The 144,179-nt window shown below is 39.6% G+C and overlaps 6 protein-coding genes across 6 annotated transcripts; 3 read left to right on the forward strand and 3 right to left on the reverse strand.

Annotated features, from left to right (window-relative positions):
• Nucleotides 1-19,149: 19,149 nt before the first annotated feature.
• On the forward strand, nt 19,150-30,119 carry LOC117303521 (eukaryotic translation initiation factor 3 subunit G-like). The gene is made up of 10 exons (XM_033787746.1): nt 19,150-19,253; nt 19,352-19,398; nt 22,408-22,499; nt 22,683-22,742; nt 23,438-23,542; nt 25,300-25,483; nt 25,796-25,921; nt 26,501-26,634; nt 27,172-27,278; nt 28,467-30,119. The coding sequence occupies exons 1-10, from the start codon at nt 19,237-19,239 to the stop codon at nt 28,489-28,491; spliced, it is 897 nt and encodes a 298-aa protein (XP_033643637.1). The 5' UTR covers nt 19,150-19,236; the 3' UTR covers nt 28,492-30,119.
• Nucleotides 30,120-30,820: 701 nt separating this feature from the next.
• LOC117303520 lies at nt 30,821-48,679 on the reverse strand. The gene is made up of 16 exons (XM_033787745.1): nt 48,401-48,679; nt 47,652-47,792; nt 46,645-46,762; nt 44,978-45,100; nt 43,802-43,972; nt 43,196-43,324; nt 42,119-42,287; nt 38,679-38,797; nt 37,998-38,294; nt 37,509-37,692; nt 35,217-35,365; nt 34,213-34,372; nt 33,139-33,248; nt 32,502-32,651; nt 31,864-32,007; nt 30,821-31,644 (listed from the first exon to the last, which is right to left on the reverse strand). The coding sequence occupies exons 2-16, from the start codon at nt 47,787-47,789 to the stop codon at nt 31,253-31,255; spliced, it is 2,553 nt and encodes an 850-aa protein (XP_033643636.1). The 5' UTR covers nt 47,790-47,792; nt 48,401-48,679; the 3' UTR covers nt 30,821-31,252.
• Nucleotides 48,680-49,605: 926 nt separating this feature from the next.
• On the forward strand, nt 49,606-60,919 carry LOC117303290 (cation channel sperm-associated protein subunit beta-like). Its single transcript, XM_033787456.1, has 11 exons — nt 49,606-49,635; nt 52,553-52,632; nt 52,802-52,954; nt 53,399-53,549; nt 54,010-54,177; nt 54,509-54,610; nt 55,031-55,182; nt 55,626-55,734; nt 56,720-56,760; nt 56,954-57,082; nt 60,743-60,919. The coding sequence occupies exons 3-11, from the start codon at nt 52,844-52,846 to the stop codon at nt 60,917-60,919; spliced, it is 1,140 nt and encodes a 379-aa protein (XP_033643347.1). The 5' UTR covers nt 49,606-49,635; nt 52,553-52,632; nt 52,802-52,843.
• A 2,353-nt stretch (nt 60,920-63,272) lies between these two features.
• On the reverse strand, nt 63,273-76,482 carry LOC117303447 (microfibril-associated glycoprotein 4-like). Its single transcript, XM_033787645.1, has 3 exons — nt 76,049-76,482; nt 66,184-66,463; nt 63,273-65,859 (listed from the first exon to the last, which is right to left on the reverse strand). Exons 1-3 carry the CDS (start codon nt 76,049-76,051, stop codon nt 65,180-65,182), a joined length of 963 nt encoding a protein of 320 aa, XP_033643536.1. The 5' UTR covers nt 76,052-76,482; the 3' UTR covers nt 63,273-65,179.
• Nucleotides 76,483-100,406: 23,924 nt separating this feature from the next.
• LOC117303291 lies at nt 100,407-131,393 on the forward strand. The gene is made up of 19 exons (XM_033787458.1): nt 100,407-100,468; nt 102,177-102,258; nt 108,117-108,264; nt 115,611-115,792; nt 116,535-116,692; nt 118,470-118,612; nt 119,223-119,276; nt 119,647-119,852; nt 120,629-120,765; nt 123,122-123,204; nt 124,583-124,732; nt 126,787-126,917; nt 127,291-127,488; nt 127,705-127,815; nt 128,473-128,583; nt 129,076-129,214; nt 129,649-129,752; nt 130,204-130,278; nt 130,742-131,393. The coding sequence occupies exons 1-19, from the start codon at nt 100,407-100,409 to the stop codon at nt 130,937-130,939; spliced, it is 2,472 nt and encodes an 823-aa protein (XP_033643349.1). The 3' UTR covers nt 130,940-131,393.
• A 1,178-nt stretch (nt 131,394-132,571) lies between these two features.
• Nucleotides 132,572-136,198, reverse strand: LOC117303063. The gene is made up of 2 exons (XM_033787119.1): nt 136,093-136,198; nt 132,572-134,961 (listed from the first exon to the last, which is right to left on the reverse strand). Exon 2 carries the CDS (start codon nt 134,930-134,932, stop codon nt 133,232-133,234), a length of 1,701 nt encoding a protein of 566 aa, XP_033643010.1. The 5' UTR covers nt 134,933-134,961; nt 136,093-136,198; the 3' UTR covers nt 132,572-133,231.
• Nucleotides 136,199-144,179: the final 7,981 nt, after the last annotated feature.

Consider the following 144,179-nt stretch of genomic DNA (forward strand, 5'->3'; position numbering starts at 1 on the left):
CTTGTTATTTACTACCGGCATTAACAATTAGAAAACATGTCATTTTCGTTGGGGGGGGGGGTGGGGGTTGGGGGTGGGGGTTGGGGGGAATCCCTACCTACCTACCCTTATTTTTTTTATTTTTTTTGGGTGGGGGCGTTACGCCAACATAACATGCTTTTTGGTATGCCTTTATTTTGTAGTTTATTATTAAGAGGGCCATCAAAACAAGTATAATGTAGCAATGTAGAATGTTCTCATAATAATAGAACAGTCAGATCGGCAGATTTGAGTGAGCAATCAAAAGGCAAAAGGCGAAGAGAGAGAAACATTACATTGCAATATCTAACCTAAACTAACAATATAAACTGGGTAAAGGCTGTCATATGGTATGGGTCGACTGCCCTCAAGCCTTTGGGGATTATTCTGCCCAAGCAAAACAAAAATGCCGAATGGAAAGTTAAAGTTCGACAACAAAGTCTTTATTTCAAACGTCTGGGTTGAGTAAGTGACGCGTTATAGGAAACTCAAAGGTAACACTCAAAGGTAACACTTTAAAGGGTGGCTGCAGTGGGGTTTTTTAAAATTTAAACGATTGAACATGACTTTTTAAACCTGAAATATTTTTTTAATTTTGTTTTAATGCGCAAGTATTTTAAAAGTGGTTGTCAAGAGATTAGGGGAACCCACCCCGCCCCTAAAAGGGAGCCTTCATGTGACGTCATGTCGGGAACCCGAGCCGTCGGGCCCCTGGCTGTGTGCATATAGAGACGTGTGCACTGTGGGCCTGGTACCTAGGCGCGTGTAGTTAGGGACCAGACTCTTTTGCCGACGATATATTTAAATTCCCGACGTGACGTCGATGGAAGGGGGCGGTAACAATTCCCAAAAGGGGGGCATGACTTATTCGCTAATTACGCAAGTGAGATACGTCGGGGGAAAAAAAACACATGTTATTGATGTCACAGCAAAATTAACTGTTTTATTTTAATTCACTGCAGCATCCCTTTAAGCCATGGCCCGTTAATACCCGACGGTACTTCCTGCCTATACTGTTCACATGAACACAACTGGTGTGTAGTACTGGTGTGTTTTTAGCTTTCTAAGTGCAACAAAAGCCATACTAATTTGCATATTTAATTAAAATGTCCACATAGGGTGTACATCAGGCACTTCAGGTATAATTATATAGTAATTTCAACACTGCAGTAATGAGGTTAAACAAATAGCTGATAAGCGCCTGGTGTCCACGTAATGTGGACAACCTTATTTATCGCATGTGCCTGGTGTATACAAAAATGAGCATGTTACTTCATGAAGAACATTTTTAGCCAACAGGCATTGGTGGTTAATGCACAATTAAAACATATTCAGAGAAAGTATGATGGCTTCGAGAACAAAATAAAAGTGTACACATTATGGTGTACGTCAGGCACAGTGTGGTCGGGACTAGAATCTGGAGCTGGATGGGCACTGTCGGAAACAGCGCCGGACCCACTATCGGCTGGCAGGAGTGGATATTTTATTTGGGAATGGCTGGCGGTTCGGGGGGGGGGAGGCACAGGTTCAGAGTCGGCATCGTCATCGTGGGCACTGTCGCGAGAGGATGGGAGGGTACGATCCAAATTGCAGAGGGAACTTTGTAGTACTCAGAGTTCTTGTCACGGTACGAGGTGCTCATGGAAGCCGAGTTATCAGGAGCCAACAAACGGATGTTGCACCACAGACCATTGACAGATGAGACGAGGTAGCGATTTCGTGCACAAGACTAGCTTGTTGCGGTTGCTGTAGAGGTATACCCAAGTCGCCACCTTCAACCGGTGTATCGGGTGGAAAAGACTTTTAGACGGGCTTTTGCATTTGTCCCTGTGCGGGTGGTTACGAGAGCGATGTTGGTGCTGGGCCTGGATCGTGTTGAGTTTGACAAACGTGATCTGCTGGTTGGTCACTCATGGTCTGGTTGGAACCACACTTCGCGTGCTGACAAACCTCAGGTTACGAATACGGGAGTTCTGAAGCCAAGACATCCAAAGCACAAACGTCCAAACGTCATCAAAATATAAATCATCATCTGAAATGAAAATGACAGCTCCAGTTAGTTTTTGTTCCAGCAAAACCAACAGCAGCCGAGACACCAAAACCACAACCACATGCAGCAGCATACCAGCAGGAGCCCACGCACACTCAACAACATCCTCAAAGAGAACTTCGTCTGTTTCAGCAGCTCAACAAAAGTCGACAACCATAATAACCAAAGCAGCACAAGCAGCTTCTCATTCTTGTTACCCAAGCTTTAGATAATTACCTGCATGGGATAAGTATGTCTTGGATTAATGAGAGCCTCCAGTCGACCCAAAGCGGTACTTTTCAACTCGGCTATAGTATGAAGGTAGTAGTTAAAAAGCAGGACAGTTCTTTTCAGACTTGCGAAGTTAAACACATGGTGTTACCGCAAACCAAATATACATACTATTATTACACATACGGTGTTGCATAATAGGATACGTTTTGTGTACTTTGCAAAGTCAAACAATAAATATCCCTATAATAGTTGATAAGTTTGCAACGGGGATAAAGAATATCAATTTTTTTAACCATACACCGATGTGCGTCAGCACTCAGTATTTTCCCGAGCCCTGTGACCAAAACACAGGCAATATTCCTGTGATAAGAACTCACGAACCTTGCAATTCTAGAGCAGTGTCTTACCAACTAGACTACCGAGATCGCCCGGTAGCTGGAGGCAGTTCGAATCCTATGTTTTGGCAGCGGGTACCGCAACGTTATCATAGATAGTAAATTTGCATCGGGGATAAAGACTATTAATTTTGTGTTTTTATTTTACCCATACACCGATGTGTGTCAGCACTGTATACTCAGTAACTGCTTTGGGTTGCAAGGGGTCTTATTATACCATTTTTCACAACCACATTGATTCGAAGTGAAATGACGCTCAAAGTGATTTATACTATTTGCATCGCAACCAAAGTAGAGGGCGACTGATGTAATATATCAGTCGCGAGTCTGGCATGTCCACTGCTGGACGTATCACATCCGTCAAGAGTATCATTTTGGTATTTTGAGCTCTCAATCTATGTATTTAGAGGGTGTATTTGTGCTTTATATCTGCTACGGTGCCCTAAGTTTTGAGATTTGGAAATAAAGTCATGAATTTGAGAAAGGTGTGACACTGAATACAAGTCGGTCAATTATCGCTCACTGCGGCAGGGCGGTTCGCCGAGAAATTTCAAATGCATACCGAGTACAAATTCCCGTTTTGTGGTTTTTTTTAGGTTTTTTTTTTGTTGGGGGGATATTCCATGCATGTATTTTGTCAGTAATGTTGCAGTGGCAACCCCAGATTGCGGCTGCGTGAACCACACTGGTCATACCCGAGTGGTTGCGTTCAAAAGCCACAAAGCCCGGCTTTCAATTACCTTAAGTACCCTCTTTCATATAAAGAACCATGGGGCCCTAGCTTTCTTGAAGAACGCAATTCCCTGTTTGGAACATTATACGCATCGCTTTTAAAGCTATATTTGTCCCTGGTACAGATCCCATTGTAGCCTAGCTCAAACTCTGCAATTTCACCATGAGCGACCAAATGCATGAAGTTATAGAAGAACTTGAAGGGGTTTACGGCGCCGCCGTCGGGGAATCGTCTTCAAAGATTTTCCGGGGCCTCTGCACCTCCTACAAGCTCTCTTATAGATGCTTTGAAAGCTTGTTAGAAGATGGATGGGACGATCCAGTGCAGTTTCAAGACATGGGTACAGAGTGGAGAAACGTGCTGGCCTTAGCTCCGAATGGGAGTCAAAACAGAAATCTGGAGATGATGCTGCTTAGAGTTGATGCCGGTCCTCTCGATACAGCGATTCCTAAAGCTAAGAAGGCAAAGCATGACAAACAACCGCCCCTTGAAACCACTAAAAGCCGATATGGCGAGCAACGTTTCAAGACATGAGTGCAGAGTGGAGAAACCATGTGCTGGCCTTAGCACCGAATGGAGGTAAAAAAAAAAATCTGGAGATGATGCTACTTAGAGTCGATGCCGGCCCTCTCGATACAGCAATTCCTAAAGCTAAGAAGGCAAAGGATGACGAACAACCGCTCCTTCAAGCCACTAAAAGCTAATATGGCTAGCACTAGCAGCGTTTTAGCACCATCCACGTCTTCGGTTAAACCGACATCGCAGGTAACCAGATTTTCGAAAGCATTCAAACTCAAATATATATATTATTTAAAATTTAATATGTCAGTTATAAAAAATATAAAAAAGGCTTTTACGCATGAACTGGGTTCCAAGTATGCCTGCCAAGCAAAGGGCTCTATGTTGATCAATGTTAAAGAAGTTTCATAATTTGCAAAACGGCGCTTGTTAATGTGGTACCAGCTGTATGGTGGTCACTAGGTTTCTTAAATGCAAGAATGTTATAATTAGCAGTCATTTCAGTGAAAAAGGGTTACTTCTCGATCTCTCTACACGGAGCACGGGAAGGAACAGTGGTAAGAAAAAAGTACGCAGAGGCTAATTCGTTCGCACGGTTTGGTAATCCGTTCGAACGAATTAATAATCCCTTGTAACGGTTTAGTAATCCGTTCGAACGGTTAAAGCCATTGGACCATTTCGGTACAGAACAAAAATAAAAGTTCACAGATTTACAAGTAACTTACAAGGTTTACAGAAGGTAGTGGTGAAAGAATTCTCTTGAAATACTATTTGCACCGCTGTGGGCGTTGAGGGCGACTGACTCTTTGTCAGTCGCGATTCTGGTGTCCACCGGATGGACGTTTTGGGCGGAAGGTCCCAAAGTTTTAAAAAGATTTATTCCTCGTGCCCGAATTACCATTGGGAAATCTGGAGTGGACGGCAATGGTGAGACCACTGGGTGGGTGTCGATGGCTTAGGACCAAGGTAGTATCTATAGTATATGCTTTCGGGAAGGAAAGGTAAATTTTCTTATTTTCGACTATTTAGACCCATGTGAGGGAACATGTGTTTCACTTGCCGGGCACAATGGCGGCCGGTCCTTTTGCGCTTGGGTGCATTTGTATGGGACATAATGGCACCCTTTGTAAAATCGTTGAGAGGTTAACAATGGCACGTTTCTTGGTGGTATCAAGGGTCCATGGTGGTCGGTGGATTGCTTGCGGGCCCATGGGTGTCGCATGAGTGGGTACATGAGTGTAAGTGCAAGTGCCAGCGCGCACACAGACATACAAGATTGATTTTATCGGGGTAGAGAGGACCATCGAGGTATGGTGGTGTGTTGAGATAACTTTATGCACCATTGAGGGTCGTGCTAGTTAGTTAAAAAATTCCGTGCTTGGCGCCAGGTTTTGTTCTTTGCCGTAGAACATTTTTTTTTTTTTTTCTAGTTGAGGTTAAACTGCAGAGCTTTTGAGATCCGAAATATTCGGCGCTTCGGATCGGTACCCTAGATAATGGTCCGGAGTTCAGTGCTCAAATGGGGAGAGCCCCCCTTTTATTTGGTTAGCTTTGCATCCATGTTTTAGATAAAAAAATTGTAATTTAAATGGGAGTGCCTATCCTTGGTGAGCCTTGCATAAGGCATGGGTAGTGCCCCATAGTAACGAACATGGTAAGTGGGTGTTTTAAATTGGTAGTGCTCATTTTGTTTAGCTTTACATCGGGGAGTGCCCCAAGTAATGAACCCGAAACAATGGCCGTTTTAAAAGGGGGAGTGCCCATCTTTGGTTAGCTTTCCTTCGGGGAGTGCACCAAGTATAATTAACCCGGAGAAATCGGGTGTAAATATGGGGAGTGCCCATCTTTGTTTGCTTTATGCATGTATCGGGAAGTGCCCCAAGTATAAACCCAGAAAATGGGTGTTTTAAACGGGGAGTGCCCATCGTTGGTTAGCTTTACATCGGGGAGTGCCCCAAAGTAACGAGCCCGAAAACAAAAAGAAAAAATGGGGAGGGCCCATCTCTGGTTAGCTTTAGATCTGGAAATACCCCGAGTATGAACCCAAAATGTGTGTTTTAAATGGGGAGTGCCCATCTTGGGTTTAGCTTTCCTTCGAGGAGCGCCCCAAGTATAGTAATGAACCCGAAAAATCGGGTGTTTTAAATGGGGAGTGTAGTGTTCACGTGGTCACACTCGGTTATGCAAATGAGTGTAAGGTCACACGGAGGCAGAATGGAAAACTGAGGAACAGAGAATAAAGCACATGTTGATGCAGAGATTGAATTCGTATATTATTGCTTTTAATAGTGTTGATTTAATTCGTTAGTCTATTAAGACATTACAGGAGTGCCTATGTTTGTTTAGTTTTATGTTTGGAAATGCGTCAAGTATGAACCCGGAAAATGGGTGTTTGAAATGGGGAGTGCCCATCTTCTTCGGGGAGTTCCTCAAGTATTGAACTCGGAAAATTGTGTGTTTTAAATGGGGAGTGCCCATCTTTGGTTAGCTTTCCTTTCGGGAGTGCCCCAAGGATTGAACCCGGAAAATTGGGTGTTTAAGATGGGAAGTGCCCATCCTTGGTTTTTCTTCGGGGAGTGCCCCAAGTATGAACACGGAAAATGGGTGTTTGAAATGGGGAGTGCCCATCTTCTTCGGGGAGTGCCCCAAGTTTTGAGCCCGGAAAATCGTGTGTTTTAAATGGGGGGTGTCCATCTTTGGTATGCTTTCCTTCTGGGAGTGCCCCAAGGATTGAACCCGGAAAATCGGGTGTTTAAGATTGGGAGTGCCCATCCTTGGTTAGTTTTCCTTCGGGGAGTGCCCCAAGTAATGAACCCGACAAAATCGGTTATGTAATGGGGAGTGCCCATCTTTGGTTAGTTTTATATCCGGAAGTGCCCCAAGTATACACCCGGAAAATGGGTGTTTTAAATGGGGAGTTCCCATCTTTGGTTAGCTCCTTCGGGGAGTGCCCCAAGTATTGAACCCGGAAAATCGGGTGTTTTTAATTGGGAGTGTCCATCTTTGTTTAGCTTTTTTTCGGGGAGTGCCCCAGTAATGAACCCAGAAAAATAATATTGGTGTTTTAATTGGGAACGGAATAGCCCATCGTCTTGTTTTGCTTTTCATCGGGGAGAACCCGGAAAAAAATTTAAAAAAATGGGTGTTTGAAATGGGGAGTGACCTTCTTTGGTTTTTCATCGGGGAGTGATCTCATTAATAATACAAAAAAAAAAAAAAAAAAAAAAAAACGCTTTGGATGGCGAGTGCCCCACTTGGGTAGGCCTTGCGTAATGAGGGAGTGCCCTGAGTAATGAGCCCTGAAAATGGGTGTTTCTAAACGGGGAGTGCCCCTCTCTTTTGGTCTTGGTCGGCACTGGGGCGTCCCCCTTGCTTGGGCCTTGGAAGTTAGGGAAAAACGGGGAGTGCCCCCTTAGGTTAAGGCGTATTTTGGTTTAATCGGCCAATGGACGCTGGAAAATCTCTACAGGCAAAATGAGGTCTAGTATTTGGAGAGTGCCTACATCCAGAGATCATGATTTGAAGCTTTTAGACGTACAAAATAAGTTTATATACTTGTGTAGAGCCAGTAGGGGAGATGCCCTTAGCTTTGATCCACACCGGGTCTTCGTCAGATGTATAAGCAAACACAAGCAACATAGCAGAAGGAGGGCAAAGAACTATGGGAAGGCTCCGAAAAAGCGGAAATTATACCCGTTCAAAGTTGTTATCTTACAGACATGGGGTGGCTACGATCCCTTAAGAGTAACGCAGTGATGACAGAATGATTGTCAATGGAAGGGTGGATTACCTGCCAAAAAGGCTAGCTAGTAGGGGAGCAGGACTTTCGTATCTTATAAAGTAAAGTATAAAAGGAAAGGCAACGGGGAATGCCACACTTCCGATTTGGCAGGCAGCAGGGGAAGGCCCTAGGAAATAGACTTGGAGGTGTGCACTCTGAAAGTTTGGTGCCTCTGTTGGTTTGGCCTTTGGCCTTAGTTAGCCTTGCTAGGAGGGCGGTATTTATAGGTACGGCTCAGGGGGAGTACCCCCTCAGTCACCCCTTAGTCTGAATGGCGTTGCGGTTATGCATTGAGTATGGTCTGAGAGAGTTCTAAATGGGGAGTGCCTTTATAGCGGTTTTGGCACCATAATATAGGAAACTGGCCCGGTTAATGGGGTTCCTATAAGACTAGAGCCCAATAAAAGAAGCTCTTGTTTGCACTTGTATAACGTTTGTTCAATACAGGCAAAGTCGGCTTTGAAAGTCCATAAGCCTGGCAGGCTTCAGTTGCTCAAGGCTTCCCGAGACCGGTTACGATCGTAACGTAGCTTATGTCATGGCTCTACGATCGTAACGTTGCTTATGTTATGGCTCTACGATCGTAACGTAGCTTATGTTATGGCTCTCCTTCGTAAGTACGTCTACGAGTTCGCTCCTCTATCACCCGAGGACATCAAACAGAAGCAGTTGTATGTGCCGAGAGACACGGATGTCTGTTTCCGTTGCCGAAAAAGGGGTAAATTTTTATCAAGACTGCAAGGAAATACTCCAGTTTTCTTGAGCCGGTTTGGCATGGTGGACTTTTAGTCAACGTACATCGGGGGAAGGGAGCCTCGGGGTGATATTTGGGTTTTCTATCTGCATGTTCTAAAGTGGGGAATTATTAGCTATTCAGGTTTGTTCGAGGAATGCCTCGCCCCCTACTTACTAAAAAGAAAAGAAAAAAAGAAAAAAAAAAAAGAAAAAAAAAAGAAGTTGCACGTAGAACACTGAGTCGTTTTGTAGTGTTGTGGTTTAGTGTGTCAAATAAAACAATTTGAGCGGTTGGCAGTTGGCGCTAATAAATGACATTTCTATGTGAGATGTATTCATTATTTATTGTCCGAGTTTTGTTTCCTTTTTATATATTTTATAGATCGGTCATTGGCCGTTGGAAATGTTTTACAAGCTGTGCTTTAAACGGTTTCTCTCTTGATTAAACCTAGGAGTATAGGCGGTTCTTGAAGATATTGGGAACCCATGTGTGGGAGCGCTCATCTTGCTACCCCTTTGACCATGTTGCAGCTCAGGCTGCAAGGCGGCGCAGAGGTTCGTGTTTCTGGGTAGATATATCATGAGTTGTTGCAGGGCCCCCCGATGGATCAGAGCCAAGTCCTGCTAAAGTTCTTTCAGGTGTTTGCCGGCCTAATTTTCAAGCCCTGCGGTTTCGAGACCCAGATTTATTTTGTAGCTGGAAGGTCTGCACGATCATCCCCAGTCGTGGAATGACATATTGACTGAGCGCCCTCACGCCGGCCAGCAGATAGGGCGATGGTTGCGTCAGGGCGTAGACTTGTTTGAGTTTTCCCAACCCTTTTATAGAGGGAAATACCGGGGTAGAACCTTTGACTCGGCTATCCTTCCACCCATGTACACATGTACTTTTCTAACGCCCCTATTTGCAAGGAATTCACCCCTTTCATGAATGAGACAATTTCGAAGCGCCTTGTAGAAGGGTCAGTGGAGCTTTTGGGGCGGTAAAAAGCACGAAACCGCCGAGGTGTGTCAATATGCTCACCATCGAACCCCCCCCCCCCCCAAAAAAAAAAAACAGACTAGTTTTGTCGATGAAGGGGCCGAACATCTGGTGTAAGGATACACCTTTCAAATTAGTTCCATTGGGGGATACTGTTGAATCGATTAGTCGAGGTGGAAAGTTCTCGGGAATCGACGACGCTCAGGGATACAAACAAATCCTTCTAAATGAGAGGTCTAGGACCTTCTGTGGCTTCGAGTGGGCGGGATTCTATTTTGTTGACACTACTCTCCCGTTCGGTTTCAAAAACAGTGCCTACATATATTCCTCACTTGGGTTTTGTCTCTCAACCTGGTTAAAAGTTTGGATCGTCGAACGGTTCATTGGAGAGTGTGCTGGAGAGGGGAAGTCTTGTTCCTAAAGGCAGAATGTTTGTTTTTGTTTGTTTGCAGGGCTCGATAAGCGACTCGAGTCAAAAGGCTGCTAGAGCGTTGTATGTAGTCTGTTACATGCAGTCACTTAGATACTTCATCAACCTGAAGAAGAGCCAATTGCAGCCGGTTTCATGGATGATGCATTTGGGTCTAGGTTTTTTTTCAGACTCCCTATCTTTCTGGATCCCGGATAAGAAGAAGTGCTCATTCGCCCATGTTAGGGAGGACATGTTGAAAGCAGGTTCGGTGCATTTGAAAAAGATTCAGCACTTTGTCGGAAAATGCCAAGCTTCATTTTAGTGTTCATTGCTACTTCCCTTTTGTCCGGGAGTGGTGCTCCTTTATGGTCGAGTTGGATGAGGTCACACCTGTTCATTTAACTCAACCGGTGCGCGATGAAGTGCTCTTTTGGCGTTTTATCGACTCATTTTCAGAGCCTATCCCATGGAGGAAAGAGCGGCACCAGTGACAGTAAGGTTGGCGTCGGATGCCTCTGATCATAAATGGGGTGGGTATTTGTCGCTTCCCGGTCAAAACGCCATCACCTTCGGCGTTTATTGGTCATCTAATGTGCACGTTATAACAGACATCTGTTACAAAGAGGCACTGGCTTTGTATTTTGTTTTGCTGTCAGAAATGTATACACTCTTGGACAGAAGAGTCCATGTGCAGGTAGATTCACATAGTCCCTCCTAGAAGCTAATTTCGGCCTAAAGTTGGAGTGGGTCCCAAGTGGGGAGAACCAGGCAGATTTTCCATACAGGGAGCTTTCTAGAGCGGGCGCTCGTCTTACAGCGTCGATGTGGCACTTCCTGCAAAGGGAGCTCGGTGGAAGTTCGGGTTTTTCATGGGGTCTAACGACACTGCTCTCCAATGTTCCGAATGGAAGATTCCCAGTTCCAGGCTCGTCAGGGGTAAACGTGTTTGCACAGTCATGCCCTCAGGGTGAGCAGCTGTATGTTTTCCCTCCCTTTGTGCTCATTCCAGCTCTGATCAAGCTTTTCATCGAATGGGGAGTGTGTCTGTGACAATAGTAGTGCCGAAGCACCACCATCCAAGGTCCTGTTGGCCGCGTTTAGTGTATTTTGCGACACGGTCTTTGCGCCTAGAGCGGAACTCGGTCAGACGGGCGTCCTGGTATTTCCGTCAAGGCGAGGATATGGAAAAAACTCAGAGGGCCTTCGATTCGAGCTTTGGGCATGCGAGTGTCGTTTTCCTGCGGATGGTCGGATTTCGAGGGAGGTTCATTTGCCGCTCAACACCCAGTGCTTCTAGTATCTGATTTGATGTTCAAGGGTATGAGGGGATTTGGTTGGCCAGCGTCGCTGGTTACCAAGTTGAGGGTAAATGGCGGAGCAAGATTGGGAGTCTTGTGCAGCGTTTTGGCAGAGCCCTGTCGAGCAAAGAAGCCGGAGTCGGAGTTGGCGGAAGACCTAGGGTGAACGAAGACCAGTGAAATCACTAAGATTTATGGCGGAGATCTTCTTCTCAGCCACACTATTGGCCAAACTGTGCGGCAAGGTGGCTCATCTCTCGTTGTAATCCCCAATTAGATAGTGAAATGGACCCGGCAGGGGCTTTGGAAGGCGTGGTCAGGTTTGCACGGGATACGGACATCTACACCGGATCACAGGTCGTTGACTAACAAGCCGTTCACAGGAAACGGCCCCACGAATCGCCTCAAACTATACTTCTCAGCTTCGTCAGATCCGGTTGACCGCGTCTTAAGACCCTACGGTGGAAGGGCGGGAGTAGCAGCCACTCTGCGGTTGCAGGGAGCCACGGACCAGGAAGTGATGGATCACTGCGGATGGGTGACACAGTGAGCGTACAGACACACTTGGATAGATGGATAGAGTAACCAGGCGCCGCACCACGGTTCTTTTAATAAGGAAGGCCATTGAGGATGAAGGAAAGGAGCGGCCATCGCCAGCAGACCAGGCTGGGGAGTTCTATCGGCCCTATACTCCGGCTTCAAGGCTGAGAAGGCTTTTAAATCTCCAGCAGGGCAGGCAGCGACGGTGTGAGAGTTGGATGAGAGATGGGGGAAAGTGGGGGACAGTGGCGTGCGGATCCTGGGTGCGGGTGAGGAACCTTTTCTACCCAGTCCTCAATCCATGTAGAGACCGGAGCCCAGGACGAACACAGCGGTGCAAATAATTTACCAATGTCTTTGCTTCCATCACTATTATTTAAAGAAAGTGACAAAATAAAACATTGTTTCTTCATTGTAGGAACTAGGCTCATTGCAAGGAGGCACGGAATACTTGTTTTGCCACGGACAGCAATATACTGATGCTGCAGCACCTGAAGGCAAGATGCCACACTGAGCTGGAAGGGAAGACAGGAGGGATAAGTCACCAAGATGCAAGCTCGATTGACTATTAAGTCACTGATGGTGAGATTGAAGCTTTGTGATTTGTGGAGTCACAGGATCAATCTTTGTGAATTAGATAATTCTACTTTTAGCCCTTTTTATCCTAGCTAAACCCATTTTCTCAATTTTCTAGTGTGTTCTTTAAAAAAGCTATCCAACGGTATAATATAGTATATTGCAGCATAGACAAGCCCCTGAGGGTACCCCAATTTATGTTCCCTACCTTTGCTCTCTGATGGAAAGTGTAACGTGGGGGTTGGTCGAGTAAGAGATGCCAATATATATCCCCTACCTTTGCTTTCTGATGTATAGTGTAACATGGGGTTGGTTGGGTAAGGGACGCCAATTTATGTCCCCTACTATACCAACCTGTATGATAGACTTTGTACATTGAAGCATAGACCAAGCCTCTTAGGGGACGCCAATTTATGTCCCCTACCTTTGCTCTCTGATGTATAGTGTAACATTGGGGTTGGTTGAGTAAGGGACGCCAATTTATGTCCCCTACCTTTGCTTTCTGATGTATAGTGCAACATGGGGTTGGTTGGGTAAGGGACGCCAATTTATGTCCCCTACTATACCAACCTGTATGATAGACTTTGTACATTGAAGCATAGACCAAGCCTCTTAGGGGACGCCAATTTATGTCCCCTACCTTTGCTCTCTGATGTATAGTGTAACATTGGGGTTGGTTGAGTAAGGGACGCCAATTTATGTCCCCTACCTTTGCTTTCTGATGTATAGTGTAACATTGGGGTTGGTTGGGTAAGGGACGCCAATTTATGTCCCCTACCATTGCTTTCTGATGTATAGTGTTACATAGAGGTTGGTTGAGTAAGGGACGCCAATTTATGTCCCCTACCTCTGCTTTCTGATGTATAGTGTTACATAGAGGTTGGTTGAGTAAGGGACGCCAATTTATGTCCCCTACCTTTCCTCTCTGATGTATAGTGTAACATTTGGGTTGGTTGAGTAAGGGACGCCAATTTATGTCCCCTACCATTGCTTTCTGATGTATAGTGTAACATAGGGGTTGGTTGAGTAAGGGACGCCAATTTATGTCCCCCTACCTCTGCTTTCTGATGTATATTGTAACATATGGGTTGGTTGAGTAAGGGACGCCAATTTATGTCCCCTACCATTGCTTTCTGATGTATAGTGTAACATAGGGGTTGGTTGAGTAAGGGACGCCAATTTATGTCCCCCTACCTCTGCTTTCTGATGTATAGTGTTACATAGAGGTTGGTTGAGTAAGGGACGCCAATTTATGTCCCCTACCTTTCCTCTCTGATGTATAGTGTAACATTTGGGTTGGTTGAGTAAGGGACGCCAATTTATGTCCCCTACCATTGCTTTCTGATGTATAGTGTAACATAGGGGTTGGTTGAGTAAGGGACGCCAATTTATGTCCCCCTACCTCTGCTTTCTGATGTATATTGTAACATATGGGTTGGTTGAGTAAGGGACGCCAATTTATGTCCCCTACCTTTCCTCTCTGATGTATAGTGTAACATTGGGGTTGGTTGAGTAAGGGACGCCAATTTATGTCCCCTACCTCTGCTTTCTGATGTATAGTGTAACATTGGGGTTGGTTGAGTAAGGGACCCCAATTTATGTCCCCTACCGTTGCTTTCTGATGTATAGTGTAACATTGGGGTTGGTTGAGTAAGGGACGCCAATTTATGTCCCCTACCATTGCTTTCTTATGTATAGTGTAACATTGGGGTTGGTTGAGTAAGGGACGCCAATTTATGTCCCCCTACCTCTGCTTTCTGATGTATAGTGTAACATTGGGGTTGGTTGAGTAAGGGACGCCAATATGTCCCCTACCATTGCTCTCTGATGTATAGTGTAACATTGGGGTTGGTTGAGTAAGGGACGCCAATTTATGTCCCCTACCTTTCCTCTCTGATGTATAGTGTAACATTGGGGTTGGTTGGGTAAGGGACGCCAATTTATGTCCCCTACTATACCAACCTGTATGATAGACTTTGTACATTGAAGCATAGACCAAGCCTCTTAGGGGACGCCAATTTATGTCCCCTACCTTTGCTCTCTGATGTATAGTGTAACATTGGGGTTGGTTGAGTAAGGGACGCCAATTTATGTCCCCTACCTTTGCTTTCTGATGTATAGTGCAACATGGGGTTGGTTGGGTAAGGGACGCCAATTTATGTCCCCTACTATACCAACCTGTATGATAGACTTTGTACATTGAAGCATAGACCAAGCCTCTTAGGGGACGCCAATTTATGTCCCCTACCTTTGCTCTCTGATGTATAGTGTAACATTTGGGTTGGTTGAGTAAGGGACGCCAATTTATGTCCCCTACCATTGCTTTCTTATGTATAGTGTAACATTGGGGTTGGTTGAGTAAGGGACGCCAATTTATGTCCCCCTACCTCTGCTTTCTGATGTATAGTGTAACATTGGGGTTGGTTGAGTAAGGGACGCCAATTTATGTCCCCTACCATTGCTTTCTGATGTATAGTGTTACATAGAGGTTGGTTGAGTAAGGGACCCCAATTTATGTCCCCTACCTTTCCTCTCTGATGTATAGTGTAACATTGGGGTTGGTTGAGTAAGGGACGCCAATTTATGTCCTCTACCATTGCTCTCTGATGTATAGTGTAACATTGGGGTTGGTTGAGTAAGGGACGCCAATTTATGTCCCCTACCATTGCCTTCTGATGTGTAGTGTAACATGGGGTTGGTTGAGTAAGGGACGCCAATTTATGTCCCCTACCTCTGCTCTCTGATGTATAGTGTAACATTGGGGTTGGTTGAGTAAGGGACGCCAATTTATGTCCCCTACCTCTGCTCTCTGATGTATAGTGTAACATAGGGGTTGGTTGAGTAAGGGACGCCAATTTATGTCCCCTACCTTTGCCTTCTGATGTGTAGGTAACATGGGGTTGGTTGAGTAAGGGACGCCAATTTATGTCCCCTACCTCTGCTCTCTGATGTATAGTGTAACATGGGGTTGGTTGAGTAAGGGACGCCAATTTATGTCCCCTACCTCTGCTCTCTGATGTATAGTGTAACATTGGGGTTGGTTGAGTAAGGGACGCCAATTTATGTCCCCTACCATTGCTCTCTGATGTATAGTGTAACATTGGGGTTGGTTGAGTAAGGGACGCCAATTTATATCCCCTACCATTGCTCTCTGATGTATAGTGTAACATAGGGGTTGGTTGAGTAAGGGACGCCAATTTATGTTCCCTACCTTTGCTCTCTGATGTATAGTGTAACATTGGGGTTGGTTGAGTAAGGGACGCCAATTTATGTCCCCTGCATTTGCTTTCTGATGTATAGTGTAACATAGGGGTTGGTTGAGTAAGGGACGCCAGTTTATGTCCCCTACCTCTGCTTTCTGATATATAGTGTTACATAGGGGTTGGTTGAGTAAGGGACGCCAATTTATGTCCCCTGCATTTGCTTTCTGATGTATAGTGTAACATAGGGGTTGGTTGAGTAAGGGACGCCAATTTATGTCCCCTACCATTGCTTTCTGATGTATAGTGTAACATTGGGGTTGGTTGAGTAAGGGACGCCAATTTATGTCCCCTACCATTGCTTTCAGATGGGGTATTGTGTGTTCATTCAGGTCGGTTGAGTATTTAGGGGAGGCTATTTTGTCTTCTTTGCCATGTATGCCTTGACTATAATGATGATGTGTTCAACCTGTTCTGAGTAAGCTTGTATATACATATGGGTGTTCAATAAAAAATTGAGTCATGTAATGACATTGCCTCATTTTCGCAAATAAAGATATTTACTGATTAAATTTAAGAACAATTGTTGAGATTTGTTTATTTTGTGTTTTTCTCAAAGAAGTTCATCATCATCTCAAAAATAAATAGGAATCACCACTTTTCTGACAAAAAAATGCATCTTGAGATAGAAACTAATACAAAGAACTAGATTTGGATTTTATACATGAACAAAACAATTCGTTTAACTTGTTCAATTATTTAAGAGGAAAAAAATTAAATCTACCCATTTCCAATAATGCGAAAATGTTTCCAATACTGTTTTAGATAACAAGCGCGTAAGGTATGGGTAATTACAAAGCCAAGAGTTCCATCTTAATTGGAAAATATTATTAATTTTTATTTCATAAATCTATTTCTCATACCCCTTGCTATATCAGATTAGCGCCCCAACTTGTTAAGACTGCTAATTAGCTCAGCCCAATTAATTTAATCAAGGAAGAATTTACGAGTTTTTCTACTTTATACGCTGTACATTAAGCTGTGTACAAAGGACATGCGTAAAGGTACGGGCATATACAAAGCTAAGAGTTCCATCTTAGTTGGAAAATATTATTAATTTTTATTTCATAAATCTATTCCTCATACCCCTGGCTATATCAGACTAGCGCCCCAACTTGTTAAGTCTGCTAATTAGCTCAGCCCAATTAATTTAATAAAGGAAGAATTTACGAGTTTTTCTACTTAATACCCTGTACATTAGATATGCTATATACAAAGAACAAGCGTAAGGTATGGGCAACTACAAAGCCAAGAGTTCCATCTTAATTGGAAAATATTATTAATTTTCATTTCATAAATCTGTTCCTTATACCTTTGGCTACATCAGATTAGCGCCCCATGTAACGTTTTCTAATGAGCTCAGCCCAATTAATCCAATTAGGGAAGAAATTGCGAATTTCGTATATGCCTAATACATCATTCGTAGGGTTAGGCAAAAACTAAACAAACGAATTCCATCTAAGTTGGAAAATATTAACATTATTTATCTTATAAATATGTTCCACATACCCATGGCTACATCAAGTTAGCACCTCGACGTGTTAACTTACTTAATTAGCTCAGCCCAATTAATGTAATCAAGAGAATCATTCACGAGTTTCTTACTATACGTTGTATGATATACTAAACACACGCGTAATTATGGGCAAATACAAAGCCAAGAGTTCCATCTTAATTGGAAATTTTTTTAAAGTTTTTTTATAAATCTATTCCTCATACCCCTGGCTATATCAGATTAGCACCCCAACTTGTTAAGTCTGCTAATTAGCTCAGCCCAATTAGTTTAATCAAGGAAGAATATACGAGTTTTTGTAGTTTTAACGCTGTATAATACAAAGAACAAGCGTAAGGTTTGGGCTGAGCTAATTAGGCAAGGTAACACGTTGGGGTGCTGATCGCATTTACAAAAATTCGTAAAATCTTCCCTGATTAATTTAGTTGGGCTGAGCTAATTAGCAGACTTAACACTAAGGGGCGCTAGGCTTATATAGCCAGGAGTATGAGGAACAGATTTATGAAATAAAAATTGAAAATATTTTCCAATTAAGATGGAACTCTTGGCTTTGTATATGCCCGTACCGATCGCTTGTTCTTTGCATAGCATATATACAGCGTATAAAGTACAAACACACGTAAATTCTTCCTTGATTAAATAAATTGGGCTGAGCTAATTAGCAGACTTAACATGTTGGGGCGCTAATCTGATATAGCCAGGGGTATGAGAAACAGATTTATGAAATAAAAATTTATAATATTTTCCAATTAAGGTGGAACTCTTGGCTTTGTAATTGCCCATACCTTACGCACTTGTTATATAAGTATAGCGAATACAGTAGAAAAACTCGTAAATTCTTCCCTTATTAAATTAATTGGGCTGAGCTAATTAGCAGACTTAACACTCTGGGGCGCTAGTCTGATATAGCCAGGGGTATGAGGAATAGATTTATGAAATAAAAATTAATAATATTTTCCAATTAAGATGGAACTCTTGGCTTTTTGTTTGCCCATACCTTAGACATGCAGCATATACAATACCAAAATTCGTAAATTCTTCCTTGATTAAATTAATTGGGCTGAGCTAATTAGCAGACTTAACAAGTTGGGGCGCTAATCTGATATAGCCAGGGGTATGAGGAATAGATTTATGAACTAAAAATTAATAAATTTTTCCAATTAAGATGGAACTCTTGACTTTGTAATTGCCCATACCTTACGCATACAGCGCATACAGTACAAAAATTCGTATATTCTTCATTGACTAAATTAATTGGGCTAAGCTAATTAGCAGACTTCAAACACTGGGGCACTAATCTGATATAGCCAGGGGTATGAGGAATAGATTTATGAAATAAAAATTAATAATATTGCCCAATTAAGATGGAACTCTTGGCTTTGAATCTACCCATACCTTACGCGTGTACAATCCTTCCGCACTGTCTTCGACGGGTAATGACGGTCGTTGACAGTTATATCGAAATTTGGTGCTAGCACCAAATTTTTTTGCCATCACCAAATTTGGTGTTGGGCCCAAATTTGGTGCTCACTTCAGTCTGGTCTACAAAGTTTAATTTACACAAGAGCGCCCTCTGTGGCGAAGCATTATATGCAAATAGCCCCAGTACATAGGAGAAAACGGAGCGTTTAGCTCATGAAAATATTCTATACTAAAGAGATTTGAGAGCCCCCCTAAAAGTGTGTTGGTGTAAAAAAGTTGCCCACTTTGAATCTGGGGGTTGGTGACTTCCAACTTGACGTATTTTGGATGACATAGGCCCTCAACTAAATGGTCCTATTTGATGACAGGTGTAGGGTCATTTTCAAGATTGATGCTTGCGGACGTTTTGAAAATTAAACCTGTGAAGGGGTGTTTTTACTTGGAGGGAGAATAACTCGCCAGGGACCACCCATATAAAATTGAGCAGAGAATAAAAGTTCAATAGTCAACAAAGAATTTTCCCTTTACAGTTAAAAGCTGTGAGTCTTTTAAGTATTGTTTGTGTATTTTTTAATATTTAGCATTTTACACTGTGTCCCATGGAGAGTATGTTGGGGTGTACCCATAAAATTGGTTTCACCTAAATTCATCGGATACCCAGACGTCTTCCTGTACTGTATCATGTATGGTGTTAATATAGGAGTGACGTCACGACATGACTACTTATAACCACGCTCATCCCTTTCGCGCTGTCGTCGTATCGAACAGAAATTGTGAAAACTGAGCAATATGCCGACTGCAGACACGTAAGTAAAACACATTTTACTCAAAAAGGAACTGTAGTAACTAGTTCTTAAGAAATTACTGCAAATTATTTGTGTGGACTCTTATCCTTTTTTGACAGATCCAAGCCGATTAGCTGGGCCGATCAAGTCGAGGCCGGTGAACACGGTAAGTCATGCTTCAGAAAAAATACATTTCCTTTTTAAATGTGTTTAACCAGTTACGGGAAATTTTTTTATTCTGTTAGTTTCTCCTTCCTTGCCCAATTGTCGTGAAAGTATATGAGAATATTAACCAAAAGAAAAGTGGTGGCAGGATTAGGGAAACTATCATAGGACTTAAAATTACAGTGTTAACAAATAGTAAACAAAGTGCAGATTTTGGCTTAGGCCTATATTTAAAAATCCAATTTCTTGCCCCGTTCTAATGTAATTTTTAAATCCTCAATTGTGAAGCATTGCCATTGACAATTAAAATTACATTTATTTAATTTTATGTAGAAAGCTCAATAAAATAACCTCACTAGTTTTTCGTTGGGTTCTGTAATCGTGTGTGGTTTTGGCCCGCCCACATAAAAAATTCATTATTGAAATATTAATAACAATTTTGCAAATAAGTTGTTAAAAAAAATATTAATACGGGTATCGTAGCGTCATACGTTATCGACCCTCATATGTTTTCAGTCCCCAACTTTGATTCACGTTTAACGCGAGATTGTGCAATTGGTGTTTAAAAGGCCGAAATGAATTTCCCATCGGGGATAATAAAGTGAATTGAATTGAATTGAATTGAATTGAGAAGCTATGCAGTTTACTCACGGTCTGTATTTTCATCAAGCTTAATCATGCTGAGAATAAAGTTTCCTGTCGTTGGTTATGCTCAAGTATTTATAAAATGATTGATTTTTGGTACTAATCACTAGTGCATTATGCCAACATTCAAATGAGTCAAAGAAACATCATCCAACCTCGAAAGTTCAAAACAAAATTACTATCTGCTAGATTGAGTTTCATTCTGCTTTAGTCACTAGATGGATCACGTGAGGTGGTTACTATTTGGGATTCTATGGTGTGCAAATGTGGGGAAAATAATAAAAATATTAAAATATTTTAAGTGAAAATGACAAAAAAACTTTTTTATTTATTTACTGCATACTGTAATAAATTCCGATAAGCGTAATAAGTATTAAGTCTACATTAAAGAGAAAATATCGTAGATTGGTTTCTTATCTCCTTAAACGGCCAAACATTACTGGTCTGAAATGGGGGAAAACGGATTGTTATGAAGTGTATGTGTTTCAAGGGGGGGGGGGTGTTTTACTTTCATGCCTTATGATATCTCTGGATTCTAATATAGTGGCCATAATGCCTTTGGACAAAAATGTAATTAAATTTGTTAAGTAGTAATTGAATAATATTTTTTATTTATTTTGCACGTCATACTAGCTTCTGAATATTCAATAAAATACCAACCAATGAAAGGTGTGAAAACATATGACGTTGCTCCAATGTCATGCATGCATAAGCACTGTTAATGGCGGACTGTCTCTCGCTACTTTAAACCAAAACTTTAAAAATTTCAACACACCATGAAGTGTAAGTATTATTGTTAAAAAATTGGATAGATGATTTGAAAAGAAAATATTTAGTTTTTGATTTTGAAAAGTTTTCCTGTTATCCTACTGAAAACACATTACACCAGGATCAGGCCTCGACCTCTACAGCGGCCACCAGCGGCCAGTGCCGCGATGCCCCAGCGAATTGCCGTGAAGCCCTATTAAAAATCACGTACCTTACGGCCACTTGGCCGTTGTGCCCTTTTCCATTGATTCCATAACATTATTTATTCAAAAATGTTATTTAATGTTAACATTGTGATCCATTTAATTTATATGGAGGTAAAATTCGGAACGTACAATCCCGCACACTAGTTTTCACAATGTTTTTCTGTGCAATAAAAAATGTGTTGAGAACGTGGAATGGTAACCATATCAAACGTAGTTGAGCTGTTTACTGCTAAAAACGCAGCACCAGACTACTCCAATGTATAAACTCGCTACAAGTCCCTACACTAATTTACGCATTTTCGCACTGATTTTGTCTATTGAGATCTGTATTTGTAGCGGATGGGGCGGGGGAGGCGCGCGGCCGGGGGCTGGATACAGTCTATGTTTTTCCCCTGGCTATTTCGCTAGTGTCCAAGGCTTGTACTGGATTAATGTTTGTGACCCACCACTACCAGTGATCTGCCTGCCTTGCGACTTTGTTTTTCATTGCCAAACACATGTTTGTGTACACAAAACAAGCGTGGAATTGTAAAACGTCAAAATCGGATTAATGGAGGTAACGGCAGAGCCCTAATTTTGGAAATTATCATACTCCATCAAGTTCATTATTGATTAATCAGCATGCCATCCCACAAAAGATGCAAAAATAAGCAGGAAGGCGAAAGGGCTGGAGTGGCAGGAAAGTGCCAACTTTGGAAGCATTTTTTAATTAGGTGCATTTGTTTACGCATTTATAGTATTTATTTAGCGCAGTCTAGCGAGGCATAAACGCCGGCATGCACGATACAACTGACAAGTTTAGCTAAATGCTAGGCCAATTGCTAAGGGGTTGGGGGTTCGTTTTTAATTATCATAATCATATTTATAAAAAAACAATTAAAAAAAGTTGTTGGTGGGTTGTTGGCGTGGGGTGGGTGGGGCTCGTTTGTCTCGCAGAGTTGGGGTATTGGTGAGCCAAAGACTAATTGATCTTTTTTTCTTCAGATTAGCACGCAGGGAATTAGTTTTCTTAATTTTTTTTCAGTACGGTTTTTTCAAAAATTCTTTGTTCTGGAGCAATTATTTGTTTTCAGATGAGCAGAAGGGAGTTTAATTAATGCGATGAATAAGGGGGGGGGGTAACATGGGGTAAGTTAATTACTGGGGTAATAGTTTGCAATTCGAGTGCTGCAAAAAAACTGTAAATAATTCAGAAACAAATATTTTTAAACTTTTATTCAATTTCAGTTGCACAGCAACTACAGTTAATTACTTTTAAACTTGTGATGCACTTTGGTAACTTTGATTTTGCTTGTGGAGTCGTAGTGGCCAAAGATATTGTTGATGTTGTTGTTAGCCATATTCAAAAGTTTTGAAGTTGCGTTATTTGACTATATTCTGATGTTAAACAGGCCAGCATGTTCCTGAAGGCGAGGTGATTCATGATGGAAATACCAAGAAAGTTATTGACTTCAAACGCAACGATGAGGGGAAACTGATCAAGGTATTAACCCTCCTACTTTGTAACCATTCAACATCATCCAATTAACATCCAATCAAGAACTCGTCGCTATGCTTTTATTCACTTATATGAATGTAAAGTTCACAAATAGTTTATTTCATTTTTTGTTAAACCACAGAAGTCATTGATGCATTGCAATCATTTACTGTGCAATTTTGTTTTCAGATTGTGAGGACCTTCAAAATTGAGAAACGGAAAACATCCAAGTCCATCGCAATGAGGAAGGTATGATTGAGGAGTGTGTTGTGTCCCATAGAATCAACCTTACTATTGTTGGGCTTTTATACTTGGGCTAATCCTAGCTATACTTACACTGATTGAACTGTAGTTGGGCGGAATGGCTGCATTGAGGCAGTAATCCCTATTGAGGGTAGTGTGAATGTTACAGAGGCAAACCTGCTTAGCATCCTATCTCTTCATTTTGATATCCCTTTAGAAAGTCTGATTTACAGGCATGTGTGGGTTTTTTTCAGAATGTTTTCTGGAATTCATGATTTTCTAAATGTGAGCTTTCAAGTTTTTTTGAAAGACGTAAAGGCAGTCACCAAAGCATGAAAGAAAAATTCCACAGTGTGGCCAAAGCTGTAGTTTGTATTTCTGGTGATGCATAGAGTCCTGAATTTGTAAAGCTCCTGAATTTGTAATATCTAGTAACTTATGGGGAAAACCTTCATTAAGGAACCATTATTAGGGAATTGTCTTATTTATTGCCGAGAAGATAATTATAATAGTTATAGTGTTTTTTTTAAAGTGCTTGTTTAACACCCCTAGCGGCGTATCAATGCACTAAATTCTGTTCCCTGAAAGGTTTGTGGAGCAACATTTTGGACTATGAGACCTATTCGTCTTGAATATGTTTAGTCTGCCAGAGTGAATATTATTATATAGTCATCTTTACTTCTAGTTTTGTCTTCCAACAGGCACTGCCAAAGTTTGGGCTAGCCACTAATGACGGAGAGGGTCCAAGCGTAACAACCACAAGTATAGCTGATGATGTCTTCATGGCCTTCATTTCCTCTAAGGATGTAAGTTCAAAGATAACATGTTCAAAAACAAGCATCTTAAGTCTTTCAGTGGCAAGGTCATACGTGTACAATCTTTTTATTTTATCAGACAGAGCTGCCAACTGGTACGCATTTATCATATTTCATACGGAAATCAAACGAGAATACGGATGTATGAATATGCACCAAAAAATACAGATCTTGGGGAAATACGATTCTGTCAACACGATTCCATCCACACACTCACAGACATCGTTATAAATTTTATTTTTTCACTTTGTGTATGACAATAAATGAAAGAAACATTGAATTGAGCATTAGAGTGCGTTTCATAACAGAATGCGGTACACAGATATATAACTATGGAAATCAACGTCTGGATAGTGTGGTTTTGACGGCAACTGACTATACTCCAAACCATGAGCTAAATCTGCAAAACCTCACTAAATGTCTGTGATGCGATAGCGCAATAGTAACGCCCTCTGTTAGTGAAGTAATGCTATAGCTTACAAAACAGTTTCAAAACACTTTGACAAAAGACCACACACAGCAATATCGTAACTGGTCAACATGCACAGTCAGTCGACAGCATGATCAACCTTTAGCCACTGAGCAGATTTCCGTGGGAATTTAAGCGTGTTTACGACAAACTTCATACGGTGCAAGCTTCATTTTACAAAAATTATCATATTAGGATTTCTGGATGAACAAAAAAAAGGATTTTGTTGTATAATTTAAGATTCTTCCTACTTGATTTTGTTTGCTTGTATTTTTTGTGCAGCGTGAATCCATTTTTAACGGGAATTCAGTGGGAGGTTTTGCCCTTACTTTTTGCCCCCCCCCCCCACGAAAAAACAAATAAAATAAAAAACATTGGTCTCACATGTTTTCCTTACCTTTTTTTAAATGTGTTAGTATTTTTCCCCTGTGTAATTGTGGTCTCCCTATTTTATACATGTAGTTGATCAGCCCATGAGCTTGTTGGCAAGTTTGTTCTATTATGTGTAGTGCTATTGTGTGTGTGTAGTAGCTGCTAGTTTTACCCCTCTCTGTGAGTTTGTGTATATTCTATTGTTTCTTTTTAAAATTGGGTATCTATTGTTGTAGGATCTGAAAGCCGTGGTAGCTTAGTTATAAAACATAAATAATAGAACCTTCTGTCTCTGTGCTTTTTCCTTTAGTCAATATTGTATTGTTAGTTAGATAGTGGTAGTTCAGTCGCTGGAGTGTGAACTCAAATTAGAGTACATGTGGGAAGTAACAAATTTGACTGTGAGACAGATAGCTGGAGATATTCTAGAGCGGAACACGTGAGTTTGAGAGTTGGCCGGAGTTAAAACCTCTGTATAGGCAGCCTTTCAGAAGTAAAATATCCAGTGCCGCTTGGTATTTTCAGCCTCCCTCTATTTAGTTGTGCTGTAATTCTGTTATACAATCATTTTAATGTACTCAAAAAGTTTCACATATCATATTGGATGACCCATGATATACATGTTGTCACAAGAGGGCATTATCACTCAGTAAATACTATTGACTTTGGGATGAACCAATGCAACAACACAAAACAGCAAGATTCATTTTGTTGCACTTTTGTCATGTATACGTGTGTTGTATATGATATATGTGTTTTTTTATACTTGATTTCAAAAAGCTGTGCATTTTAGGTTCAAAATGCAAAATATTTAAGCGGGCACTAAAAGAGTAAAAAAAGGGCTCTTAAAACTTGAGCATCCTGAAAAGAAACTTTCTATTAAATTTATGTTTTTTCTGAATGAAAGGATATGGGTACCACGCAGGACGACGATGCCCTGAAGAAGCTCCAGAGCCAACGTCTGGTGATGTGCCGTGTCTGCAAGGGAGACCATTGGACCACCAAGTGTCCCTACAAAGACTCATTGGAACCCCTCCAAGAGAAGCTGCTCCAAGGGGGAGCGGAGGCGGGGGCAGAGACGCCCGAAGATAGTAAGGGTGTTTTACAATTTAATCCATATTTGTCTACTACAAAAAGGGCTGTATGTGCCAAAGCGCCTGCACATTCACTTATTGTTTATTAACACATCTGGAAACATTTATCCAATAAAATAATGTAATCACTGACAGAAACACTTTGTATCATACCGTTGAAAAGAGGACAACATTCTCTCTATTATGAAGTCGAACTCGGTCAAACTCAAAGTCAGTGCTCTTATCCACTCAGCCACATTGATTGGTTGATTGATTGAAAGTTTCCTTGTTTGATTGAATGATTAATTGATTTATTACGCTACTACACAGGTGCAGAGGCTGCCAAAGCACCAGCCGGTGGTGGTGGTGGTGGTGGTGGGTCAGGCAAGTACATCCCTCCGAGTGCCAGAGATACATCAGGACAACGAAGAGTTGCCCCTATGGATTCCAAGAGAGGTATGTACTTTTAACCCACAATCTTAACCCCAATCGATCTTATTTAGTATCAATCTTAATTGTTGAGCACTATGGTGATACTGACTCATCTTAAAGACAAATCTGTGTGCTTTGCTAAAATGGGCCCAGAAATCCTATTCTTTGATTTGCTTCTCTGTTGTTGAAGATGCTGACCTAAGAACCTTGTTGAAATCAGTCACTCCAGGGGTGACCAAGAGATGGAAATGCCATCATTTAATATCTCCTACAATTTGATCCTACTTTTGGAAATTTTTTGATATTTTCTACTCTGCCTCGGTATGGATTTTTAGAATTCAAGAGACTTTTCAGTCCTTAAACAAACTGTCCCGCTTATTAACCACTACCTGGGTGGAGAATAGGATATCAGCCAGGACTACTACTTTCTCTCAGTGGATCAATGGAACTTGTCATTATTAATTTCACTGCCACGGAGCAAGTTTTTAATTGGTCTCAAAGCTTCGACTAGCTTGCTCTAGTCATTTTCAGGAGACTGTTTTGTTACATGATATGATTGTGATCGACTTTGATTATAACATTGTGTCCTTTTACCATTTGTAGATCAGGGAACGACCATCCGTGTCACCAACCTGTCGGAAGACACTCGTGAGAATGATTTGACAGATTTATTTCACTCCTTCGGTCCGATCCAACGCATCTACCTGGCCATGGATAAAGTCACTAAACGTTCAAAGGTGATTTGGTTTTCCACTGCATTAGACCGTATCTGAGTTGATGGCTATGGCTATGGCTATTTAAAAGGCTGGATTGCCACATCATCATGCTTTGAGGTATAGGATGTCATTAGTAATACCCTTAGCAACAGTCAAAGGCATAGCCACCAATTTGGATACAGCCGAGCCAATAGTAGAACCATCATCTCGTTCTGTTTCATACAAATCAAGGCCACCAAAATAAAGACTGCTGGTGCCAATATTACAAAGAGTTCAAGAAAATGTTATTCCCAGGGGTGTACATACCAAAACTTGTGGAAGATTATAATAAGAACAGTCCTGTGGTGCGCTGATTTTCAAGCAATGATGTACACGACTATTAAACCTGACATAGTTAAATGTAAACTACAGCATGGCGTCCGTATTGACAGCTCCATTTGTTTGTACTTGGTTTCAAAAGATGTGTTGCTGTATTTTTTAAGATGGACTATGTGCATATGGGACGTGAACAAAATATGGCCAAATTGGTTATCCGTTTTCGTTCCCACTTGATTACAGGGTTTTGCATTCATCAATTTCCACAACAAGGAGAGTGCGGCCAACGCAATCCTAGGAGTGTCTGGTTTTGGATATGATCATCTCATTCTAAAGGTGGAATGGGCCAAGTAAGTACAAAAAAATAACCTTCATTTGGAAAATGATCTGATTTATAGTTTTCAGGCATCTGAGCGGGTCATGGGGAAAAAACGCGTAAATTATTTTTTCGTGTCCGGATTTGGGGCCAGCCCTACGAGTCTGAATAACAGGCTTTGTACTGCGGCATAGACAAAACATTAACAGAAACATAGGCCACAATCGTACCTGGTAATAATGTGCTGTTAGTCATCATTTGTAAGATGTTTTTTGTGACAAGCCCCCCATGCGTCCTCGACTACCATTATTTAGTTTCCAACTTGTCGACGTGAAAGACAGTGTGCGCCTAGTCTTGGCTCAAGGTGTTGGCTTTTTAATACAGTTTTTAGTAAAGCGCCCTCTCTTGGTAAAACGGGACAAGGACATGGGCAAAAGTATCCATCATTCTTAACGAAAAACGAACAACGGCTTTAGTCAAAGACTATCGCGAAGATGACAGGTGCTCTGTGTGAGTGCTGTGCAGTAAAATTACTTGCTGCTTGAAGACAAAAAATGAAAGAACGCGGACCGGCCAATCGTGGCAGAGTCGGGGAAAAACGCCCCGCAAGAAAAACACGGAATGGGAATATTAAAGACTCGAATTTCCGCGTAAATGCGGAAGTCTCACATGCCTGTTTATTCTGAACCCCAGTGGACATATTGCATTCGCCTCATCATGCCTCCATCCTAGAGGTAAAATGGTGATGGAACAATTAATTGTTTTGACGGAAATGACCACTGGTAACCACATTGTTTGCCCACCCTATGCCGAACAATGGAAAACCGCAATTTGAAAAATAAAATAAAAATTAGCCACCGAGTAACGCCTCTTTGCTGTCATGCACAGATGTCACCATGGTGATGATAACTCAAACCAGATGGAAAGGGACCGATACTCAGCTAGCTTCAGATAATTATTTTCAGCATTTTTCTACTGAAGAGTTGCATGTCTAATATTTTTTGGTACATCAACATTTTTGATATCAAAATATTGAAATTTTCAATTTTCGGAAATGTTACAAAAAGGGACATCTGTGATATAGTATTTGAGTATTTTGATATATATGGACGGAGGTTAGCACTCTAACTTGCTCCATGTTGCATGCACTACCTATGTGAGATTCAACACCAATTGAACCCTGAATAAGAATTTTTGGTTTTGCATTTTTTATCTTCTTCAGACCTTCAGGAACAACACAGCACTAACTAGAAATGTGAGCTGTCTTTCGTCAAATGGTGTCAACGTTGGATTCTCAAAGATGGACACCAACATTAAAATGATTGTAAATTCAACCCTTCTTATTAAGGTGCCATCTTATCGCACTTTCAACTGAACAATTTGTTGCATCCAATTTCTACAGAGTAGCCAAGAATGTATGTTCCTTTCAGGCAGAAATAATTATTTATGCAGCTATTACAAGAGTGGGTTGAAGTTAAAGACATATGCAATGAATTGTTCAGGAAAAAGTTATTTCGTTAACACACTTTTAAAGTTCAATAATGCACTGTGACAAACAGTAATTGTATATTGTTTTAAGAAAAGAGACATTTTTTTTCTTTCTTTTTGAAACTTTAAGGAGGCAATAAACTCATACACCAAATTAATTTGGAGAAAGTGCAAGATTGCATTCACCTTAAATACATAACATTGCACATTGCCACATAACTTACAGCTTTTTATGTCAATATGAAGACGACCATTCCTTTGTTTTGTGTCTTAGATGGTCCCCTTATCCTTGAATACGTAAGCAAAAGGCTCCATGTGATAGTTCAACATAATATTGTACAAAAAGTACATTTGTCTAGCCTGGTTCATTATTTACATCATTAAATACTTCTTTAACTTCGTTAATGAAAGGGAATATGTTTTCTGTTTGTGTGGTTGCACTCATTTTCTTTTAGAACCCCCTGAAGTATAAACACTAAAAAAGTTAAGTGTGATCGGCCATTTTTTTCTTAATTTTTTTGGCAATTAGAAAGTTGAATGTCTGTTATTAGTTTGTCAAAACATTAAAAGGCCAAGTTCATTAGGCAGAATCGAGTTTTGTGGTAGTTTACTAATTCTCAGTCAGTGTTTAAGTTAATGTGTACAATAAACCAGTTCACTTAAACCCACTAACAAAAAAGATTGTTGACTCGTAGTTAGTTTATTTAGCAAAATTTATTTGTTATAGTCTTGAAACAGCAAACAACAACATTTTAAAGATACTTAAAAATAGCAATACTTGTGCAGTTTTATGTAGAGCATTATGACACCCTACAAGCACCTCAACGCACTCACTCATTTTACAACATTTATGCAGAGCTAGGTTTGAATTGTAGCACCTTGTCTGGGTCTACAAGATTATGTGTAGTCTCGGTGCAAGACATTCAAGCCCCAAACTCTCAACACTACACAAGATGTTGCAAATATTCCACCAATAGAGGGCATTTCTTATGGATGAGATTCCTCCGTTTTAACACAGAAGTCCTTTTTTGCTGTAAAATAAAGAAATTCTGTTTTCTGGTACCTCGAAATCAAGCATCTGAATAGTGTCTATTGTCTTTAAGGCCATTACAAAATCATCTGCATAATGTATAAAAAGTGTTTAAAAAAATATTTAATTTAGCTTTACAAAGTTTAACTTGCAATAAATTATTTTCAATCTGTCAAAAAATAGATTTCCAAAATATATACATGTACATACATTAAGTTAAATACCAAATCTTTGACTACACTACATTTCAGTTTTGGGTTAGCAAAGTTGTCTGCTTAACTAAGCAGAACAATTTGCTTGTAAAGTGCAACAAGTTTCACAAGTTAGCAAGAAAATGAGGGGGCCAGCTTGTGCAATCACTTTTGTTTGTTATACATAACCTCTCTAATTGCAAGAAGCAAATGTTGGCTGCTCTGCAAGTACTATGCATCTCAGAATGCCCTAGATAAACTATGTTTTTGAAATTACTATAAGTAGATCAGTCTTCTGGCTGCATCTTCATTACCAAAGTGGCTTTAGCTATGGTTTTGGCTAGATCGCTGCAAAGGTCTATTCTTTATCTGCATCTGAAGCTGTCAGCCATAAGCTGTAGGCAAAGGGGTTCATTCAGACATATCCATATTCACTGCACTACTTAAGTACAAAATAACTTGTGCATGACAATCACAAACAACATTAAGGGATAAAACAAAGCATTGTCCTAAAAAATACATTTAAATTGCCACTTCACAACCCTATACCAGCAAATGATTTCTAAAGCCCTTCACAATAAGTCACCATGTTTTAAGTTTTTGCTAAACTAGTACCCATATTTAATACACCTCTCAGGGTAAACATATATATACAGCAACAACAAATTGAAAACTAATGCTGATCAACAGCTAGTACAAAGTGTGAAGAATTATTTATAAATGCATAGTAGTATTTTGTAAGCTTAGCAAACTAACTGGAAAGGTTGACCTACCCTAATGGCTCAGTGGTCTAGTGGACATCTGCTCTAGCAATGCAAAGGTTGTGGGTTCAAAATCCCATCCAAGTGATTTGCCTGCATAACTCAAGAAAGTACCAAGTGCTTAATACACTGTAAGGGTAAAAAGAAATTATACAGATTTTGTTGTATAATAATAATGTTTTGAATTTCCATTGTGCCATTTCAAGGCTAAACCAATGCTAGAAACACAAGAGTAAGCCACATCTCTCTCAGGGTAAGTGTTCATATTGTTCCTTTTTCATTTAGGGTTGAACAATGTCAAATGTCAAGGTCTTTAATGCAAAAGAAATGTCTGTGCAACAACACGAGAAGCGTTTTTTTTTCTTCATATTTCAACCATGCATACTGGATTGGTTTTGGGATCCCCAAAGGCCTTTTTTGTTTTTGGACCACCTAGTTCAAATGTCGAGAAACAGACCAGCTTGTGGTGGTGATTACCAATCACAAACTCTCTTTGTTATTTACCATGATTTGAAACGGGGCAGAATTAGCTTATACACTATGGAATAAGTTCAATTTCGTCATGGTCATTTAAGACACAACCATCATCATTAATTCCGTCCGCTCCTATAACTCTATTAACATTTAGATGAGTCTCCACAGCACGCTTCAGCGGTTTCCAGAACCTCTCTGTCTGGCCCTGCGCCCCGTCCCCGCCCAGCCAGGGCACGTACGACACCGTCTGAAGAAGATGTTGCATGCTGTCACACAGCTCCAAGTGTTGGATGTCTTGATACATGAGAGGGATGATGTCAGTCTGGTCCCGCAGCATCTCATCCATGGCGCACAGAAACTCATAATAGCACCATTCACTTTCCATGAAGTCTGGGGACAAGACAAGGATGGTCTTGCGACTGGTGGAGACGGCAGTTTGGATGTTGTCAGTAATTTCTGAAAGCCACAGCACATGATCAGGTAAGTGATATAAAATGAGGATTTGAAGTGGTGAGGGAACCACATCAGAATTCAATTGCATTTCAAAAAACTATTCCAGAAATTCTAGGAAAATACTCCTGTCATGGTGGACGAGGAAAAAATAGGAATGACTGGCTTCAACTTGTATGGGTGATTAGGGTAATGGAGTAAGGAGGATTTGGGGCGACAATTTACCTGCACCAGGCTTGAAATTCTTGTAGTGGATGCACACGTCACATCCCCACTCTTCCAACTTTGGAATCAGAGACAGGCGGATGAAGTCCTCCTCTTCCCCTCCGCCCTTGTAAGCTACGAAGATGTCATGTAATTTGTCACCAGCTGAGAAAAGAAAGAACCATTTATAATTAATGTGCCAAGGCTAGGCAGACAAGCACACTGGAGTCTTGCCCTGGACTCCTGCCCTGGTGTTTCCGAGTGTGGATTCATGTCAATATACTAACCACTATTAATATAACCCTGTTCATTTCAATAATAAGTTAATTCAAAGACTCTTCAGGAGTATGCAGCCCCTGTAGCTAAAATGGGGGTTTATGTGTCACTTTATGATCTGTCGCTCTTCTTCTATCGCTCATTTCCAGCTTTCCCTGGGACACCTCATTATGACACACTATGGTGATCGTGCTTTTTGGGGCATAGCACCAACACTTAGGAGCAAGCTACCACCCTTATTCAAGCAGAACGTACTTTAGACACTTTTATATCATTACTTATAACAAATCTGTTTTGTCAAGCTAAATAGTATGGTTTTAGTGCTTAGAATCGTACGTATTAAGTGCCGTATAAATGTTGTTACTTTTATTATAACAGCTTACCCAGCTTATGACGGTTGAAGAAAAGCTTATTTATCTTGGTTCGATGTCTGAATATAATGATGAGAATGACGACTATCAGAATAATGACTGCCGCTAGGGCCACGACCATCACTGTGTAATGAAGTATAACTGTATTTGGGTTTGATCCTCCTGCAAACGGGCACAGAATTATTACTATTATAACTTTTGTATGAGATATCACCTGATATCACAAAGCTGGACGGCCACTTCAAGGTGAGGGCAACTCAATCCAAAGCTGTTGACCCTAATCAACTGCCACACCAGGGGCACGTTGCCACCTACTCATGGGATTGAAACAGGGTTTATACCCTGTTCAGGCTGTAAGTACGTAGGCATGGGTATCATCCACTTGATCCTGGGTGGTATAGCAGATGATGATAAGTGGTTCAAAGTTGCTTTCTGCTTTACCAACCAGGCTAATAATTTGGGATGTGACATTGCAAATGACAACAAGCCAATCTTATATCCCCATCAGGAGAAAAGAGTTCCCTGTGCCATATGCTCACAAACAGAAGTGAGTTCTACCTCAGTTAATCTCGAACAGGGTAGAATGTATCCCAAATAGGGTAGAGTGTATCCCGAACAGGGTAGAGTGTATCCCGAAAAGGGTACTTACCAAAGACTCTGATGACAGCCCTGTCACTGTTAACCCCAATATCATTTGAAACCATGCAGGTGAGAGACGCCTTGTTGTGATGGGGCTTTAGATCATGTATTCGAACTGAGCTGTGGAGAGGGCATTTCAAAAGAATTGAATTCATAGTCATAATGATAACTAGTGTACATTTATAATAAATATTGAATTGCTACAGTTCAGAGCTTGTGTAAAATCCGCAAGAGCACAGGGCTTGTAGCTCAAACTATTTTCTTGACCATCATTCTTTTTTAAGACCAGAATAAAAAGTGAGAATAAAAACCGAGAATAAAAACCTTCACAGTTTCATGCAAACTGTTTTTCATTTGAAGAAACATTTGGAGAATATTTCTTTCACTTGTACTAAGTGAGTCAATATTAAACAGATATTACACAGCGAGGTGTTAACATTAAAAAAAACACAAGAGAACTTGACTTGTCCAGCCATGAGTTTACTTGGATTGGCCCAATGCTAAAATCACCGGCCTCGGGCTTGTGTTCCAATGTTTTTATTTCAAACCTTGCAGTTAAGAGATCTGCTTACCATAAAAAGTTAACAGTTAAAAGACCACATCATGTTTCCCATTCGGTGACTGGTTTCCTGCTTAAGAACTCTTTCAGCAGTATTCTCACTTTACTAGAATAGATTTTGTGAAATGTCATGCCACTTTTAAAAAAAAAATTAATTCATTTAATTTATTAACGTTGGTTGTGAAGCCAAGGGCTCTCAGAAAAGTGAATTTAATTACTGTACTAGTCAAAAACCCAATGGAAAGGAGACACGGAAGGAAGTTTATCCAGTTTTAGATGTGGGAGAAAACCCACACATCAGTCGGGCAGGGGGAAACCCCAAGGTAAGAGGCAAGGAAAGGATCCACTACGCCAGCCTGGCTGCCAAAATATAGTTTGAATATATCTTCTTTAGAACCACCTTCTTTAGAACCACCCCAACTCATTGAGAGATTGTTATTACATGGTGTTACCGCAAACTTTTCTATATATCTTCTTTAGAAGAAGAAAACAAATTTGTCTGCAAGGAAGTGTAACACTCCTTACTCGCCATTGAAGTGCTTCATGATTGTGTTGTTCTGCTCAGAGAGAAGCCACGTGTATGTCATGTTGGAAGATGGATTGGCAAAGGCGCTACATTTAAATGAAGGACTGGTCCCTGGCTGGAACGTCTCCCCCTTGGGATGAACAGTTACCTTAGGAGCATCTGTGGATTGTGAATTTGTAAAGACAGAATATAAATTGGACAGAAAAATCCTGGGGAAACAAAATCTGTGTTGCATTCTCCTAAAATTCTACCCTTTGAAACATTGGCATGTCATGGTCAGGTGGATAAAAGCACTGGACTTACGCTCAGCAGAGTGTGGGTTGAAGTCCCAGTTGTGACACTTGTGTCATTAAGCAAGACACTTTACCACTATTGCTGCGACTATCAGATGGAATGTGAAGCCGTACAACCAGTGTGTTGTGTAATGCATGGTACCAGTGTACTTATTGTAATAAGAAGGGGTTCGCCAAAGGTTCCAACATAATTTGGATAGGAAAAATACTCTAGCTGGATGGACTTTAGTGGCCCCAGGAATACATGGGTACCTGCAAGGAGGGTGTGATCGTTGATGTGAATAGTTAGCACCCAGTGAGCGTATTTGGCTACCAGTGCTGCATGCCTACTTCTAAGGAGCTGAGATGGTCTCCAAAGTGCTTTGGGGAAGAAGAACAGAGTCGTGGTAGTCACTGGCTCAAGGTGTATTAACTAGAGGTTCTGTCCAATGGTCTAACTCAATTCAATTCAAATCAAATACTCCCTATAGATTCCCAAAAGGAAACCTCAAATGCTCCCATACAGTAAATACGTTGAGACATTAAAAAAACTTTTAAAAACGTTCTAGGGCTGTAAACAATTACAAGAAGAAGAAAGAAAAAAATGCTAAAAGCGATACAATTTGTAATTAAGGTTTGAAAAGGAGATTGTGGTGTGTTCCCATGAGGGATAATGGAGGATAGGTATCGGTTTGCTTTATGTATTTCTAGCCATGGTTTTTTATCCTTACACGATATATCCAAGTCAACGACCCTGCTGTGGTCCTCATTAAAGTCAGGCACCTTGGAGACGCAGACTAACGCCTTGCCGTTATCATCCCAAGTTGGCTTGAGAGTCAGGAGACTACGCACAATAAACGAGACACCATCATCCGAGTAACTTCAAACCAGAAAAAAAGAGTGAAAGAAATGATGAATTCAAGGCAGGATATTTACCAGCAACCCGCCAAATGAAAATGCATCAATATCAAAATATTCAGGTTCAAGCACCTTACACCCGTTTCAGACAACCAAATAGATTAGGTTCGACTCTAGGTCGACCAAAATAAATGTTGGTTTCTAACAGGTGAACTTAATATAATATTTACATTAGGTTCGACTAATGAACTCCAGAGCTGTTCCGAACAACTGCAACAGTTGATCATGTTGCAAGACAATGAAATTGAACACTTAGTAGCTAAAAGGAAGCCCTAATTTCGATGGATTATGGGGAAATGTGTGAATTTGAATGGGTGTTGAAACTGGTCGGAAAAACCTTTATTGTAGTTTTACCTTTATTGGTATTGGTATTGGTATTATGAATGAAAAAGAATCTACAAACAATCACTCATAGGTGACCTTGGCATTGGTAGTGTTAGGGTAGTGTTAGGGTTATTATGAAAAGAAGAATCTACAAACACTCACTCATAGGTGACCTTGGCATTGGTAGTGTTAGGGTAGTGTTAGGGTTATTATGAATGAAGAAGAATCTTCAAACACTCACTCATAGGTGACCTTGGCATTGGTAGTGTTAGGGTAGTGTTAGAGTTATTATGAATGAAAAAGAATCTACAAACACTCACTCATAGGTGACCTTGGCATTGGTAGTGTTAGGGTAGTGTTAGAGTTATTATGAATGAAAAAGAATCTACAAACAATCACTCATAGGTGACCTTGGCATTGGTAGTGTTAGGGTAGTGTTAGAGTTATTATGAATGAAGAAGAATCTACAAACACTCACTCATAGGTGACCTTGGCATTGGTAGTGTTAGGGTAGTGTTAGGGTTATTATGAAAAGAAGAATCTACAAACACTCACTCATAGGTGACCTTGGCATTGGTAGTGTTAGGGTAGTGTTAGGGTTATTATGAAAAGAAGAATCTACAAACACTCACTCATAGGTGACCTTGGCATTGGTAGTGTTAGGGTAGTGTTAGAGTTATTATGAATGAAAAAGAATCTACAAACAATCACTCATAGGTGACCTTGGCATTGGTAGTGTTAGGGTAGTGTTAGGTTTATTATGAAAAGAAGAATCTACAAACCCTCACTCATAGGTGACCTTGGCATTGGTAGTGTTAGGGTTATTATGAAAAGAAGAATATACAAACACTCACTCATAGGTGACCTTGGCATTGGTAGTGTTAGGGTAGTGTTAGGGTTATTATGAAAAGAAGAATCTACAAACACTCACTCATAGGTGACCTTGGCATTGGTAGTGTTAGGGTAGTGTTAGGGTTATTATGAAAAGAAGAATCTACAAACACTCACTCATAGGTGACCTTGGCATTGGTAGTGTTAGGGTAGTGTTAGAGTTATTATGAATGAAAAAGAATCTACAAACAATCACTCATAGGTGACCTTGGCATTGGTAGTGTTAGGGTAGTGTTAGGGTTATTATGAAAAGAAGAATCTACAAACCCTCACTCATAGGTGACCTTGGCATTGGTAGTGTTAGGGTTATTATGAAAAGAAGAATATACAAACACTCACTCATAGGTGACCTTGGCATTGGTAGTGTTAGGGTAGTGTTAGGGTTATTATGAATGAAGAAGAATCTTCAAACACTCACTCATAGGTGACCTTGGCATTGGTAGTGTTAGGGTAGTGTTAGAGTTATTATGAATGAAAAAGAATCTACAAACACTCACTCATAGGTGACCTTGGCATTGGTAGTGTTAGGGTAGTGTTAGGGTTATTATGAAAAGAAGAATCTACAAACACTCACTCATAGGTGACCTTGGCATTGGTAGTGTTAGGGTAGTGTTAGAGTTATTATGAATGAAAAAGAATCTACAAACACTCACTCATAGGTGACCTTGGCATTGGTAGTGTTAGGGTAGTGTTAGGGTTATTATGAATGAAGAAGAATCTACAAACACTCACTCATAGGTGACCTTGGCATTGGTAGTGTTAGGGTAGTGTTAGGGTTATTATGAATGAAGAAGAATCTACAAACACTCACTCATAGGTGACCTTGGCATTTGTAGTGTTAGGGTAGTGTTAGAGTTATTATGAATGAAGAAGAATCTACAAACACTCACTCATAGGTGACCTTGGCATTGGTAGTGAGGCTCTCGTTACCAAGCAACCAGCTGATAACAGGTTCAGGATAGACCTTGTCAACCTCGCAAACTAAAACCACTTCTTCATCTTCAGACAACCTCAGGGTGTCGTTTTGTAGTCCACTCTGGAATGAAGTTGCGATGAACGGCTTTTTACCTTGACCTTTAGGGAAAATATTAATGTAATTTTAGTTTTGGGAAAACTTTTGATTGTTTTAATCCTATAGATTAAACTAACCTGTGAAAATTTCATATCAAAAGGTGGTTGCGTTTTTGAGATATTGCCAAAAATCTGAAGCTATTATATCCATGTTTCCCTTCTGGTTTTTACTTGATAAATGTCAAATAAAAAAAATTAAAAACCTCTCAACAAAAAATAAGAATCATTAAGTCTGCATTGAGTTTTTTTTAATTCTCCTCACAACTCTTTCTGCTCATTTTGACAATAACAGACTGTGTGTCACTTACTCTGAACCACGAGCCACACATCCAAGCTGACCGAGTCATTGGCCCCATTGTGGCCAACAATGCACCGGTACATCCCAGCATCCTCAAACCTAACCTCATCGAAAATGAGCGACACATCATCGGGACCTTGCTCCACTATGTACGGCCCAGTTGACGTGTTCCTTGACAGCACTTTATGGTTACCGTTCATCCACGCCAGGGCACCCGCTTGGGGTTTGGTTCGACAGCGGAACATTGTACCCTGTTTGAAGACAATCGTCTCGTTCACTGGACCTTCTAGAAATGGCTGTGGAATATCTGCGGACACAAGGTATATAGTGTAATAATAATAATATAGTTACTGTATCGTATTTATAATGTACACGGTGTCTGAAAAGAAAAATTTCATTCGAGGGCACCGGTTTGCAAAGTCAAGGTAAAAAATCCAGCATTTAAAATGCTCGTTTTAAGAGCGAGTTTTGAAGTGTCCTTGGAAGATTAAAGGATTATTCTAATTTCTGAGGTCAGGCGGCATTGAATTCCATAGACTTCTGACTTCCCTTAGGCAGGTTTAATGTTCATCCGTAAGTTTAATGACCCAAGTAAATCAATGTAAATACTCCCCACAGTTGAAAAGAATGTACAGTATTTGAGAAACTCTTTATTTGAGTTTTCCCATAATGATTAAGAATCAAGCCATACCTGTAACGATAAGGTTGACATCACTCTGGTAGACAACCCCTGCATTCTCCACTCTACAGGTGTACACCCCATTTACAGCTGCAGTGGTGGCTTCGACCTTCGTTATCATATGAATTGGGCTTCAGACAAAAACAAAGGAACAAAATACAGCATCATTCAAAATACAGCATCATAATAGTTGAATTTTGAAAAGGATGTGCATAGCTGCAAATTGAACAGATACATGATCACATTAATCTACCTAATACAAGAAACAAATAAAGTCATAATGGTAGAAAGCTTTACTTTGAGTATTTTTGCTTGAATTGCTTAGTTATTGAGAAATGAGTAAATTAAGTAGTTTCAATCTTGCAAGTCTAATATCAGATATTTGAAAACAGTACAAACACATACAGGCCTTGAATTTCGCTCTAAAGGGGCACACCCTTTCCTTGGGGCACTTTTGTGGGGAAAATGTAAGTTTGTATTTGAGCCTTGCAGAGGTCACACAGTTTATGTAGCTGAATATAATCCTCCAAAAACAATGATGTCATTTTTAGCATATGAAGTCACAAGAAAACAAGTACCGTATAAAAAACACTTGTATCGTCTTTACTCAAACATCACATAAGGTTTTGAACCTTCACTCCATTGTCAGAGACTAACCCAGCTAAAAATTTGCAGGGAAAAGGCATTTCAAGGGAAGTTTTCCACTCTGAACCATTTTTGTTCCTTGTAAGTTATGTGCAAATCAATGGCTCACGAGCATTAAATGCTTGCATACTTTACCAGTATTGAGGCCCTTCATTAAAGATACTATGTCAGATTTTTGGCCGATTTGACCCAAAAATTTTGATTTAAAACTCAATAGGTATTTTGATGGGGGTCGAGAAAGTTACACGCTTTCATTTGAGCCATTGCTCGAAAAAATCCGCCAATTATTAGCAGCAGTGAAATAAAGTGCTCAAAATGAGTTTTTTCGGGATCCCGACAATATATCACGTGACCAATTCTTATGTGTTTTAGAAGAAACGTTTTAAATTTTTGTCATGGTTCCTGACCATTAAAAGTAAAAGTTAAACTTTCTTTCGTTAGAGAGGGTGATACTCTTTGAAATACTATTACTCAAAAAAATCTATTTTTTCATGTTTGGGGCCAAAAATCTGACATAGCATCTTTAAGTGAAAGGGCTTTCAATTACATTTTCTCAGACAGTGCATTTAGGTCAGGTTAAAGGTTGAAATTTTCGATATCCTGGCAGACAAAATCGAAAGTCATTCAGTTCAAATATTGCTGGAAAAGTGTAACACATTGTGTGTTTTTCTTAAAGATATTTCCGTGTTGCTGTATTAAATAATTTTTGTTGAACAGCCAATACGGGCTTCCTAAAGGAAATAAACTGGCCAGGAAATCCTTGATTGCCAGGGATTAATATCACAAACTCTAGCTTGACTTTAACTTGCAGTCATAGTGCTTTTTACATTGTTCATATAACCAGAATCTCCTTTTACTGAGCTTGTATTTTAAAATGCACATAAATATGCTTTTATAGTTTTAATTAGGCTATATGATATAGTTCTCATATTTTAATACTGTAAGCCATGGTTATTAACAGCCATAATGTTCTTAAACATTGTTTGTTTCTTAAATTGTGGCTAAAAGTAACTTTTTTGAAATCCATCAGGGGTGCTACTCTTTTGTTTTCTCTCCTAGATGTGTATAATATGTTTTCTTTATCGTTCTTTTTTTTGCACTTTGCATTTTTACCTGTGAATTAAAAAATTCAATGAAATCAAATTTAATTTCTTTTGTTTTGATTTTAATAACCCACTATAGCCTAGTACACCCACTTATAACCCATACATTTCACATTGTAAACTGGATGCTTTCAAATGCTGAACATATCAGTCGGACCACTTGGAGAGTTCGCTTCAGCAGCTCTACATGTACATTTAACAAAACATTGCCAACCCCTGATAGTTCCCTTCACCCATGACCCCTACACAAACAAAACATTGTTTGGCTCACTCAACCAATGCATACAATAACAAGGTACCCTTAACCATGGGAATGGGAACCAACAATGTGCAGGGGGAATATCCTGTACCATGCAGTAACTTGGTACCAAATGTTCTGTTGTATGCATAACAATACTATGAATAGAAACTCATTCTGATGGAATCTAATGCGATAACGAATGCTGCACAACAGGGCTTCAGTGTCAAGGTTTCTCCTCCACCAGCCAACTACAGTTGCCACTTTCAGTGAATAAATTTGTTTGATGCCCAAAATTAAATGCAAAGTTTACTTTTTGTTTGTGAATGAGAGATCGTCAAACATTCACAAGGTCATATGCCCACGGTTCACTTTAACACTAGTGTCACCAGGGGATAGTTACCATCTACTCCTGGAACTGAAACATGGTTACCCCCATTACGGTAATGGTGTAGGCATCATCCACTTGGGGCATGGCTGGTAGAGCAGATTGCACTACACCTTCCCAACTTTTAACCAAGGCAATAATTATGGCAATGTGCCTTGTTCAAGGGCAAAGTGTTATGACTAGATATCAATCAAACATGTCCACTGCCGTTAAGAGTCACAGGATGTTAACTCACTGTTTTTCTTTGTCAGCGTTGATAATTAAATTGTCTTGGCAGCTCTGGATTTTTTCTCACTTAACACCAGGAAGTTTCGACAGCTTTAAAATGAAGCCTCAAAAGTACAAAGGTCTGGTTTTCTAGACTTTGTATCCAATGAACAAGATCACAATCTCTGTGTTTACTCTCAAATTAAGGAAACATATGTGACGAATATTTATTTAAAATGTAGCTCTCCTGAAAAAACTTGCTCTGCTCATTGCACTTTTTTCAAAATAAATTGCCAACTAATTAAGCTGAAACTTCTACAGGTTAATTTTACAGGGGATTTACAAACATAGAGGTTCAACAAAAGAATTCATAGCAGCCCTATCCTAAATCTAACTGAATTGTTAAATGACATGCCTAAAGATTGACTGATTTGTTATCATATCATACAAAATAATGTTTTTATATTGGATTTTAAAATAGCCCTTTTTTGTACCTGGTTGATTGCTAATGTCTTTTAAGAATTTTATTAATTGGCGTTTGTGCTTGTTTTTCCCCCTGCTTTTTTTATACTCTTTTTTTATTTTCTTTCTGTGTATTAATGTTTTTTAGTAACTGTAACCACTGGGCAATTCAGCCGTCCACCCAAATAAATATTGGTTTCAGATAGGCAAACTTAACAAAACATTTACATTAGGTTCAACTTATGACAAAAAACGACGTCTGAAACCAAGACGCTCCAGAGTCATTCCAAACAGACGATCTTTCAACTTCTAGCTTCGCTCCTAACTGTTTCAGAAGTCAAATTTGATTTGGCGCTAATCGGGAGCACCTGTCTGAAGAAAAAAGACAAACTCTAGCTTTCTTCTTTACCTTGGAGAATACGGTGTATTTGCATGGATGATTTTTGTGGTCCGGTATGATTCACCTTTTTTCCACTGCATAATTGGATTGTACATTCCATAGACTACACAGATCAGATCCACACGTTCTCCAAATGGTACAAATACAGTCGTACGTTCAGTCACTACCATAGGAGTGGCTATAAGAAAGGAAAAGCAAGTTGCCTTATATTACTTGTCAGAATTGATGGTTTGGGGATGGGTGCTTGACTGCTCTGTCATTATTAGTAAGGAGTTGAAGATTTCAAGGAGCTTTTAGGAATAGTATCCTCAGAGAGAGAGATGGCATGTCATGGCCAAGTGGTTAAGTGCACCAAACTCAAGCTCTGGTTTTTCTGATCAGCAGAGTTTGGGTTTGAGACCTAGTTGTGACACTTGTGTCCTTAAAGCAAGACACTTAACCATAATTGCAGCATCCTTCAGATGGGACTCTAATGCATTGCTCCCAGTGAACTTAAAGAGAAGGGGTTCGCCCCATGACCCTGGTTTGACTGGCTGCATATTGCTCCACAGCACCTTGTAAACCATTACATGGTGCTGTGTACAAGAATATGTCGCATGTAGCTTAAGCACTGCAGAAAAATACTGGAATCCCGCTCAGATACAAGGAACGATTCTCACTAAACGTAAAACCAGATACACTTCATCCTCCAAAGGTTTTTATGCAGCAGCACCAAACCTTTGGAACACTGTTCATTATCAAATACATCATGCTAATTCACTTTCAGATTTCAAAATATCACTCAAAACAGATCTTTTCAATACTTATTTCGCTTCTTAGGCTATTTTTTATTTCTCATTGCTTTGTATTGTAAATTTTTGATTGCTTGTAATTATTGTTGTAAGGCGTCGTGGTACCTTTTATTGTGCAAGAACGCTATATAAATGCTTAGATTATTATTATTATTTTTAAGCGCCTTTGAGTGTCACTAAGTGATGGACTTATGTGCACTATATAAGAAGCCATTATTATGTCCAACAGCACGGTTTTCTTAAATATCTCAAAACAAATACTTCTCTTTCTGTTTTTCCCCCTCTTGATACCTACCAGAATTGCAGATTTTTCCTTGCAGTCCTTTAGGGCAAATACAGGCTCCTGTGAACGGATGACACTCAACACCCTCAAAGCATGTGCATTGTTGCACACAGTATAGTCCATACATACCATGTGGACAGCCTTTAGTCATCAAAGAAAAACACAAAGACTACGAGTACGAGATACATTCATTTGTTTAGCATAGTTTTAATTTTGTTTAAAAGTAAGCTCTTCATAATTTGGTGTTGAACAGTGAAAAACTAAGTGCGACTTAATACTGTGACCTCCGGATTGCATACCCCCGTGCCAACTGCGGTTTTCTTGCCCTAATGTTGGCCACATTTCCAACTCATGAGATAATTAGTTTGATCTAATCTAGTTTAATTTAGACGTCTTAGATACCAAGAAGTACAGACAAGAATCCCTTTCTTAAACTCCTACCCAAGGGGAAATTACAATTAGGATTGAAGTGTCGACCCAACGACACATGCGCCACCACAACTGAGTACTAAGCCCACACTCTACTACATTAGAACTGGAGTCTGGTGCTATTTAGAACGCTTGGCCACAACTCTCCACAATAGCAGAATTTGAACTAAGATAGTCGAGTCAACTTACCTAAGATTTTGAGGTCAAAGTCTAGGGTAATATTTGGTAGCCCCTTAAGAATTCCTGTGCTTATAGGTAGAGTCACTTGGCAGGTGCCATTAAGGTCATCATCTGATGCTACAATGTCATTAAAATCTACCATTCCCTCAATGAGTGATGTTCCACTGCTTAGATACTCATCTGTAAAATTAAAACAACAGTATATTTATTTATTGGCTCTTCCGCCATGCTTCTGAAAACCAATGTTTTAAGAGGAATATCAGCTCCTACTTTTAGCTCCTCTGGGTTCTTTCCACTTCTACATAATTTGTCTTCAGCTCCATACCAAGAGTGGCTTTTAGACATGTTTGGAGCAAAGTTGCAGGGACATTTTCTTTTACAAATTGTCACGTTTTTAAATCTTGCTCGGAAAAAGTCAGGAACGACCCCATACACAAATGTTTAGACCAATTTTTTCTCAGAATGATCTCATCGGATGTTTTGGAAGTTAGAAAATGAGGTATCACGAAACTGAGTTTGACATTTCCCTTCCTCTTTACAGGATCCAGCCATACATGTAGCTGCTCAGAAATGGACTGGGCCAGTTTCATAGAGCTGCTTAAGCAGAGAATTATGTTTAAAATCTTTCTGCTTAGCAAAAAATAATCAGGATACCAGTCACAGATTGTACATTTGACACAGAACCTTGGCTGGAAACCTTATTCTTGTTAGCATATTATTTGTTTGCCTACAATGTAGCTACTCCTTGTGCTTAAAGGAACACGTTGCCTTGGATCGGTCGTGTTGGTCTTTGAAAAGCGTTTGTAACCGTTTGTTATAAAATCCATATGATTAGAAAGATATTTTAAAAGTAGAATATAAGGATCCACACATGTATCACTCGAAATTGCGTGGTTTTCCTCTTACCTCGTCGTCAAACACAGTCGGCCATTTATGGGAGTCAAATTTTTGACTCCCATAAATGGCCGACCATGTTAGTTCGCAAAGTTAAAAGGAAAACCACGCAATTTCGAGGCAAATATGTGTGGATCATTGTATTCTACTTTTAAAACATCTTTCCAACCATATGCATTTTATAACAAATGGTTACAAAACGCTTTTTATAGACCAACTCATCCGATCCAAGGCAACGTGTTCATTTAAATAAGCAGCTCTGTGGAATTGGGCCCTAATTATAAAACTGACCAGTAATGTGTACTGAATGCCAAATTGGTATTGGTGTCTGAACTGGCTTGTTGTACTTGCAGTCTAGGCTCAGGGGCACAATTGGAACTGATATGTTAACCACAATATGACCAGAAACGCTACCTGCAAGAAATTTACAGAGAATTTAGAAAGAAAATGTTGAAATTCAAACTGTAAAAAATAACAATAAACATAGCTCGGTCTGTCAAAAAGTCTTACTTCAGATAAAACCATTAACCTACCTTACCCTACTCTTAGAGGTACTGGACACATTTGGAAATTATCAAAGACCAGAATTCAATTTAATAGAACTATAGACCGTGGACTCTATTTTCCTCTTTTGTTGTCCTTGGTTTGAATATGTCTTACTCACACCCACCCATCCACACTTCACCAACCAAGGGACATAATGAGAGGTCCTCTGAATATGTCCTACTCACACCCACCCATCCACACTTCGCCAACCAAGGGACATAATGAGAGGTCCTCTGAATATGTCCTACTCACACCCACCCATCCACACTTCGCCAACCAAGGGACATAATGAGAGGTCCTCTGAATATGTCCTACTCACACCCACCCATCCACAATTCGCCAACCAAGGGACATAATGAGAGGTCCTCTGAATATGTCCTACTCACACCCACCCATCCACACTTCACCAACCAAGGGACAAAATGAGAGGTCCTCTGAATATGTCCTACTCACACCCACCCATCCACACTTCGCCAACCAAGGGACATAATGAGAGGTCCTCTGAATATGTCCTACTCACACCCACCCATCCACACTTCGCCAACCAAGGGACATAATGAGAGGTCCTCTGAATATGTCCTACTCACACCCACCCATCCACACTTCGCCAACCAAGGGACATAATGAGAGGTCCTCTGAATATGTCCTACTCACACCCACCCATCCACACTTCACCAACCAAGGGACATAATGAGATGTCCTCTGAATATGTCCTACTCACACCCACCCATCCACACTTTGCCAACCAAGGGACATAATGAGAGGTTCTCTGAATATGTCCTACTCACACCCACCCATCCACACTTCGCCAACCAAGGGACATAATGAGAGGTCCTCTGAATGACTTTAATAACTTGGTGTCAATCTTGGTCTTGTTGACTCATATCCAATCTTACCCATTCTTAATGATTTTATCTTGATGATTTTTGTGAATTTGATCTGAAGTAAAATCAAATCTACATTTAATTGTTGTTACATTGGTCGCCATTCAGGCATATAATGCTAGCTTGTGAGAAACCCTGTACCCACTTTACATCTGTCAAGTTAAATAATAAGCTTTGTACTGAGCAAATATCATCTGCTAAAAAATAGTTAATGGCCCAACGTTCCAACCCTAGCAGAGTCTTTCTCAAAGGCAAATGATATGATTTATAACAACAAAAACAAGAACAGGTAAACTTATATTACGCTTAGTTACCTGTTCATGATTGTCGTGTTGTTATTTAGCATTTGAGAAAGACTCTGCTTGGGTCAAAATTGCAGGCCATTGATTTTTTTTTTTTTGCATTTATACCATCGGTCCTTTTGGTTGGTAAGTTGTTTGCAACAACCAATTCTATTATTCAAACAATGACAAAAATCCATATGCAAGTTATCCTGGATAACTTTGAGACTGTGTCTTAAATACTTACATTGCTCAGTATGCCTAATTCTCAGGGTTTGGGATATGACTTGGGCATTTACTGCAATACCGATGATAGAACTTTCAGGTGTTTTAACCGACACAGCAAACTCAAAAAGTCCATGATCCTGCAAAGTGGTACACAATCAAATAATACTTAGATTGTAATCATTCTGAAAAATGTATGACGTCCCCTTCCCTTGCTTAGAATCCTTGCCCCACCCCAACTCTTGCATCCAAAATGAGAATACAAGAATTAAATGCATAATGAATGGTTTGATACATTAAATAGCCTTTGAGCTTCTAGACCCAGAAACTGGGGCGCTGTGACTGCTGATCTCCTCCAAAACTAAGTAATCAAATTAGAATTTTTTGTTAAACACAAGTCCTAATTCATAGGCCTACTCTAAGAGGTTATTCATTGCTGGCGGAGGTGGTTTAGGCCTATAATACCTTTTGAATTTAAGTTGAATGTGTTAAATGTGTTATAATTCACAATTAAAGTTGGCTGTCAACAAGTGGAAATTCCTGCATACCTGAAGTAGGCCCTGATTAACTGACGCTAAACCCAGAGAAACGATTGGTCAAAAGTTTGACCTAACTTTTTATTGCAGTTTGGCCGCTGTTGCATGGCAACGGAACATCAATGGACATCCTGATTGTCTTGTTGTGGGCCACAGCACTGACCACAAATAAAATGTCCAAATGTGTGTTAGCAGTCAAGTGTTGTAGCCACACGGTGGGCAGTGCAGGCGGGCCTGTCCAGGCCAGAACTAACAAATCTGGCTCAGCACTCTGAGAAAAAACACAATGTGCTGTCTGCCTACCACAGATTTCCCCCAGATTGCGCTTGAGCAATGATGGCCCAATACAATCATTAACATTTGGTTGAACTGCTCGCATGTGGACTAGGATTAGCTTGGTGACTAGCTACAACACGACTTTAAACGGATAGTGAGAGAATAGTGATGGAGCTGTTCACTGCAGCAGGTTAATAAAAGGAAACAATGTACTCACACTTTCATTTGTTGCTGGTGGGGGTGGCTTATAACACATCAAGCCATCATTATCGACATATTCCCCATTCGTAACAGTCAATAAGAAGACCATTAATGACACCACGCCACCATAATCCTTGCAGGAATGTTGTCCCATGCCCTTAAAATTAAAGAAAAAGAATGAAAACAAGAATGTTCATTTTTTTTTACAATTTGCATTTATTCAAGATTTCTGTATGTGGTTTGCATTTGCGAAAAACCCCATTTCTAACAAACTAGTTAAGATTATCATGATGTTTGTTTGTTTATTTTACTTCTACTTCTTCTACTTCGATTTTGGCATAGTCCTTCAGTCAGGATATAAATGCCATGCATCATGTGCAGACGTAAATCAAAATAGGGCCTATATGATAATTGTTAAAAATCAATTAATTATTAACCAACCAATAACTAATAGCGAAAACAAGGACAGACGAAGCTCCTCATTGTCATAATACTTGATACTCGATGCTTTATGGATACTTCTAGAAACTAGTATAATAAGGTTCCCCTATGGTGAGCGGAAGCCTTCTTTCTAGTTTCTAGTAGAAGTCCTTGATGGAGTAATCACTTCACAGCTGGCAAGAGCTAAACTGGGATGATGTGCTGTGCAAGACGCCGTGACCGGTGGTGCAATAAAAGTGTAGGACAAGACAAATTGAACATTAAATACACTGTACAGTAACATTGGAGGGAGAAATACATCGCCGAATTCCCCCTATACTTTACCAGATCACCGCAGACCGCTGATCTCCTGTCCTGTACGTGGCCCCTCCACCCGATTGTTAAAAACCAGATTAAGATCTCCAGAGCCTCCGAACCAGGCCTTGCCCATAAGAGTAGAGCTATCTTCAGTGTGCCACAATGGTATTAATGATATCGTCGTCGAAATGCCCCAATTATAAACTAAAATTCGTCTGACCTCGAGAAAGCTTGTTCACACACACTGCATTAAATGCATATTAATATTGCCTGTCGCCCGGGGTTGTTCGGAGGAGGAAGTAAACACTTTTTGACAACTTTATAACTTCAAAGAACTTATGTACAATGGATTAGTATGGAGAGCCCAATCAATCACAATCATTATTTTTACAAAACTGTTCCCCCTTTGAGGTTGTGTGGATGGACAAGGAGGATTCAAAAGAGGGCGCTATCAGAAGAAGTTTGTGGGGCACTAGCACAGGCAGGTTCTTTATGTCTGTGGACACTAGGTCAAAATTCATGCGCTAAGCTATAACTATTTTTTTTGTAAACCCACGGTTACTTTTAAATAATGTTTGGGGGTAATACAAGAAATAATATATTGTTTAACTGGGGCCATGTGTTGGTCCTTTGACTCAGAATCTGGCTGGGAAGTGTCTTAAATAAAACAGTTGTTGAATTATTTTGTGTCTTTTGACTATTTGAAGAAAACATACAAATTAACACTAAAAAAAAAAAGCCTGGTAAACATTTCGAGGCAAGTATAATGCATTTTTAGAGGGATATGCCCCTCGTTTTAAAGGTTTGCTGTCGAAAATGCACTCTGCATAATATTTTCGAGTGGTGCTACGGGTAGCAGTCAGGTTGGCTCCTAGTGGTCCCTCATTTCATTTATGTGCACCCGTTCGCAAGTAAGAGGACCACAGCCTTGCATGTGGATTTAGTACAGGGGTCTCCTCCCACGTCTAAAACTTATACTTCTTCTTATTTTGTCTTCTCCAAAAAATTGTTGTGATGTTTTTATGTAAAGGATGCTGTGCCATCTTTATTATTCAGATTCAGATTATTACCCTTTGGTCCCATTTTAATATCGATGGCGATCAATGATTACCCCACTTTACCCAATAATTATTGCTTTTGATTTAAGGCGGCTCTCCATACTACATTACTTCAGAACGTCACAAGGCGGCGCTTTTCAAGCGCATCGCAAAGAAAAGTAAAAGTAGCAACTTTCCAAGAAATCTCCGAACGTGGACACTCATGTACGTAACTTCGTAAGTAAGGTGGTTAATTTTGTGTAGTATTTTTTTCTAAGAAGTGATGTCCCACAGGTTATTGTATGAAATATTTCCCTTTAAGATATCTTAGGAGCCGTTCCATTAGTTTGTTTTGGTTGAAAAAAATAAGGACAACAGAACAGGCGTTTACATAGTTGCGATAACGTAACCCTCCTCCCGACGGCCGCCAGGAGGAGGGTTACGTTATCGCAACTAGCATTTACATTGCTTGGTCTTCCTACCTCCATTTTGGTTGGGGAGTTGGATGGCAGGCAATTGATAAAGCAGTTAGCAGAGTACGACTTTCCATGGACTTACAAATGCCCAAAACATGCGGGGGGATACATAGAACTAAAATGTTAGTTGAAAAAAGGGGATGGTCGTATTCTTTCACTCAGGTGAGGTTGTGTTGTGTCCAATCTGCCAAAGAAAAATTGGGGAGGTTGGGCACAAACTTGATCCTGGCGCAATACACCAATCCATTAATTATGCTCGCCTTTCCACGGCACTCGTGTGAGCAAGAACACATGAGCCTCTCCAATGCCATTATTAATCATCAGCCTCTGCCGAGCACGCAAACTTGATGGACCGATTTAGATTTGCTAAGGCAAATTAAACCCACACACCAGATCCACGCAGATTTCAAGCCTTGCGCAAATTTTTTTCTGTAAAATCTTTTTCAGGGATTGGCATGCGCATTAAGTTCAAATCACGAATCAAAAGTCATTTCCGCAACTTTATATTCCACATTAGGGCGAGTAAAAAAAAACATAATTCACGTCCGGGTTTTTCAAAAAAAGGAGGAAGAGGGGCTTTTTATTTTTTATTTCGAGATGGCCACCATTCTTTGTTAAAATGTTAAATATCCAGTGCTTTTTCTACTGCTGAAATACACAAAACATAAATGAAACAATTTAGTCGAGGCATTCAGACTAAAATAAAAAATAAAATAAAAAAGGAGGCGGCCTGTAAAAAGGAAGTGGGCATGGACGCTAAACATGTTTGTTTTTTTACTTGGCCTTATAGTTTTTCTAAAAGAATCCTTGAGAATTTAAAATGTTCTGTATCAATTAAGTTTGCGTCCAACAGGGTACTAGTGTTGTGTTCAATCCCTGCTAAAAAATAGATAGTTGGCTGGTAATCTTACTCTTCTTAGGCTGGTATTGATCATTTTGAATTTTTGTTGTTTTTGGCTACTTTTTGTGCTTTAAAAGTAGTTTGCGATGAGCATATTATTATCCTCCCAATGGTCAGAAGGATGGACATTACGGTCATTGCAACTAATGCTTAAAAGCAGCTCTATTAAAGGATTCGGCTACTTTTTCAAAATGTCCACAGATTTACATTAAACTTACAGGGTTTGAAGATAATGATAGTGGAAAGCTTCCCTTCAAATATTACTGACTAAGGTTATGTTGTTTTTGAGAAATGAGTAAAACAAGTCACAAAATAGTTTTGGTCTCATGAGACCAAAATTATTTTAGCATGCAAAATCCCCTTAACCAGTTATGATATTATACCTAAACCATAACATAGGCCTAACTGGTTAATACGTTATTACATGCTAAAACTGAGACGAAAATTATTACTTTTACTCATTTCTCAAAAACTGCAGCACCTCAGTAAGTAAAATTTCAAGGGAAGCTTTCTACTATCATAATTTTAAAACTGTAAAAGTTTAATGTAAATTCTGTGGACATTGTGTTTTTGTTAGGAAAAAGTACATACCCTTTAAACTGAACCAAAGTCTAGTCAGCGCAACTACTAATCTTATTAATAAAATAAACTATTGAACTACTATTTTATCATTTCAGATATCTTTGGAGGTGGGATGATTTCCTCCTTGTGTTGTGCAATATCTTCATAATAAGCAAAGTTTTGTTTGTTCCTAACGATGAGAAGAAAAGATGACCATAGGGTAGCCACTGCTGAGATCGTTCAAACAGAACCAGCCCCCAAACTCATTCATTTTCCTGTCATCCAAAAAAACATGAAGTCAAACCAATTGTTTAAGAAATTTTATGAGTTTGTATTCTTAGCCTATACATGCCCTGACTCTGGTATATGGTTCTAGTTTGCTACTGAACATAAACTACACTCAAGATTTGGCCGAGAGAACAGACTCTTGCAAAACATTATTGCAAATAACTTTGATGTACGAGCAGGACAAGTTTAGATGTTATGATGCTGAGATGTTGTTACTGTTCAGTTTTTCTACTGTTGATAATCTCAGGAAGAGTGTTAAGCTCAGGCCATACCACAACTACATCAGGTACATAACGGTATTCTCTGCTGCAAAAAATATGCTTGTCTGATGAACTACTTTTATGATATGCAAGTCTAGTGGGACCCATTTATGAATGCACTTTTCAAGCGGGCGACCAAAGTGGTCCCAAATATTCTAGAAAAATGCATGAAACTTGCACGATCTATTATTACATCAACGAAAAAAGAATAAAGCACAATTGTTACATTTTTTGAGAAATAAAATCCTCTTAAAGTTTTGTGGTTGAACACAGAAAAATTAACTAGAGCAGGATTTTAACCAACGACATCTGGATTACCTTTGCCAGCATTCTAGAAGAAAGCTATCCAGCCCTAAGTTGGCAGTCTCTCTGTTTGTCAGTATCTTACTAGTCAGAATACTAAGTGTTTCAAGACCTGACCCACCATCCCACCAATGAATTTTCCCCCTTGTTTACCAGCAACAAATTGCATGCAATACTTTGAAGACAATATCTGCTTCAATGATTTTGGGTAGAGAATAATAATTTCATACTCTCTTACTCTAGCATTCTACCTTTAAAGTTCGCTGGCAGGTCACTAAAAAAAACGGTTGAGCCTATTATCTTAACATGTTATTTGTTTGGTATGTTTAAACTTTTGTTTTCTTTGAACACAGGTTATCATTTATCAGTTGGATCGCACAGAGAGAACGATGGTTCATTGAATGGAAAATTCTACATAGAGCCAACTCAAATTGTAAGTCTGCTTATAATTCTGCCCCCTCCTTCATTTACTTCAAACAGGGCTGTTCTGTGCCCATGGTCTACCAGTGTCAAGAATTACATGTCAATTCTAAAAAGACCTTTTATCTATATTATCTATATGACTAACAAAAGCATACCTTCCCTTATAATCACTCCATTAGGTATTCCTGTGTGAGATTTCCCCTGATGTTGGCCACAACAGCATGGACACCCGTTCCATTGGGCACGGCTTTAGCTCCATGGGACTGGCACCTAGTGTGACCCTCAAGAACACCACCTGGATTCGAACCCTTCACTTCCCACTTGACTCATGGGTAAGTATCTTTATTTATAGTTTCAATAGTTAGCAATACAGTGAAAACAAAACTATCAATAACCCTACCTTTAAAGGTGGTGTATACCTTTGTTATGTGGATTAGTTTAATTGTTTTAATCCTACAGCTGTAAAAAACATCTTATTTTTAAACATTTGTCAGGTTTTTGAGATAACGCTCTGCAATTCCGGATGGAGCATCCACGTAGGATGACTAATCCCGTATTGAATACACAATCTGCAAATTTTAAGAAGGAAAAAGTGATATATCTTTACATAGCCGTAGTACTTTGAAGTGAAACGTTTCTCAAAATGCATTATACTATCCAAAGCTGCTGTACTTACCATTATGAGTCATTACCAACTGTATAAAGAACTTTTAAAGAACAGAACAGATATAGATAAATTCAACATGCTCTGATTTTGGGTCTTCCTTGTACTCTAGAATATCACACTAGGGGTATGGCAGTTTGTTTCATCCAAGGAGGAAATCTTTACAGCGCATAGTGGCTCAGAAGCTTGGACTGCCCAGGTGAGTCTGGACACCTCAACACAATTCCTACAAACAGCTACATCATTACTGGATCTCACTCAAGGTATTTCATTTCATTTCGCTCACCACTGACCTAAGAATATAAGCAGCATCCAGCAACAGAGTCCAGCTTTCTCCTGAAGTTGAAGACAATCAGAGCATACTTCCTTGAGTCATTAACCACCGGTTCTTTTTAGATCCAACACCTGTCAAAAAGAGATGTTCACATGTTGTTAACTGCAACAACTCTTTGTTAAACTTCCACCATACAAAGTTTGTAATCCTACTTAATGATATTAATATTAGACTCTTATAGTGCACAGATCCGCCAATCAATGAGGTGCTCAATGCATTTGAACAAAGATAAACAGTTAAGGAATGGAATGTTAAAACATGACTTTGTCCTTTAGCGCATTGACACGACCCACCAGGTTTTAAACAGCATTTCAAGACTCTTGTATCTTCTCTGTTAAAAAAAATCTTATACATCACAGAAAACACTGACTTTTGTTTTTGCTCACCAGTGTCCATTGTGAACACTAAGCTTGGAGATCCTATGGTAGCCGCAGGAGAAGTTGCCCAGCCCAGTCTGTTACTTGACAGTGCAGCTTCTCTACACTTGGCAACAGCACCATGCTCGCCTGATATTGCAGTTCTTGGACTTGTGTATAACACAACATTAGAGGCACAGGGTATAGTATGAACTTCCTTGTTCTTTAAGTTATCAGAGAGTTATGGGGGGCCTTTATCAGCAAGTTCTGAGTAAAGGCAACATTGTGGTGCAATGGGTAGACAGCAGGACTTGCACTCATGAGGTTATGGGTTTGAATCCCACCAAGCTACAACTGATTTCACAATGACTAAAAATCAGTATGTTTTGTTTTCAGTTCACACCCTCCCCCAATTTGGACCCTGTTAAACTAAACACTGGTATAGCGCCCTCTAATTTTCTTGTTTGTACATTCTCAGATGTTATTGTGTTTCTTGATTATTGATATGTTTTTTCCCTTCCTTTGTATCAAGGCATTGTGATTGGGGTAACACTAAAAAGCTTTGAAATGGACGAGAACTCGACGCATTGGTACAATGTGACAGCTCAACTCTGCCAATTGATATCTTTGAGTGGTAAGAGGTGCTTTTTGGGTGTTTTCAGAAGCATAGGTCAGGCTTCAGTAACAACGGCAGAGCTAGGGCTTTTTAGTGGGGGAGTGTCTAGCTTTTTATTTTGGGAGGGGGCACGCTGAAGTGGGGGGGTTCTACTTTTACACTATAAGGATCCCATGTGAGCTATGTATGAATTCTTACATTTTGGGACTTGGTATCGCTATAAGTTTGAACATTTTTGGTGGGCATGTGCCACCCCCCCTTGAAAACGGGAGATTGAGAACCCAATCCACATACATGTAGTGCCCCCAATGGGGGTTTGAACCAGGGCCCTACGAGATGGAAGGTGAGGAAAGATGCCACTACACCAACCTGACGGCCATAAATGGCTCAGGATCCATGTTCTCTTTTATAATTTATTGTCTAATTTTTTTCTTTAAGATTGTGGAGAGGTAACCTTAATTGACCTGGTGCTGACGGCTGATCCATCCTTGCTTCTACTGACGACACACGGTCTGTTCCTTGGTCAACTCCCAAATGACGACTTATCGGATGATTCAACCTCATCAATTGAAACATTCGCCCAGGGACAGGTAAGTTGACTCCAAGATTTATGATTTGTTTTATCATTGTCTTCTTTTTAAGTACGATTGGTCAAAGTGCAGAGTCAGAAGCCTATAGGATTTGTGTGTGAGTGGCCAGCCTTTGACGGTAATTGTGCTTTTGTACTGCGGTTTTCAGGGATTTTCTTCTTTTTGGGGGGGGGGGGGGGGGGGGGGGTCAGGGGAGGGTTGCTGGAGGCTGGTCAATTCCTGCAAGGAGTTTCAGATCTTAAGAATTAAAGCTTGCTATCTGCAAGACACGTGAAATATTTTGACATTTTTTTTAAAAAACTCTTTCTTCTTAATTTTGGTATTTTCCTTAACACAGCGGAAGTTAAAATTTATGAGGAGCTTGGTCGTAGATTATGCAACATTTTTATTGGTCCAGGTATATTATATTATATTATATGCAAACTTTGGTTTTTTTGGCACAGGTTTCTTGGAGTGAGATTGATTTGGACAACTCGATCTCATATTCCTCATTCCATCTTGTCCATACGCCAGTTTGCCATGATAGCTACTACAAATCATCAACTGACCAAGGTGAGTGGTGCTTCTTTTTTCATTTTTACTTCAAAGGATTTGAAACTGCATGGTGAAATTATTGCGGTTGAGTAGTTTTGGTTCTGAAGACCCCTGGTTGATAACTCAACATTTAGATCAGTATGCTCTGTTCATCTAACTGTTAAAAACTCAAACATATATCTGTACCCTCCCTTCCAACCCACACAAGGGGGAGGGGAGGCGAGGAGGGAGGGGGGATTGGGAACACTGACTGGGGTTATCAACCCAACCAGCATCCAACTCGGGATTTAGAGATGCTTCTGAGGGACATACAGTCCCCCAGCCCTCCCTCCAAAAAAGACTGTCATTTTTATGCAAGTAATATTTCAAAAATTGTGAATCACAAATCTTCAATTAATGATGTGAATCAGCACTTCTGTAAGTTACACTTGGTTGTTTTAAGGGGATGGGACATGTACAGGATTTGAGGCAATGCATGGTGAGGTATCAATGTATCTTTAGGTGGTTTGTGGTAGCACTATGTGTTTGTAGGATTTGAAACTTTGCATGGTGGAAATAAGATATAGAAGAGTTTGCGGTAACACCATGTTATAGCTATCTCTAAATGAGTTGGGGGTGGTTCTGAAAAGAACCGTTGGATTAACTCGACATTTCGATCAGTATGCTCTGATCATCTTCTGGAGAACTATGTGTTTTATAGCAAGATCTCAAATGAACATAATCTACCCAGCAAGTATTATAGCAAGATCTCAAATGAACATAATCTACCCAGCAAGTATTATAGCAAGATCTCAAATGAGCATAATCTACCCAGCAAGTAGATATTTATAAGGTGTTACCACAAACTGTTCTTTTGTACATCATTATTTGGGGGGAAGAATACACTTGAGGCAATCTCTCGCAACTTCAAAGCAAAACTTTTTTTAACAAACTAACCTGTAAAAATGTATTTATGATAAATAACTTAATCAGAGACTCAAGTTCTTTTTACGTTTTTTTCCAGAGGCATATGTAATAATGATAGGAAATGAGAGCAGTGAGAAGGTAAGAAGGTATAAGCTCACAATGAAATCTTGTTTTATATGTTAGAATCACTTTTGATAAGTTTATGGGGCAAATGTTTGTTGAAGCCTGTATAGGTCCACTTTAAATTGATGTACAGGGCCACTATGGTCATGTTGATGCAAATATTTAATTGACTGTTCTTGATTTTTATGAATTGCTTATTTAATTTTAGGAGATCTTTCTGAGTTCTTCACCTTACTCTAACTGGACGATCTCACCACCAAGCAGTATCTTGAGCCAATCTCAGAATCTTCTTTATGACCACCATACTGATAGCTTTGTTGCGCTACACCAAAATAAGGTACAATATAGTAAGGCAACAACCTTGTGGTTTAAAGGGACTTACACGCAGTGCCTTTAAGCAGCGTTCTCCCTTGATGCCTTTTACAGTGTTCTGCTGACCAAACACCAGGCAAAACTCAGTCCTAATTTGCTTCTCTTTTTGTTTCTCTATTAGCCTGTCATTGGTCTGGTTTTATTTTTGTTCTAGTGTTGCCCTCCCTTTGTTAATGTTAGGCGCTCTATTCTTTGTATAGCGCGTTATAAATGATTTGTATTATTATTATTTATTATTAGTCCCAAGTTATCCGGCTGGCTAGTTCATTAATTTGACTGAAATGAATTGAAGATTCTCCCTTGATGCCCTTAACAGTGTTCCGCTGACCAAACACTAGTAAATACACCTGAGGACCAGTCAAAACTCAGTGCCAAGTTATCGGGCTGGCTAGTTCATTAATTTGACTGAACCGAATTGAAGATTCTCCCTTGATGCCCTTAACAGTGTTCCGCTGACCAAACACTAGTGAGAACACCTGAGGACCAGTCAAAACTCAGTCCCAAGTTATCCGGCTGGCTAGTTCATTAATTTGACTGAAACGAATTGAAGATAACCATGCAGAACCAAAACAGGAATGTATTGTTGAGCTACCTCATTATACAAGGAAGTATACTCATAACTTTGTATAATGATTGGCATTGATGTTAAACTCTCCATGTCGGACTATGGTAATTTTCATCCGCAATCTGTCACCAATCATTGCTGAGAAAAGTGAATGGTCATCTTCGGGCCTTGGCTTTACTTTCCCTACTCCCTCTGGGAGATGTACCTATTTATGAAGCTGCTAAATGACTGTGTACTTTGATAATGTCATTACAGTATTAATCCCAAGGACACTGTAGGTTAGTGAGTTGATTATACTTCCTCCCAGTGATAGTAAAAAACGGCTGATCAAAAGTTTAAAAAAAAAAGCCATTTGAGTGTCTTAAAATACTAAAATCTGCAGTTTTATATTTGAAGGTATGATCATTGAATGAATCCATACTTGTTTAGAATAATGACAGCGTGTTCCAACCTCATCTTTGGCTGCAGCATCCATCAACGCACACCAACCTTCAGAAATCTGAGAAACTATCATGAATAGTTTATAAGATTCAAAAGTTTTTTTTTTTTTTTTTTTGGGGGGGGGGGGGGTGAAGAAGTATTTAAACCATATAACTTTGAAGGGAATCTTTTTCCAAAACAGATTATACTATCAACAGCTGCAGTGATTCTCACCATTTAGTTTTTTTTTTATGTTCATTTATTTTTTTTAGTCATTACGAAACCCTTAAGGAATTATGCTTCACTGTTTGTAAGTGTGATATTTTAAAGATTAAACCTAAAATGAACTGACCTTAACCTATTGCTCCATTCTTATCTTAGTACCTCCCTGACCAGGGTGATTATGTTGTTAAGGTTTTTAATTCGGGGCATTTTTTGAAGCCGATGCAAGATCCTGGATTATTTTTACTGCTGGATGTTCTCAGCTATTACTAAATCATCGTAGGTACATCCTCTCTTTTAATTTTTGTCACAAATTTGAGTCATAAATGGTAATATTTTTAGACAAATGTGTCGCAATCCTGTTGGTAAGACATTATGTCACATGCTTTATGTGAAGGCTTTGGAAACTTCCGGCTCCAAACCTGTCTAAGTTCTACATTTATTCTTACTAATGTCACACTAAAAAACAGATTTGAAATTAATATGGTTGCACCATGTTATTATCATGCTACCTCTATTTTTATTTCTGTATGCCCCTTTGTAACCCCTAGTAAGTGGATTCAGACAAACAACAAGTTGTCAAACCTGTTTTAAAAGCACAGTACCAACTCATCAGGCCCAAACCGGCACCTCAAACCAAACTGACACATTGGGCCAAGTGAGCAAAACAGGAACACACAATATTCCAATGGCTTATGCTTGACCACAAGAATAATTGAATGCCCCATGATTGCCACACGTTGTTAGGAGATAGGCAACAACAGCACAAACTTGCTGAAGATAATCAGAGCATACTGATTGAAACGTTAAGTTGTCAACCACTGGTTATTTTCACAACCAACACTCGCCCACAAGAGATTTCCACTTGATGGTGTTAGCGCAAATCTCACCTGATTATACTCCCACCATGCAAAGTTTCAAATCCTACTTAGCACAAACTTGGAAAATTCTCTTTAAAAACTTTGAGTACCCTAAAACTAGCCATCAAAGTGACCAATCATTTCTTGGGTTCTTAATCATTCCATAAACTGACCTCTAGAGCATCCTGAGTCTTTGGTTAGTAGGGCAGACGGTGCCAGCTTGATGTAAGAGGAAGCAACAACGACCAATTGCTGTTCCTATTAGGTGCCATTCAATTTGCCTCGGACTGGAGACAGTTTATCTCCCTTTTATTATCAGTCGAAAGCCGTCTGTAAGCTGGCTGCTAAATAGAGTAAGCCTTCCTCCATTTGTCAGTTCATTTATTGATTCTAGACGTGAAGCCAGAAAATCAAACCTATTCACTATACTAGCCAAGAACCGTTGTTTGAGGGTAAAACCTGTGCAGTCAAGTTGGGGCTGAAAACCCATTCCACATAGTGCCCCCAGTGTGATTCGAACCAGGGTCCTATGTCGATGGCGAGGCAACACACCACTACACCAACCTGACCAGCCTTTGAGAAACACTCTGATAGGGTTGAAATGTCGGGCTGTAAACTACGCTTTGCATTTATACCATACAGTGCAGGTCCTATTGGCTGGCAGTTTGCAACAGCTAATTCTGTAGTCTCAATAAAAGTTATTTCTTTTTCCAGGTGACAAAATATCATTGCCTTAGTTTGTTCTCCGCACTTTTTTAAACATCATTTTCCCGACTGTTTCCATTGAAATCTAATTATTTGTGTCATCTCTTACTCGATTCCTACATCATCCTTGAAGCTAACGATACTCGTTTGACTCGCATCCAAGGCACCCCCAGCTGGCCATCTGGGTCTTGGCAAGCCACATTAGCTTTAATTACTGGCGGCAGCAAGCACCTGGGATTTTCCAAGCCTTAAAAACTCCTAATTGGCAACCTTGTTTCATCACTTCCTGACATTACTCACTGTAGAATCCAATCTGCAACAAAAAGTCCCCACTGTTACTAAGCTGTACTGAGATCCTGTTATAAGGGCCCCAATTTCATAGAGCTGCTTAAGCATGACAGTAGCTATTAAAGCATAACAACATTATGCAGACCAGAGTAAGGTTACCAGCCAAAATAACATTTGATATGTATGATTTGTGACTGGTTTCCTGCGTATTAATGCTTTGCAGAAATTTGCTTAGCAATATTTGCTGCCTAAGCAGCTCTATGAATTTGGGGCCCAGATCATAATTTTAGAGTTCGGTCACTAGGGAAATCACAAAAGTCCAAACTTGGCACCAAAGACAAAGGGAACAATTTTCCCACAGTGTAAGAGCATCTTTGGTTTCAAGTGTAAACAGTGCCCTCACAGATGAGCTGGAAGGAAGACCTCTTATTGGCTGAAAGTTTCATGAACATGTAGTTTGTTTAGAGACTAAGAGTCAAAAAGAGAACTGTAGTGTATTTAGTTATTTCTTGAATCAGAAAATGCGCTTTATAAGTTTGTATTATTATTAATTATTATTAAACAGGCTTCCAAGTCGGTAAGAACCTTCAGTGCTAGCCAGCTTCTGGATGGTAACGCAAGCAACCGCTCTCACTACCCACCCTTCCAGCTCCCAGGAACCTTCCATCCTGCTCACAGTCAAGCGATGTGTCTTCATCCAACGGAGCATGAGATATTCGTGTATGGAAATCAGGTAGGGTAGATTTTGTTCAGTCATTGAAACTGTTTGTGGCAGCAGACAAGCCACTTGGGCAAACAGAATGCAATCATTCGCGCAAATGTATATGATTGTTTGAAAGATTGGTTTCGCACTCTGTAATGTCAATATGGTGGCGCTCTTTAATTAAGCTGGTGACACTGCGTACGTATTTGTGTACATCATGACATAAAATAATTAATTTGTCATTTAAACTCCACCTGACTGTGTTATCATCCAGCGAAAAACAACTCCACCTGACTGCGTTATCAACCAGCGAAAAACACCCTATACACCATCTGCTTATTATGGGTTATCTTGCTGTATGCCATTTTTAAAAGCACCCACCAACACATCAGATGGAATGTTCATTTGCCTATGGTTGCAAAAGACACAAAAACCACAACAATACCACACAATACAACCAATATGAGCCGATGTAATTTGTACGTCTTGAGTGAGTACTACTCCTTCCCAAACCGATGTTATACCGTCCCTTTCTAAAATTGGAAAAGCTTAAGTTGTAGGAACATCCCTTTTGATCTTCCTGGTATTAATATCCCACATAAAGACATCATTGCAGATTGGATCTGGCAACAGGATTCTAACCAGGGTGGTTAACTGAAAAAAGGGAAGTACCGTTAAGCCACCTTGATCCATACGTGGGCTGAATATTCTTGAATAGAGGTAACTGCAATTCATGCTCGTGTAGGGAATGCTTATCAAAAGTGATTTGTGTTGCCGGGAATTTACATCCAGCTGCTCAAGCGAGTAACCGTGGTCTAGATTTTTTCACATATTTATGTCCCTTTGTTTCTTGCTATAAAAGCAAAGTATTCAAGCTTTTAAAATTGATGGGAAAGACAGGGACTCGGCTGCAGAGCTAAATTTCAAATAGCTGCTTCTTAAGCAGAAAAGATTGCTCAACAATTGTCTGCTAAGCAGAAATGAGCAGTAAACCAGTCATAAATTGTACAGGTGGCATGTTATTTTGGCCGGTAACCTCATTCTTGTAAGCATCATTTTGATGTGCTTTAGGCTACTCTTTGTGCTCAAAGGCAGCTCTATAAAATTTGGCCCATCAGTTGTTGAAGCCAATCGGCCAACCCAGTCGGCACATAGCAAGACCTTCTAGTTTCTACCACATTTATTTCCATATGCCAACCCACCTGCTCATCCCCAAGTCTCGCTATTGACACGACCGACCTATACAGAGAGCACACAGGAAACGAAACTCGGTGATGATGGCTAAAGATGGCTGGAAGTTCCCCCCTTGTGATTAGTCATGTGGAGGTGTGAACTGATGGGGGAACTGAACTTCTTGGTCTTCTTGTATTGTTGTTTTGTCTTGGTGTCTGCACTCTACTTCTATGTTGAGACTCTGCAAAGTCCGATGTTGGAATATCATGCTTAGACACGCGAGCTTGCACCTGTGCTTATAAGACAGTTTCTTCATTCCTATTGGTCGAGAGCAACGGCTGAAACAGTTGTGCCACATCACGCGATACGCTTGACGCGCACAGCATCTCCAAGGAGTTGTTTACTCGAGGGCTTTACCATTTCATAGCTGGAGGAGTGTTGTGTTACAAGAAATCATTGTCAAACAATTATAATTTTTGCTTTTATTTTACCTTTTGACAAAAAAGTGTTGATGTTTTTTGACGAAAAAGGTATTTATGCATGGGAATCAAAGTGTGTTGATTTGGTTTTCAACTAGTGGTTTAAACCCGCCGAGGCCTGGTGCTTGATACGTAACCTCGACTTTGTCTCAGTAAAATTATCAAGTTAGGGCCTTGGCGCGGGTTTAAACCACGAGTTGAAAACCTCTTCGACCACACATTGATTCCCTTATGAAGGACTGAATTAGATCTCTTTGAGACAAATAAATTAAGACTTGTTGTTGTTGTTGTTGTTGTTCTTCTTCTTCTTCTTCTTCTTCTTCTTCTCCTTCTTTTTTCTCGTCTATTTGCACAACAAGAGGTTGAATGAGATCCTTCCCTTTTTTCAACCCTATCCCACCCCAGGGTAGAGAGAGCTCTCTTATAGGCAGTCATTCTCTCACAGGACCATACCCCAATTTCATACAGTTGTTCAAGCGGAAAATGAAGCGGAAAACAATTTTCTGTTAAGCAAAAATTTGCTTTATACCTGTCACAGTATTGTGTTTAAGAAATGCCATTTTTGCTGCATGGTGACAATATTCTAATAAGTCTAATTTTGTTGCGCTTAGCTACTTTTTGTGCTTATGAAATTGGTCCCATATGTCATTAAGTTTAATCACACACAGTTCTTCTACACGCTGTGAGCTTGCAAGAAAACAAAACAAAAATCTTAAATAAAGCACATTATTTGCACCTGATTTCATGTAGAATATAACACTTTTTATTCACAAGACTGACCACTTATAAACACTTTCATTTTTAAAACTATTCATGATGAAAGCTACTTATCACTACATTCATTTACAGTTATTTGTATGATTTTACTGGTATTTACTTTTAAAACTTTTCACAATGAAAGCGACTTATCACTAAAATAATTTACAGTTATTTGTATGATTTTACTGGTATTTACTAAGACTGCTTTTATTTCAACGCTTGGTTGGGACAAGAAAAATACACCTCGCAGTTTTTAGGTAAACAAGAATCATAACCACGTTATTAAAGCTTCAGCAGCAGAAGTAGAATGTCTTTCTGCTTATCAAAATTAAGCAGGGAACAAGTGAGGAACAATCACATGGTATTTTGTCTGCTATAAAGAATGCTCCTGTGTCTGTGCTAAGCAATTTGTTTTTGTATTACCAGTAGTCTTGTAGTTATCTAAGGATAATGCAAGCCACTTTTTCATGATGCTTTCTTGTTTGCAATGTGTTCCAGGTTAGGAGAAAATTTAACTTTAGGGTAGGATATTCAAATGTTCAACAAGGTCTTGTACTGGACGAATTGTCCCAATTAGACAGCACAACTATCACATCTACCAAGGGGTACAATAATAAATATTCATAAGGTGATTTGCATACATGATGTAACTGTGACCTAAATCTACATCTACTCATTAGAATAATCTAATTAGGTTACTTTGTCAGCACAGCTGATACAGTGATTAAATGTTGTATGAAAAAGATGCACTATTTACAGCAATATATTGTGGGAATATTTACAGAATAAAGGGTACAATGAAATAAACATTATTGAAATGTTATGTCTTATATAAAACAGATGTGTTTTAGTTAATAATACGATCATGCAAATAAAATAGTGATGGTTACAGCTTGCAATTTGTTTTTAAATATTACTCTACAACAGATTTCTGGAACGAAAGGAGTTTGTTATTATTGTTCAATATTTTGTACAATTGTCTCCCTGAACATTTAAACTAAAATCATGAAAATAGTTTGAATTAGTTAAACATTTTCATAGAAAAGGACATCTGAAACTGGCATTATAATCAACATCAATAGTATGCCAGAGTGAAATCAATCGCTTTTTTTTTTTAGCTGGATCTAAAAAAGATCTAAAAAGCAAAATTATAATATATAAATAGACCTCAGCAAAAGATAATTATCCGCCGTTAAGTAATTGACAGAATCTAAGGCGAGGGAAAACAATTGTAACATTTTAAATGTAAGCAAAAATATAAGGAAGAGCAAGTCCCTTTTTCAAATTTGACATGCCGGTTGTATCTTTTAATTCTTATTCAGTTACAATCGGAAAGATGGCCGTTCAAATTTGTCAGAAATCATGTAGAAGCATTGGCCTTTTCAGCTAAATTATGGGCTTTACAAAGTAATGCAGAGGCGAAGAAAGTAGAACTACTCTCTATGAAAATGTTTTCGTTTCTGGAAACACTTTTATTGCCAAGTGATTAAACAGGGCTTGGTCCTTGTTAGAATTTCTTTGGGCAAATAGTACAAATATATCACACCACTGATAGTGATATCCTGCCCTAAGTTCTATGAACCATAACACCATACCAAGCCTAGAAAATGAAAATGGCCTTGCCCTCTCAAAGTTGAAACATGACAAAAGGGTGTACAACTGCCACAAAGGTCACAAGGGACACACTGTCCATAAAAGGCCACTGGGCATGACAGTGACAAGAGGCACTCACCCTACTTTTCTGACACCCTGTGGATAAACAATCCACACAATTTCAACACTTTTCTCTCATAACCACAATTTTGGTTTTTGCCAAATTTTGCAGCCAAGTTTATGCAAGGTCTTTTTTTCTTCTTCTGTTAGATAAAATTGGAGGTTATTGCATATTTTATTCCATCCGCCTGATTTTCATTTCTGTTGCTTTATACGAGTAAAACGGCAATAATCCATCGGTCTCCTTCCACTCAATACCATCATCCCAGTCTCCTTGGTACATGTACTGAGAGACTTGGTAGTAGAGGCCATTAAGGTTCGCCCTGTCGCAGCTCTTGAACCACCATCCTCCATTGTGAACCACGGCACAGTTAATACTGCTACTGTCATCATTATCCTTGTCTATGGTCGTGAAGCTCTTTCCGTTGTGGTAGCTGAGTGCATCGGTTGCATTGCCGCCAAGGAAATCTCCCAATCGCAGCCTGAAGTCGGCCCGTTTGCCTTCGATTTTGAAGTCTGAGTACTCAGCATATAGCTGCTGACCCTCCCAGCCGGTAAGTTCCACTCGGAGTTTGTAGTTGTACTGCTCTGTCAGCAGGTGCATAAACTCATTCCCCAACCAGAATTCACCGGTGAGGCTGCCGAACCCTCGAGAATAGACATGCCAGTTTTGGTTGAAATCGACAGAGCCATCCTTGCGACGTTGCAGCAGTGTCCATCCACCACCTTCTGTCGTCATGTCACAGTAGACTGGGATGAGCTCAAAGATACCCCTTGGTTTGATGTAGTAGAGTCCACTCTTTGCTGATGGTGTCCGTGATTTGGCCTCTTGACAGTCCAGAGGAGCTGCCCCATCTGAAAGAATCAAAAGAAAACCAATTACTAACTTTGTAGTTTATCAAGGTGCAGTGAAGAGAGACCTTCTTCTTTTAAAAATAGCACCATGCAATGGTTTACAAGGTGCTGTGGCGCCAGGAACACCGGAGCGAGCCCCTTCTCTTTTTGATAAGTGCACTGTGTTCTTTTATGTGCGTTACACACCACACGGGACAATTGGCTTTATGCCCCATCTGAAGTGTCTCGACCGAGAATCAAATCAACACTCTGCTGATCAGAAACACCAGAGCTTGATTTCGGTGCTCTTAACTGCTAACATTTTTTTGTCAAACTCATTCTTACCGATCTTTGTGACATGCCTGTCTGATATCGCTGAAGGTCCGTACTCCCTCGTCATCAGCTTCTCTTGTCTCTCTTTCAACTCCTTGACCTCATCTGTTAATCCCTGCATCTTCTCCATCAGCTGATACACCAGACTCCCTGTATCCGATTGGATCTGGTTCTCAATGTCTTGACTCCTCCGCCTGCCTGCTGGCTTGGCTGTTGAGGGCGCTATGCATAGCCATGTAGCCAGAAGGACCATGAAGATTTGGCAGAACAAGTGTGAGGTTTCGTGTGAAGTCTGGAACAGAAACAAAAATATTAAGAGTTGTAAAATACTTTTGCATCAATAAAAGAAACTTCCAGGCCTTATCTTTTGCTATTGATGGGTCACATCAATTTTCCTCTGGTTAGGAGCACTTCTATGAGGGAAATACAAAATAATATTAGAACTTTGTGAAGGGCACCACAGCAAAAAGCGCAGGGCATCACAGCAATTGCTGTGGGTGTCGTACATGTAGGTTATTTTGAAGCCCAAGGCCAGTGCTTTTTAGCATCATTAGGCCAGTAAACTTTTGACTGGACAAGTCCAACGATCTTGTTTGATTGAATAATAAATATCTTACCTCATAATCAAGTTATGTTCAGATAATATCTTTCAACTCTAAGTATTTTAGTTAAATCCTTTTTTCATTTTTATCCTCGTAAAACATTTTCTTGGTTAGTAAGAGTTTTGAGCTACAAGCCCTGCAGTCTTGTGGAGTTGTCATTTTATCTGATGGTATCCGGCTGTCCCTCAGACAGCTTGCCTCTTATCAACCATGAAACTTCTGGAACTATAACAGTTTCCATAGGATTATCAGCCTCTTCACAACTAACACCAGCTGGATAACTTATCCTTTAAAAAAACCTACAGGTAAACCATAAGCCTTATAGATACATTGGGGACTTGTATGGCGACCAAAATGGATGGGAACTATATAGCCTGGAAGAGAAGACTAGAGTGTTGGACCCTGGGGATCCATGTATTTTTTTAAGCTAAATGATAGCTTTGAGATGTAAATTTCAAAATGATATAGTATTGAAAGCTGCTACAGGCTTCTAAGCAATAGATTTATTGATTACCACAGGTATACATGCCCTTCTAAGGGAGAACTGCATCATCATTGTCCTAAATCTGATCAAGATAACCAGCATCAGCTGTATTGTATCATGTTATTAAAACAAGTAAGTCCATACATCCGGGTTTTACCTTGTTATTTTAAATCACAAGCCCCGTTGTATATCGAAGGTACCCACAGAGCTAATCCTGCATTTTTATTGAACTTGATCACCTGGAAAAGCTATGAAGAAATTGCAAGAGGAAGCGGGCTCTGCTTAATCAGGAAGGGACAATTAATTATTGGTCACCTGCCCCCCGAGGGCGGTATGACTATCCCCTGTCACCGCGCTGTCTAACAACAGGTGTCTGTGGGGATGAGGGATGGGTAACGCCCGAGCTGACCCCCAGGCCCCCCATGCCCCGGAGCGGGGGTCTTCTTGGTCAAGTTGTGTGTGAACTGGTAAGAGAAGGTGATGGAGTGGTTGATGGAGGGGGGGGGGGGGCGGTTGAGAGACAGAGAGGAGGTTTGGGGTGGAGTTTGACCCTTCCATGGCTTCTACTGATTCAGAAGTTGTTGTCTTATCAATGGGGAAATATTGCCTTCGCTGCGTTAATTGATCGATGGGGTTACTTTTCTTGGAGGAAAACTTGGGGGCATTCTGTACCAAAATTAAGAAAGTTTGACCAAGGGATACTGAAATGAAACAAGGTCTAAGGAATGAGACTTTGTTGGCTATTTATCCAAAATTGTCATTTAAAAAAAGGTAGGCGGTGACCTCTAAAAAGAAAGCCGTTGGACGCCCAATATGTTTTTATTTTTACTTGGCCTTAGCTCTGCCCTTGTGTACTCATCAAAGAAACCGTGGGAAGTGGGCAGAAATAATACTTGGGTGTGGACTCACACTCATATCCTCCTCTTTAATTAAAATAGTCATGGAGATAATATCAACAAACAATAATTAACCAAAGTGCTGATTCATTATTTCTGCATTAAGAATGCCTAGTCAGTGAGTTGACCCTTTTTTAAAGCGTTTAAAATCTAAAATGCACGTCTTTTGAGATTTTCTAAGTCTTTCTTACTAAACAAATGTGTCTCGTTGACACTTAATATGTGAGATATAATTCCAATACCTCTAGTCACAGGGCACACTCTAGTGGTGGTCTTATGTCTAGATACAAGGGTTGTGGGTTCCAATCCATCCCAAGAGCATATCGATTTTGAGTCCAAAACACTAAATCAACATTTGCTCCACACACATTCAGTGGAATGCCAAAACCAAAATATTATTCTTGTTATCCCATCCAGTGAAGATTTTGACGATTTCTAAAATTGGGAACAGACCCACTTGGACTTTTATCATTGTCCGCCCCCCCCCCCCCCCTCCCCAACTTCTTGAAGATCTAGTCCAGATGACAACCTCATCCCTATCAAGGAGGCTTGTAATAAATGAAGATAATTGAACTGTCTGAGCCTGGAGCAGATATGGCTCCTGTCTGCTTCAAATCCTTTGTCAATTGTGACAAGGGATGTTCACATGATGTCTGCAACGTTCACAATCCTTGTGACTGTTAAGCCTTAAGAAAACATTCATCTCAAGAATGGTACTAGCCCTGGGATTTCTGTCTGGCTTCCCTGGTTTCTTCTTCAAAACGCTGCTGTAGGCTTCTCACCAAAAGTTTGAATTGCAATTAATTTAAAGAGAGTGATAACAATACGTAATCTTTAAGTACACAAAAGCTTAACATCTTTTGGTATGGGTACTTTATTTCCAAGGTCTACTTTTCTTTTCCTTCAAAAAACTCTTTTTCAATTACTAGCCACCAAGAGGGAATTTCTTGTAACCTAAACAAATTTTTCAACAGCTGTATTTCCAAGGTCCCACTTGTATCAATGATTTGTTTTCTTTCAATGTCCACTCTTAGTGTTTATCTGTAGAGATTTTCCCATAACAAATTTTTCTTGGGGAATGTTTGATTGTTATTTTGAAGAGGGTACTCCCCACCGAGGTCCTTCATGGTTCCTTTCAGACCAGTCTGGGGGTTTTTCATCTCAGGAATGAAATTCCCTCTTGAAGGGGATTCATTAAGAAGGTTTCTTTCTTTTTGTAATATATGTTGTCTTGAGTAAAGTGTCTTTTTTTTAAGCATCCTTCAGGTCTGGAAAATCTCAAATTTAAAACTACGATCACAGACTTTGAACTCAGTCTATGACCCACCCTGCCCAACATTTCATGTTTCTTCAGACGGAGGCCCAGAGACAAATTCCACATAAAAAAGGATTCCAACACGATTCCCCAGCACACATTGACACCCCCCCCCCTTACCCCAAGAAGTAATTCCGTTTTAAGTCCACCATCCTCACCCTGTCATACAAACCAATAAGCTACCTATGCAACCCAGCTGTTAAATTACACACTTGACATTGACTCAACCACAAGAGCTTGAGAGGGGAGGTAATGATAGATCAGAAATGGACTTCAAGAACCTGGTGAGGATCCATTAACACAGCATTGCTCAGAGTTATCTGGAGGGTATCATTAAGCTCGACAGCTTGTACATCACTACCAGAGTGTCTAGAGCATGCTGTAAATGGATCACTGGGGTATGTGGGTGCCCTGAGATTGATTGAGTGAATCTTGTAGGACAGATGAACAGAATGCTGAACTTGAATTCATTTGAGATTCATCATGCCATAGTTCAGGCCTGGAATTAAACAGAAACCACCGCACTGTTGCCCTGATCTTGGCCTTGGTGCCCCTTCAAAAGTTTCCCTGCAGATCTTAAGATTTTCCAATGGAAGTGCCCTTTGCAAAATGAAAAAGGCCTTGTCCTTTCAAAGATGAAATTGCATGCCTAGTAGTTGTATTGTTGTGCTTTCCTGATACATGTATGACAGAGTGAAGTGGTCATACCTGTCAAGTCTCAAGATTTCACCCACAATTTGTTTTGTTTTCACAAGAGATTGCTGAGGTTTAGTTGAGATGCTCTGCAATCCATTGTATTTGAGATGGTTTTCAATTTCCTTTAGTTTTTCATTTAAAAAACAAGATTCTTTTGTGTGTACCACCATTTGTGCATGTTTGTCTGTAGCTGCATGCTTACATTCAAACGCAAGCAAAGAACTCTAAAAAGTACGGAGTGTACAGTGCTTAAAACACATTGGTGTAAGAGTAAAAACAAACTATATTATGACATACTCCATGTAGGTTTGTTTATTATGCTAAGCTGTCTAACTTTGACACAGATAACTTGCCAAGAAGCAATAATCCTTTTGAAGAAGAGGTTTTCAAAAGTCATTTTTATTGATCGAGTGCCACCAGTTGTGCTGTCATTCAAGTTGGATTAACTGCAGAGTGTGTACTCTAAATCAACTGAATAACGTGACTCAGGATTGATTGAGTCCTGTGTCCATGGTCTTTTCCTGATTAGATTCCGATCTCCTACAATGACCAACAATGACCAGTGGACAAAAATGACCATTTAGCAGGCGCAATAATCTTGCTGTATCATCCCTGCATAATCTCAGACGGACATCAAACCTGTTGGCAAGGCATGTATGAGTTCCCCCAATGTGTTAATCCCAGCTGGGATTAGGCTGCAGGAAGCCACAGTTAACAGCTAATCTGTGGGCTGATTGGGGAACAAATGAGGGAGCAGTGGGAATAGATAGAGGTGATGACAACATTATGTAACATTAACCCCATGTCTTGCCACTATAACTTTGGTTTCACACAAACTCTGGTTTAACAAGTTAAACTTTACTGCGACTTTTTTGCTACATTCACATCTTTTAGCTAACCACATACCATAATTCATCCATCCTGATGTTACCCACTAGATTGAAGTCCTGTTCATCATGGTTTAGCAGCCCCCCCCCCCCCCCCCCCCACAGCTGGTTTCTCATGTTCCTACCCTGGTCTAAGCATGGAGGGAGAAAATGGTCTTAACAAAAGCTTTTACCCACTTCCCCAAGCCACAAGCATAATCATTGGTCGAGTTGCCACTTGTGACACAAATGACCGATTTTGCCTTAACTTTCACAGGTTTCTCATGTCATTTGTTGGGTCAAATCATGTATGGATATAATGGTCTTATGACATTACCATTACCATTACTAAGATGTGACACGTGTGCTTTAAAACAGTCATGCAATTATTCCGGATTGTATCAGTCAGTAAGCTTGTTAACTTGTTACTAATCACTACCTACTATTAATCATGAAATAAATAAGTCAGTAAGGGGTTTCATGCACTTTGCCAATTACATAAAGTTCTTCCCTCTAAATAAACTAAATGGAAAATTAATTGCGAGAAGGCCCTTTATCCCGTCTGTCCAATTAAATCTAAATTTAAACCCAAATTGGTTTTGATAAGCCCTTCCTGCCCATGCCTTCCCAGCTCGTTATGGGATTGTTATTGCCTTTTCTGTGTAATGAAAGGAATCCGAGGGAGGTTACGCAATCGTCAACGTCAGAGGGAACTGTTTGTAGAAATCAAGAATCCCGGTTGGTAATGCTGGTTGATTTAAGATATAAGTGATCCTATCTTTGGAGAGCTTAGCCTTTGATTCTGTATGGATGTACATGCTTGTAGACTTCCCCAGTGTTCAGAGCCAGTGTACTTTGTTACTCTCCCCTCCCCCTTCCCCCCACCCCCTTCCCCCCACCCCCTTCCCCCACCCCACCCCACCGCTCCCAACTGAACACTCTCTTATCAGTTTTGGCCGGATTGTGTATGACGTTAACCAATTGATCGTCGCAAAGGAGAAATTGTTTTAATGCGGGAAAAACAATGTTTGCGTGTTTACAAGGACACAGGATTAAGAGAGGATGCATCATTCTAACACTTAAATCCTTATCTTCGCAAAGTGCTTTTGATCGCAACTTGTTTATGTGTCTATAGTTTTGTCTTTTCAAAACACATCTGCTGTTGTTTATGCTGAAACTGGCAGAGTTATGTTGCCAACAGAATGAATTGTTGTATTTACTTGTACTTTTTATTGACTCATTCTGTTATGCCAAGTGTATAATGCATTATCAATTATCTGAAATATTCATTTGTATTAGATATTCACCCATCTATATTAGGCTCTGCCCATCATGCATGATTTGACCAACTACAACCATAAGTATGGTTAGTAAAGTCCAACATGTAAATATCCCATTGCTGTATCATGTCCCATAGCAGGACAGCGCAAAATGCATACGTTGTGTTAGTCTTGGTTCCGAGACCATGTTGTTTGCGCATGCACCATTGTTCCAACCATACCACTGTTTGTCACTGTACATTTGTAATGAACAAAAATAGAGGGCCCTCTCTGTTTATTCAGTAAAACATGTACAGCCTCAGATGAACTCAACATTGATTATGTGTCCATGCACAAACACCATGGTCTTCGAACCAAGACTAGTGTCGTGAATAGTGGCTACCCAAGACATCACAGTGAACAGACAGTTGCTACGCCATTAGTTGGCAGAGAGTACAGATAGAATTAGAATAAGAATTCCAATCCACCAGTTTCAACACTAATACTACAGGATACCTACAATAATTTTTGTTCAACCTCTATAAGAGAAGACCCGAATAACAAATGATTGGAAAATACAGTTTGATAAAACTACAGACAGAAAGAGGATAGAAAAAACAGTGACCCACCTACCGTATGGTGGAGTGATGTGTTGTACATGATTCCAATATACATGTATTAATGAAGCAGATTGGTTCATTAGGGCCTACAGACGATGTGACCTCTGACGTCACACAAAAACCATAACGTGATTCGCGCGCATACCGCCGGGCAAAGCCTTTGTGTTTTGGCAGCCAGCTAGAAAGTGTACGCAATCTTACTATGACTACGCAACTGTTTGTCTGGTGAAACATGACGTATATAGTGTTTTGTCAACAGAGGGCGGTTTGAATGTAAACATAAGTCACATCGTCTATACGGACAAAAACTTGACTTACCCCTCTAAATTTTGTACGCACTCTTAAAAACCTTGGTCTTGTGGCTAAACCACGCTGAAGGAAAATAATTGGGAGTTCCTATTTTATTAGGGACTAAGCCAGGTTTTCAAGCCACTTTTTCCTGTATCTATCAAGTGTTTTGGGCTTTCCATTTCCCTCACAGATCCTTAAGCCGGTCCATTAGTAGAGATTAAGTATGGAAGCAACTTCTGACGCAGTTGGCCACAGGGCTTTTTTTTCTGGCCAGATACCCCGGTCCTATATCATGCCTCGCATCTAAAGGGGTTTCGGAACAGATTAGGTTCAGTTTTCCCCAAAAGATTCCCCAACATCAAAACTTTTTGATGTTGGAATCCCTCACATGGGAGTTGATAAATTTGATCATCAAACTAGGCCTTTTGTTTTTGTAGATTCTTGGCGTTTGATGTTGACTGATTCAAAGCATGTTAAATGTCTGATCCTCCCAGGATGTATGAACACCCTGGTTACGGTGACGGACTATCCTTCATCAGGACGATATTGCCTCCTTGCATCAACGTTTACACATAACAAGACTTAGTATTTACTTGTAACTGTCTGTTGGAATTCTTCAGTTTCTCACTTGCTTTGTGTTTTGTCTTGAAACGCTGCTCAACAACTTTATTAATTCTGCTATTTTATTAGGCTAGATTACAGCAAATTTCTTTGCTAAGCAAAAAATTGCTAAGGAAATTCTCTGTGCTACGAGGGTAAGCAAGATTTTATGTTGTAGTGAGTAAGACAATTATCATCTGAAAAGTCTCCCATTGTTCACAAACAAATTTTTATGAGTTTCAGTTCTGACTGATAACCTCACATGATTTGGAATTTAAAAATTGCTGCACATTGTCGCCCTTTAAATTATTCAGTAATTCATGAACCCCTAGTAGGGCAGGAGGGAGGGTAATCTTAAATAATAACTTCCCTTTCCCCTTATACCTGTTCAGCAGGTAAAGCAAGGGGGTTGTTAATTGCCATCAGCCTCACCTGCTCCTGTAACCAACCACTGGTGCCATAGAACCTAATCCCACTGGCCCCAGTCTAATAACCTCAATAGTCGCACCCAGAGATGTACCCCTACCCCCTACTTTCTCTAAAACCAGACCCCCAAAAAAGTGTCTCGTGGACCCCTTACCCCCGACAACGTAGAGAGAGAGGGTCTACAAGGTCTGTCGGAAGTACTATATTTAAACCCTGTTAAAAGTTTGCTTCCTATTACAATAAGTGCAGCAAGAAATCAAAAGTACATAGGTATGTTTACAGGTGAATTTTGGAGTAGATTAAGGACTTCCCACAAAGTTATTTCTAAACTGATGATGCGTCCTGCCCTTTTATTTTGAACATTCTTTGGAACTGTGTTATGGACCTAGCTGTGACTTTTTTAAAGAAAAACACACTTGTGAAAAAAGCTTTGTCTGGTATTGGCTTTTGTAACCATTTTTAATGTTAAAATTGAAATGTTTTAAATATATTTGTTTTAACCATTAACTAGTTGCTGGCCTCCAAATAACCCCAATTGCCACGGTGCTTTGGCTGTGTGATTGTACACATAGTTAAAATTCCTGTTGAATGTAAACTTGAGTACTATGGATTAGATTTGCTCTTTGTGCAAGGACGACAATACCAAATACAACACACCTGTGATGCAAACATTACATCTGTCTATCAAAGTTTATTGTATGGAAATTGTAACTTAATTCATTCTCATCAAATTACAAAGCTGGATACCAAGTAATCTGCCAGCATGTAATACGTACAAAATGCTTAAATAAATTAGGATTCTTCCAATCTGAATAAACACACATCAAAGTGGAATCCCAAGTTTAATCACCAGTGGATCATATGAGCTACCTACTCGTCTACTGAATACATTTTGGATTGTCTTGAACTCCTAAAAAACAACATAACTAACGTTAAGAGTGATCGTGAGTTTTCATGATGACCCGCAGATTGGACGTGGGTGCCACAGCAGGATCTGCACCCATGACCCTGTTCTTGTGAACACAGCAGGACAGGCTGGTGTCAACTGGTTTGTTTTCCTTCGTGGAAACCTCTGGAGGTGTAATCTCTGTTCATTTTTGGTTTTGAGGATAAGTCCAACAGGTGCTGATGTGTTAGTGTAAACTTGTTAACATTGTGGAAATTAGCAAACATTGTCAAGTTATCAATGGTTACTTGAAAGGTCTGTGTATGTTTGCAGGCCTTACTTGAAGGGGCACAGCAATTTTCCTTGGGTAAGGGGCTCTTCTAAAGGAACATTTAAATTTGTATTGGAACCTCACAAAGGGCACAACCGCAACAAAAAGCACAGGGCACCACGACAATTGCTGTAGGTGCTGGGGTTATTTTGAGGCCTGCTTTTGGTAATGAATCTGAAAGTTAATGGCAACACAAAACCTACTTGAAATACAACAGCTTTAGACAGTACATGTGAAGCATTTTCAGAAACTTTTCCCTTTGGAGTACTGTTGTTACAGAAAATCACATTTTATCCCCCAAAATGAGAATCTGAAAAGTGTTACAGACACATCAGTAATGTTTACTTAGATTGTGTTTTCCAGATAACGGATCTTAATACTTTTCCTGCGAGGACATAATCGATCCAGCCAGATTTTCAGAAATATCTCAAAAATGCTACCACCATTCGTTTCGTTTCAGAGTGGAAATGCTCTATTTATGGATTTCAATTCCATTTTCAGAGCCAGATGGTGATTTCTTTTGAGACCGATTTTCATTTTGCTGAAGTAAAAAATAATTTTTCCCCAAAAACTACATCCATGTAAAATACTGAAATGCAACTTACCATGTTTGTTATTTCCAACTGTTTCCCCTCCCAAAGTAGTCAGCGACACAAGTTCTCCTTCTCAATAATTCAACTTGAAAGAGTCGGATCAAATACAACTGTTTGTGTTTATTGTAATCAATGCTCATTCACGTGTCACAGACATGTACTCATTCAAGCAAGGAGTACCATGCACGATGTAACTCCAATTTGTCAGGGCAGCTTGGTGACTGGTGAAAGCTACACACAGAGAGGGCCAATTTGCCTGAGTAAAAGGTTCCCCTTTGGGGTATTTGTGTTAGATCCTTAGCTGGTGACTGTTTGTGTCCAAGTGAGGACCATCCGCTCTGCACATTTAATCCAATTCTAGTTTGTATTTCATGTGAAGCTTCTTTCTATGTCTTGTTAAACTCTGAAGTTATCAACCCTTGTACCAAACCAATGGCAATTATACTTGTAGTAAAAGACAAACCCTATCAATGTGTGTATAGAAGCAATGATGGGATGACCAGCACATGCTCTATGCAGAGCCACACCCCCTAAGTCACTAGTGGATTCCTATTGGTCAGCAAAGGCCCTTCCTGTGACAACTCTGAGCCAATTAAGAGGTGAGGATTGACTCAGCTCTTGTGATGTCATGCATGGCTAATCTGTTCATGAGTACAGCAGTAATGCTGTACTTATGTACTGTACAAGTACTCTGTACATGTATGTTTGATGGTAATAAGGGGCCTGATGGATTTGTGGTGTGAACAACATGTACATCAATACAGTTGTTGGAGAAAAGGTGGACAGTTTTATCTGTAGATTGTTATTGAATGCACTATTGCTGTCAGTATTACAAGGGGATGATGTACATGAAAACATCAATGGTTAAAGCCGAACTCAGTTCGCTCTATGCTCAGTGCTTGTAACAGAAATATATTTTTTCTAAAGTTGTATACCCCTACATCATTGCGTGCAAATTACTTCCCCCTTCCCATTGAAATACACCCAGGGTGCTTTTTTGGCATCAAGTCAAAATGAGTTTATTGTGTGTAAACTCATGTGTTGTTGTGCCAGGTTTATGACACAATGATGAGATCTTATGTAACAATATATTTTTGAACTATTTGGGGCAAGCAGCCTGTGACCTTCTGTTTAAATTGCTGGTGTAAACCAACTGATGAGCTTAATACTAGAAGCCCCAATTAAACCACTCTGTCTGATTGTTATAAATTTTTGATTTTAAGTAGGACGGCACATTGCAGAACTTGTCAGCTGTCCTTTCTAAAACTCCTGGGTTTATGAGGAAATTACTACATAAAATGTGAAATGTTCCATATGACCAGTATATGGTGTCTTGCCTGCCAGGAAATGCCCTTGAATTAACAAGGTCAGTCTGTTTGTAAACAAAAGTTATATGGTCTGTAAAAAGGGGAAACAAACAAAGCATGGAGTAGGGGGCATACTCAAAGCTCACTATATTTCCTACGAGCCCTGCAACTTTGCATAGTGGCAGTATTAGGTGAGGTTTGCGGAAGTACCATGTGTAAATCTCTTTTTAGAAGGGTTGGTTCTGGGAACAACTGATCGGTTTTTCTCAGAACCATAATCAAAAGAGATTTTACACAAAACATGGTGTCTTTTCACAACCAACACTGCTCAAGACCAAATAATATTCTTAATATTGTACAATCAATAATTGGTATCCTGCCATTATTTGCTCAGCCAAAACTTTTAAGAAGTGTATTCTGCTGAAGCAGCTCTATGAAACTTGGCCTTGATGATTCTCCTCATTGTCTCCAGAAGTCCCTGTTTCTTTTCTTCAAACCCCTCCATCCAGGATATCTGAATATAAAAAAACTCAGATGGTTCTGGTTTGAAAAGCCTGGCCGTTTTCTATCCATTCCTGCTATAAAACAGGTGTATTTCACTAGGAACCCTGCCATCAATCAAGAGGCAATCTAACAGGGGGAGGTCAGAGGGGGCCTATAGAGACATGAAATCAACAAACGTGTGTGCTAATAGCGATAAATCAGTGTGACTTTACTTTACTTTCCTCGGTTTACTGTCCAGACCAAAGCTGAAGCAATCCAAATTCCCTTGTCCTAAACGTATTTATAGAACAAAGCTGAAACCAAAAAAGTTGGTTAGCATGAACAGTCTTCCTTCTCCTTCGTTGTGTTTACAACACCGTGCCCTTTTCTCAGATGTCAGATCGCCCTCTCCCCCATTGGTTTACTGTCCAGAGCAAACTAATACAATCCAAAACCCCTTATAAATTCCAAAAGGTATTTTGAACAAAGCTGAAACCAATAAAATTGGTCAGCAAAAACACTCTTAGTTTTCCTCTAATGTATTCACAGTACAATGTCGGATGTCAAATCTCTCTCCCCCTAAAAAAAGAAAACCTTCAGATTGTTGAGCTTTCCTACAATCAATCAAGATTTCCTTAGTAACAATCAGGACTTCTGTATGACGGACCTCAGGGTCAGCCACGGTCTCTAGCAGTAAGAGGCAGTGGTGGGGGTAGTTGAGCATAGACACAATACAGATGCTTCAATCATCTACTTTTCAGGTAGAATTTGTTTGCAGTGTGGGTGCCGTTACACACACCAACTTATGGGGTACTTTTGGTAACAATGATTAAACAATGCTACCCACAAGGTTATAGTTTATAGTGGTACCCCACAGAGAATACACATGGATATTCAAAAAGGGATAATAGAAGAACAATGGCAGTTGTTGGGTGTAGCACAATTATATAGCGATAGTGCAGGAGCCTCTATGCGCAACACAAGACATAAAACAATATGAAGTGTGGACCAAAGGTCCACACCATTTTAGGACTATGTGGACTTACACACAACCACACAGTTTTATTGTAACAGTGTAGAGGATTGTTCTTAAGAGTACAGAATAATGTAATAACACAAAGCTGGTAATGTTTGTGAGATTTAAATTAATTTAACAATTTAACAATTTGTGCAGTCTCAGCTTTATTTGATAATTGTTTGTGTATTTCATTGGATTACTTGGAGAGAATTAACACATCCCATAAACAGGCTGCTTTAGCTACTGTTTGGCCAATATCTACTATTTATGGTGAACTAAAATGTCTGAGAAATGTGGATTTATTTGTTGTTTGCCCTTCTGTCAGGGAAAGTTTACTCCTCTTTCAATGGCACTTACTGAAAGCAACGAAAGCAAGTCCATTTAATTGATTCCTAAGCATTCTTAATACTTAATTTAACTGACAAAAAGGAGTCATCCTGTCAACTGTAGACATGTTTAAAAATCCCCCACTGTCCGAACCTAGATTATCCATCATGGCACACGTTGCTGTCCAGTGGGTTAGTCATACTCATAGAGGCAAAATAACCTACTCATGTATGATTCCTTTAGTTGTTGCATAAACCGGCAGAAATGTCCAGACTCGGCTGAAATATTCCAGCCATCCACAGGAAACCAGTGAGGTGACACTCGCTGTAAAAGCGCTCGTAAATTCTGTAATGAGGCCCCCCTCGTAAATTCTTTTGAAAGTGCTAAATTACATGTGTACCGATAAATTAATATTTGCAAAATAGCAATAAAAAAGTTTGGGTGGCGGCATTGGTCGTGATTCACATATCCTGAAAGTGTGAAAACTTGTTTGTCCATCTTTCCTACAAGTAGGTGAACGGTTTGGCTACTCAACATTTTACCAGTAATAAAAACATTGATATGATAAACAACATACCTTGGATTGTAAAAACACAAGTTCAAACATGTAGGCCTAGGTAAAATGTTATGAACTAAACATTTTTTTTTTCACCAGGTCTAGCCTCAGTGCCTGTGTGTCACTTTGTCTTTGATGCCCGTTTGATATAGGCCTACAGTGTGGCAGAACAAGGAAAGGGGTCAATTTTATAAAGCTGCATAAAAATAGCTCAGCCCCCCCTCCCCCCCCCAAAAAAAAAAAAAAGGTTACCAGCCAAACTATCATGTCACAATTTGTTGCTGGTATCCTGCTTAAGAAATATTTTCCTCTTAAGCAACTCTATAAAATTAGGCCCTGGTGTTTTTCATGCTTTAAACACCAGACCTGTTCAAATTTGAGCTTAATCAGTCATCAAAGTTGCGAGAGAATAATGAAAGAAAACCACCCTTAGTGCATAGCATTTTGTACTTATAAAATCCTTTCTGTGATTCAAATTTTGGGTTGAAAACAAATACCTCTTTCTCTTAAACTTCATAACTTCAAAGAGGGTCGTTTCTAAGAATGTTTTATAACGTATAATCAACTCTCCAAGTGCTCTACTACTTTTTGGAGTAATTACCAAAAGTTGTACCCACCCTTTAAGCCATGACTTAAAACTTGTCAGACGAAATCAATTGAAACTGTTAAGATTTCACCGCCAAGGGATCAAAAGTCTCTCCACACTAAGAGATAAACTGTAACTGAAACCCAAGGAACATGGAGGTATTGCTCTTGCAGTCTAGATATTAGGCAATTAAATTGAAACTCAGCCCGACCCTGTGGTCGAATGATCGAATCAATTTTCTGCAAATGGCATTTTTGATGTGGTGATCTGAGCCAACTGTTCAACAATGTGGCTGTGAAACTGGGATGAGAAATTTTAGACTTATGTGAATTCAGGTTTTTATGCCTGATGATAAAAAGGTAGCTGTTTTTTAGCTGTTTATCGGCAATGACCCTCACCAAATGCTGGATTTGGAGGAAAAATCCACTAGACTTGCAGGGCATGTAGCATTAGACCAGAATCATATCTTCTAAAGACCAGAATCAAAACATTGTTATAATAAAACAAACATCCATTGATAAAAAAACATTTGGAGAAGATTTGTCTATTTGTCTTAATAAAGGTTATACCATACCACAATATTTGACAGAACTTACAGGTATTTATCGGTATCAAAGTCAACATTTGAAAACATTGTTTTTTATTAAAGATGTCATTTATTGAGGTAATTATTTATTTGAAAAACACAAGACCACAGAACTTGTGCAGTCATGATTTTACTGGTTGTAAACTAGGTTTCAACTCGATACTTCAACTGTATTCTTTTCTCACAATGACTTATACTACGGTCTACCAACAGCTTTTCAGTGTTCCTCAACAAGTAAGATTTCATGGTCATAGAGTAATTACCAAAAGTGTACCCTGCCTTGAAATGATTGTGAATGGTTATTAAATCAACATTGATTGTCTCACTGTACGTGCTTCTATTCTGAAAGCTGGAATACCGATGATCCAATATTTTACATAGTACTTGGTGCCCTTGCTGCTGACCTTACTCTTATTATTCAAGCATGCAAAAGGTTTTCTTTAGAGAAACTTGCTTAATCCAAAATCATAAATAACTTCCTGAATGAAATGTTTACCGTTTTATAATTGGTTGAAAGCTGCAGATGATTAGGTCAATGGATTTGCATTTTTGTTTCTCCATCTCACTGACAAGATGTGGGAAAGGGTCACAAGAGAGGAAAAAGAAAGAAAGATGACTCTTAATATTGCATTTAAATTGAGACAGGTTATAAGAGACAGGGAAGCAGGATACATGTAGTGAATTCCAAAGTTAGGCAGGTACGCCGGAAGAATCGTTACCACTAAGTTGGATATCAAAAAGTGTACTTTGAATGTTTTTGAAAAATCAAAAGTAAAATGACTGCAGTATACCTTTTTAGATCAAGTGGTGTACATTTACCCTCTTTCTATTAAAACCATTTTCTTCAAGTGGTCTTTAAAAGGTTTTCCTTTTAGCATTAAAAACTTCAGTGCGTGGAAGTCAAAAGGGTGCCTAGAAGTTAAAAGGTTGCGGGATCATCTGAAGAATGGTGCCAATTTAAAGTGGGGGAGTTGGGGCGGCACTTATAATCGCCAACTTTCCTTTCATGGCTTGACTGTTGAGGCAATCAATGTGATGAAGTGGCACACTGTGTATACTACCTCCATGCTGTCACACTGTAAATTGAATAATGTCATGGCCTTTGGCAGGTCATCTGCCCCTTGCAGCTATAGGCATTTGTCACTCCATAATAGGGACAGTTCTACCATACATACATCAATGCTCGTGTTGTTCAAATAAGATGTTGGCAAATTCTGGAAGATTATGGTACCACTGCATGCAGCTACTTCAACACCAACCGGGCCCAATTTCATAAAGCCTGTAAGCACAAAAACTTGCTAAGTACAGAAAAGTATTGCTTAGCAGAAACATGTTACCAGCCAAAATTTCATCAACAACATTGTTGTGTCTCATGCCCCACTCGATTTTTGCTAAGCAAATTAATTTGCTAGGCAGTATTTTGAAACTGTGCCCAGGACAGTTGTGTTTGTTACAATATTATTTGATTTGAACTATTGTGACTAGGGCCCACTCAATTTTTGCTTTGCAAAGAAATTTGATAAGCAGTACTTTCTGCTTAGCAGCTTTACGAAATTATGCCCAGGATAGTTGTATTTGATACAAATTTATTTGAATTGTGACATGATAACCCCCAAAACAGATGGCTTCACAATGTCATCGCTGGCACTTATCTCTACCAAACTTAACATGTACATGTAATTACCTGACACTTAAAGAACAAAACAGCTGGATATTCTATTGTTCTTATCCACAGAGAGGATATGATTAATGATGCACAAAGAAACAAATGAGATTGTTTAATTATGGAGTATGTGATACATACTCGTGAGTAAATGCGTGAATGAGTTAGTATACTTTTGGGATAACGTGGGGGTGGGGTAGTGCTGGTCAGCCTACAGTTGCACCCCCCAACCCCCCCACCCACCAAAACAGAATAGCACCTTCCAGCCATCTGTTCATATTTCTGTAGGATCGAGTTGTCGTTTTCCTCCTTCATGTTTTGAGCAAGTTTTGTCGTAACCTTCCTACAGGAGCAGGAGCTTCACTCCTTGGCTCTCCTAATTGTTCATAACAAAGACCCAGGTGGGAATCCCTTCTAGGTAGGTTATCTCTACCAGTCCAATTACACAAACAATTTCCTGGGTGCCTGAACAAAATAGAGGAATTCCTAAGGTGATTGATATTGCTAAACACCACAGTTATCCCCATTGCAAGGTTTTTAGAATACCCCATTTTGTAATTTAGTGTGGGAGCATTTTGTCAATTTGGGCAATTTCAGGGTTGAATAGTATTTGGATTGAAACACTCCAGGCACAAATGGGTACCAGTTAATTTACAGTTGGAGGACAAACAGGGAACCGCTGCCATTGTTGAAAATCCAGACAATTGCTGCAATCAAATAACCCGATCTTTGTGGTCGGGAAAATTGTTCAAACTAGTTTTACTGCTGGGTGGGAGTTATTGAGACCTTTTATTTTATTTTTTATTCTAGCTTATTTATATTTGCTGAGGGTTTAATCCTCCTGTCTGAGATACACTAGATTCGCTTAGGAATCTTTCCACTATCTAGACATTTTAAAATTAAGTTGTCAAATAACCGACAGAGCCAACACCTCTATTTAAAGGGATTGTATACATATAAATTGGAGTAATTGCAATTTGAGTACACAATCTGATAAAAGATTTACTGTCAGTAACACTTCTAAATTTAAAATTATGGGAACAAAAGTTTGTATGAATTTCCATAACTGCAGTACTAGGCAGTGAAACGTTTCTGAAAGAGCATTATACTATCCAAAGGTGCTACACTTAGTACCAAGTAAGTTTTAATTGCCATTCATTTTCAGAGTCATTGCCAAACAACTTTGTGATTCCTGTGTTCCTGCGAGTGGCGTTTGTTGTTGTTGTCGCTGTGGTTGTTGGTGTGGTTGTTGTGTGGTTGTTGTTGTTACACTTACTCTCATTGAAGTAATTTCCACTGAATTCCAAAACAGCACACTGTGGAAGATAGAATGTTGGATTTGCTCATTAATCTGGCATCAAACACAACTATCTAAAGCTTTCCAGATACATTGCTAGTGGAAGAAGAACTTTGATTTATGTTGATATGTTGGCCATATAAAGCCACAGGCTGTTTTTCTGAATCAAGGCTTTCCACAAATTAGTGTATAGTTCGTTGAATAAGATCATTTTAGCCTGATTCTTTATATCAAGAGTTCATTCAAAGTTAGGTGCCTTCATGGTCTCTGGATGAGCAAACACTTCCTCTAAATGCAACAGTCGTAAAAAATTGGAACAAAATTACCCGCAATGTTCTTGTGAGTCTATAAGTGACGAGAAAAAACAGAAAGTGTTTATCCCGAGCCACACAACTTTGCAAATTGATAAAAGCTCTATCGAGTTGAGTAGATCTGACATAAGCTTCCATCCTTGCAGGACTTCTTTTTGTGTCAAGCAGGCATCATCAGTAGGTCGAACAGGGTAAAAAATCTTCATAGAAATCTTCAGGCTTCCAAAAACGTTTACCCCATCCCTCAAGTTGGTTATGACATCTTTACAAAAAATGCCTTCTAGATACATTGCCTGCCGGAAGAAGACCTTTAATTTAGGCTGATGTGTTGGCCAAAAGCCTCAGGCTGTTTTCTGAAAATAGGTTTCCTCTAATAATCTTCACAGAAGTAAAGTAGAACTGGGTGTTTTGTTCTTGTTCTGTGAGTGTGCAATGAGTTAATGTAGTTCATGAGTTTAGTTGATATCAAGGAAGACGCAATTAGTTGGTTATTGCAAAAGTTATGTGTAATTCCCTTCATATAGACTCTTGGGGTGTTATTGGGTCAGCAGAATATCAAGAATGTGGACTACATTTATTCGGAAGAACTTGAAACTTTGCATGATGTGAAAACAACCGATGAATTAAAGTAGAACAAAAACAGAAATAATCCTTACGCCAAATGCAAAATTATCATTTATCTCTTAAAATATAGGATTTGGCCCGCCTTTAGCCACTAGGCTAGAATCCTGGCCTATTCATGTCAGGACACTTGTGTCCTTGAGAAAGTCACTTTATCATAATTGCTTCTCTCCACCCAGGAGTGCAACTGGGTACCTGCAAGATAGCTGTGGAGTAACCTGGGATGGACTGGCATCCTGTCCTGGGGGAATAGAAATATTCTCAGCCATTTAATGCCAAGGAAACCGGAAATATAAACACTGTCCCGATGAGCCATATTGGCTCGGAACAGACTTTACCTTTTAATTACATTGTAGTTTCCTGAGATGACAAAGTTCAAAGTAGTGTCATTTTCCTCTCTTTAACCTGTCGATAAAACAATGATTTCTTTCCCTTGAAAGCCCCCCCCCCCTTTAAAACAATCCACAATAACAAAAATGTTGAAAGAAACTAAAAAGAAAGATGGTATCCCCTGTGGCCCTCATCACCTCATTCATTAACACCTCTTGACTCCTTTCTGCACCTCATCTCATCAAAGTAGAGGATTTCTCTTTTCCTAAACCTTCTTGATTTCCCCAGTCGCTAGCATCGTCCCCAGGTGCACGCTAAGAGACCGGTGATCAAGCCCTCCCCCCCCCCCTGTCTTCTAATCTGTCACTTCCATGATATCCGAGGCACTTCTATTGTCACCTCTCTATGTCAATGATCATCACTGGTAACAAATTGGCACCCGTGCTTAAATGCTGTAGCCTCAACTGAACAAAGGAATAATCTTCATTGGTAATTGTCTTACTTACCCCCAACAATGTCTGCAAAATGTTTTGAAAATGTTTACTGTATCCACAGTTGAGAAAGATGTTGACAAGATCTTGACCTCTTTCCACCAACCCTTCACTATTTCACTACCTCTTGGGCTTCTTCAGTCCTCCCTGAGGACCCCATCAGCACCCTGTCTGAAACAATGACCATCTTATCACCAAAATGCCCTGTGGCTAAACAGGTCACTCGGTTGGCTGACATCCAGACAACCCCAACAGGAAGTTATCCCATCGCCCTCTGTCCTCTTCATCACAGCGTAGCCATTGTCAACCTGTCAATACCTCCCCAAACAACAATGACCCACAATCATCTCCTATTGATCATTCACTCTAAATAAATTGATTTCATTCAACACATGAATTCCTCTTCTTCCTTTTTTTTTTTTTTAGCAACCCGACCTAATTTTACCGTCATTGGGGGATCGCTCCTCCGAAAGGAAATGCACATTAATGCCAAGTCATTGTTATGCATGCTATATCTGAGTCAATCGTTATCATCTGTATAGCACTGGGAAAGCAGTGACAATTTAAACTGACCTACAAAACCCCCATGAGTGTCGGCCATTTTTGTATCAATCTGACCTGGTGGACAGTTTTAAAAGTCCCATGTGACCGGCTGCTTAAGAAGTCCCTAGTCATGGCCGCTTTTGTTATTAATAATGACAAATTGATCCATACAAAAAAATAAGTGAGTAATATTTTTACGTGGGCTCTTGGGACAAAGAGAGAGGGGAGAGGGGGACAAAACTGAACAGAAATCAGGGTCATTTAAAGCTCTGTTTATATATTATCTGAATCAGATGATTTATATAAACCACTGGTAGAGTTCTGTTGTGTATCAGGGCTTAATAAATCAGCCAATGGTTGGTTTAGGGTCCTGACTCTATAGGGGCCAATCGTTAATTAACTCAAACGAACCAAACCTCATTAGCAGAGGTACTTACAATCGCTGATATAATACCTGTCATTTTAATTATCTGATATTGCTCTGTAACTGCTCATAATGATGTTTCAATACACAAAGTAATGATCAGGTGATGCCTGGACTGTTCCATTTCACAAGGCAAAGCCAAGATGAAATGAAAACCTGTGACTTTCTTGTAACCACACGTTGACAAGAGCCATGTTGTGTACATGTATGATGATTTATCAAATGCAGTGTCAGATTTTGAGGTTGCTCCTTAATTCTGTACCGCCATTTAGTACTTCAACATGTACAATCGTTTTCCTCATGAGTCGCTACATCTCAGTTTGCAATCTGTGTTCAGGAGGTACTTTTTTTGATGTGAAGAACTTGTTGTTTTCATGTAATCAAGGCTTGTTAAGAAAGCAAAATAAACAAACAACTACTTTTTCCTGACAACGCTCCCTTATCGCCAAACACACTTCCTGTGGTTCAAGTTGTAGCTATTCAAAACAAAATAAATAAGCAACTCACAGCCTCCACAGTAACTAACAACATACTGGTTGACTTTATAAACATTGGGGGCAGTCTGTACATAAATTTCATTAAAAATTGTAAAAGCTTTTGCTGATTTTTTTATTTATAGTTAGATTGAACTACTCACTGAGAATCAGAAATACCTATTGCCTTAGAATTGTTTTCATATAAATTAGTCAGTGCTTACAATATCATTGGGGTTCAAGGTCGAGTAGATTAGAGCATCGAATTTAAGTTAAGATTAAGTCATCGGAGTGTGGGTTCGAATCGTGGTCATGACAATTGTGTCCTTGAGCAAGATGGGTACCTGCCACGGTAAAGATTGATTTTGTGTTTGAAAAAGCCTTTTGAGCGCCTTGGCAGCTCGAGCTGTATACTAACCAGGGAGCTGAGAAAGATTACAGGAATGTTATTGGCCCAATTGCCAGGACACTTTATGTAAAGTGCATTGGTACGGTTATTGCCAAAATGCGCTAATATAAGAACTAGTTATTATATTACTGTTAATTACCATTTCAAAGTAAGCATTATTGAACACCAATTTCATAACAAAACCTGAGGTGTACGAGGGAGGATGAGGGGATATGTTGTCCCAGCAAAAAAATTCCGTCTCAGTCAACATTTTTAAGCTGTTGACTTATACTGAACGGCTCCTTAGAAAACTGGTGCTGAAAACCAAACAAGTTGATTGAATACCTTCAAAATTAAGTTGTTCTACCTTTAACATGGTTAAGTACTCCGAAAATAAGTTGTAATAGTCATTTGACAACAGCTGAACTGATTTATACCCAGTACTTCAAACGAAAATAATTTCCCAGTCCAGTAATTTTAGACAAAATTCCCTCCTTGCTCATACTTTAACATACTCTATTATGAAGAGGAAAAAAACGTCTTCCTAAAATACCAAACAAAATTGCCAGTAATTTGATCGGAAATTTGACATTTCCTCAAGTTCATTACCCCACTCACCTGCCTCTGTTGGCAATAAACTCAGTTCCCTTTTCCAATATTTAAAATGCATTCATTGAAGAAAAAAAAAAGTAAAGAAAAGAGGTTTGACGATCTCTTTTTGTAAAGATAATTGATGTTGAGCCTATGATTGTTCTCTAGACACTTGTAAGACAAAATCGATCTGACTTGAGAGATACCAGGTTTAGGCCCAGAGGGCTGGCCTAACAAAGGAACAATTTTTTATTGGCTTGTCTATATAGTCACAATCTTTACTTCCTGTATTGTTCTCTCTTTGTTGTCCTGTATTGTCCAGGCTTGCTGGTTTGCCCTGGCTTCATTTCCACCCCTGACTGGCCTGTCCAAGTTCACTCTTTTTAACCTTTGGAGATAAATCCTCCCTGTCTTTATTTAGTCTACGAGACCCTCAGGTGTGACTCCCTTTTCTTATCAAATTAGTCATCACCGCCGAATTCTCTGCTTACTTTGTAAATGCCAAACTTCCCTGCTAACCCGTAAAATGCACTTGACGTAAGCACAAAATTACTTGCTCCACTAAGCCCTGATTCTTTGCTTACGGTAATCAGAGCCATGAAATTCGGCCTAGATATTCAAATTATCGTTGTTTTGTTTTTGCAGACCCTTATAAAATGGTGCAATTTATTGATATTTTTCTCTTCCATTGAAATCATTGTAAACCAAGGCTGGAGGGCTAGAAAAATGTTTGAAGAATTCGGGAGACTTCTCACTGCGATAGTAATTTTTTTTAGAATTTTGGAGACTTCTCAGTTCTAAAAAGAACTGTCCTGATCATTAACTACTACTTGGGTTATTAACTTCACTGCCACAAACTGAGTTCTTAATTTTAGGAGTAATAACCAAATGAATACCTTCCCTTTAAACACCAGACATCTCTCTGGAGTCAGTGTCCCCACCCTGGGGCTGTCACATTGCTGACAACAATTATGTTCATACAGGGGGCTAGTCAGGAAATGTTGGGTTGTGATCTTTCTGCAAACTGGCAGCCCCATGGGACTTCCCTGTCATGTAACAATGCAACAGTATGAATACAAATCCAGATTATGTTTAAGTTCCCTTAGTTTGGGTGTTTCAAAGGTGTAGGACAATTGAAGCTGTGGATGATAATTGGAAAAATCCTTTTTCTTCTTTAGTGTCACAACAAATTGTTCAATTGTACATTACATTGTAGTCATTCCCCTGGTGAGTATTTTATTAGTAGGGCTGGGCATGTAAAGTTATTAAAAGGATGCAAATGATAATAACATGAAAATATTAATAGTAATATATCTGTCACTCAGTGATGCTCAAGGCGCTTTAACATGCAGTACTTACCAAGTTTAGTTCTCAATTCTAAAGGACTGGACCCTTGCCATTAAACCTTTGGTTACTTCAAGTTCTGCCATGTAAACCATTGGTACCTTTATCTTAGTCTGGGCACTGCTAACTATATTTTCTAATAATATGAAGAGTACAGCTTAGCCCCAGACAAAGACATCTGACAATCAAATCAATAAAAATCAATCAAGTAAATCAAATCAAATCAATCAAAACTTTGTTCTAAGTCACTGATGAGGCGGAGTTGAATATTTAGTAAGCCTGGTGGAACAGGCGAGCTTTAAGGAGTGTCCTGAATGATGTGCCAGTGAGCTGGTATTTATAATTTGTACAGGAAGCTCATTTATCATTTTGGGATCATATACGGAGAATGATCTCACATTGGCACAACAAAAAGAGACCAACATGAAGATGAACTAGCTAGCATTTGCTATTGCAGGCCATTCACAAGTTCTATAGCCCTGTCATCATCAATGAGCGATCAAAATGATTGAAGATTGAAGAAAATAAACACTTGTTTGAAATGATTCATTAGGTAATCGCAGGATCATTCTGGCCGTGGGGTTCCCAAGGAAAGTGGCTCAAGGGAAAGCGGAAGTACTATTTTGAGTCATGTATCAGGAGACCAAGAAAATAACAGATGCTGAACATTTTTTTTCTTCCCATTCTTATAAAAAAAACTTGACGAAGAGTTCTTTTTGGCCTGCGAATCTGTAAATAAATATTAGTAACTGATAGTAATTTTGGACTTGGTTTTTTTTTACCAACATTTAAATGAACTGACATAGCCGAACCAGGCCTTGAAAGGCACAGTAATTTTAAATGAATTGACATAGCCGAACCAGGCCTTGAAGGGCACAGTAATTTTAAATGAACTGACATAGCCAAACCAGGCCTTGAAAGGCACAGTAATTTTAAATGAATTGACATAGCCGAACCAGGCCTTGAAGGGCACAGTAATTTTAAATGAATTGACATAGCCGAACCAGGCCTTGAAGGGCACAGTAATTTTAAAGGAATTGACATAGCCGAACCAGGCCTTGAAGGGCACAGTAATTTTAAATGAATTGACATAGCCGAACCAGGCCTTGAAGGGCACAGTAATTTTAAATGAATTGACATAGCCGAACCAGGCCTTGAAGGGCACAGTAATTTTAAATGAACTGACATAGCCGAACCAGGCCTTGAAGGGCACAGTAATTTTAAATGAACTGACATAGCCGAACCAGGCCTTGAAGGGCACAGTAATTTTAAATGAATTGACATAGCCGAACCAGGCCTTGAAGGGCACAGTAATTTTAAATGAACTGACAAAGCCGAACCAGGCCTTGAAGGGCACAGTAATTTTAAATGAATTGACATAGCCGAACCAGGCCTTGAAGGGCACAGTAATTTTAAATGAATTGACATAGCCGAACCAGGCCTTGAAGGGCACAGTAATTTTAAATGAATTGACATAGCCGAGACAGGCCTTGAAGGGCACAGTAATTTTAAATGAATTGACATAGCCGAACCAGGCCTTGAAGGGCACAGTAATTTTAAATGAATTGACATAGCCGAACCAGGCCTTGAAGGGCACAGTAATTTTAAATGAATTGACATAGCCGAACCAGGCCTTGAAGGGCACAGTAATTTTAAATGAATTGACATAGCCGAACCAGGCCTTGAAGGGCACAGTAATTTTAAAGGAATTGACATAGCCGAACCAGGCCTTGAAGGGCACAGTAATTTTAAATGAATTGACATAGCCGAACCAGGCCTTGAAGGGCACAGTAATTTTAAATGAACTGACATAGCCGAACCAGGCCTTGAAGGGCACAGTATTTTTAAATGAACTGACATAGCCGAACCAGGCCTTGAAGGGCACAGTAATTTTAAATGAACTGACATAGCCGAACCAGGCCTTGAAGGGCACAGTAATTTTAAATGAATTGACATAGCCGAACCAGGCCTTGAAGGGCACAGTAATTTTAAATGAATTGACATAGCCGAACCAGGCCTTGAAGGGCACAGTAATTTTAAATGAATTGACATAGCCGGACCAGGCCTTGGAGGGCACAGTAATTTTAAATGAATTGACATAGCCGGACCAGGCCTTGGAGGGCACAGTAATTTTAAATGAATTGACATAGCCGAACCAGGCCTTGAAAGGCACAGTAATTTTAAATGAACTGACATAGCCGAACCAGGCCTTGAAGGGCACAGTAATTTTAAATGAATTGACATAGCCGAACCAGGCCTTGAAGGGCACAGTAATTTTAAATGAACTGACATAGCCGAACCAGGCCTTGAAGGGCACAGTAATTTTAAATGAATTGACATAGCCGAACCAGGCCTTGAAGGGCACAGTAATTTTAAATGAACTGACATAGCCGAACCAGGCCTTGAAGGGCACAGTAATTTTAAATGAATTGACATAGCCGAACCAGGCCTTGAAAGGCACAGTAATTTTAAATGAATTGACATAGCCGAACCAGGCCTTGAAGGGCACAGTAATTTTAAATGAATTGACATAGCCGAACCAGGCCTTGAAGGGCACAGTAATTTTAAATGAATTGACATAGCCGAACCAGGCCTTGAAGGGCACAGTAATTTTAAATGAATTGACATAGCCGAACCAGGCCTTGAAGGGCACAGTAATTTTAAATGAATTGACATAGCCGAACCAGGCCTTGAAGGGCACAGTAATTTTAAATGAATTGACATAGCCAGACCAGGCCTTGAAGGGCACAGTAATTTTAAATGAATTGACATAGCCGAACCAGGCCTTGAAGGGCACAGTAATTTTCCTCTTGTGAGGGGCACTTCTATGCGAATGTAAATTTGTATTGGGACCTCAGCAAAAGCACATCACACCATAATTGCTGTGGGTGTCGTGGGTTATTTCGAGGTCCACTGTATCGGAGTGGTCACATGCTTCCTGTTATTGCTTACAAATGTGGTAAAACGGCTTTAATTGCAAATGCTTAATGGTGTCTGTTGGTGTTAACTAGTTCCATGATTGCTTTCGCTTAGCAAATCAACTTATAAGCAATCTGCTTAATTATTAAGAAAATAACACCAAAACAATATTTTGATGCATTGTGTGGAAACTGCTTCCTGGAAGACAGTGGGAAACCTGAACGTGTTGTCAACAAGTTTTGTGTCAACAACTGCCCCCCCCCCTTCCTAGAGGCAGCTGTTTTGGGGCTTGGACAGATGTAAAATTTTGCTTGTAGTTACCTCCGTTGAGGTGATGGGTGTGTAAGGGATGCAGATGTTTGTCACAAAGTCAGACCATAGTTTTTGTCACTTGACTTTTCTGCGTACCTAAGGACAGGTGCTTTTGTGGTTAGGAATGACTTTCACAAATGATTTCTTGTCCAAACAGTATAGTAATTAATTCCTGTCACATTCAGACCATGATAAGTGTCACCTGGAGAAACCTTGGGGATTGTCCTCACCTGCCTTTTTACTTTATCTGTCGGGTGAATTGTAGCTTTGTTTTGCAATCTTCTTTGTGTACCGCAACCTCAGCAAAAGTGTGCTTACCAAAGGTTACTAGCCAAACTATCATGTCACATGTACAATTTGTGACTGGTTTCCTGCTCAGTTCTGCTTAGCAGAACTGTGTCAAGCAATATTTTATCCTTAAAAGCAGCTCTATGAAATTGGGCCCATGCCATGAACTCCGGAGTCTGTGGGCAACTTGTGGTTGATTCACCGAAGGACTCTTCACCTCAAGAAATCAATGTCAACTTCACACCTTCAGTTTAAGTTCACACTTCTTCATCATCAGTCCCTCTTGGCAATTTTAAAATGAGGATGTTGTCCAAAATACTTAGATTGGTGCCATGTTAATCACTGGTTCTCAGAAGTAGTCTCAATGTTAAGAGAGTCAGTTTTTCAGATTTGGTTCCAAACTTCATACAGCATAAAACATTGCTTAAAAAACGGTGCTTAGTAACAAATGAGCAGGATAGGCCTACCAGTCACCTGGGTTTCATTGTACTTTGGCTTGAAATATTTTTCATATAACAGGATGAAAAGAAAACGAATAGAAAAGCTAAGTTTTAGATGTGTGAGGAAAACCCCAATGGGGGGAAACTCAAGCAACCAGGCAGGGACTGAAAACCCAATCCACATGCAAGGCTCTGGTCTGAGGTGGGATTCTAACCGGGATCCACAGAGGTGAAAGGTAGGGAAAGAATCCACTGAGCAAACCTGACATCCAATACACATTTTTTGCTTAGCACAAAACTTGCATCAGCCCTTCAAGCATAGAAAATGGTGGCAGTAAATGCAGAATTGTGCGGTAAGCAGAGCTATGAAATGGGTCCCAGGGCTATGGTCATAGAGAGTGTGGATGTTTACACAGCTATGTAGGAACTTAGGAAGAGAACTATCACTCAAGACTTACAGCCTCTATCAGGATGGTGCTATGGATTAAGGGCAAGTGAACCAACTGTGGAACGGTCCCAAAGAAAATTGGGTCACAAATTCCCTTCCCTCTCTGCTGAGTGAAGGATCTGATGTTGTTCCTAATTTACTCCTCACGTATTGTCGTCTTTTTCAGTTATCCAAGTGATTGTTCTGAGGATTTTTCTTGATGATTAATCTTGAAAATGACCCTTTTCCAAAAAACTAGTTTCGGTTCTTCTTTTCTTCACACTTTTTGAAGTAAATATTTTTAGTTATATCTTGCATCCATATGACATATATTCTTGGAGGTGTCATCAGCTTGTGGTTTATAGTAAAAGCCCACATTTTGCGCCCCAAAGTCCAGGGTCCAATTTCATAGAGCTGCTTCAGTAGAAAAAAAATATTGCTTAAAAGAACTTTCTGTTTAGCATAAATGAACAAATTGTACATGTGACATAATAGCAGTTTGCTTGTAACCTTATTCTGACAAGAAAAATGTTGATATGCTTAGCTAGCTTTCTACATCAATGACCTTGACCTAAATCCTAGACATTTCATCAGGATTCAGTAGAACTAGGTCCATGTATGCACTTTGGCCCAATTACACACCCTAAGTGTGGTTGGTGATGTACAGATAACCCTGTCAACATTGACCGTCCAGATTAAAGTCATTATCCCAATTAGTGATGGCACCTATTGGTTTGATTACATTCCCTAATGTTACCCATCACTAGATGGGTTGTCCTGGATCTATTTGGATAAAGATCAAAGCGCATTCTGAGAGAGGAGAGGGAGCCGGATTCAGGCTTACCTCCTCTGTCAAACCACAGACAGCTCTGCAGACATTGAGGCAGTTTGCCCCCCCCCCCCCTCCACCAACCGCAAGGAAATCTTGCAACTAGGTGGCAATCCGTTCGTCTGTGGAGACAGAAGACCTCACCTATCTTGTGGTTTGTACTATTTTGTACTTTCCGGCTTCCCAGGTTGTATCTTAAACTTAGTTGTGGTCCCTGGCTACACAGCAGTTAATGGTTGAATGGCTTCTGACTGGCACCCCAAACAAATATTGACAAAGTAGGGATACTGCCAACATGAGGCTAGGCTGAGATAGCTCAGTGTGTACTGCGCTGGCATGTTAATCCGGAGTTCACTGGTTCAAGTCCAGTTTTCGTCAATTTTGTCTTTGTTCAAACTCATTTAAAATTTACCCAGTGAGTTTCCCCCCTGGTGTACTATTTGCTCAAGATGTAATTTGAAAAAGGATATGATTTACGAGGAGAGATTTGTATATCTTTAATGAGATTTTCCAATGCTCAAGATTGTCAACTGTAGTGGACCAGGGCCACCAAGGTCAGATGTACTTTTGCAAACAACCAACCAACTGCCTGAAGCAAAGTAATGACCCAACAGATGCACTTTTGTTTGAGGACCTACATGTAACTTTGCCCAGAGGCAGGTGGTAAAGTCACCAGCCTCTAGACTTCCTGAGGGTAACCAAAGTCATCCGAATCTCAAGGATAACTTCCACAGATCAAAGCGGTTGCTGAGAGAAGATTTCCGTTGTTCAAAATACAAATACTACTGACTGATAATTTCATCAGATATTTCTCTCCTCAGACCATGGATGGATTATTGGCATTCTGTCTTGTTTCTGGTTTTCCTAATTGTTTTGTATAGCACATTATAGGGACCTTTTGTTATATGCGCTCCATAAACGTTTTGTCATTAATACAGTCTTCTCTCAAGTGGAGGATCAACAGGTCACTGTACGCATGCCCGAACCATGAGAACACGACCCGAGAACTAAAATTAAAAAGATTGTTATCATTAATTTTGATTTTGAACATTGGCCTTTTTAAAGGATGAAACAAGAACTGCGATCCTTCTCGTTCTCAAATATCCCATAATAAACCGCCCAAACCTGGCCTTGAATCATAATAATAATCATCCCTCTACAGGACTTGAACCACCTTCTTTAGTCTAAGCTGTTCCGTTATTACCTGTTTGTTTTTGATGTCTCTGTCTTACAGATCCTCAGCCGGTTTCGATTTTAAAGTCTCGTAATTGTGTGAGGAAAAACAAGCCCAGTCCCATGTGCCAGACTTCCTCTTTACATGTTAGAAAACTCATCCACTAAATTTGTCTCTGCATCATAAAAAAACTTTCTTCTGACAGACCAGATTTTTTCTTCTGGGTTCATCCCCCCCCCCCCCCCCCTCTTCTTTCTATCCAGTCTTCGCAACCTGGCTTAACACAAACCAAATGTCACCACACCAGATTGAGAAGGGAAAAAAAATGTGTGTGAAAACTTTGTAAATTTGAGAGCCAACTTCCCCTCTCTGCGCCGGCAGTTCCTTAATTCCTTTGGCGTGCCAAAAACTGGGACAGTGTAACTATTTATGCTTGCAGGTGAAACTATGCACAGGTGATTCTGTTATCTGGAACTCCCCTGCCACCAACCAACAGTCATCCCTGATTTATTTTCCCCCTTCCCTGATAACAGTGTCTTTCCTTTCTGGCATAAACGGCAACGCCCCTGAGAGTTGACGTGGCTATTTTCAATCTGTCGCAGGTGAAGATGAAGCAGAGCTCAGGTGAAATCGATACGTATTTTCAGCGTTTGGTTTCTCTCCTGGCGTTCATCATGTTGTATTCGTAATCTGTAACAGTCTTTCCTTGGAGGCTATCAGAAATATTTCTTCCTGTTTGAGTTTTGAAGCGCTGCGCATAAAATATTTGTTGACCGGAGTCAGTGTATCATAAACCATAATCATGTTCTTTAGGGTATTGGAACATCTAATGTTACTTGTTGGAACTTGAGAATAGTCCGTAATTCTATACTTCCTTGTCTCTCCATTGTGTATAATCTTTATTTGAAGGGACTTTGGGTTTGGGATTTTACTGTCTAGGAGGCATGGAGGAAGGTTCTTCCAGGATATAGCCATGTAGATTTCTGGTAATGAAACCAATGATGCCTCATAAGTGGACTTCATCACTGTAGCTCGCAAGCCTAAGGAAACCTGTTAACAACTGTGATTGGATGTGAACCAGAAACACCAGGGTCAATCCCTACTCTTTCACTGTAGCTCGCAAGCCTGAGGAAACCTGTAAACAACTGTGATTGGATGTGAACCAGAAACACCAGGGTCAATCCCTACTCTTCCACATTAAGTGTTCTGATTTTATTTAAGATATATTTGTCACATAACTAAGGTTTGTTGGTACATAAATTAAATAACAAATAACCAATGTATTTGTTAAATTAGCCACCTGCTCGTTCAATGGTCTTTGTTTGCAACGGATCATAATTTTATCTATGTTGTATATTTGTAATCAACAAAACTTTATGGGTAAAAAAGACTATTTCATTGAGCATTCAACAGCACAATGATCACCAATACCAGGTGAATAGGAAACGAGAAGAAATGGTCAGTTTTTAGATGTGGGGGGGATAGCCCCAACTTGGGAAACCCATGCAATCATGCAGGTGTAGGGACTGAAGACCCAATCCACATGAAAAGTTCCGATCTGAGGTGGGATTTGAACCAGGTTCACAGAGGTAAAAGGCAAGGAAAGAAACCTGATACCTCAATTAGACAACCAACCTGGCATCAGAGAACCCTTATTGAAATCACTATTCATCAGATCCAGTACAAATTAAATAGTTTCCCCAAGAAAAACATAAGGGAACATTTATAGGGGGGAAAATGAAAATATTTACTTTCAACTTTTGAATTGGACACATTTCTTTTGACGATCACTCAATCAACCCAGTATTTCTTTTCCCTCATGGTCGAACATGATTATCATTTCCAGGCCTTGGAAGGTTTCAAAATCAAAATTTGGTTTTGACATTTTCAACGTTTAGAAAGACAAACTTCATCAAGTTATTCAAAGTTCTGCTCCACAAAAACATGTCAAAATAATACCGAGAGTTTAAATTAAGATGACATCAGGTTTGATTAAGTATCATGAAAGAACTCAGTATTGTTATGGTTATTATTATTACTGTATGATGTCAAATGTATTTGAGGGAATACACTTGCAATGCTCTCATGGAGGTCCATGCAGAGAGTCACCCCCAAGCTACTGCCACCCTCACCCAGTGGGGATGAGCAAGCTTTCAGATAGCCTTTCCCCCGCTGTGTTGGACCATGGTTGGACCTGCCAGTCTAAATCAGCTCCAAACCTAGACGGGTAACCCACCCAGGCTGTGGATCAGTGTATAAAGGCATCAGCTGGACAAATCCCACAGCTGATTACCTTAGCCTCAGTTTTGTATTCAAAATGCTCCGGGCAATATCAAAAAACGAAAGGCAGAAACAGCCAAAGATACTTTCATTAAGAAATGACTTAAAGGCAGGGTTTTCAGATTTATAGATTGCTGAGTGTTTGTTGTCTATTCATGAATGATGCAGCCAGAGATGTGATTGGTGCTTGCTGTCACCGTCCTAAACACAGATAAAACGGATAGATTCAGTGCTCTTGTGGAAAAAAACTGTGACAGTGTTTTTGCGGTTTTCTCAGCAATTGGACTCTGGATTTTGACTAAAACTTTCACAGGTGACTTTGATTGTATCTGTCTTTATAATTTTGTAAAGTAATCGGCATTTCATCAACAAAAAACAATCTATAACCTAAACTCTCTTCCTTCACTGCAATTAGAATTTACAACCATCCCAAAAGAAAGCATTCTGAGAAGGAAATTTCCTCCATGTTTTAGCGATATCCTCCATAACCCCTTCCCCCTGACTTCCTCCTTCAGCACATGTTCCTGACAATCACCAATATTCAAGGGGGGGACTGGTCAAAATTGTTTGCCAAGAAGTTTACCTCTCCTAATGTCTGCTTGCCGAGGCTCAAACATGAGTGTCTGGAGTCAGTTGGTGCTGTTCATCGGAAACAGGTATGGCCAGCTGTAAATCAGTGGGCCCCCAGTTGCCACTTCCTTCCTGTGGTTGCTCATAGTCTTTACTCCCCCCCCCTCCCCTCCTCTCTAGAGAGGGGATCAAGTGGGATGGAATGTCAAGCCACTTACTCTCTCTCTGTCTCTCTCTCTGTCTCTCTCTCTCATCCTCTTTTTCTGCTAAGCAAGTTTTTTGAGACTGATTTTTAAATTGTTGAGGTTGACACCAGACTTTCTGCTTCTTCTCATCCACAATCTTGATTTGCTGAGATGTAGAATAAGGAGCCATTCCAACAGACTTTCTGCTTCTTCTCATCCACAATCTTGATTTGCTGAGATGTAGAATAAGGAGCCATTCCAACAGACTTTCTGCTTCTTCTCATCCACAATCTTGATTTGCTGAGATGTAGAATAAGGAGCCATTCCAACAGACTTTCTGCTTCTTCTCATCCACAATCTTGATTTGCTGAGATGTAGAATAAGGAGCCATTCCAACAGACTTTCTGCTTCTTCTCATCCACAATCTTGATTTGCTGAGATGTAGAATAAGGAGCCATTCCAACAGACTTTCTGCTTCTTCTCATCCACAATCTTGATTTGCTGAGATGTAGAATAAGGAGCCATTCCAACAGACTTTCTGCTTCTTCTCATCCACAATCTTGATTTGCTGAGATGTAGAATAAGGAGCCATTCCAACAGACTTTCTGCTTCTTCTCATCCACAATCTTGATTTGCTGAGATGTAGAATAAGGAGCCATTCCAACAGACTTTCTGCTTCTTCTCATCCACAATCTTGATTTGCTGAGATGTAGAATAAGGAGCCATTCCAACAGACTTTCTGCTTCTTCTCATCCACAATCTTGATTTGCTGAGATGTAGAATAAGGAGCCATTCCAACAGACTTTCTGCTTCTTCTCATCCACAATCTTGATTTGCTGAGATGTAGAATAAGGAGCCATTCCAACAGACTTTCTGCTTCTTCTCATCCACAATCTTGATTTGCTGAGATGTAGAATAAGGAGCCATTCCAACAGACTTTCTGCTTCTTCTCATCCACAATCTTGATTTGCTGAGATGTAGAATAAGGAGCCATTCCAACAGACTTTCTGCTTCTTCTCATCCACAATCTTGATTTGCTGAGATGTAGAATAAGGAGCCATTCCAACAGACTTTCTGCTTCTTCTCATCCACAATCTTGATTTGCTGAGATGTAGAATAAGGAGCCATTCCAACAGCTGCATTCCAAGTACTGCATCTCTTTGGAACTCTTTAGATCGATTATCAAGATTACCATAGTGAATTTTATTATGACATCACACTGTGCTTAGCAGTTTGGACTGACTCCCAATAATAGACCTTTCTTTTGCAATGTCACAGCCCAAGTTTTTGCCAACCCAGGTTGGAAAACTATGGAATGCCATTAATGCAAATTTAAAAAAAGAGCGCTGCTGTTTGTAACAATGTTTCAAAATTATTTTTAAATTGTGTAGATTTTTTTGAAAACAAAATAACTAATTATGAGAGGTATTTTATCTAATTGAAAGCTTGCAGAAAATGTTGAATTTGGTTAAAACATCGGTAAATATAAATCTAAACCCTTTGTAAAATCAGCTCCTACACAATAAAATTGGACCCTAGTGCAAACAACTTTTTAAAAACTGCAGGGAATTGTGGAAAATAGTTTCAATTGCGCAGCTAAATCAAGTATGCCCACTGGTACAGGGATGTATACCAGACCATATCGTAGATCTAATCCATATACAGACAGGTAAGAAACCAAGTTACACAGGTGTGGTTCTAGACTCCACAGTTTGTGGATGCAGGAAGTAAGGTTTGAAGGCTGTAGGGTCTAGACAGCTATTTTGGGGGCACCCTAAACACATGAAACGGAGGTTTGTTATGATAGTGGGCAAAATTTTGGAAGGGAGAGTTTTTACACTATTCAGGGAATTGCATCCAGATTGTTGACTTGTGTTCCCAAAAATGAATTATAAATTACTAACTAAGCAGTGATGGGGAAACAGCAGTTTGAAATCACACCATGTAACAATGAGATATGGTGGGTGTGAAAACAGGGATGGCAGTTTCAGACTATAATGTGAGTTTAGACCTTCTTATGTACAGTTGCAGGACAGTTTCAGACTATAATGTGAGTTTAGACCTTCTTATGTACAGTTGCAGGACAGTTTCAGACTATAATGTGAGTTTAGACCTTCTTATGTACAGTTGCAGGACAGTTTCAGACTATAATGTGAGTTTAGACCTTCTTATGTACAGTTGCAGGCACGGTTCTAGAGCCACAAGTTTGGGGGGGGGGGGGCTAGACCTTTTTTATGTGCATCACCCTCTAACTATATTGCTACTACTATTTCATTTTGGTAGTCAAAAGGCAACATTAAATAGCGCATTTTATAGTGCATAAATCATCCCTGTGACATCAGCAACCAAAGAGAGAGAGGTTTTCCACTAATGACTTTGATTGAGAACTTTATTGGATTGGCATTTATTTACATTGTTTGAAAAGCTCTTGTCTATAACTTGATTAGTGAAATGCCGCGTCCTTTTCAGGCAAACTCATCGACAACTTTGTCGGGGTGTTGGAGTTGAGTTCCTGTGTCATGTCGCGCTCTATTGTGAGGCCACATAGAGGGGTCAGTCGGCTGTTGCTCATGGTAGCACGTAAATATGTTTTTACTTTTATCATTATGAACAAAACTTTCTCTCTGTTGATACTGGTAATGAAGAGGGAGACACACACTGCAACCAAATCTAGGTGGGGGGTGGAGAAGTTTAAAAAAATAACTGAAAAAATCAAATTTTGTATGTTTTTTTGGCGTAGCCATTTTGTCTTTTGTGAAGAAGGGGGCCGACTTTATATGCAATTACACACCCGCATTGTCTTTTCCTAAGTGGGATTGTTTGAAAAAAACCAAAAAAAACGAGGCGGAACCATCTAGGTCAATACTGTAGTATGTGACAAGACCGTGCAAATCTATTCCTTTAAATTTCCTAATGAAGATTCAGTATTTTTCCAGCTTGTATCTAATTCTTCTTCTTCTTTTTTGTTTGCATTTTTTTTTTGGGGGGGGGGGGCTAGACAAAGTTTGGTAGGGGCTAAAGCATTTTGAAAGATGAGGTTTTGAGAGATTGAAACAGGTTGCGCATGACGACTGGGTCCTGGATCCCTGTATAAAAAAACACACTACTGCCATGACTACCCTCAATGAGGAAGTTCAATGACTGTAGGCAGCTGCATGGAGGAAAGTCAAAGGGCTACAATCACATTAGATCTTTCCCTACTGTCATCCGCTTCATTTGGGTTATTGAACATCATTTTCTTGTTTTTGTAAGCAAAGCATTGTTTACTAACAAAGACAGAGACCGTTCAGCTTTTGTGTGATGTTGATGGTGGTATCTTAGGTTCTCCCTGAGCGAAATGTCTAGTGTTGTTATTTGTATGCGCTCTATTTGTCTAGAGCTTCAGACGTCGGAACTGAATTCATGACCCTGACTCGCATGCAAGGCTTTTGTCCGGGTATCGAACCAGGGTCCACAGAGGTGAAAGGCAGGGACAAGAACCACTGAGCCAAGGCTCCAGTCTGGGCTCGAACCAGGGTCCACAGAGGTGACAGGCATGGACAAAACCACTAAACCAACCTGACTAGACTACCCTATCATTTGGTATTGTAGAGGGAAATCCAACTTCCAAATAGAATTAGAAGTAAAAGTTTCTTGTGCATGGGAAAGTTGTGTGCGTAACTGCACTATGTTACTTGTCTCTACCAATTCTCCCCTCTGAAGCTTAAATAAATCATGAATTAATCGCATGGCACATGAGGGACCATTGGTGTTAGTAATGTATACCAGAGGAATTAGCCAAATGTTCAACCTGATATTAAATTTCCTTTGTTGTATTCCCAATGTGTCTCATAAAACCACAGATCTTAACTGTGTATTCTTGTGATCTTCAACCTTAAATTATCAGGGTATAAGTGGTGGTCTGTTGGTCTTCAGTGTGCCTACTTTAGGGAAACATTATTTTGACATGCTAAAAAGACATTGGCTAAATGGGGTGATTTTTAAAGTAAAAGTACCAAAGATTTTGGTTCATAAATTTCATCCCCTAATTGCCTCGAGATGTATTATTTATTTTGTTTAGCTTTCTATTTAGGGGTTTTCTGGCTAGCTTTACCACTCTGTATTCATCGAAAGTTATAATGTGTAAACAGCAAAAACTATCCAAAAATTTGCAAACACTTAGTGCAATGTAATATAAAACCAAGGAATATTTGGAGAAATAAGTTTAAATCCTTTCTAGTTCATACTAGCCTTGAGTTTTGGATTTGGCAACTGTAAGTCTGGACAAACCCACGCTTAGTTAGATTGAGTTAGAGACAGACAACCCCAAACTTTCCCATTCCCCATTTAAGCATAGAGGACTACACATCCCCAACACTCCTACCCCATCTCCCTTGCATCTGTTTCATATAAAGGCTTTTGTATCCTGTTTGATTTAAATCCACTCTCTATTTTTCTTATAGGTTTTCAAGGACTTAGTGTGTTTTCCCCTTCTTGTCCAAGCTGTTATATCATGCCTCCACCTGCTGTGCACAATTTACTTTCAGATGAGTAATTTTGATAACTGTTTTGAGCTTAGCAGAATTCCTCAATCAAACAGCCACAGTTTTTATTTGATTTATGCTCAAAGAAACCACCAGATTGAAGTGGATGTGTTATTTGCAGCAACAATTGCATGAGGGCTTGCCGCTGTGCATTTTAAGGGGCTGTACTCTGGCTTACTATGAATGTCATTGTGGTGGACATAGTCATTGTTGGTGACTTAATCATTGTAATTACCATTGGTACTGTTATAATTGACGCTGTCACTGGCACTAAATTGTCATTGACTGTCATTGTCATCTTGTCACAATGTGCTTCTTAATGAATGACTTCTTTTGTAATAAGTAACAATGTTGTACCTGCACTGTAAAAAAGCCAGTAGCCTGGCGATAAAATTCAACAGCAATTATGACCTCAGCCCAATGTGTGGCATTTTTTTTACTTTGAAGCATATAGTCGGCCACTTTAACTCAAGCTGATAGATTCCTCATGACAAGGCGCATATGGCCTGTACGGAAGGCTCTACTTAGCTGCAAATTAATCAAGGGCAGACTATCTGTCACTAGCGTTTACAATGAGGCATAGTCAAGCTATAGACTCTTCTTTCATATGCCTAGTGCTGTAAAAGCAATAAGAGCCATTGTTGGGATAATGTATGGCACAAAAGTGATTTTCTTCTTCTTCTAAGTGTGGAGCAGCAACCTTGACTCCTTCTACCAAAGAAGCAGTGAACATTCTTGAAAGAAACAGTAAGCAATTGTCATCCATGCTCTTGGGCCAAATTTAATAGAGATGCTTATAAAAGCGCAAAAATGTAGTACAGTGTAGCCCCTTCCTTAAAATGAGTGCAGTGTAGCTCATTCCTTAAAATGAGAACAGTGTAGCCCCTTCCTTATACTTTCATGTCTCATCCCTTCAATAAATGAAGCATTGTAGCCCCTTCCTTAAAATGAGTACAGTGTAGCCCCTTCCTATACTTCCATGTCTCATCCCTTCAATAGATGAGGCATTGTAGCCCCTTCCTTAAAATATGAGTACAGTGTAGCCCATTCCTATACTTCCCTGTCTCATCCCTTCAATAGATGAAGCATTGTAGCCCCTTCCTTAAAATTAGTACAGTGTAACCCCTTCCTATACTTCCCTGTCTCATCCCTTCAATAGATGAAGCATTGTAGCCCCTTCCTTAAAATGAGTACAGTGTAGCCCATTCCTTACTTCCATGTCTCATCCCTCTCTAATAGGAACTCAAAGCATTCTCACTTAAAGTACAGATTGAGTCAACATTACGTTCAGTCTACATGTTGATTAAGAAGGAGCCTCTTAATTAATTCTTATTATATCCAATTATCTCGTCTTCCCAACTACCATGTCTTGTAATTGAGCAGCTAGACATCTTCTAATTTAGGGTCCATGCGGGTATAATTCAAACAAATTTGATAAGAATCTGTAAATTACCTTTCTTCAAGAAAAGGTTGGCCATCCTTTAGTAGTAAACGTAAAGTTGAAGGCCTACATCTAAATCAACTCTTTGTAAGCTATTTTTTTTGTACTGTATTAATAATGCTTGTTATTATTGTCCCTGTCCACTACAATCAAATCATTCTGTACATATTGTGAATCTGTTAATGTATGTCCAAGTTCATGGCTTAACATTTTGGGATATGCAGTGGCTTTAAGTGGATCCTATCTGTCAGTTAAGTGTCATGGCCAGCTGCTGACAATCGTACTTGCTCGCTCAACTGCCCATCCAGGCCTAAAATCTGTGTGTCTGTTGTGCATTAAAAGGGTCTTTAGGCAGTTGGTAATGACTCTAAATACTACTTGGTTATAAAATAATTTATGGCAAATTTTTTTTACATGTTATAAGGTACAGCAGCTTTGAATAGTATAATACATTTTAAGAAACTTTCATTTCCAGCACCGCTATTATGGAAAAATATATCACTTTTTATTCAAACGAAATTGAATCTGAAATGATTTGGCGCTTACCGGTAAACAGGGAATTCAATGCTTCAGTCAAGCGTTTTTTTTCTCAGGTTAGAGTGAAAATGTTTGCTCTATGGTTTGTGAAGTCAATAATACTAGGCATTCTTTGGTGACAATATATAGAGCTAATTAAGCAGAAAAAGTTCTTAACAAATTTCTGCTTAGCGAAAATAAGCAGGATACCAGTCACAAATGGTACATGTGACATTGTGTTTTGGCTGGTAGCCTTATTCTGTAAAAGCCCTATTTCTTTGTGCTTAATGCTTAAGCAGCTCAATGAAATTGTAACTAACGTACTGTTTGCCCGAGTCTCTGTTTCCATGGCATGTGTGACAGCCATTGATCCCTTGAAAAATGGCGTGCATAAACGCATCTACTGTAAATATGTGCTTGACATGTCTCACGTAATTCTGTTCCTATATGTCAAGGATGGATTATAAACATTCTCTGTAAACAGCTTATCTTTGAGTCGGAAGTTGCAGACATGTATCATAAATTGAACTCTAGAGGGAAGGTTTAGATTAACTTCTGAACTTGAAAGTGCACTCATCCTTGTCAAATCATGGCCGAGTGGTTTAGTGCATCGGACTCAAGTTCTGTTTGCCGAGTCATCATGGTGTGGGTTCAAATCCCAGTCATGGCCGAGTGGTTTAGTGCATCGGACTCAAGTTCTGTTTGCCGAGTCATCATGGTGTGGGTTCAAATCCCAGTCATGGCTGAGTGGTTTAATGCATCGGACTCAAGTTCTGTTTGCCGAGTCATCATGGTGTGGGTTCAAATCCCAGTCATGGCCGAGTGGTTTAGTGCATCGGACTCAAGTTCTGTTTGCCGAGTCATCATGGTGTGGGTTCAAATCCCAGTCATGGCCGAGTGGTTTAGTGCATCGGACTCAAGTTCTGTTTGCCGAGTCATCATGGTGTGGGTTCAAATCCCAGTCATGGCCGAGTGGTTTAGTGCATCGGACTCAAGTTCTGTTTGCCGAGTCATCATGGTGTGGGTTCAAATCCCAGTCATGGCCGAGTGGTTTAGTGCATCGGACTCAAGTTCTGTTTGCTGAGTCATCATGGTGTGGGTTCAAATCCCAGTCATGGCCGAGTGGTTTAGTGCATCGGACTCAAGTTCTGTTTGCCGAGTCATCATGGTGTGGGTTCAAATCCCAGTCATGACCGAGTGGTTTAGTGCATCGGACTCAAGTTCTGTTTGCCGAGTCATCATGGTGTGGGTTCAAATCCCAGTCATGGCCGAGTGGTTTAGTGCATCGGACTCAAGTTCTGTTTGCCGAGTCATCATGGTGTGGGTTCAAATCCCAGTCATGACCGAGTGGTTTAGTGCATCGGACTCAAGTTCTGTTTGCCGAGTCATCATGGTGTGGGTTCAAATCCCAGTCATGGCCGAGTGGTTTAGTGCATCGGACTCAAGTTCTGTTTGCCGAGTCATCATGGTGTGGGTTCAAATCCCAGTCATGGCCGAGTGGTTTAGTGCATCGGACTCAAGTTCTGTTTGCCGAGTCATCATGGTGTGGGTTCAAATCCCAGTCATGGCCGAGTGGTTTAGTGCATCGGACTCAAGTTCTGTTTGCCGAGTCATCATGGTGTGGGTTCAAATCCCAGTCATGGCCGAGTGGTTTAGTGCATCGGACTCAAGTTCTGTTTGCTGAGTCATCATGGTGTGGGTTCAAATCCCAGTCATGGCCGAGTGGTTTAGTGCATCGGACTCAAGTTCTGTTTGCCGAGTCATCATGGTGTGGGTTCAAATCCCAGTCATGACACTTATATTCATGAGCAATATACTTTACTATCATTTCTTCTCATCAGCCAGGGGTAAATGGTAAATTCAAAGCTAGTTTTGTATAATTACACCAATTTATTTCAAAGCACTATGTTTTTCAGTGTTCACCTATAACAATGAATTTAGTGTAGGTTTTAATTAGATTGAATTCAACTGAAAATTAGTTTTGATAAGCAGATCAAGTTTCTTCTCAAGTCCTATTTAGACCAATTGAATCAGTGCCCCTCAATTAACCCCCTCCTGGTCATAAACCAAATGGACCAGTCCACTAAAACAAAGCAGTGACCTTGTGACTCATTGGTTGTAAGTAAGTTTGGACTGGATCATTTTTGTTTTTAGGGGGATGTTGATTCTCGGGCAAGGGGTTTCATTGTGGATTAATGTGTGTGCGTCACTGTTGTTGACATTTGCTCTAATGTTTCCGACTCTTTCCCCGCTTTTATTTTGAATCCTTCACTTTGAGTCTCCTATTTTTAGGGATGTGATAGATGCAAATTTGGATCGCGCTACAGGTTATAATTTTCTTTGTACCCTAACACCGATGTGTATTAAACACTCTTTCCTGAGTTCTGTCTTACCACTAGACCACTGAGCTAGCCCAGTGGCCAGAAGCAGTTCAAATCCTATGTGTTAGCAGCGGGTACCGTAACGATTTAATAGATGTTATTTTTGCATTGGGGATAAATAAAGAACATAATTTGTTGTTTACCCCTTACATTGATTAAGCACTGTATACTCAGTACTTTCCCAAGTCTTGGGGAATGTGATTGTGGACATTTCGCCAGGGTTTTAAGCTGGATTTGGTAAAAGGGTATCCAAATTTACTGGGTGTCCAAGTTGTTCACTTACAATGCATTTACATGTAAAGCTAAGAAACAGGGTGTCCAAATTTAAAACAGGGTGTCCAAAATACTTGCAGACAACCCCTCTGACTAGGGAGGGGGTGTGATGTGATTGAGGACATTCATTGTTTCAAATGGTGAAAAAAAATAACTCCTCTTTTATCTCTTTTCCTACACTAGGTGTGGCTCTCGAATGATGGAGGAAACCAGTTTGATCTGCTTCTTACTCTAGACAGCAACCAGACTATAGAACATTGCTATGTGGATCTGCACGGAGGGAAAGTGGTCTTCACTAGTAACACACACAAGGTGTACTACAGGAGTGCAGGTACAAGATCAAATTTATATTTATATAGTGTGTTCCCAAAGCAGGGGTTGCATTTCATGGCTCTGCTTAGATCAAAATTTTCTGCTTACCGCAGAATTTACGCTTGCGATCACCATTCTTGGCTTACTGGGTAGCCTTAGTGCTAAGTGTCTACGACTAGTGTATTATTCAGGCTGGTAACCTGTTTCTGCTTAACAGTTTTTATGATCTAAGCAATTTTGGAGTGCTAACTAGTATTGAACCCTGTTTGTTTGTAACACCTTGATTGTTCATTACCGTCAGGTCCTAAACATTTGATTGTGCTAATTGTAATAGTCCTGTTATTGTGTCCAAATGAAGTAAGAGTTCTCACTGTAATGTCCACCCCTTCCTTCCATTTTATATCAGCATCTAATTAATGTATCCAGTGATGAACCTTGAGTGCTTTAAGACAAATAGCCTGTCAACAGGCTGGACTGGCCAGCTGGCTTGAGACGGCACAAAATATGCTTTGTCATTTTGGCCACGGCTTTTCAAAAAGTATTCACACATTTTTTTGTAGAAATTGCAGACAATTTTGTGAACAGTCTTCCCAAATTAACCCCTTCGAGAAAGATCCTGCTAGGGTCGAAACTTCAGGCCACTTACTCATTTTTTTTGCAAATGATTTTACAGAAATTGTTATGCTAGGTACATGCGTCATCCATGCAGTAATTTATCACCCCTAGGGTGGGGGAATGGAGAAGGTGGGGGTCAAAGGGTCAAAGTAATATCACATCACTCCTGGGGAAGCGAATCTTTCTCTCGGTCTGGTCCTTCCTTATGGGACTCACTACCCATCAAACTGAGAAGGAGACTTCCTTCCACACTTTCAAGAATGAAAGGTGCCCCTCTGCAAGGTTTCAATAACCCACATTACTCAAAGCAATTACTGTTGTGCCCTGTGCTTTTACTGTGGTGCCCCTCTGCAAGGTTTCAATAACCCACATTACTCAAAGCAATTACTGTTGTGCCCAGTGCTTTTACTGTGGTGCCCCTCTGCAAGGTTTCAATAACCCACATTACTCAAAGCAATTACTATTGTGCCCAGTGCTTTTACTGTGGTGCCCCTCTGCAAGGTTTCAATAACCCACATTTCTCAAAGCAATTACTGTTGTGCCCAGTGCTTTTACTGTGGTGCCCATCTGCAAGGTTTCAATAACCCACATTACTCAAAGCAATTACTGTTGTGCCCTGTGCTTTTACTGTGGTGCCCCTCTGCAAGGTTTCAATAACCCACATTACTCAAAGCAATTACTGTTGTGCCCTGTGCTTTTATTGTGGTGCCCATCTGCAAGGTTTCAATAACCCACATTACTCAAAGCAATTACTGTTGTGCCCTGTGCTTTTACAGTGGTGCCCATCTGCAAGGTTTCAATAACCCACATTACTCAAAGCAATTACTGTTGTGCCCTGTGCTTTTACTGTGGTGCCCCTCTGCAAGGTTTCAATAACCCACATTACTCAAAGCAATTACTGTTGTGCCCAGTGCTTTTACTGTGGTGCCCCTCTGCAAGGTTTCAATAACCCACATTACTCAAAGCAATTACTGTTGTGCCCTGTGCTTTTACTGTGGTGCCCCTCTGCAAGATTTCAATACAAACTTATACTTTCCCATATTATATAAGTGCCCCTTACTAGAGGAAAATTGCTGTCCCCCTTCAAGGTCTAGATTCAGGGCCTCTTTGTTGAGAGGGTTACTTCTGTGCCACGTCTGTCCCTGTGTGACAGACATGGCGCATTATAAGCCTCCATTATTGTTACTTGGAGTTTACAATACTCATTAAAAAGACGCTAGATGGGATAAATATACAAATGATGAACAGAACTTTGTGTGATCTTGGCCATGAACCAACAAACTGGTCATCCAAACTGGTCATCCAAAATAAGATGCGATTGATGACCAAACCTGTTACAGGATATCTTGGCAAATCTTCCTAACAAGGGGGAAATGTTGCCAAGTTTAATCGTCAAATGTTTAAAAGTAACTGCCAAGACAAATCTACCTGCTTGATGACAGAAGTACATTTGAAGAAGACAAAGATGGCAGTCCAATGTTACCCTCTGATTCCTTCTTGGTTGAACCTGTCCATCTGAAACTTTTAGTACCTGTCAGAGAGGTCAGGTTGAGTTTAGGGAGTTACCTTATTGATGCCCACCCAGACCCTATCACCAGGGAGCCATTTTGTCATGAAAACACACTTATAATGACAGCTGACAACTGCCTGTCACTGGATTCAATCTGCCTTAAGAAGTGACCAGATATCCACTGTGGCTTTAGCACTAAGACAATCAGCTCTAGCAATGCAAAGGCATGAGTGCTTATTACACATTGGTGTTAAGGTAAAAACAAAGTCATATCCCTGGTTGTTCAACAAAATCTTCCTGATTGCAAAATGCAAAGTTGGCAGCGCTGAATGTTTGCAGGAATGTTAAGGATCAGTTTTCATACATGATGTGTTTTACTCAATGACAATTGGTACAGGTTTCAAAATGATATAAGTAACCTTGCTGATTTTACAAATTGGTTTTTACAAGTTGCCCTTTTTGCAATCATAGCCAATTATGAACGCTACATTACAAATTATCTATTATTGCAATTTAATTTTGTCATCATGTCGATCGGAAACCTCCTTATAATTTGTAGTTTTAACAAGAGTCTGTTGTATGGAATAAACAGAGTGTATATAGTAACGAAGTCTGACAAACCAAACACACTGCGTCGATCATTTTCAAAATTGGTTGTGTCATGTTTAGTTGTTACATTCAATAGTTGCTAATCTGTGACTCAGTATGTTGGCGTTCAAAGCCACGAGTCTATTTCATCCGTGTGACCTAAGATGGCCTGAGATTACATCAGTTCATTGATAATAATAGTCAAGCGAGAATGTGTTATTCAAAAACAGAGAAAACTTGGTTCAACTTTGAGTCACATGTTCTCAGATCTGCTACACACGCAAATTTACTTCCAGCTCCAAATTTGGAATAAATTTGTAGGTAGGCTGTACCAGCAACTCAATAAGTTCATCGTTCAAAAGCTTAATGAAAAATGGATTTGATGATTACTTTACTAAAAAATTAGTATAAAGTATTAAAAAAGCTCAATAAATAAATTTCATTTCATGAATCCTTTCAGACAAACTAACTACTCAGTTTCGTTTTAACGGGGGAATAAAATACGTTTAGTAATTACTCCAAAACTTAATGGCCATGAAAACTTACTTGGTAAAAGCACACTGCATGTTGGTAATTTTATTAATCGATTCCTTTCTTAGAAATATAATTTTACCAACTTTTGAAATTACTTACCTGTGAAGTTTTCACAGGGAAGTTAGTTTTGTATTGTAAATGTAGGACAACCAATAGTTTCCAAAAACCACAGGATTAATTTGAACACTTTCAAACTTGCATAATGAGATAGTAAGCAAAACATTGTCTGTTTTAATCTCAAAAATGGAAAAAAGCATCTTGCAAAAGAATTTCACTCTCATCAGCAATTTTCAGGAATATTCCAAAACTAATGTGATCATCATTTTGTGTGTCTTAAACAGGTCACTAATAAAAAAAGAAACTTATTCCGCCTTGACTTTGACGACACCATCAAAATTCAAGAAATTGTTAACATTTTTCAAAGTAACAAGGTTTATTAAAATCGCTCTGACCTCAATAATAACAAACGTCAGAAATGTCATTGAGCAGTTTGGAATGGTATTCTTCAACTGTGCCTCAGTTCACAAAAACAACCACTCCTAAATGGGAATGCAAAACAAAAAAATAGAAAATACCAAAGTAATAAAGACGGAAACAAATTAATCCAAAAATGTGTTTACCTGTTTGTGAAAAATGGGATTTAATTTGATGAGCTATAGTAGGTCGTGGCTCGCTACTACTGTGTAGACTGGTGGAGTTGTGGCATGTGGAGTATTTATCAGCAAGCCGCCACTCTTATGCCCTCCTCGGAAGCAAATGAGTCCAGGGGTCCGTAAAAATAACAGACTTATCAAAGCAGGGGAGAAATATCCAAGGGCTGAGGTATTTCCCTGACAAATGGGATTGTTGGGAGAAATTTGTTGTTATTTTTGATGGGGTTGCAGTCTTTTTTGGTTGGGAAAGTCTTTGTTTGACTGTTTGCGAATGCTTGGTTGAACTGCAGGGGCATCATAATAATAATAATAATAATAACAAATTTGTTATCTGTGGAGAGTGGTTTTTATGGGGAAAAAAACATTTTGGGAGATGTATTTATGGGAGGCAGTTTTCTAAACTTTATAAACCTGGGTTGGTAAGGAACATAAAAGCAACACTTCCATAAAGACTGCAGTAAACTTATCAAGAGTCCACCTCGGTGTTTCTGGTATGGTGGCTGCTGATTGTACCACAACACCTAAACCATTAAGAATTAAGTATTATTATTACAAGATTAGAGAGTTTAAATTTGAGTTTGCATGGACGACCATCTAAAGCTTTCAATCATGGGTTGGTAACACAAATTGACAGATTTCAGGAGAAGAAGAAAGCTTAGGCAAAACTTTGGGGAGAGTTTGTTTATGTAAGTTCATTGATGATCATCATTGGTGCTGAAGTTAAGGGTCTCTTTTTAATGAGCCCAATACTCATCGAAACTATTTTCCCTGAAAGGTCAAGAGAGTTTTTGATAGAATTACTGTTTATTTGTTTATGGCTGATCGTCATGGGCATACCTCCTTAGTGAGGGGCCTGTCACGATGAATCAAAACCCCTCCAAACCTGCCATGGATGACGACAGTGTAATGACAACGTATTCAAAAATTATAAACAGGATTTTATTAAATGGTAAATGGGTGAAAAGACCTTGGAGTTGTTATCAGGGGGAGGGGAGAAGATATTGACGTCACTGTGTCGCAACAGGAAGACATCGTTCTGACAAGCGGGGATTTAGGTGCTTTTTTGAGTAGTATGAATTTTGGCAAGGATAGTTCGAGTTGCGTAAATGTCAGGTTTTTCCTCCTCCCACAAAGATATTTTTGTCTGTTTTTGCACAAAAAAAGTAAATGTCCTGATGTTTCAACCCTAGCAGAGCCTTTCTTGAAGGCTAAAAATCGAGAAAGACTCTGCTAAGGTAAAAAAATTTTTTGTTATCTATATAGGTCTTTAGTTGGTACGCAATTTGCAATAGCTAATTTTCTTAACTAACGTTGTAAACTTTGTGTAGCATCGCTAGTTACACCACTTCTCTGACCCCCAATCGAGAGACTTTGAATAACAGAATAAATAAAAAAGATAAACATGTGTTAAATTCCATGTATATATCAAAGCTTCTTTTGGGGATCAGAAGACAATAAATGTTTGAAAAATGACTCCTGTGCTACCAAAGTGGTCCTGTAGCATGCACTGCACTTGGTTGCCTTCAAATTGGCTGGAAAAGAACTTTTGTCAAAGTCCAAGAAGACACAACGCCCCCTGATGGACCGTCTCCATATCAACCCTCCTGCCACTCACAGTAAGACGTCCAACACTGATAAACAAACAACCTCCATCCTTCATCCCCTGTCCATCATGCAGAACGCTCCTTGCAGTAAACCAATTCTGACATCACCTACTGTGTAATAGCTTGAAGCGTGTTTAACCATTGGACGTCAATGACATTGTTATTTTCTTCCCCACTACTGTATTTTTAGTGGGGTATTTATACTCACTGGATTGGAGTAGCGTTCACTAGCATACTATTCACAGTTTGAAACTCCGACCTTTTGAAAAAAACAAAATGCTGCTTGTAAACATGTCAAAAATATGTCTATTACCGTTAATTGAATACCAGAAAAACCGGACATATTTCTACAGGGTGACTGGGGTATAAATAGAAAGATGGAAATATTTGGGGCCAAGTTTGGCTTCTCCAAGGGGAGGATGGAATCTTGTTTTGGAGTGGAACCGATGTGGTTTAAATTTTGCAAAGTCAGGAATTGAACGAACGTTGGGGTGAGTGACTGAAGAGTTAAGGGACTATTTCAGTAATGGCAAGAAATAGTTGAGTCTACATTCTGGAGTGAGTTCTGTTTGTAATCTGATGTTTCTATTTTCTACCTCTGGAAGACTGAGAGTTCGTAGTTACCCCCCCCCCCCCCCCCCACACTCAAAAGCATGCTGTGTTTGACCCAAATTTATTTTCTTACCCTTGAAATAGCTTCATTTTTTTTATTATGAAACTTTTCCAATTTGCACTTACTTAGTTCTGAAAACAAGAATGCCAGTAAGGCCTATTTCACGAGGTGTTTAATGGTACAAAATTGCTTTCCATCAAAAGAAAATAGCTTAGCAGGAAACAAGCCCCCCCCCCCCCCCCCCTCACTCAGAATCATTGCCCCTACCCCCCTCATGCGCCCTGAATGACATTAAATTAAATGCTGAAAAACCTTGGGCTCTGAGCAGATACACATGTTTTTGATGCAACAACTTTCAAGAACAGGATAAGAAAGACTTGGAGAAAAGACTTGTCATAATCAGCATCCTATCTTCACTGTCAATATATCCGTAACTAAACTTGACTCACATTCCTTGCACCGCTCATGATAGTTTCTGTGGTTCTGCTCATTCATCATTATTATTACCGTCTTCGTCAAAAATGGATGTCGTACATTTGGATTTAAGTTGATCAATTGTTCCTTCGGGAAAACGATTTGCAGACCAACAAGAAGTATTTAACATCCAAATAATTAAATGGTTCAATTTAAATAAATTCTGTGTGAATTAAAGTTGAAATGGAATGGAACGAGAGATTGGTTATTGGCCAAAGAAGAATAATTAACCATAAAGTGGGTTGAGAAATTATTACTTGTAGAGTGAGTAATTATTCTTCATGAAGTGGAATGAGGAATTATTACCATAATAATGTTACCTGCCAAAATACCATGCCACAACTACAATCTGTGACTGGTACATTATCTTGCTTATTTTTGCTAGCAGGGAATTGTTAAGTGATATTTGTTTTGCTTTAGCAGCTCTTTGGCCCTGTTCACAAGTCCCCAAAGTAAAATACTCTTCAACACTCTTCCACTGTGGTGATCAGGGCCCAATTTCATAGAGCTGCTTACTTACAGCAAAATTATGCTTACCATAATAAGGTTACCAGCCACGCCACAATGTCACAAGTGCAATTTGTGACTGGTATCCTGCTGATTTTTGCTTTTAAGCATCCCTATGAAATTGAGCCCTGAGCACAACCAACAGCTGGCTTGAAAGAGGAAGGATTTTGGCTGGGTTGGGGAAAATCATGTTGGTGCAGAAAGTTGTTGACATTTTACATCACTTCCTTTTCTGAACTTCCCCTTTTTGTTTGTGCATTACCACAGGTGTGAAGAAGATGATAGAGGTCTCCCCTACACCATTACCTGACGACCATGGGCAACCACAACCAGCCCTTCAATCTCTAGCTGTTCACTTCACTCACACAGGCTCCGCAACCCTGCTGGGGATTACCAAGCTAAACCCAGACTGGTGGGTACAGGAGATTAACTTGTCAACTGCAACTCAGGTTGGTGCTAGAACTGATCATAACTTTCACCCACCTATATATCTTACATACGCTGTCAGTTGTCCCACCCCTCTTCCACATTGCACAATATTGCCGTATCGACATTAAAGCATGTGTAATGAACAGGTGGGCTTGTTTTTGATTTGTATATGTTTTGCGGGCAATAAGTCACCTTCAACCTGCTAATCCATTTGTTACCATGCACCCTGTTGCTTGGCACATTTTCTTAAAGAGGCATGAAAAGGGAAGTTATATGTTTGGTTGTCACTTCCTGAAATTCATGGCAATAAAATCTTTCTTGGTTAGAAGTACACTGAGTAGCTTTTGAAGTGATGTGGTTATGTACACAATATAACAGTTTCTACTAGGGACATGTGGTTCATAGGCACTTTAAAAAACTATTGCTTTGTGCTTTGACTTGGGCGTTGTTAGCCTGTCAGAACATCTGACGTCACATTGTAAGGCTCGTGAATAATGCCATATACTGTAACCTTTCTTGAGCGCCTGAGCCCATTTTCATAGAGCTGCTTAAGCAGAGAATATTGCTAAACAATTTTCTGCTTAGCAGAAATGAGCAGGATACAGTCCCAAATTGTACTTGTGATATGTAACCTTATTCTGGTTATCATTATTATGTTGTGCTTTGCTTCCACTGTGCTTACGCAACCTTGTGAAATTTGGCCCAGATCTTGTAAAATTTTGAAATAAAATTGCCCTCATAACCTTTTTTTCTTATTTTTAGCTCTCAAGTATAGCAGTGAAGAGCGCCCTCTCTGTTCAGCTCATGACAGATTCCAAGGTGATACTCTATGAAGTCATCTCAACTGTGGACAGTGTCCTACCAACACCGCTGCGGATTCTAACTCAGCAGGCATCTGCTGGAAAGCAACTCAACCAAAGGTAGAGTTTGAGGGGAGTCTTAGTGTCATGTTGTGGTATGGGTTGTGGGGGCTGTGTGGTAAGAGGGTTATTGGTCAGGTTTGGAGGGGTTCATTTAGTAGGGGTTTGGGTGCTTGGAGGGTAATATTTTAGAGCTAGGTATGATGTCAAATGAGTATGGTTTGTTAGGTGCACTATAGGTGGTAGCAGACTTACCAGGTAAATCCATTGTTGTTGGTAATGTGTACATGCTCAGAACTACGTATACAATGTACCTGATAAAGTCTACTGCTACCTCGCATTCTGAAGTCTCCCTCATGAAACTCTCATTTGGAGAAAGGGAACCCATCCGGATTACACTGAGGATAATTGGGTACCCCTTGCCCTCTCCCGAATCAGTCTGAAGCTTCCCAATGGATATCTGAATGAATCAAGGCTACCTCTGACTAAAGCCTGCCACCAGCTGACTCACATCTCCAACCCAAGGCCCCCCCCCCTACCAGAGGTCAGCTATAATTAGCTCTAATATTATCTAAATATTCACATGTTCTGTTGTCCCGTTCATCTCCTACACAAATCCCCAGGAGAGTGGATCAGAAAAGTCTATCTCAATACACCCCATTTTTCCACCTCTGACTCTTTTTACTCAGAAAAAAAAAACCACGGTTGATTCATTTCCACAACAAATCAAACTCCTGAGGGAAATTGCATTTGCGCTGACAGAGCGCCTTGTCTGCCTGCCAATTGTAAAATGGAACACTTGTATTAGCTTGATGATGATTGGATCATCGGCTAAAAATAGAGCATGATGTCATGGCTAAAAAGTAACATTCATTGACTTGCTGTGAGGGTGGGGGAGGGTTTTTTTAAGTGAGAAATGTCTCAGTCTTGGGTTTGTCAACCTGAGTTACTTTATAACTGGCTGCCATCTATATCTGAGCTAAGCACACTTCAATGCAGCTGCTTTTAAGCATGAAAACCAGCTAAGCACCACCAAAATACAAGCAAAAGTGTCTACTTGATTTAGATTGAATTTCTACATAAAATAAACTGATTATCAAAAATCTGAAAAAAATAAGAAAAAAAGAGTAACAAATTGTTCACCGAGTGAGAGCGTGTGGGAGGGATTAAGGAGTCAAAGATGCTTGTCTGAAGTGTCTGGTCATTATAAAAAATTTAATCTATGGCCAAAAAAACTCCTGCTCCGCCTATGGTCATTATGCATCAACCTTGCGCTGTCCCTCACCCTCAATAAAGTTTCACTGAACCAAACACAGGCACCTGCAGCCATAGGAGGATCGCAGTGGATTGTCAAATTACACCTTGGTACACCCTGTGAGTATGCATCACAAGAACCTAGAAGTGAAAAATACAGGGTGAACTCCCACTGGGAGTCAGCCCCCCCCCCCCCCCTTCTCTTCCACCTCCCCTCCCCACTGTCGTAACGTTTTCCATGAAAGAAAGTTCATAGTATTATTCTTTGGTACAGAGAACATAGCAGCCAAAAATACTCTCACCTGTTAAGGTGCAAACTTCATTGTAAATGGCCGTTACTGAGACTATTTTTTGGCCAAAAAATAACCCAGTGCTCCACGAAATTAGGCCAAGGCTGTGCCAAACCACTAGTAAGACTTCCCTCATTAGGTTTTCATTTGTCAATCAGATTGTGTTTTTATTATGCGCTCTCGAACAGGCTGGTCCTGGAAATAGCGCAATATATGTTCAATAAATTATTATTATTGTTATGTAGAAAAACAATCGTTTATCTTATCCATAATTTGTTCTCCTTCTTCATCAGGGATATTGGCAGAGCGATAATCACAGATGCGGTGCCGGAGTTTCAGGTACCTAGTTATTCTATCGCTGTTGCCAGAGCGATCGTCTTTACTAAGTTTGAAGAGGAAACTTGGCGTGACAGACCAGAATTCAAGAATACTGTTGGTACGTGACAGGTCAATAAAACATTACTACTTTTTGTAAGAGCATATACTCTCATTAAAACAATCACTGCAAACTGTGGCGTGTCTTGATTAAACTGTCTAATTCAGCGGACCAGAGCTCTGGTGTTGTCTGCAGCAGAGAGTGCATGGGTTCGAATCACCGTCATGAAATTTGCGCCCTTGGGCAAGGCACTTGACCATAACTGCTGCTGCTGGGAAGGTAGTACATCTTGCTATACCAGTGACTCCTACTAAAATATAGGTGATACCCAAGCCTAAAGTAGTACAACTGTTTCAGCGTGAAATCTTGCCCCTGGTGAAATCTTGCCCCTGGTGGCAGCTTTGGGTCGGTATATACTTAATTAGTTAAAGTGCAGACCTCACCTTGAAGTGGTCATCCATGGCCTTGTGATGTAAGGCGAACTCTGATAAAAGATTAATTCATTTAAGATAAAAACTGCTCGGTTTGTCCAATCGTGCCTTCAAAGTTCCCCGCTCTTAAGAAATTCTGCAAACTTTTACATATAGTTTCTACATTATTTCTCTATAATTGTTTGTTTAAGCTGAAGTATGAAATGACACATTGGTTTCAATCTCTTGTATTTGAGCAGAACTTGTGCGATATAATGGAGCGACTGTCTGGTTAATTCTGCAACTTGATAAAGGTAAGGGAGACTTTTTCCTCTTCTTGACATTAAGGACCACACCCATCATTATCCTACCTTAACCACACCTATTTTAAGTACCTTGCTCTCTTCATGTTTATAGGCTATGTCACACAAGGAAATTTACAGGCAACCACTTCCGCACAAGAGTAAAGAAGAGAATCTTTTCTCAATTGAATGTCCGCATATTATACCTCGTTTGACTAAGTACTAGTTTGCTACTAAAGTGATTCTGGAGCATGCACTGCAGTTGGTTTTCCTCTAGTGATAAGTCCCTTAGATTCAAACCTATCAGGGGATGAGGTTGACTGCATGTGAACTCACTTGAGACAATTTCTCAAACACTTGTTTTTTGTTTTCTTGTTGACAGACGGCCCCGGTTGGCATTGTGGAGATGTAGGGAAGACCCTTGCTATGCCTTATGCCTCTAGCATCCTGATACTATCATGTCATAACCACACCCACTCTAAGGGCCTCGCCCTTCTCTCTAATATGATCAAACATTTCTACCCGGCCAAGAGTTGGAGTCTCTTCGACTTGCGTCCTTATCAAAACCATGCTGATGTCATTAATCAGGTAAAACTATAAAAAGAATATTTATTTATTTTTTTATCTATTTAATTATTTTTGTTTTTGTCCCCACCATCATAAGGACTCTATTTACTGGAAAAGTGCATAACAAAACTCCACCAACATGAAAACTCTATTTATTGGAAACTAGGTGCATAACAAAACTCCACTATGAAAACTCTGGAAACAAAACTCAAGTTGACCTAAGACGCACCTTTTGAATGAAACTAGACCAAGCTTTTCTTAACTGTTGCAGTCATGCAGGCTTGACTAAACATTTAAACAAATGTCAGATTTGGATTCTGTTCAATTGTACTATGAAATAAATCAAAAGTGACTTTTAAATTAGAAAGTTGGGAGGGATGGATCCCCAGGAAATCTGTCGGTAAACCAAGCAGCTTGCTTTGATAAAATATGAAACTAAATAAATTTGAATTTCCTGTCAACATCAGAGCTCAAAGGTAAATATAATTTGTAGATATGTGATGCGATTGTCGAAGATGTCATTCTAGAGAACCAAGCCAAGACAGGCCAACAGGAGTGATGAAGGTTGTGATTTACCACAGTTTATGACAATTTATTTTGCTTAAAAAGGCACAGGTTGTAGAGAGAAATTAAACATCATTCTGTGTCAGAAATCATGATTTATCTGGAAACTGTCCTGATTGACAAAGACAGAAGAGCACTGGCAACAATTCTAACCCACTTCCGTCTCGGAATTGGACAGAACAAAAATTCATTACAATTTGATTTTATTACTCATAATTTTTTTCATTTGACAGACATTGTCCATCGACGGCACGTTGAACATTGCGTGCCTTCAGCAGGAAGGAAGATTCCAGTTTGACCAGCGCCACTTGAATATGACACTGGAGGTGTCAAACGGACATGCTATAGTCACGCACATTATTGATGAGAGGTAGGGTGTTTTTTTGTTGTGAAGGGAGTGCTGTTCTAACAAGCTGGGGTGTCCACAGAGACATCCTGCCTCACGGTCTAATTAAAAGTGTAAAATCAATCACTAATACAGAATTATGACTTGATCTGAATTCAAGATTCGTTGTTTGGAGGGGGTGTGGTCTAGCAATTTGATGAGCTCTGATAGTGAAAGGTCTCTCTGCTACACAGTCTACTTTAAAATGTCTATATCGGACTTCCCCATTCATTATATTGTATACTGATCAATGCTTTAAATTATGACTGGATCTACATTTCATCACCGAACACCTTCATCATAAATCTCTTCATCCCCTTTTAATTTCTTCTTGTCTTATGAAAACAAATAGACAGATTTTGTCAAAGGGCCACAAAACTTCTGCCATAGCAACCAGCATGACTAGTCCGATATAATACTCTCATGAGTATTAAAAGAGTCAGTCAGAAGGTTGGACACTAGACCTCCAGGGAACGCGCATCTGAAACTCGTCACGGTTATCTCCTCTGACTCGCTAATCCTTACCTAATTATGTAAATCTCGCCTATGGTGTCGTAATCTTCCTTTTTCAGAAGTCAAAAAGTGTCAAAGAATGTGTTAGAAAAAATCCTTGACTATATGCTCTGTTTTATGAGTAATAAGTGTCAAATGGAGTTGGCATAGATGACAGACTTTGTTAGAGGTGCTTCAAATAACAGTTATAGATCTACACTTTGTAGATAAGGCATAGTGTTGTAATATTGAAAGTCTACTTCCATGAACAAAACATTGGTGGCATGTCTTTGCCAATCGATTTAGTTCACTGAACCCAAGCTCTAGTGTTTTCAGCAGCAGAGTGTCGGTTTGAATCCAGGCCTTGAGCAAGGCACTAGATCATATTTGTTTCATAAAACATAGGGAAAGTAGTGTATTCTGCTCTACCAGCCATGGCAGGCCAGAGAGATTTGCTGCTTGGTTTGTTCAAATGGAATGTACTCAACCAAGGCTGAAAAATACTTTAACTTTGTTTGTCTCAAGGGGCCAAGATTTAAATAGGGCCTACGTGCAAATCTCAAGAACTTTTGAGAAGTGAATAATTTGAGCAGGAGAAACTTTGACAAGGAGATGTAACATTTGATGTGGTGGGAAGTTATTGTGTAAGAGGTTTGGAAATATTGAGGTCAACTGAAATTGGAAACAGAATCTGAAAGACTTGACCTACTGCCATCACTCAGTGAAATGTTATACAGCATATGTTTTTTCTCTACAGAAATAATTTTTACCAGCGCTCATTATTCATTCCAACAAAAAGTTAACAGTCATTTTTTAAGAAACTTAACTTTCATTAGATGATTTTGATTATTATTTTGTTATTATTATTTGTTTTAATTCAGAGAATTCGTGACCTGCAACACATAGCGTGTTTATCAGCAAGCCATTCAATGCATGGTACATTCATATATGGCATGTACATGTAATGGCAGATGTTTTTCACTAGGGATCACTTTTTTGGGGATGGGTGTCGTCAAGGAAGCCTTAAACAAGACAAGGCTGTAAATAGTTCTCTGATTTGTCAGTCCAAATTGAAACCGACGTGTCCGTGATGCTGGATCATCATATGTCTAGTAATATAACTTGGATGATATGCATATTTCTATTTTTTAGGGGGGAGGGGGGCTGGACTCTGGAAATATTAAAGGAAATTACCACTTTCTGTATAAGTTATGGTGTGATATTATGCAGTTGTGTCAAACACAAATATGAGTCAAAAATAGAAACAGGTTTTTTGAGCGAGAGAGATATATAACAAGTTTCACAGCTTTTACTTATTTGAAAATAATTGCAGTCATGGTGTTTCACTTTTCCGTTGGTAAAGTATATGTTTGGTTTTTTGAACGGTTTCATGGGTTTCGTCTTATAAAAGTAGCTGTGAAAATTTCATTTCAAAAGGTGCTCCCGTTTTTGAGATTTCACTGTAAATGTTCAAACAGAAATCACTATCTGAGATGCCCTAATGACAGTAAGGCTTCTCAGATTCAAACTTGGGGGCATAAAACTGACATATTTTTATATAACCACAAATTACTCAAAGTGAAATGTTGCTCTAAATGCTATATACTTTTAAAAGCAGATGTTTGCTTCTAACTCAAGAATTCATCAAACTTAGGAGTTCATACTGTCCTCATGTCAACGTTATATGGTGTCAACGTCACCAGTATCTACTTATTTATGCATTTCTTTTATAGGTCAGATGACATCTGCTTTCTTTCTTCTCCGTAACTTTTTAATTCTTTGAGTCCTTCACATGATGTTTGCCTAACATGTTATCCTGGTGGTTTTCCTGTCGTCTTTCTCTTCACAGCTGCTGTAAGTTAAAGAGGGTCACTGGCTCAATCGCCGGACTGATCGTGCCCGGAGCTTGGGGCCTCTACAAAACCAAATCAGGTACACAACTTTTAAAGATAATTTGAAGCATCAAACCCTTGGGGAAACATTAGGTGACTTGGGGGAAATATTATGTGACTTCACAAACATGACATTTTTTGGTAGTATTTTTTCCTGCAAGGTATGCAGAGCTACGTTTTGAAGTATAAGACCTATTCCTTTTTAGGTGAACCCCTTCTCTCCACAATAAGTGCACTTGTTGTTTTTTACGTGCATTACACAACACACGCAACCTACGACTTTATGTCCCGTCCGATGGGTGCAGCATTAGTGGTTAAGTGTCTCGCAGTACACCAACTGATTCTTAAGATGGCACATCCAAGGTTTATTGTTGTGATGAGGGTCAGATGAATTAGGTCAACACAGTTCTTGTCACACGTTTTTAGCATAAACTTAAATCATATTGTTTCTTTCTCCAGATGCACTAATTACATCTTAAATGTAACTAAAAACTTAGCTTAGATGTTTTTCCCGAAAACCAGGGGGAAAAGTGGTTGTTCCACTGGCTTCAGTTTGATTCCTTTGTACAAACGCCTTGAGGCAACATAGTGACGGAATACTGCCATCAGCTTGCAGCTTCCTGAGGTCTGTTTTCACCTGGAGTTGGTTAAAGGACATTTGATTTATGTTAAGTGGAATGGACATTGCCAAACATTGACCCAGAATTGATGACCCAGAACTATTTATATTGACTTTCTTTGGGGAGGGAGAAGGGGGTGGACATCATTGTAATATTGTAATATAGCAAAAAGGGCATTTGCTACAGCTGCTCCTCTTTCTGTAATGTTTTACCACTGCACATAAACACATCACTGAGGTCCAGGTTAGACTGCTGGACTTTAAATCAAAAGGTTGAGGGTTCAAATCCTACCAACCTAACTGCTGATTTCACAATGACTAGAATAAGTATTGTTTATCTAGTTACTGAATCACAACTTCTTGATTTGTTCATGGGAGAGATTGGCTGTTGTCAGCTTTGTGTTTATATCCCCTTTTGTGAGTTTGCTAAATTCCCTTGATGGAAATATCATCTGAAAACAAAAGAAAATGTCTAGTTCCAAAAGTACTTTTTAATTTCAACTCAAATCTCAACACATTTTATGTCTCTAGCCTTTTCTCACTCATTGTAATTGCATTTTCATTGTCATGTTCCGGTTATGTATTTGTCTGTTTTTGTCCAGGTATTTTGTATTTTGCTTACTCAACTCAATTTGATTCTGGTCTTTGTACAATAAAATGTTAGTCTTAAGGAACATTTTTTTTGCTACAAGCTCTGCAGTCTTGTGGAATTTTTACCCAAATTTCAAGCCCTGCATCCATGAACTTGTTCTGTGTACAAAAGGTGACGATTTACGGAGGAAAATTTCATTATTTCTAGGTGGCAAAGTGGAACAGTTGACAGTGACTGAGCCGTCGTGTCAGCACTACTTGACCCCTGACCCCAATGCCAGCAAGTATCCAGTAAGACACCTAGATGTTGGGGACAGCTTCTCCTTCTCTGTGACTGCAACATTCAAAGGAAAAAGATGTAAGTAAAGCATCAATATCTACATGTACACCAGCCCCCTACCCTCCACACACCTTTCAAAAGAAAGGAGTAGGGGACGAAAAGAAGAAGCAATCTCCCTATTAATCTAAAATAAATAAACAAATGTTCAGAAAAGAACAAATGAATCACTGCTTTACCCAGTAGAAGACAAAGAGGGAAGCTTCAGTTACACAGTCAGGTAGAGACTGAAAACCCAATCCACAATAGTTGCCCCAATTGGATTCAAACCTGAGTCCACAGAGATGGAAGGTAGAGACTGAAAACCCAATCCACAATAGTTGCCCCAATTGGATTCAAACCTGAGTCCACAGAGATGACAGGTAGAGACTGAAAACCCAATCCACAGTAGTTGCCCCAGTTGGATTCAAACCTGAGTCCACAGAGATGGAAGGTAGAGACTGAAAACCAAATCCACAATAGTTGCCCCAATTTGATTCAAACCTGAGTCCACAGAGATGACAGGTAGAGACTGAAAACCCAATCCACAATAGTTGCCCCAATTTGATTCAAACTCGAGTCCACAGAGATGGAAGGTAGAGACTGAAAACCCAATCCACAATAGTTGCCCCAGTTGGATTCAAACTCGAGTCCACAGAGATGGAAGGTAGAGACTGAAAACCCAATCCACAGTAATTGCCCCAATTGGATTCAAACTCGAGTCCACAGAGATGGAAGGTAGAGACTGAAAACCCAATCCACAGTAGTTGCCCCAATTGGATTTAAACCCGAGTCCACAGAGATGGAAGGTAGAGACTGAAAACCCAACCCACAATAGTTGCCCCAATTGGATTCAAACTCGAGTCCACAGAGATGGAAGGTAGAGACTGAAAACCCAATCCACAATAGTTGCCCCAATTGGATTCAAACCTGAGTCCACAGAGATGGAAGGTAGAGACTGAAAACCCAATCCACAGTAGTTGCCCCAATTGGATTCAAACTCGAGTCCACAGAGATGGAAGGTAGAGACTGAAAACCCAATCCACAGTAGTTGCCCCAATTGGATTTAAACCCGAGTCCACAGAGATGGAAGGTAGAGACTGAAAACCCAATCCACAGTAGTTGCCCCAATTGGATTCAAACTCGAGTCCACAGAGATGGAAGGTAGAGACTGAAAACCCAATCCACAATAGTTGCCCCAATTGGATTCAAACCTGAGTCATAGAGATGGAAGGTGAGGTACCGCCCTAAACTGACTGATTCACTGCAACAAGCAAAAGAGTCAACTATAGTGCAACAAACTTGCCAATTAATAATATTAGCAATAAAGTGTATTATTAATAAAGAAAAGTCGCTTTCTGGATGTCAGCAAGTGTTGAGTAGAGGCCACAAAAATGACTTCTTAATATAGTCAGTGGCTGATTTCAAAACATGTTTTAAAGGCAGATGTTATAAAGAGACACGGTTATGACGTCAGTCCATGAATGAGTGTTAATCCATTTGATTTGAGTAGAAGTTGCTGGATCAACAGCTGTAGATCGGGATAATCAGAAACATCCTTTCTTTTCTGTTTTTTAAGAGACTAAGTTCACTTTTATGGGAGTCCTTGGCCTCACTACAAGAATTACTAAATGACATTATTATTAAGTAGGATTTGAAACTTTGCATGTGTAATTCATTTTTGAGTAGTGGTGGTTCTGTATTATTGTTTCATGAAGGAGGTGTTAGACTTGTGATTTTACAAAGTATTGCACTAACTCACAAATAAAGTGCCTCCGGCAACCGACGGTATCGAAACCCCAAGATCTTACAAGATCCTGACATGTTTATGTACATCAACAGATCCCACTCGTCATGCCAAATCAATACGGCATCCTGCTAAAAAGAAACGGAAAGGGAAAATTAATACACAAAAAATATAAATAAGTTGAATATCAACTCCTCGCGTCTTTCATGACTTTCATCTCTTTTTCCTTCCTCGATTCCTGACTCCCATTAAAAAGTGTTGACATAACAACTGGTCCAATTTCCCCACACTCAATCGTCCACCGAATGAGCCTATTTTTTTTCTCCCTTCCCCTTTCTCCCACATGCAGTCACCAATGAGCCCTTGATGTATTTTCGTGTGGCCAACCCCAGAGTGATCAGCGTAAGCTCCAATTACGTCAAGGATAAGCACGGCTCGGAGAAGATTTTGATGACCGTCAAAAACCGCTTATATGGGAAGGTGAGAATTATAACCAAGAAGCAGGGGAAAAAAAAGATCGCGTATATCCTCGTAAACACGGTCCATAGTGGAAACCCGGTGATTGGGACCATGTGTGAGTGTATTAGTTGATTTACTGGAGCTTCAAAAGTTGAAATGGAATATGTCTGTAAACTGGGGGGATGTTGATAGATTTCTTAATGAAATTTCAAGCTCGTTTAGCTTTTGATTCACTTCTGAGATGTTAAACAAGTGTTGTAAAAACACATGGATGTGGCCTGTTTGGATGAAATATTAGTTTCTTTTTTAAATAAAAAGCTGTAGCTCTCCTTTTGTGGGTCGAACCAACTTCGTCTGTAGTCACTAATCCACATTAACCCAATTCCCACTTTAGGGGTCATCTGCCGTAACCTTTAACCTTCCAGAAGCATCCCTTGCGTGCACTCGTACGTCATTCACCCTAACATTCAAGGCAACTTGTCCACCCACGAAGCACCTTCATTACCTGTACGAGCCCCAACTGACACAGCAAGAGTTGTTGTACGGTGCTCCGAAAGACAACAAGGAAAGACCTGTCCTTATTGATATTCCGGTAAGTGGATAATCTTATAATCTGACCAATGGAGAGGGTGCTAAAAATGGAATTATTCTTTTTTCACTGTGTAATTCTGGGTTTTTTATTAAGTATGATGTCATTCCATTGTACATGCCATAATGCAATATTGTCCATATAGCTTCCTTAGCGAAGAGCACTTTCTAAATTGATTGCAAAAACTAAATGTTTGAAGTGGATTATTTTGTTCTTCAGGTTAACTACCGGCCGCCGTCACCTCTTGGTATTTCCATCCCTACTAGTTATAATGTATACAACGCTGACCCTGGTCTCCCAAGACCAAGAGACATCTATCAGATATCCAAGGTACTGCTATCTTTTAAATTATGTCTTGGCCGAGCAGCTACATGTAGGTAGGCCTACATCTAATCTATGTGTTGGTCTTTTGTTTTGTCTGTCTGTCCTACTCGTCTATCCCATCATCAATTCCTTCGAAGCTTTCTTTCAATCTGCTATCATTTCCCATAGTGTGTTTTCTAATCCAGTTTAATTAGGATTGCCTCCGGACCGTTAGTGTCTCGTGTCAAGTTGGATACAGGTAAAGATGTTGTGTTTTTTTTGTGGTTTTTTTCTTCTCCTTTTTTTAAGAGGGGGTGGGGGGTCAAGTGGGATGACTATCCAGTTTCACAGGGGGGGGGTTAGTTCAACTGAAACAGTTACTGATTTATGACCACGAAAACGCAACCCTAAGGATTGATTTCACAATTAAGCACCAGGATTCATCTTTAGATGAGTTGTCAGTATCACCATAGTGATGTGTATTGTGACAATTCACTTTCCTTAGCTACTAGGCTTGATACACAGCTTAAGATTGGTCGTAGCTCGTTGTAAAAACCAACACTACTCAGAAGAGATTTTCAAAGGGCGTTAACGCAAACCTAAACTACTTAAGTCTCATCTTGTAAACCTCATAAGCTCAGAGACTGAAGGACTAAACTAATGAGTGCTTATTTATCTTGGTAGGACACTGGTGTGTACAAGCAATGCCACGGCAAAGCCAGTAGAGCAGACTGTGGCTGCACTGATGCTATGAAGCTATCCTCATTAGAGAGATACACTGACTGTAGACAGAGAGTAAGTAGCAACTTAAGCCTTTTACATACTCTGTCTCTCATCCCTAGTGAATGCAGCTCTAGAGGCCCCAGGAGGTTTTTTACCCATGGTTACCTGACGTACTCTAACACTATCCCACCTAGGTATGGCTCCTTGTTTCTAGAATACCACCAGGCGTGTACCACTTACCCCTTCTGTTTTATGAAGAAATGGTACCTAAAATGTAAAACAAAAAGAGTAACCCAAAGTGATGATTTTTAAATGCTGTGGCCATTAGGCCAAATTGTTGCAAGCAAGCAAGCAAGACGATATTTTCTCAGGGCTGGATTTCAAATAGTGCTAGGGTTCACCTTAAGATGTGTTGTAAGTATCACCACAATGATTTGGACATCACACCTTGCTTAGCAAGTAAGGGTGAAACACAGCCTAAGATTAATCTTAACCCTCTTGAGTGATAAGGACCAATTTGGTAGCAATAACATTCTTTGTGTGTGGATATATCATAATATTTAGGCATATAGGCTGTTGCATCCAGGCAAACTGGCCCTGAAGTTCCACATCGTAGAAGATGAGAAGAAAACTGTGGAGTTAGGAGAACCCTATGTCATCACGCTGAATGAGGTCAATGGACGAGCTGACTACATAGTGGAAGGTAAGTGTCATGACCGGGATTCAAACCTACATCTCAGTGACTTTAACCACCACAACTTGAATTTGATGCTCTAAACCACTCGGCCATGACACCCTACAATAGTGTCCTCAAACTAACTTATTGCCATTGACTTATTTGTTTAAAGTTTTTTTAGAGAGAGATGCCACCTACTCCTGGGGCTGAAACAGGGTTACCCCTTTTATAGTCCGTAAGAATAGAGGCATAGCATAGGCTATCATCCCTGAGGAGCCTGGCTGGTAGAGCAGAACGCACTACCTGCCCAACAATTATGAAGCAATTATGGCTCATGATAGGGATTCGAACCAACACTCTGCTGCTAACAAAACAAGAGCTTGGGTCTGGTGAACTAGACCTTTCAGCCATAGCACACCGTTTTATTTATTGTTTGTTTGTCTGTTGTTTTGTATTTCCAGGTGAATCCAACCCAAGCCTGGATAAGATTAGTTCTGATTTGACGTCAGTGATTCTTAATGAGAGCCAGCTTATTAATCCCAGTACAGTCAAGCTGATACTCACTGTAAGTCAGCAGAACAAGTCGATCAAACAGTCAGCTGTTTTGGGTATTGTACTTTATTCTTGTGTATGGGATTTAGGGAAATTATTTACTGGAGGGCAGGGCAGGGGCATGACTAGACCTATAGACACAGGGGCATAACTGCCAGGATCGGGCACATATCTCACAGCCTTATAGTCTTCACCAAGGGATGGGCATCAAGAAAGGTGTAGCATACATTAGGGTGATGTGCCACAATCGCAAACGGTGTCATCACCGGTGTATCCCCAATGGTTGTCTTGCGTTGTCCCACCGTTGTACGTAGTCTAAAGAGGGACTTCCATGTTCTCCAGTCCTACCTATGTCCAGGGGGTAGCTGTGCTTTATTTGGGAATGGCAGCTTCTCCTGTACTTTACTCTATTTTGTACTGTTATTACCAAATCCATTTTCAGTAGATGAATGCTTGCTTTTTAGGGTTCAGGGCTGTACCACTTCAGGGCTACAGTCTTCCAAGGATTTTCCTACTGCAGGCTACAGGATGAAGTTCAGGTAAGTACATCTGCAATATAGACTTGTGGACAATTCATTAAATGTTTGTCCTGATGACATTGCGACTCTCTCCTTATTCTTGTGACATTGAACTAATGTTCTCACAACTATGGTCTTAGAGAGCAGTTAGGGAGCCAGTTAGCTACAGAGTGTTTTAAGCTATCACAACATTTACCATTTGTCAACAAGTAGACTCCAAGGATGTAAAACAAGCAACAGTTGCTTAAAAGACGCTTTCTGGATGGTGTTACAAGCCCGGAATTTCATCTTTAATATGGCAATCCCAGTTTATTTATTTATGGAAATTTGTTTAAGAAAATCTCAATGTATACTAGAAATACAAGTCCAACTCTGAATTTTAGAGTGTAACCATGAATTTATGAATTAATTTGACAGAAATAAGTTTCAAACACTGGAGACTGTTCCTTCATATTAACAAAAATAAAATGTTGTTTTGGTTTAGGTTTACATTGACTTGGCACCGCTGCCTAACCCTACCCAGATGATAGTGATAGCTGTAACCAGTGTAGTGATAGGTGGGGTGTTGTTCTCAGTCTATTTGTATTACCTCCACTCACATCATCGGACTCGTATCAGGAAGATTGGATCAAAGTGTATGGATCCCCATGGCCCAGAGGAGCATATGCACGCTACCAAGTAGACAGCCTCTACATTCAAGACAAAGTATCCTGTCTACTAAAGTGAAGGTAACGCTTCTCAATACACTCTTTTGGTTGGAAGCCTATAGGAGCTTTCAATAATATAAAGCATTTTACTTCAAAAGTAACGCTTCTCAGGTTGTATATTCCAAGTACTGATTATTGTTCCTCGTGATATTTCCTCTGCTTTTTTTTCTATATGTATTGTTCAATCCAGGTTTAATTCCAAACAGTCTGGCCCCTTTTTGTGAAATGATAATAAGTACTCATGGATGTGTTTTGTCTACAGGGAACATGACCAAATTTTAATATGATAAGTGTAAGTTGTTCCAATCATAATTGATGAGTTTGATCTAAATTTGGATTTTTAAAAGTTTTACAATTGATTGTTGAAGTTGACATTCCAGTTAAACAAATGTTGTGCAATTCAGATTTATGTAATTGGGGGGGGGGTGGAAGTAAGTATTTGTTTCAGATATCTCACTGAATTCTTGGTCTTTTGAAGTGGGGTAAAAATAAATCCATATCGTTGATAATTTACATTTTTGTGAAAAAGATGTTAGCAGGAAAAGATATAAATGTGTATGTTGTCTGAAACAATACGTTTTTCCAAAGAATTGTCTTAGATTCCTATTTCTTGCCAGTTTTGAATCAATTTTAAACATTTTACATTGTTGTTATTTATTATACAGAGACCCAAGTTGTTTAAATACAAGTATTCTGAGATGCCTTATTTGTAAATTTCGTCCAACGTGTTAAAATTTAAATTGTTTATGAACTACTTTGAAAAAGGTGAGCATAAAAAGAGAGGTCATTTACAAATGCTCTACTTTTTATAATTGTGGGGTGTTTTTTTTATAAAAGTGCATTCATTAACACTGAAATAAATAAGTAATAGATCTTGTTTGCAAATGCTCTTCCTTGGTTTCTTTTAATTGTGGTCATTTCTCATTTTCCAATTGTTCTTTTTTTATCTTACAAGTCCACATCTAGAGGAATCACTGTGCTCCTCCCCCTCCCCACATCATCTGTCTATGGAATATGACATGACCATTTAAATAGCTGCTCACAACATGGCGCCTGTGAGCGTCTGTGTGCGTGTACATGTGTGTGCATCACAAAGAAATCAAACAGGGAACAGTGCGTGCTTCATTGGTGTACGCACATACGGCTTGCCCTACTTTACGGCCAATTTCATAGCAACAAAGGGGTAAACTTGATACGGTCTATACATGTAGGTATTATATATGTAGAGGATTGGTAAGGATATAACAAATGTAATCATTTGATTGTAGTCTGAAAGCTTACCGATTATGAAGTGCATATTCAAGAAAACGTATCTTAAAACCTAAACCGAAAATTTTGCATGGTTTTTCACTAATTTCCCTGGACTCAAAACATGAATTTAATCCCAAATTTGCACAGGTTTGCAATTTCATTTCTGCAAGTTGATCACATAAATCATTACACTTTCTGCTATGTCTGCTACCATTTTGTCAGCTCCACCAATCCTGTACAGTACATTTACCTCTAACAATGACAGTATATCAAATGTACCCCCGTATCATCATACAATCAACCATTCTTACCCCAAACAAAATATTGAAGTATTTGATAAACATATCTTGCTGTGCTCTTTTTACACAATTGCCTGACTTTTTATTTGGCAGTAATTACATTTAACAAGCTTTTCAAATAGCAAATTCCCCTTTTTTCAAACAAATTTTATAACATAACTCATGGAAAGCACACCAAAACCCTAAGCGATTTTTACAGACAGACTCACAATACAAACTTATATCAAAATATGATTACAAAAGGAGTTTTAGGCGAGCAATTAAATCCATACCAAATGATCAAACATGGAAGAAGTCTTTGTTCATTGGACTTTTTCCCACAGGAGCAAGCTAAGTTTTGTAGCACTACTACCATAGCCCCATATACAATGCCAATACTCTGGCCTCCCTCCACTTATTGTACCTTCAAGAGATGAAATTATTTTTCAAATAGAAAATCATTTTTAAAAATAGAAAACAACATTTTTGTGCAGCGATTTTTCCCCAGTTGTCACTAATCTCAGCTCATTTAGAAATGTTTGAGCTCAATTTGGCGTTGTTTTATGAAAAATTTCACAGGTTAGCAGGAGAGGTTTGCCTGTGCACATGCATACTCCACGTTATTAGACACTCTTCGCTTACAATGCTAACACAGAAATTTGGCGCTTGCCCTTTAGCATGGTGATTGCTAGCACAGAATTTGGTGGCCAGCAGAGCAATGAAAGTGTAAAAGACTATCTACAAAATACTGACTGATGGTCCATCTGTTCCTTGTGCACTCTCCTCGACAACTTGCACAACAAGAATGTTAGTATTGGTGATCCCCTGGTCCGCACCAGTCTCTGTTTCGCTAGAGTTAATTGTCTCTGATTCCTTTTCTTTATCTCCATCTTCCTCCATTGATTCTTCTGTGTCACCTCCCCCTTGCCTCCTCCCAACACCAGAGGGTGGTTTCCAAGTTGCATCCGTGTCTTCTCTGTCATCTTCAACCTCTTGGGCTTCTTCGTCAAGATCTGGATCACTGGCCACACACACTTCAACTATTTTTCTTGGTCGACCCCTCTTCCTAGGAGTACCCTTTCTCCGACTGACTTGTCTCTGGGGCCTCGGTAGAGGAATTGGTGCAGCCGCCCGTCGTCCTTTTGGCCTGATCAGCAACGATTTCCGCTTATTTCGCCATAGAAAATCTACATCCTTAGCACGGGGGTCTTCGCAATCAAACAGAGCATCTTTTAGCATGTAAAATAAAACATCCACCTTGTCTTCCGTGCCCGCTGCGCACATGTTCTCCACAAACTCTGTTAGTTCTTCTGTTCTACTTGTGGCCACTCTCTGTGTGACAAACCTCAAGGACTTCTTCTTTCGAGGAGGAAACTTGTCGGTGTTTTCTACCGATTCCTGCTGCTCTGATTCGTCCTCATCACTCGAGTCCGACTGGTCTGTTTTGCCGCTGTACGGACATTCCTTTTCATGTTTGTTTATTTCAAATGGTGTTAGTTTCATTTCGCATCCTTTGCTGGCAAAAGAACAAGGGGCGTCTAGGAGCAGGTACAGGTGTTTCAGTTGTTCGGAAGCATCAGAAAGTTCCACGATCACCTCCTCACATTTGGGACACACATTACCAAAGTTTAACCAATCACTGATGCAGGTCTCACAGAAGACGTGCTTACACTCGGTCGTCACTGGTTTTAGTGGGAGACGTTTGCAGAGTGAACAGGTCAGGAAAGTGGACGCAAAGTTTTTCTGTCTAAAACGACTGACGTCGACACTGTAACGAGTCTTGTCTTCTTTGATACCACGAGCTTTGAACCTGCGGATCATGTTGAGGTAGACGTACTTAGTAAAGCCTTCTTGTTCATCAGGTCTGTCCATCACCTCGTCTGCGTTATCGATGGTAACTTCTTCCCCAATGGCCCCCTGGATAGCTTGAAGAAGGACTTGAGCTCTGTCCGATTCATGTGACGCTCCTAGCTCATCAAGGCTTCCTTTACTCTGTGCTGAAGCGTTGCCAACTACCCCATCGCCCTCCTCAGGACCAGCATCTTGTCTCGGTGCCTTGGAGAGTGAGACCTCTAACAAATCCATCGAGAGTTTCCTCTTGGGCAGCAAGCCAGAGGCTCGGTCACAAACATCGCACTCCTCACTGTGTCTCTTGAAAGTGTACAATGCTGGGAGAGATGGCAAGCGTGCCTTACCAATCTTTGACTTTGGGACCTTCTTTAGATAAGGCTGGAGGGTCACGCGACAATTCTGGCAGACCATCTGTGGATGAATGGCAGGGTCATCCTTACTGGTGTCGAGGGAATACAGCTCATGGAGTAGATCATTGTAGTTATCTAAGCAGTACTGTAACTTCTCTCCAGCTTGGCCGCAGACACGGCAAAGCGTCCATAGCTTAAAGATATGCCTCTCCTCAGCTTCAATCCGGTTGAAGTCCATTGATGATTTTGGTAAATAGAAACTTGGATCTGGAAAATAAGTTGAGAACAAACTGGTTACAATTCAATATGACAACAAGATTTGTTTGGTATTCTCTGCTTGACAAAAACAAGTTGTACTTCTGAGAATGACTTTTCAACAAACTTAATACCTTGGAATCACAGTTTTGATTAGTGTTTACTCAATATTTTTTATACAGCTTTCAAAATGTCGAGAAGCAATTTTGTTTTCCGCAACGGGACCTCCATAATTTAAAATGCCATTAACTGTTTTTAATTTAAAGGAACATTACAGAATTTTAAAGAAAAACACTATTAGTACTTAGAAAGATCACACACACAGATTAACAATAACATGATGAAAGTACACTCAAATTTTCACAGGTTTGTCATTGTATGTATTTGATCATGGAGGAATTCCTCCATGATTTGATATACACCAAGTGAGAAGACTGGTTTTTGACAATTACCAATAGTGTCCAGTGTCTTAAACTTACACAACACTTGTTTAACATAAATAATAGGCCTAATTAATAAAAAGTGTTATTCTTTAAAAGGATAACTTTCCGTACGGCGCCACCACTTTTTCGCTCATTTTTACAAAAAGGGATATATCAATCAGGTAAATAAGTTCCTATATTATTTTATATCGAATGAAAAAGTGGTGGCGCCATACGGAAACTTTTCCCTTTTAAAACCTAAAATAAAAATTTTGATAACTTTCCGTATGGCGCCACCACTTTTTCACTCATTTTTACAAAAAGGGATATCTCATTGAGGTAAATTAGATACTATATTATTTCATATCGAATGAAAAAGTGGTGGCGCCATACGGAAACTTTTCCAAAAATTTAATAGAAAACTTGAAAGGTCTGCCATGGCTGCCCAAATACATCCCTCCTAAACACGCATTACGGTCATACACGAATGAACTGTCAACAACAACAATCAACGAATCAACAATGCAGGACTTGTGGAAGTTTAGAAAATAGAAGTCGCTCTAACCAACTTGAACTACTCTTATTTCTGAACCCGGCCATAGCCACAGTTAGTTTAGTCGAGCAAGGAACTAATCCGGCATTTTGGGGCTTATTCTACGCTTTGAATGACAATGTTGCGGCTTTACCTTAATCCAATAAATACTACAATTGTTATACTCACTTTTAGCGGTAAACGCAGCGTTGAATGTACAAGAATGATCAATTAACTATAATAAATTGGATCACATCTTCCTATTCCTCCGGACGAAGAATGGCGGACTAACGCTACAAAGGGTCATAGGTTAATTACATTAACGGAGCTCAACCTTGAGGGCGCTGTGCACGGCTTGTACTAGTTCTAGTTATAAGTGGCATCATTTTAAAGTCAATTGTTCCACGGAGCAATCCCCTTGCTATTATCTCAATTTTTGTTGCAAAAATTTGATAAAAATGCTTGAGTTAATTTACCCCTGCGATTTTTTATTGCGTTTTGGCCAAAATATGATACAAAAATAACCCCTTGCAATTTGTTCAAGCTTTCGCTCAAATTTTATGAATACCCCTTTCAATTTTGGGCCCTAGTGATTTTTTTTTGTGTAGGACCCAAATTGGATAAAAATGCTGGACTTAACCCCTTGTGATTTTTTTTCAGTGTAGGGCCCAGATTGGATAAGAATGCTGGACTTAACCCCTTGTGATTTTTTCAGTTTAGGGCCCAAATTGGATAAAAATGCTGGACTTACCCTTGTAAAAAAAATTGTTTTCTAAAGTTTGGGGCTCAAAGTTAAGAAAAATGCTGGACTATACCCCTCATTCGTTTTCCTATTCAATGTTTGTCAATATGCTGATCCATTTTGATTTTTGAAATAAAAATAGGACAACATCTTGTTACTATACAAAACAACAATACAAAAAGGGCATTTATATACTGCTGTTTCATTTATATCACAGCGGTTGAGAAGCACTTGAGAAAAAAAAGTGAAACTGAGGAAAGGGAAACAATGAACACGAAACAAGAGCTATCATTGGGTGAAAAGGTGATATTTGAGGCCTTTCTTGAACATCTGAAGTGCTGTTGCTGAGCACAGAATATGTGTCGGGAGACTACTCCATGATTGGGAGCCGCAAATGAAAATGACTTATCAGCAGCAGATTGTAGAGTGCGTTGGGAAACTTTGTGTTCAGTAAGTCTGGTTTTATCTGCAGATGAACATAAGCCAGTGCGTGTAATGAGTAAAGCGACAGACTGGACTTATTAACTGGACCTTCCCCTCGTGATTGTCCTCAAAAATTTGATAAACGCTGGACTTACCTCGTGTGATTTTTGTTTTCAATTTAACACAACAAGAAACTCCCATTTACCAGCTGTTTAGGCCTCAATAAAGTAGTTTTACATTCACCCCGGGAACCCACTTCCTAAAGACCAGTGATCTTGACCCACATACCTACTGCTCTGTTGATATATAACCGAAATGCTTAAGAACAGAGAGAAGTCCTCCTTTTTGATTGTTTTCTCAAGATTATTTTGGCAAGTTTTGTTGACTCGAAACACTGCTTCCGCGAATCACACATCAACCTCAAATTCCGTCTATATTGGCGTGTTTAATTTTGTGTTGTATTATTAATATTATTGTTTAGGTATTTATTATTCTATGGCGTTAGTAACTGGTGCCGCAGCTAGTCCAAGAACGTGTTGGACTGGGAGCTACGGGACCCGGGTTCAATTCCCGCGTGTGTTTTTTTTCTTTTTCGCTTGGACGCAGTGAGTGAATTATTTAAGTAGTATAAAAAACATCTCCAAACACCAGCGGACACTGTGGCGACACGGTGTACTGGATAGTTCCATTGTGCGTGCAATCCAGAGCTGGGACACCGGTTCGAATCCTACCCGTACCAAGAGGGACATGACTTTTACTGCTTGCACCAGTAATGGATTGGGGTCCGTCATGTCTATCCCCAAATTAGGTGTGGATGATTTACCGTGTGGGAGAGTAAAGGAGGGACCGGGACTGCAAATCCCTGAAGGGTTCTAATGGGTGATCACCACGCTGGTTTCGGCCAGACTTTGAGTCCCCTGAAAGCCTGGTCGTCACTCTGACTAACTCTTTGCACAAAAAATTAATTTACTTTAACTTTATTTAACTTTAACAACTATATACCAAAGTATTTTTAACCAAAACAAAGTTTGGCAAGTAGGCCTACATTTGCTTTTTCAAGCAAAGTTAACAAGGCTATAGCCTTGTGAACCTTTTTCAAGCAAAATTTGACAAGTTCACAAGGAATATAGCCTTGTGAACCCTTTTCAAGCAAAATTGTACAAGTTCACAAGGCTATATAGCCTTGTGAACCCTTTTCAGCAAAATTTGTCAAGTTCACAAGGCTATATAGCCTTCCGAACCTTTTCAAGCAAAATTTGACAAGTTCACAAGGCCTTATAGACTTTTTAAAGCAAATTTTGACAAGTTCACAAGGCTATAGCCTTGTGAACCCTTTTCAGCAAAATTTGACAAGTTCACAAGGCTATAGCCTTGTGAACCTTTTTCTAGCAAATTTTTGCAAGTTCACAAGGCTATAGCCTTGTGAACCTTTTTCAAGCAACATTTGACAAGTTCACAAGGCTATAGTCTTGTGAACCTTTTTCAAGCAAAATTTGACAAATTCACAAGGTGATAGCCTTATAGACTTTTCCAAACAAAATTTGACAAGTTCACAAGGCTATAACCTTATAGACTTTTTCAAGCAAAATTTTACAAGTTCACAAGGCTATAGCCTTGTGAACCTTTTTAAAGCAAATTTTGGCAAGTTCACAAGGCTATAGCCTTGTGAACCTTTTTCAAGCAAATTTTGGCAAGTTCACAAGGCTATAGCCTTGTGAACCTTTTTCAAGCAAAATTTGACAAGTTCACAAGGCTATTATAGCCTTGTGAACCCTTTTCAGCAAAATTTTACAAGTTCACAAGGCTATAGTCTTGTGAACCTTTTTCAAGCAAAATTTGACAAGTTCACAAGGCTATAGCCTTGTGAACCCTTTTCAGCAAAATTTTACAAGTTCACAAGGCTATAGTCTTGTGAACCTTTTTCAAGCAAAATTTGACAAATTCACAAGGCTATAGCCTTGTGAACCTTTTTCAAGCAAAATTTGACAAATTCACAAGGTGATAGCCTTATCGACTTTTCCAAACAAAATTTGACAAGTTCACAAGGCTATAACCTTATAGACTTTTTCAAGCAAAATTTTACAAGTTCACAAGGCTATAGTCTTGTGAACCTTTTTCAAGCAAAATTTGACAAGTTCACAAGGCTATAAGCCTTGTGAACCCTTTTCAGCAAAATTTTACAAGTTCACAAGGCTATAGTCTTGTGAACCTTTTTCAAGCAAAATTTGACAAATTCACAAGGCTATAGCCTTGTGAACCTTTTTCAAGCAAAATTTGACAAATTCACAAGGTGATAGCCTTATAGACTTTTTCAAGCAAAATTTTACAAGTTCACAAGGCTATAGCCTTGTGAACCTTTTTAAAGCAAATTTTGGTAAGTTCACAAGGCTATAGCCTTGTGAACCTTTTTCAAGCAAATTTTGGCAAGTTCACAAGGCTTGTGAACCTTTTTCAAGCAAAATTTGACAAGTTCACAAGGCTATAGTCTTGTGAACCTTTTTCAAGCAAAATTGACAAATTCACAAGGCTATAGCCTTGTGAACCTTTTTCAAGCAAAATTTGACAAATTCACAAAGCTATAGCCTTGTGAACCTTTTTCAAGCAAAATTTGACAAATTCACAAGGCTATAGCCTTATAGACTTTTTAAAGCAAAATTTGACAAGTTCACAAGGCTATAGCCTTGTGAACCTTTTTAAAGCAAATTTTGGCAAGTTCACAAGGCTATAGCCTTGTGAACCTTTTTCAAGCAAATTTGGCAAGTTCACAAGGCTATTTATAGCCTTGTGAACCTTTTTCAAGCAAAATTTGACAAATTCACAAGGCTATAGCCTTGTGAACCCTTTTCAGCAAAATTTTACAAGTTCACAAGGCTATAGTCTTGTGAACCTTTTTCAAGCAAAATTTGACAAGTTCACAAGGCTATAGCCTTGTGAACCCTTTTCAGCAAAATTTTACAAGTTCACAAGGCTATAGTCTTGTGAACCTTTTTCAAGCAAAATTTGACAAATTCACAAGGCTATAGCCTTGTGAACCTTTTTCAAGCAAAATTTGATAAATTCACAAGGTGATAGCCTTATAGACTTTTCCAAACAAAATTTGACAAGTTCACAAGGCTATAACCTTATAGACTTTTTCAAGCAAAATTTTACAAGTTCACAAGGCTATAGTCTTGTGAACCTTTTTCAAGCAAAATTTGACAAGTTCACAAGGCTATAGCCTTGTGAACCCTTTTCAGCAAAATTTTACAAGTTCACAAGGCTATAGTCTTGTGAACCTTTTTCAAGCAAAATTTGACAAATTCACAAGGCTATAGCCTTGTGAACCTTTTTCAAGCAAAATTTGACAAATTCACAAGGTGATAGCCTTATAGACTTTTCCAAACAAAATTTGACAAGTTCACAAGGCTATAACCTTATAGACTTTTTCAAGCAAAATTTTACAAGTTCACAAGGCTATAGCCTTGTGAACCTTTTTCAAGCAAATTTTTGCAAGTTCACAAGGCTATAGCCTTGTGAACCTTTTTCAAGCAATTTTGGCAAGTTCACAAGGCTTGTGAACCTTTTTCAAGCAAAATTTGACAAGTTCACAAGGCTATAGTCTTGTGAACCTTTTTCAAGCAAAATTTGACAAATTCACAAGGCTATAGCCTTGTGAACCTTTTTCAAGCAAAATTTTACAAGTTCACAAGGCTATAGTCTTGTGAACCTTTTTCAAGCAAAATTTGACAAATTCACAAGGCTATATATAGCCTTGTGAACCCTTTTCAGCAAAATTTTACAAGTTCACAAGGCTATAGCCTTGTGAACCTTTTTCAAGCAAAATTTGACAAATTCACAAGGTGATAGCCTTATAGACTTTTCCAAACAAAATTTGACAAGTTCACAAGGCTATAGTCTTGTGAACCTTTTTCAAGCAAAATTTGGCAAGTTCACAAGGCTATAGTCTTGTGAACCTTTTTCAAGCAAAATTTGACAAATTCACAAGGCTATAGCCTTGTGAACCTTTTTCAAGCAAAATTTGACAAATTCACAAGGCTATATAGCCTTATAGACTTTTCCAAACAAAATTTGACAAGTTCACAAGGCTATAACCTTATAGACTTTTTCAAGCAAAATTTTACAAGTTCACAAGGCTTGTGAACCTTTTTCAAGCAAATTTTGGCAAGTTCACAAGGCTTGTGAACCTTTTTCAAGCAAAATTTGACAAGTTCACAAGGCTATAGTCTTGTGAACCTTTTTCAAGCAAAATTTGACAAATTCACAAGGCTATATACCTTATAGACTTTTTCAAGCAAAATTTGACAAGTTCACAAGGCTTTATAGACTTTTCAAACAAATTTTGACAAGTTCACAAGGCTATAACCTTATAGACTTTTTCAAGCAAAACCTTTTTCAAAGTGCTTTAAAAAGTCTATAAGGCAAATTGAACTTGTTAACTTGTCAAATTCTGCCCGAAAAAAGAACTTGTCAAATTTTGCTTGAAAAAGTCTATAAGACCATATAGCCTTGTCTATAAGGCCTTGTGAACTTGTCAAATTTTGCTTGAAAAAGTCTTGTGTAGGCCTACTTGTCAAACTTTGTTTTGGTTAAAAATACTTTGGTATATAGTTGTTAAAGTAAATTTGTGCAAAGAGTTAGTCAGAGTGACGACCAGGCTTTCAGGGGACTCAAAGTCTGGCCGAAACCAGCGTGGTGATCACCCATTAGAACCCTTCAGGGATTTGCAGTCCCGGTCCCTCCTTTACTCTCCCACACGGTAAATCATCCACACCTAATTTGGGGATAGACATGACGGACCCCAATCCATTACTGGTGCAAGCAGTAAAAGTCATGTCCCTCTTGGTACGGGTAGGATTCGAACCGGTGTCCCAGCTCTGGATTGCACGCACAATGGAACTATCCAGTACACCGTGTCGCCACAGTGTCCGCTGGTGTTTGGAGATGATTTTTTATACTACTTAAATAATTCACTCACTGCGTCCAAGCGAAAAAGAAAAAAACACACGCGGGAATTGAACCCGGGTCCCGTAGCTCCCAGTCCAACACGTTCTTGGACTAGCTGCGGCACCAGTTACTAACGCCATAGAATAATAAATACCTAAACAATAATATTAATAATACAACACAAAATTAAACACGCCAATATAGACGGAATTTGAGGTTGATGTGTGATTCGCGGAAGCAGTGTTTCGAGTCAACAAAACTTGCCAAAATAATCTTGAGAAAACAATTAAAAAGGAGGACTTCTCTCTGTTCTTAAGCATTTCGGTTATATATCACCAGAGCAGTACGTATGTGGGTCAAGATCACTGGTCTTTAGGAAGTGGGTTCCCGGGGGGAATGTACAACTACTTTATTGAGGCCTAAACAGCTGATAACAGTGAGTAGAATTTGTCACAGATTTTGGTAAATAATTGGAGTTTCTTGTTGTGTTAAATTGAAAACAAAAATCACACGAGGTAAGTCCAGCGTTTATCCAATTTTTTAGGACAATCACGAGGGGAAAGTCCAGCATTTTGATAAAATGTTGTCCAATTACTATTAGGCTATTCCGAAACGGGTCAACCAACGGGACGAATATTGAATAAGAAAAAAATCCAAGAGTTAAGTCCGTTATTTTATAGCAATTTTTTGCCAAAAGTAAAATACCACAAGGCTTTCACTTTCTGACCATGTTTGTCATTTTTGGGGGGCAAAAATGTAACACAAATCTCCACGGGGAAGTCCAGCATTTTTACCCAACTTGGGGCAACAAAATGGAAAAAATCTCAACCGGTTGGCGTCCACAAATTCTATCAAAATTTAGCACAATTTAGAAAAGAATTTGAAGGGGGTAGGCTCAAAGGTTCGGAGTTTAATCGACACTTTTAATCCATAATTTGTACTAACATTTCAAAATTTATGCTGCAGTCTGAAGACAACACCCACACGTGGGAACAAACAGATGAAATAAACAAAACATACACTTCTTTTTGTAAACATCCACATTGAAATTATCTTTAATACAATGTACAGTCGAATCATCGTCATCATCACTTTTATACCCATACAGGCAAATAATGGTACAGCAACATTTGTCTAAAGTGAAGTTTGAGTCATCACAGGTATATCCAAACAAGTCTCACCTCTAGTTTTATTTAGAGGCAAAGAGCAGTTTAGGTTTACAATTGTTAGAGAGACACTAGGAAACAGTATATAGTAGTACATGTAAGTTTAGCTATTAAAATTTTGCTTGAAAAAGTCTATATAGCCTTGTGAACTTGTCAAATTTTGCTTGAAAAAGGTTCACAAGACTATAGCCTTGTGAACTTGTAAAATGTTGCTGAAAAGGGTTCACAAGGCTATAGCCTTGTGAACTTGCCAAATTTTGCTTGAAAAAGGTTCACAAGGCTATAGCCTTGTGAACTTGTCAAAATTTGCTTTAAAAAGTCTATAAGGCTATAGCCTTGTGAATTAAGGTTCAGAAGACTATAGCCTTGTGAACTTGTCAAATTTTGCTTGAAAAAGGTTCACAAGACTATAGCCTTGTGAACTTGTAAAAATGTGCTTGAAAAAGGTTCAGAAGGCTATAGCCTTGTGAATTTGTCAAATTTTGCTTGAAAAAGGTTCACAAGACTATAGCCTTGTGAACTTGTCAAATTTTGCTTGAAAAAGGTTCAAAAGGCCTTGTGAACTTGTCAAAATTTGTTTGGAAAAGTCTATAAGGCTATAGCCTTGTGAACTTGCCAAAATTTGCTTTAAAAAGGTTCACAAGGCTATAGCCTTGTGAACTTGTAAAATTTTGCTTGAAAAAGTCTATAGCCTTGTGAACTTGTCAAATTTTGTTTGGAAAAGTCTATAAGGCTATAGCCTTGTGAACTTGTCAAATTTTGCTTGAAAAAGGTTCACAAGACTATAGCCTTGTGAACTTGTCAAATTTTGCTTGAAAAAGGTTCACAAGACTATAGCCTTGTGAACTTGTAAAATTTTGCTGAAAAGGGTTCACAAGGCTATAGCCTTGTGAATTTGTCAAATTTTGCTTGAAAAAGGTTCACAAGACTATAGCCTTGTGAACTTGTCAAATTTTGCTTGAAAAAGGTTCAAAAGGCCTTGTGAACTTGTCAAAATTTGT

The sequence above is a fragment of the Asterias rubens genome, chromosome 19 (assembly GCF_902459465.1).
Source record: "Asterias rubens chromosome 19, eAstRub1.3, whole genome shotgun sequence".
NCBI classification, from domain to species: Eukaryota; Metazoa; Echinodermata; class Asteroidea; order Forcipulatida; family Asteriidae; genus Asterias; species Asterias rubens.

Excerpts from the sequence above, each read along its gene's own strand:
- LOC117303063 (XM_033787119.1), bottom strand. The coding sequence starts at position 134,932 with ATGGACTTCAACCGGATTGAAGCTGAGGAGAGGCATATCTTTAAGCTA.
- LOC117303291 (XM_033787458.1), top strand. The coding sequence starts at position 100,407 with ATGCCCACTGGTACAGGGATGTATACCAGACCATATCGTAGATCTAAT. Across the intron at positions 102,259-108,116 it reads TCGAACCAGGGTCCACAGAG|GTGTGGCTCTCGAATGATGG; the intron begins GTGAAAGGCAGG and ends TTCCTACACTAG. Across the intron at positions 116,693-118,469 it reads GGAAAGCAACTCAACCAAAG|GGATATTGGCAGAGCGATAA; the intron begins GTAGAGTTTGAG and ends CTTCTTCATCAG.
- LOC117303290 (XM_033787456.1), top strand. The coding sequence starts at position 52,844 with ATGGACACCCGTTCCATTGGGCACGGCTTTAGCTCCATGGGACTGGCA. Across the intron at positions 54,178-54,508 it reads CACAACATTAGAGGCACAGG|GCATTGTGATTGGGGTAACA; the intron begins GTATAGTATGAA and ends CTTTGTATCAAG. Across the intron at positions 54,611-55,030 it reads CCAATTGATATCTTTGAGTG|ATTGTGGAGAGGTAACCTTA; the intron begins GTAAGAGGTGCT and ends TTTTTCTTTAAG.
- LOC117303520 (XM_033787745.1), bottom strand. The coding sequence starts at position 47,789 with ATGGGACAACATTCCTGCAAGGATTATGGTGGCGTGGTGTCATTAATG. Across the intron at positions 35,366-37,508 it reads AATGCCAAGGTCACCTATGA|TTACTCGGATGATGGTGTCT; the intron begins GTGAGTGTTTGT and ends TCTGGTTTGAAG. Across the intron at positions 32,652-33,138 it reads GGCTGTCATCAGAGTCTTTG|GAGGATCAAACCCAAATACA; the intron begins GTAAGTACCCTT and ends GCCCGTTTGCAG.
- LOC117303447 (XM_033787645.1), bottom strand. Across the intron at positions 65,860-66,183 it reads CAGGCATGTCACAAAGATCG|ATGGGGCAGCTCCTCTGGAC; the intron begins GTAAGAATGAGT and ends TGATTCTTTCAG.
- LOC117303521 (XM_033787746.1), top strand. Across the intron at positions 22,500-22,682 it reads ATGAGGGGAAACTGATCAAG|ATTGTGAGGACCTTCAAAAT; the intron begins GTATTAACCCTC and ends TTTTGTTTTCAG. Across the intron at positions 22,743-23,437 it reads AGTCCATCGCAATGAGGAAG|GCACTGCCAAAGTTTGGGCT; the intron begins GTATGATTGAGG and ends GTCTTCCAACAG.